General features: G+C 43.1%; 1 protein-coding gene, 1 long non-coding RNA gene and 2 other non-coding genes across 4 annotated transcripts in view; all 4 read right to left on the bottom strand.

The window, feature by feature from the left end:
• Positions 1–8,528, bottom strand: part of LOC145512202 (uncharacterized) — an 11,748-nt gene extending 3,220 nt beyond the window's left edge. The window contains exons 1-2 of the long non-coding RNA XR_014058388.1: positions 8,351–8,528; positions 7,243–7,359 (exon numbers count right to left, since the gene is read on the bottom strand). This is a non-coding gene — a long non-coding RNA (uncharacterized LOC145512202). The remainder of the gene's footprint in view (positions 1–7,242; positions 7,360–8,350) is intronic.
• A 30,906-nt stretch (positions 8,529–39,434) lies between these two features.
• Positions 39,435–39,507, bottom strand: TRNAG-UCC (transfer RNA glycine (anticodon UCC)). The gene has a single exon. It is a non-coding gene; the product is annotated as a tRNA-Gly (tRNA).
• Positions 39,508–79,524: 40,017 nt separating this feature from the next.
• Positions 79,525–115,742, bottom strand: LOC145513802 (uncharacterized). The gene is made up of 7 exons (XM_081510758.1): positions 115,573–115,742; positions 111,722–112,049; positions 106,372–106,479; positions 87,586–87,760; positions 84,029–84,073; positions 81,629–81,949; positions 79,525–80,075 (listed from the first exon to the last, which is right to left on the bottom strand). Exons 1-7 carry the CDS (start codon positions 115,740–115,742, stop codon positions 80,002–80,004), a joined length of 1,221 nt encoding a protein of 406 aa, XP_081366884.1. The 3' UTR covers positions 79,525–80,001.
• Positions 115,743–128,849: 13,107 nt separating this feature from the next.
• Positions 128,850–128,952, bottom strand: LOC145515923 (U6 spliceosomal RNA). Its single transcript, XR_014061129.1, has one exon. It is a non-coding gene; the product is annotated as a U6 spliceosomal RNA (small nuclear RNA).
• Positions 128,953–144,179: the final 15,227 nt, after the last annotated feature.

Genomic DNA, 144,179 nt, shown 5'->3' with positions numbered 1-144,179 from the left:
AATGATATTTACTGTAAGTGTTCCTTACAACTTCTATCAGATTCATCACTTTCTTTAACTACAAGCCTGCTAATGACAGTCAGTCTTGTATTTTTCTAAGTAGCTATCACTTTGGCTTCTTCTTTTCTTTAAATTTATTTGACTGTGCTAGGTCTTAGTTGTGGCATCCCTAGCTCCCTGACCAGGGACGGAACCTGGGCCCCCTGCATTGAGTGGGCAGAGTCTTAACCACTGGACTACCAGGGAAGTACCCACTTTGGCTTCTTGAAAGAGAAGCAGAAAGCTTCCAGACTGGCGAGCTTGGAGGGGCATGGAAGCTCCATGCTCTTTTCCCATACTTTGTCCTGTACATCTCCTCCATCTGACCATTTCTGAGTTATATCCTTTTATTAAAAACCTGCAATCAAGTCTTTTACGACTGATTCATGTAGCTTAAAAAACACCACAAATATCGTCAGTACCTCTGGTTGCAGAAGAGCCAAAGGTGACTGACTGAAGGGTTTATGTCTCATTTCATTTGTCTGATTGGAAAACTATGCTGTAAGAACAAAGATCACCAGGACAAGGTAAATAGCTGGACAGCAGTTTCTTGATCCTGAACAGCTGCAGCGTCAATGACAGTCACTCTTTCTGACCCAATGGGTGGTACATGCCATCAGAAACCTTACAGGAGACAATAGCCAAAAGCAAGATTTGATTGTGAAGATGGAGAAACAGGGGCTGGCAAATGCATCCCTACTTTTAATAAAATAAGTTTTGAGGTTGAAGAAAAGGGCAAGAAGTGATTTCTGAAATTTCCTAGTGACATACCTTAGCTGTGAATGACCCTTCCATCCAAATATCTGCATTTTGGGAATCTGTTGCATGGAGTTTTTCCATCTGTAATATGTGAAATTACCCACTCCAGTATTCTGGCCTGGAGAATTCCATGGCAAAGAGTCAGACACGACTGAGCAACTTTCACTTTCACAAGGGTTTGAAGATTGATAAATACAGATGAAGAAATATATGGATATTTTATATAATAGAATTAGATGCTTATAGTCTAAAAAGTGAAAGCAGATGAGTATTTTGTTGTTTCTTTGCTTTAAAACTGTAACTGTCTGGTTTGCCTTCATCTCCATGGATACAAAGTATGTTTAAGTAATATATTGTACTCATTATGGCAGAAATAACAAAGTCTTCTCTTTGAGGGGAAAAAAGAGAGAGAAGCAGGAACTTAAAGACCTTAACCCTCTGAAGACTTGATCCTTTGTTGCTGTTGTTCAGTTGCTAAGTTGTGTCCAACTCTGTGACCCCATGAACTGCAACACGCCAGCCTTCCCTGTCCTTCACTGTCTCCTGGAGTTTGCTCAACTTCATGTCCCTTGAGTCGGTGATGCCTTCGAACCATCTCATCCTCTGTCGCCCTCTTCTTTTTTTGCTTTCAATCTTTCCCAGCATCAGGGTCTTTTCCAATGAGTCAGTTCTTCGCATCAGATGGCCAAAGTATTGGAGCTTCACTTTCAGCATTAGTCCTTCCAATGAATATTCAGGGTTGATTGCCTTTAGGATTGACAGGTTTGATCTCCTTGCAGTCCAAGGGACTCTCAAGGGTCTTCTCCAGCACCACAGTATGAAAGCATCAATTCTTTGGTGCTCAGCATTCTTTATGGTCCAACTCTCGCATCCATTCATGACTACTGGAAAAACCATAGCTTTGACCATATGGACCTTTGTTGGCAAAGTAATGTCTCTGCTTTTTAATACACTGTCTAGGTTTGTCATAGCTTTTCCTCCAAGGAGCAAGCATCTTTTAATTTTATAGCTGCAGTCACTGTCCACAGTGATTTTGGAGTCCAAAGAAATAAAGTCTGTCACCATTTCCATTTTTTTCTCCCTATTTGCCATGAGGTAATGGGATCAGATACCACGATCTTAATTTTTTGAATGTTGAATTTTAAGCCAGCTTTTTCACTCTCCTCTTTCACCTTCATCAAGAGGCTCTTTCATTCCTCTTTGCTTTCTGCCTCTAGGGTGGTGTCATCTGCATATGTGAAGTTATTGATATTTCCCCTGGCAATCTTGATTCCTATTTGTCATTCATCCACCCTGGCTTTTCGCATGATATATTCTGCATAGAAGTTAAATAAGTGGGGTGACAATATACAGCCTTGACATACTCCTTTCCGAATTTGAGCCAGTCCATTGTTCCATGTCTGGTATGGCTGAGTAATATATATATATACGTATACATATATATATATATATGTATACATATATATATATATATACACATACACATATATTCAGATATATGGATAAAAAAATGTGAGATATATATATATATGTAATCACATCTTCTTTATCCATTCATCTATTGACAGACACTTAGGTTGCTTCCATAACTTGCATCTTGTAAATAATGCTACTATGAACATTGGGGTACAGGTATCTTTTTGAATTAGTGGTGTTTTTTTCAGATATACCCAGGAGTAAATTGCTGTGTCATATGTTAGTCCTAGTTTTAGTTTTTTTGAGAAATCCTCATATTGTTTCCACAATGGTTATACCAATTTACATTCCTACCAACAATGTGTAAGGGTTCTCTTTTCTCCACATCTTCATCAACATTTGATATTTATGTGTGTGTTTGTTTGTTTGCTTTTTGTTTTTTGATGTTAACCATTCTGACAGGGAACAGTGACTTTTTTGAGGCAAACCTACTTAGAGGCAATACATGAAAGAAAAGTCAAACTTTAAGTATGATACCTCCATACAATGAAATACTAACACTAAAAAGGACTTAAGAGATCATTTCAATTATTAAAGTCAAGTGAGTATTAAGGGCATAACTCTCTCATTTATCCTCCTTTATGAATTTGAAATTTTCCATATAGAAAGTTTTTTTGAAAGAAGTTGTCTGTTACCTGTAGTTATGAACTCCTCTTGGGCCACTCACTCCTTTGAGAATTTAATGAAAGCTCGAGGCCTTCTCCATAGAAAATTTAGATAGCCCCATTCATGAAAATCTTGCCTATCATGTATCATAGATCCTGCAAGAATCCCTGGCTTCTAGTCCTTCCTCTTTAATTTACAAATGAGGCAACTAACTTCCAGGAGGTGAGAGGATTTGCCCAAGGTGGTGGAAGGAGTCTGTGATGACGAGCTGCTGTCTGTCTCTCTGGCAGCACAGTCACAGATCCTCTAAGCAGATGGGGGCACATCCCAGAACAGAACTCAGTGCATGGCCAGCATCCCCCAGAGGTGCTGTGGGGTGTTTTATCCATCTCTTCTTCCTGACTCCGTTATTTCTATAAAGGAAATTCCCATTGACCTAGGCACCCAGGTGTGAAATCCTGGGCCCTTTTCCCCTTCCTCTTCCTCACCCTCTGTGGCAGTCACCGAGTCCTCTGACTCCTGCTCTGCACCAGCCCTCCTCTCAGACCCCCTTTGCCTTTCCTCCCATCATCTCTCGTCACAGCTCTGCCTGCACTGTGGCAGCTATCTCTTAACTCGCATGTCTCAAGCCTCAACTCAACCAGTTTAACCTCCCCCAAGCCTACCTCACACCATGTTTCTGCCCTGCTCAGAAACTGCTTGTGATCCATTTCCCAGTGAGTCTCCTGAGGCCCAAAAGGTGACATGTCAAAACCGAGGCCACACGGCTGGTGGATGGAACTCTGGAACTCCAGAACCCAGGCCTGGTTGTTTCCAATGTGATGCCCTTTAAGGGTCAACCCTGGCTAAGTGGTATCAGGACCAACTGGGGAGTCTGATGAAAATGCAGATTTATGAGACCCTTCCCCAGATGACTCAGCCAGAATCTCCTGGGAATATGTGTTTTCAATAAGCTCTGAAGATATTTCCAAGAGTTAGTTGTATGTGGGAATTACTTCACTGTAGGAAAATATGTAGTATTAGATAACCAATACTACATCTAATACTAATAGATGTAGCATTATATAACCAATACATTGATTTAAAAACCTATTCATCAGTTCAATTCAGTCGCTCAGTCATGTCCGACTCTTTGTGACCCCATGGACTGTAGCACGCCAGGCCTCCCTGTCTATCACCAACTCCCGGAGTTTACTCAAACTCATGTTCATTGAGTCGGTGATGCCATTCAACCATCTCATCCTCTGTCATCCCCTTCTCCTCCTGCCTTCAATCTTTCCTAGCATCAGAGTCTTTTCAAATGAGTCAGCTCTTCGCATCAGGTGGCCAAAGTACTGGAGTTTCAGCTTCAACATCAGTCTTTCCAATGAATATTTAGGACTGATTTCCTTTAGGATGGACTGGTTGGATCTCCTTGCAGTCCAAGGGACTCTCAAGAGTCTTCTCCAACACCACAATTCAAATGCATCAATTCTTCAGTGCTCAGCTTTCTTTATAGTCCAACTGTCACATCCATACATGACTCCTGGAAAAAACATTGCCTTGATTAGATGGACCTTTGTTGGCAAAGTAATGTCTCTGCTTTTAAATATGTTGTCTAGGTTGGTCATAACTTTCCTTCTAAGGAGTAAGCGTCTTTTAATTTCATGGTTGCAATCACCATCAGCAGTGATTTTGGAGCCCCCCAAAATAAAACCTGACACTGTTGCCACTGTTTCCCCATCTATTTGCTATGAAGTGATGGGACCAGATGCCATGATCTTAGTTTTGTGAATGTTAAGCTTTAAGCCAACTTTTTCACTCTCCTCTTTCACTTTCATCAAGAGGCTCTTTAGTTCTTCTTCACTTTCTGCCATAAAGGTGGTGTCATCCGCATATCTGAGGTTATTGATATTTCTTCTGGCAATCTTGATTCCAGCTTGTGTTTCTTCCAGCCCAGCGTTTCTCATGATGTACTCTACATAGAAGTTATTAATTTATTGATTATCTAACACAGCACATATTAGTAATTGTTCAGACATCATTGCTACTTTCATTTATCATAAGCATTGTTGAAATAAATAGCCTGCTTGTGACTGCAAATCCGGAAGAATAGAAAAGGTCGCCACTGGCTGGTGTTCCTTCGTTTGAAAGGTTAGTGACATGGCTGCAACTGCTTGGAAATGTTTATTCTTCATCCAGTTATACTTAGCAAAGGCACAGAGCAGCAGCTGACGTTTCATTGCCATCTCTGCCAAACTGCTGAATCCACGTGTGGATCGTGAGCTTTGTCACTTAGTACAATTCCCTGTGAATCAGAGCCAGAGTCCCTGAACCTCTTTCCTCAGAGACTTTCATAGCCAGACTCATCTTTCCCTTTCTACAGCTTTCAGACCCTTCAAAGGAAGGACAAGCTATTTATCACAATACACAGATCCTACACAGACCATGGATTCCAAGCCTAAAATGTTCAAGACCTCAAAGGAACCTCACGGGTTCAGGAAGACTAAGATAAGCAATATGTGGGCAAACTGCAGAGACTGGGTGAGTTGAAAGGGAGACATACACCAGTGGGCTGAGCTCTTCGGCTGAGAGCAAATGTCTCCAGACATGTTTGGCGAGGCATGGGTTAAAGATGCAGGCTGGTGGAGCCCAGCCAGACTGAACACCCCTTTAGGTGCTTCATATAATCTAGGTCTCCTGGGCATGACCAAGGTCCCTGAAACTTCCTCTCTCAATGCCAGACCTCTCTCCTCACACCTAGAAGACTAGGCTGTCTGTGAAAGAAGAGTAGGTATCCAGAAGGGCCCAGTCTGCCAACAGAGAGTTAAGCTAATCAACTCAACCATAGACTACAAAGGGCATGAGGGAGCATTCTGAGGTGAGAGAAATGTTCTACACTTTGATCAAGGTGGTGGTTACACAGATATATCCATTAGTAAAAATTCATGGAATGATACACTCAAAAGGTGTAAATGTTATTGCCAATATAAATCGTACTTCAATAAAACTGACTTTAAAATCATACATTAACTAAGCACAATTTAATTGTTTAAGGTTAGAAAGTATAGAGAAAAGATATATAGAAGGTTAAGAGTGAAGCAAAGGGTTATAATAAAATAAAATAATGAAAAAGGGCTATACTTTCTTATAAACTACAGTTTATAGCAACTTCAACATATTTTGAATGTGTCAAATAACTATTAGAAAGACATACTAATCTAGAGATTTGTCATTATTTATACTTCTTTATTTTCTGACTTTCTTGTTTATAGTCTGTCTTGCTCACTAAATTTTCAGCTCCATTAGGACAGCGACCATAGTTGTTTTTTCCCCTGAAATATCATCTGTCACTTACTTTATTTATATAATACCTGAGGCACAATCAAAGTTCAATAAATATTGGGTGGTACCATATGAAACTGCAGCTTTCATAGATAAAAGAACAGTTCAATATTAGCAGTTTCATCTGGTTCAGTCTAATACTTGTTGAACAGATGAGATTTCTCCCATAAGCTATTGATTTCTAAAGAAGTCACAGAAACACACTCCCAGTATTGTAAAATTATTTCTACCAATGTTATAAAACTTGTTTTTTTTTTAACACTTCTGACTTGTTTCACCCAGAATTTTCATAGACTATAAGAGACCTCCAAGAATTCCTTCTTGTTTATCATTACACCAGTGTCTCATATTGCTGGAGTTTTAGAAGTTTATCTTAACACAAATTCCACTGTTTCTAATGGCAACATAAGTCTATTTTCTCTCATTTTATCATGCCTGAGATTGGAAAGCTGGTTGCCATTCTATAGTTGCTATTGAATTCATCAGGGAAGTATCTATTACAAGCCAAGACTGTGGTAGGAGCTATCAGGCATATAAAAATGAATAAGGCACAATGTTTACTATCAGGAACTCACAGTTAAATAGAAAGTTAATATTTGACACAAATTCATCTTTCTAGGAAGAAGGAGAAAGAAGGTGATAAGTTCCATGAATGAGGCATTAAGTGTTACAGGATATCCTTATGGAAGAACATAGGATGTAGGACCCTACATCACAGAAAATATGAAATCCATATATGATAAAAATAGGGGTGTGTTTAAATGTGTCCATGCACACCTTGAGAAAAAATAGAATGCTTTTATAATTTAGGATCAGAGTGGGTCTTCCCAAGGAAGGCAAAACAAAACCCAAAATTATTAAAGAGAAAAAAAATAGCATAAAAACTTAAAATTTCTTTACAATGAAAGACATCATAAAGTTCAGAGACAAGTGACAATTCTTTGACACAGCAGTTTCATTTCTAGGAATCTATAAATATACTTCACAGATATCTGGAAAACATTACTTGCTTAAATGTTGCTTATAATTATAAAATACCTGGAAACCACTCAAGTATTCAGCATAAACTGTGGAGCATCCACACAGTAGACTATTGGGCGATTGGCAGAATGAAGAAGACCCCTATGTATGGATATGGAGTGATCACCAGCAGAGCTACAGTGTAAATTAAGAGAAAGACTAAGGTCAGAACATTTTTTTTTAATAGTTTGCTATGTTTTATGTAAGAAAAGGAGTGAAAAGACTATAGAAACAATTTTGCTTATGTTTACAAAATGAAGACCAGGAAAGGAGTTTCCTACAGGGGTTGGGGAGGAACAAACTGGAGGATAGAGGTGGGGATGAGACTTTTCTCACCCTTTCTGAATAGTTTTTACCTTTCTGAATAGTTTTGACTTTTGAATCTTATAAAATATAGTATCTATTAAATCTTAAATTAGAAAGATAAATGACATTCTAGGGAAACTACATAAAGGATTAACAGTCATGGTATGGACTGACTGCTTGTATCATGGAATGTTGAGAATTGTATGTTTTTGTCCCCCATGATTCACAGGTTGAAATCTTAACCCTTAATGTGATAGGTATCAGGGAGGTAGGTCATGAAGTTGGAGTTATGGCACTGTTGTTGCTCAGTCACTAAGTCATGTTCTATCTCTCCGACCCCATGAACTGCATCACGCCAGGCTTCCCTGTCCTTCACTATCTCCCAGAGTTTGCTCAAACCCATGTCCATTGATTCGATGATGCCATCCAACCATCTCATCCTCTGTTGGCCCTTCTCTTCCTGCCCTCAATCTTTCCCAGCATCAGGATCTTCTCCAGTGAGTCGGCTCTTTGCATCAGGTGGCCAAAGTATTGGAGCTTCAGCTTCAGCATCAGACCTTCCAATGAATATTCAGGGTTGATTTCCTGTAAGATTGACTGGTTTGATCTCCTTGCTGTTCAAGGGTCTCTCAAGAGTATTCTCCAGTGCCACAGTTCAAGAGCATCAGTTCTTCAGTGGTCAGCCTACTTTATTGTCCAACTCTCACAACCGTACGTGACTTCCTTGTTGGCTGAGTGGTAAAGAATCTGCCTGCAATGCAGGAGACCAGGACTCAATCCTTGCTGTTGGGAAGATTCCCCTGGAGAAGGAAATTGCTACCTGCTCCAGTATTCTTGCCTGGAGAATTCCATGGATGGAGGAGCCTGGAGGGCTACAGACCATTGGGCCACAAAGTGTTGGATACGAGTGAGTGACTAACATGATGGCGTTAGTGCCCTTATAGGGAGAGACACTGGAGCTTGTGTGTGTGCTCCCCTCCCCCACACCCCTCTCTCTCTGTCATGTGAGGACACAATGAGAAGTCAGCCATTTGCAAACCAGGAAGCAGATCTCATCAGACACCAGACCGGCCAGTACCTTGATCCTGAACTTCCAAGACTGTAAGAACTAAATCTATTTCTCACTGCCACTGTATAGTCATAAAGGATTTGATTAAGGTCATACCTGAACGGTGTAGTGGTTTTCTCCACTTTCTTCAATTTCAGTCTGAATTTGGCAATAAGGAGTTCATGATCTAAGCCAAGTCAGCTCCTGGTCTTGTTTTTGCTGACTGTATAGAACTGCAAAGAATATAACCAATCTGATTTCGATGTTGGCCATCTGGTGATGTCCATGTGTAGAGTCTTCTTTTGTGTTGTTGGAAGAGGGTGTTTGCTATGACCAGTGCATTCTCTTGGCAGAACTCTATTAGCCTTTGCCCTGCTTCATTCTGTACTCCAAGGCCAAATTTGCCTGTTACTCCAGGTGTTTCTTGACTTCCTACTTTTGCATTCCAGTCCCCTATAATGAAAAGGACATGTTTGGGGGGGTGTTAGTTCTAGAAGGTCTTGTAGGTCTTCATAGAACCGTTCAACCTCAGCTTCTTCAGCGTTACTGGTCGAGGCATAGACTTGGATTACTGTGATATTGAATGCTTTGCCTTGGAAACGAACAGAGAGCATTCTGTGGTTTTTGAGGTTGCATCTAAGTACTGCATTTCAGACTCTTTTGTTGACCACGATATCTACTCCATTTCTTCTAAGGGATTCCTGCCCACAGTAGTAGATATAATGGTCATCTGAGTTAAATTCACCCATTCCAGTCCATTTTATTTTGCTGGTTCCTAGAATGTCAACATGCACTCTTGTCATCTCCTGTTTGACCTCTTCCAATTTGCCTTGATTCATGGACCTAACATTCCAGGTTCCTATGCAATATTGCTCTTTACAGCATTGAACCTTGCCTCTATCACCAGTCCCATCCACAACTGGGTGGTGTTTTTGTTTTGGCTCCATCCCTTCCTTCTTTCTGGATTTATTTCTCCACTGATCTCCAGTAGCATATTGAGCACCTACTGACCTGAGGAGTTCATCTTTCAGTGTCCTGTCTTTTTGCCTTTTCATACTGTTCATGGGGTTTTCAAGGCAAGAATACTGAGGTGGTTTGCCATTCCCCTCTCCAGTGAGAAATAGATTTAAGGGCCTAGATCTGGCAGACAGAGTGCCTGATGAACTATGAATGGAGGTTCGTGACATTGTACAGGAGACAGGAATCAAGACCATCCCCAAGAAAAAGAAATGCAAAACAGTAAAATGGCTGTCTGAGGAGGGCTTACAAATAGCTGTGAAAAGAAGGGAAGCAAAAAGCAAAGGAGAAAAGGAAAGATATACACATTTGAATGCAGAGTTCCAAAGAATAGCAAGGGGAGATAAGAAAGCCTTCCTCAGCAATCAATGCAAAGAAATAGAGGAAAACAATAGAATGGGAAAGACTAGAGATCTCTTCAAGAAAATTAGAGATACCAAGGGAATATTTCATGCAAAGATGGGCTCAATAGAGGACAGAAATGGTATGGACCTAACAGAAGCAGAAGATATTAAGAAGAGGTGGCAAGAATACACAGAAGAACCATACAAAAAAGATCTTCATGACCCAGATAATCATGATGGTGTGATCACTCACCTAGAGCCAGACACCCTGGAATGTGAAGTCAAGTGGGCCTTAGAAAGCATCACTGTGAACAAAGCTAGTGGAGATGATGGAATTCCAGTTGAGCTATTTCAAATCCTGAAAGATGATGCTGTGAAAGTGCTGCACTCAATATGCCAGCAAATATGGAAAAGTCAGCAGTGGCCACAGGACTGGAAAAGGTCAGTTTTCATTCCAATCCCAAAGAAAGACAATGCCAAAGAATGCTCAAACTACCGCACAAGTGGACTCATCTCACATGCTAGTAAAGTAATGCTTAAAATTCTCCAAGCCAGGCTTCAGCAATACGTGAGCCGTGAACTTCCAGATGTTCAAGCTGGTTTTAGACAAGGCAGAGGAACCAGAGATCCAATTGCCAACATCCACTGGATCATCGAAAAAGCACTCTTGCTTTATTGACTATGCCAAAGCCTTTGACTGTGTGGATCACAATAAACTGTGGAAAATTCTTCAAGAAATGGGAATACTAGCCCACCTGACCTGCCTCTGGAGAAACCTGTATGCAGGTCAGGAAGCAACAGTTAGAACTGGACATGGAACCACACACTGGTTCCAAATAGGAAAAGGAGTACATTAAGGCTGTATATTGTCACCCTGCTTATTTAACTTATATGCAGAGTACATCATGAGAAACAGTGGGCTGGAAGAAACACAAGCTGGAATCAAGACTGCTGGGAGAAATATCAATAACCTCAGATATGCAGATGACACCACCCTTATGGCAGAAAGTGAAGAACTAAAGAGCCTCTTGATGAAAGTGAAAGAGGGGAGTGAAAAAGTTGGCTTAAAGCTCAACATTCAGAAAACTAAGATCATGGCATCCAGTCCCATCCCTTCATGACAAATAGATGGGGAAACAATGAAAACAGTGAGAGACTATTTTGGGGGGCTCCAAAATCACTGCAGATGGGGACTGCAGCCATGAAATTAAAAGATGCTTGCTCCTTGGAAGAAAAGTTATGACCAACCTAGATAGCATATTAAAAAGCAGAGACATTACTTTGCCAACAAAGGTCCGTCTAGTCAAGGCTATGGTTTTTCCAGTGGTCATGTATGGATGTGAGAGTTGGACTATAAAGAAAGCTGAGTGCTGAAGAATTGATGCTTTTGAACTGTGGTGTTGGAGAAGACTCTTGAGAGTCCCTTGGACTGCAAGAAGATCCAACCAGTCCATCCTAAAGGAAATCTGTCCTGAATATTCATTGGAAGGACTGATGTTCAAGCTGAAACTCCAATACTTTGACCACCTGATGCAAAGAGCTGACTCACTGGAAGAGACTCTGATGCTGGGAAGGATTCGGGGCAGGAGGAGAAGGGGTCGACAGAGGATGAGATGGCTGGATGGCATCACCAACTCAATGGACATGGGTTTGGGTGTACTCCGGGAGTTGGTGATGGACAAGGAGGCCTGGCGTACTGCGGTTCATGGGGTCGCAAAGAGTTGGACACGACTGAGCAACTGAACTGAACTGAACTGAAGAACTAAATACCTGTTGTTTAAGCCACTTCATCTTACAGCAGCTTGAACTGACTAAGAGAAGCCATGACAAATAGTATGAAGTATTAGTCGCTCTTTGCGACTCCATGGACTGTAGTCCTCAAGGCTCCTTTGTTCATGGGATTCTCCAGTCAAGAATACTGGAGTGGGTTCCCATTCCCTTCTCCAAAATAGTATAAAAAGTTCACACAAATCAATAAATTTCAATCTGGTAGTAAAACTAGCAAAGAGCACTCAGAGAAAAATACTGTCCTCTACTGTTTATCTCCTCTACTCTCGGCATGCTACACCTCATATTTCTGATCACCAATGTGTAGTAATTTTTTTCTACACCAAGCAATCCTACAACACCAGCTGATTGTCATACAGTATAACTCAATCCTGACACTGTCTACCTAAAGGTAGCATCAGATCCCAAAGGGTAAGTGTTCACTTCCACAATACTGCCCCCTGCCACATTCACACACACTTCAGATGCCATTCACAAGTCCAAGTTGGTGATTATATCAATCTCCAGTCCTCGAATCATAAGATTGGTTCCCCTGGCAACCAGCCCCCATCCTTAAAGGCTTTCCAAATTCACTTCATTAACATAAACTCAGGGGTGGCTGAAAGGTACTTGTTATGAAAGTCCAAAGATTTTAGGAGTTCTGTGCCAGAAATGGACAAACACCACATTTCTTATTGTAAGTCACAATATCAGAGGCAAGAACAGGTAATTTATAGAAGAAAAATAACAACAAACATAAATATGTAATGATACCTTTCTCAGCAGGTACAAGATAAGTTCAAATTGAAACAATAAGGTATTTTTCATGAACCTGATTACCTTAAATTTAAAAGATTGATGATACCAGTGAAGAATGAGAGGATTGGGAAGCAGGAACTTTTTAAAAAACTGTCAGTATGAGTATAAATTGGTAGAGCCTTATAGGAATATCTTCAAAATTCCAAATCTAGGAATTTATGCCAAATATACTTATAAGGAAAACCAAGAAATATACTGCAATGTTGTTTATTGCAGCAATGTTTGTAACAGTAAAAATTGAAAACCAATGTCCAGTATATTACAACACAGCTATACAATGGAAAGACCTTGAAGATATATCAAGTAGATAAAGCAAATTGCAGTAATTATGGCCAATTTTTATGAACCAAAAGGTTAATGATTTTATCATATGTGTGTGTATGTGCATCTAGGTATGTGTATACACACATATATGTGGAAAAATCTAGTATAATATACACTAAATATTAATATGATTATTTTTGAGAGTGTATAGCCTGTAATTCTATATCATTCAAATTTTTTATAACAAACCTGTATTCCTTTAGAACCATAAGAAGATGTTTAAAACTCCAGTTGAAAGTTTAGAGTTGACCTCGTGGAAGAGCTGACATTTCATACCATCAAAAGCTCTGGGCTGAAGAAAACCTTAAAAGTCATCTAATTTTGTGGCTTCCAAATGCTATCTGTATTCTAATTGCATCAGCAGTACCAGGGTAACTTTTTTGTGAGAAACATTTTTTTTTCTTAGTCATCGGATCATATCTATAGGTTGTGTAGGAAACTTTTAAAAAATTTATTTATTTATTTATTTTCGGCTCTGCTGGGTCTTCATTGCTGCTCAGGCTTCTCTCTGTTTACGGCAAACAGGGGCTCCTCTCTAGTTGCAGTGCAAGGGGCTTCTCATTGTGGGGGCTTCCCTTGTTGCGGAGCACGGGCTCTAGGGTGTGGGGGCTCCCATAGACGCAGCATGTGGGCTCAGCAGTTGTGGCTCCCGGGCTCTAGAGCGCAGGCTCAGCAGTCGTGGTTCCCGGGCTCTAGAGCGCAGGCTCAGCAGTCGTGGCTCCCGGGCTCTAGAGCGCAGGCTCAGCAGTCGTGGCTCCCGGGCTCTAGAGCGCAGGCTCAGCAGTCGTGGCTCCCGGGCTCTAGAGCGCAGGCTCAGCAGTTGTGGCTCCCGGGCTTAGTTGCTCTGTAGCATGTGGGATCCTCCTGGATCAGGGATCAAACCCATGTCTCTTGCACTGGCAGGTATAGTCTTTACCACTGAGCTACCAGGGAAACCCAGAAACTTTTTTTTTGGAATGGGGATGGATTCCTGGTCTCCATTTTCCAGATTGTGATTCAGAATTTTGGAGGTGAGGCTGAGAAACCTATTTTAAAAACAATCTCCAGGTGACTCTGGTACTATGCCAGACTTAAAAACTATTTATTTCAATCTCCTATGCAGTACAGTAGCACTCCTCTGGAAGCCTTGATGTAGATTATTTCAGAGATGAACGTTTAATACACCTGTGAGAACCTTGTAGAGAGATTTCATGATCAAGTGTATGTAGGACTTCCTCGCTTCTGCGAAATCTGGATAAAATTGGTTTCAACCCTAACAATTTCATAGCATGTTCAAGTTTAAAGTCTTCCCCAAGATATTTGCAAGCTTCAAAGAGGGAGAACGTGCTTTATGTTGTGAGGGGTTTTGGCCTCTATCTCAGGCTCTAGGCTCCTGTGAGTTCTCATACTGCCTCAGACCTGTACAACCTTGCCTTATCACTCTCTTCACCCAACTGCTTTCCTTGGCTTTGCTTTTCCTCATGGCACCTCCCAGGGGCTGATGTACTGTATGTTTGTGTGTTGGTCTATTGGCATCTCCCCACTAGAATGTGAGCCTGCATGGGAGTAGGCACTCTGTCTGCTGTATTAACCCCTCTGTCCTCAGTGGCTCTGATAGCACCTAGCACAGAGGTTTGAGCACTCAAAATATCTACTAATACTTGTCTTTCTCTCTCTGGCTTACTTGACTTAGTATGGTCATCTCTAAGTCCATCCTTGTTGCTGTAAATGGCATTATTTAATTCTTTTCTGTGGCTGACTAATATTCCATTATATATATGTATCATATCTTCTTTATCTATTCATCTGTTGATGGGCATTTAGGTTGCTTCCATGTCTTGGTTATTTTAAATAGCACTGCTGTGAACATTGGGATGCATGTATCTTTTCAGATTAGAGTTTTCTCTGGATTGCTTTGCTGTACACCTGAAACTTACATGTTATTGTAAATCAAAGGAGGAAAGAAAGAAAGAAAGAAAGTAAAGTCACTCAGTCATGTCTGACTCTTTGCGACTCCACAGACTGTAGCCTGCCAGGCTCCTCCATCCATGGGAGTTTCCAGGCAAGAGTACTGGAGTGGGTTGCCATTTCCTTCTCCAAGGGATCTTCCTGACCCAGGGATAGAACCTGGGTCTCCTGCATTGCAGGCAGGAGCCATCTGAGCCACAAAGGAAGCCACAGTAAATCAACTATACTTTGATTAAGCATTTAAAATATTTATAGATATAGATATAGATGGATGATAGAAGGAAGGAGCAAAGAGATGTTCTGACTCTCAAATCCATTCTATCCTCCCCAGGTCTGCCTCTGTGCCATTCTCCTACCTTCTCATTTCTTGCTGGCTTTACTCTCTCCCCATCTCCCTTTTCTACTTACTCCTCTCTCTCAGGAACAAACAGATTCTTCTTGCTTCTCTCTGTTTTTTAAAGTAGACTTCATTCCTTACAGCAGTTTTAGCCTCACAGCAAAATTGAGCAAAAGTTTCAGAGATTCCCCCTCCATCCCCTCCCCCTACATGTGTTATCAGCAACCCCACTCCTTGACTTTTTTTTTTTAATGTATTTTTAAATTTTTTTTAATTGAGGGATAATTACTTTATAATATTGTCTTGGTTTCTGCCACACATCAACATTAATCTCCTTGCCTTTTGATAGGAGTTTCCCTCACCTCCTCAAATGCTTTAACATCTGACATTTCTGCTTCAGAAATCTCTCCAACACAAATTAGATGCATCACAGCATCTCCTCCAATCACAGACAGTCTTCTCCATGATAGAGATTCTGTGTCAGAAATAAATATATTTATATTCATTGAAAATCCCTTTCTCCATCATCACCACCACTTGAGGATCTCAGTTTGTCCCTCAGGAGCAAGAGAAAACACGTCTGTAGTCTGCCTTGTCCACTTGGCCACCCTGGCTGAAGAGGCAGCTTCTGCCTAAATTCCATGGTTCCCAATTCCTGGTTCTACATCATATGGTTCCTTGTGTAATCTGACATACAGAACTTCTCTTCATTTTTCTGATGCTCTTTACCTGGAATCCTTTGACTTCCAACGCCCTTCTCAGAAGGTAGCCCACATACCTGAACACGCCCCAGGTGTAGCTCAAGCTAATTCAAACAACAGTGGGGTCATTCCTTTTGAAGATGTGGCCACGATACTTCTTTAATGCATAAACTGGCTGGGAGCCAAGAATGTGCTTGTCCTTTTCCTGACCTGAGTTCCAGATCGTTGGGGTTTTATCAATGTGCATATTTTTGTCAGGGATAAAACAGCAGTTCAGATAAAGGTGTGGAAATTATTCTTATTTTCTCCCTCAGATTACCATAGCCCTGTTCTAGTGTCCAGATATGGCTCTCTGGGAAATCGAGGCTCTATTTTTTCAGATTCAGCAGCCATTGATGGTGACAATGGTGCTTTCAGAGGAAGCTACAATCCCCAAAGAACGCTTTGTCTGATTAAACTCCCCCCAGAAAATCTCTACGAAGAACATACACCAATGTGCTAACAGTTTTCAATGATTTGATCAGGGAAATACACTACTATTCTCCAAAAATAATTTTTTCTGAGTCAGGCTCCCCTCATGATGTTTTCCTTGAGGCAAGTTTGAGAGGCCTCACATTACATTAACTTTGTCTAGAATTGTCAATGCATGTAGCTCATTTAAATGGGCATCTGTGAAGGCTGCTTGGAGCAAAAACCTGGACTCATCTATCTTCCTAGAAGATGGTCTTTGTGGTGGAGACGCACTGGGGTAGCTCCTGGCTCAGCACCTTCCCAGCTGCCCCCTCAACCTGGGCAGGGCCAACTGATCCAAGAGAAGAAGACACTGACACAGGCTCTGCCAGTCAGAGAGAGTTTGCCGTGAGCAGAGACGAGTGGTGTTGAGGCATCTAATGCCAGTGCCATGGAAGAATCCAGGAGCTCCTACTACTGGCCCTGCCTCCCCCTAGCTCTGCTCTTTCTATTATGCAGAATCCCTCCTATAAATCTGACTTTTATTATGTTGACAAAAGCTGAACATTAAGCAGGATTAAATTGCAAAGGGGCCTCTAGGGTCCTATTGTAGAATTCTAGCACTAGCCCTGTACACTTCATCATCTTGGTCAGAGCCCTCAGCCAAAACTTAAGGTGTGTGCGCTTTGCCCGGAGCCTGAACTCTGCATTTCGAACCAGTTCAAGTGATTATCCTCACAATCCATGTGTGTTATTATTATCCCTATTTTAGAAATGAGTCAAGTAAGGCCTTGTGGGTGCCCAGGGTCAAACAGCTACTAAGAGGTGGAGGCCAGGAAGAACCCAAGGCATCAGATTTCAGAGCTTTGCCCTTAACCAGCACGCAGCAATGTCTCTATGAGGGTGTTCAGGCCTAAACTAGAGGACTGCATGCTTGAGCATGCCCAGCACCTTGTGGAGAGCCCTTCTGCCTTGAGCAGGAGGTAGGATTAGAAGACCTCCAGTCTTCCACCTCCCTCCCACCAACCAAGAGCCTGAACTTTCTAAGCCAAAACCTCTGTTTCTCTTTGTCTCCTGCCCCATCCTTTGATACTGAGATATAGAAAATGATGAACCCTCAGGGAGAAAGAGAGATAATAAATAAATAACACTCCCTACACCAAAGAAGGGCTTCCCTGGTAGCTCAGCTGGTAAAGAATCTGCCTGAAATGCAGGAGACCCCAGTTTGATTCCTGGGTCGGGAAGATCCGCTAGAGAAGGCATAGGCTACCCACTCCAGTATTCTTGGGCTTCCCTGGTGGCTCAGATGGTAAAGACTCTGCCTGCAATGTGGGAGACCTGGGTTTGATCCCTGGGTTAAGAAGATTCCCCTGGAGGAGGGCATAGCAACCCACTGCAGTATTCTTACCTGGAGGATCCCCACGGACCGACGAGCCTGGTGGGCTATGGTCCACGGGGACACAAAGAGTCGGACACGACTGAGTGACTAAGCACAGCACAGCAACCCTGAAGAAACCTTTCAAAAAAGTGAGTTTTCTTAGATGGCATTGGAAACGGCATCTGAATGCAAAGGGAAAATTGTATCTGGTGAGGCAGAGAAGTCATTTTATAGTAGCTCTTTATTGTTTACAAAGTTTAGTGAATAATGTTTAAGTAACAGGAGAAGTAAGCTTCCCAGGGGGCACTAGTGGTAAAGAACCCACCTGCCCATGCAGGAGACACAGGAGATGCGAGTTTGATCCCTGGGCCAAGAAGATCACCTGGAGGAAGGCATGGCCACCCAGTCTAGTACTATTGCCTGGAGAATTCCATGGACAGAGGAATCTGGCGTGTTACAGTCCATGGGGCTGGAAAGAGTCGGACACGACTGAAGTGACTTAGCACAAGCACAGCACAACAAGTGTAATAAATGAGTCACCATAATCATTACTCTTTACACCATAATCATGCTCATGGAATGCCAGCAGGGAGCTTTGTGTCAGAAAACTACATATAATCACATTTCTCAAGGAAAGAATTTTTAGCATTGTTTGGCAGAAAAGGCAGAGATAGAGAATATAATCTGTGAAATCTTGTTCACAGTGCACTAAAATTACTCCTTACTGTGGGCCAATTTGCTTGCAAAGAAGTATGGGTAATCTTTGTCCTGGGCAAATTCCATAGTTACTATCTATCTTGTGACCCTTCATTTTCCTGGAATCATCATTCCCTACCAGGCCAAAGGATGTGTGTTTACAGGCAGAGCAGGAAGCTGCCAGGGCCCAGTTCTCCCTGTTCCCAAGCTGGCCATCACCATGGCTTAAGTTGAATTCTAGGGATGCTGGTGCTGCAAAGACTGTCTCCTTGATGCTCCAGACATCAGGTATCGGGCAGACATGGGCTGACTCTAGAGGCACTGCTGGCTCTGACCGGCTTTTTAAGAATGGAGTCAAAATTGGGATTCAGAAGCCTCTCACTGCCCTTGTGATCAAGACCAAGTCCTTAGCATAGCAGGGCATCCTCCAGCCACTGGTCGGTTTTCAGTCCCAGGAGTGCAACACCCCCTTCATGTTGCAGGGCCTCCTCCCGTGCTGTGCTTCCCACTGGGGACTTTCCCCTCTCCTCTTTCTTTAGCTATCACTTCTTTTGTCACTGAGTCAGGGAAGGCTTCCCTGACCCTCCAAACTAGTGCACTTTACCCAGTTTCACCGCATCTTACTCCTGTGCCTTGTAGCTCTTATCCCAACTGCAATTTCACATGTGTGTTTAATTACTTCACGTGTGTCGACATCTGATGTAAACTGTAGTCTCCATAAGAGCAGGGCTGCATTAATTATTGAGCACTTCTGTATCCCCAGGGCTTGTTCTCGGTGTGACACGTTGTCAATGCCCAGCTTCAAATATTCATCGAATGATACTTAAAGGATGAATGTTAAGTGGGGAGAAGGTTGTGACCTCAGGGAACTAGGGTATGATCACCATGAGCTTCCAACCCTGGGATATTGCCCTGTGCATATAGACTGTCTTGGTCTGTTCAGGCTGCTATAACAAAATACCGTCAACTGGGTGGTTTACAAACAGCAGAAACATATTGCTCACATTTCTGGAGGCTGGAGGTCTGAGGTCAGGGTTACAGCACGGTCAGGCTCCAGTGAGGGCCTCTTCTTGGCTCAGACTGCCGACTTCTCACTGTGCCCTCACATGGTAGAAGGAACTAGGGGGTGTCTTTTGGGGGTTCTCTTTTATAAAGCTACAATTCCAGTCATGAGGGCCCCACCTTCATGATCTAATCACTTCTCAAATGCCCAACCTTCTAATTCTATCACCTTGGGAGTTAGAATTTCAGCATATGAATTTAGGGGGATGCAAACATTCAGACCATAGCATATATAGACAGTCTCCAAATTATGATGGTTTGACTTAGGATTGTTCACCTTTTTGATCATGTAAAGGTGAAATGTTTTCAGTAGGAACTGTACTTTGAATTTTGATCTTTTCTTGGGCTAGTGATATGTGTTATGATACTGTCTCATGACTAGTAAGCAATTGATAAACTTAAAACCATTCTGTATACATACAACCATTCTGTTTTTCCCTTTAGTATGATATTCAATACATTTTATGGGTTATTCAGTACTTTATTATAAAACAGAATTTATGATAGATGATTTTGCCCAACTGTAGGCTAATGTTAAGTGTTCTGAGGATGCTATGATGTTCAATAGGTTAGGGGAATTAAAAGCATTTTTGACTTGTAATATTTTCAACTTATGGTAAATTCATCTGGATATAATCACACCTTAAGTCAAAGATCTGTAGTTATATGGAAGCGGTGGGAAAAGAGGAGAGGTATAGGGATTTCTCTGGAGCTCAGCAGTGAAAAATCTACCTGCAATGCATGAGATGTGAGTAGATCCCTGGGTTAGGAAGATCCCCTGTAGGAGGAAATGGCACCCTACTCCATTATTATTGCCTGGAAAATCCCATGGACAGAGGAACCTGGCGAGTTATAGTCCATAGGGTCACCAAGGGTTGGACACCACTGAAGCTACTGAACATGACAACCATACATACACTGTACTTAGAAGTTCAGCTCCCAGGTCAGACATTCCTGCTCTGAAATATAGTTTGGTCACTTGCTAGCTGTACAACCCTGGGAAAGTTACTTCAATTCTGCTTCTTTGGTTTTCTGATATGTGAAATGGGGTGGATATTGGTACGTAATCCTGTCATCTATGAGGCTGCATGAGATAATGAAGGAACATTTTTGGCACATAGAAAGTGCTCAATAAATGTTATCTGCTGTTATTATTATAGGAAAGACCCCAGATTCTCAAAATCATCTTCCTCCTTGATCACTACAAATTATATAGATACATAGAACTTCATTTGGCAGCCTGAAGATATTTGGGAATGGTCTGATAGCGTATCATAAGAATTTTTGGGGATCCGTAATCTATGGGAGTTAGTGAGGAGTGAGATTTAAGAAAGAAGGCTATTTTTCTCTGTAGTGGCCCATATGGGAAAAGAATCTTTTAAAAAGAATTAATATATGCATATGTATAGCCAAGTCACTTTGCTGTACACCTTAAACGAACCAACGTTGTAAATCAACTATACTCCAGTCAAAATTGGGCTTCCCATGTAGCGCAGTGGTAAAGAATCTCCCTGCCAATGCAAGAGATGCAAGAGACGCGGGTTTGATCCCTGAGTCAAGAAGATCTCCTGGGGTAGGAAATTGCAACCTACTCCAGTATTCTTACCTGGAAATTTCCATGGACAGAGAAGCCTGGTGGACTTCAGTCCATGGACTCACAAAGAGTCAAACACAATTCAGCAACTGAGCATGCATGTCCAATAAAATTTTTTTCAAACAATAAAGAAAGATATTTTTAACCCGTAGTCACAAGATAAGGACATTTGAATTCGGGTTATAAAGCAAAGAAGGTATGTTCACAACATCCCCAGATAAACTTTCAGGAGAAAAATATGGCATATGTAGGATACAAAAGTCATTGTGAGGTGACCTCTGGTCAGTTTCTTCTGGTGTCCATTTCCCTGTGCTCTTAGCCTGTGAGGATGCTGGGATCTGAGCCACTGTCCACCATCTTGCTCGCTAACGGGGTCTTGTTCTTCATTAAGGAGCACTCCCAGAGGGATGATCAGTTCAGCTCAAACCTAGTGCTGAATTGGAGCCATGCCTGGATTCCGATTTAATCTCCACTGGGGCCTGTTTTTAGCTCAAGATGCCCTAGCCATTAAGTCATAGAGCTTTGGGAATTCTCACCCACTCCTGACTGATAGGTAGACTGCTAAAGAACCACATTTGTCCAGAGTTCCCTGGATTGGTTCCATCTTTAGACCTGAATGGTCTGGTTGCTCTTTTTTATTTTTAACTTTGAGTTAGTGGGAGGGGCTGCACTGAACACAGCTAATGACAGACATACAAGTCATTCATTCTGGTGAACAGACAGGATTCCAGCTACCTTATTTATGCAAGTATAAGCAGAATCGGCACAATATTCAAAGACTTTGGAATGAAAACAATAACCAAAGAGGATGGATTATTGGGATAGGTCCAAATACTAATTTGCCCCGGCATAGGTTCCCTATTTAGTTCATGCAAAAATGCAAATATACTCAAGAAGGAAAATAAATAATAATATGAACTTACGTCTATTGAGCAGTTCCCATGTGCAGGCACTGTGCTAGGAGCTTTACACAAATGATCTCTGATCTCACACAACCATCACAACAGACCCACAACTATTACCATTGTACAGACAAGGAGAACAGAGGCACAAAGGGCTTAAGTCTGTATGCTGAAGGCCATATAGTGGTCAGTGGAGGAGCTGGGATGAAAACCCAGGAAGCCTAGCCTCAAAGTCCATCCTCTTTACGACCACCCTGAACAATCTCCCTGGTTGTTTTCATTCATCCTGCAGCAGTTTATGCCACATACTATGGAGTAAACACAACTCAATCAGATATAAATTATGCATTTGAAGAACCAACCCTCAAGCAGAGATGTTAAGACCTAAGCAGAAATGTTAATAACGAGCGTTTAAATAGAACTTCCTATTACTATGTTGCCGGCACCACTCTAAGCACATTATGTATATTAACTGACTCCTCCAAACAAGCTTTATCTTGGATTCTATCATCACCTCCAGTTTATAAATGATGAAACTGGTAAGGGGGACTTCCCTGGTGGTACAGTTGTTAAGAATCCACTTTCCAATGCAGGGGATGTGGGTTTGGTCCCTGGTCAGGGAACTAAGATCCCACATGTGTGTGGGGCGGTGAGTGGGCAGGCAGCTGAGCTCGTGTGTCACAACTAGAGAAAGCCTGAGAGCTGCAATGATTGCCAGCATCGCCTTTAAAAACAAGAAAGGAAATGGATAAGTGCGTAAGACCACATAGCTATAAAGAGATGTCACTAGTATTTGAAGCCAAGTTCTTAAAGGGATAAGACCGTTGAGCAGACAGAAATAAGGACAAAGCCAGGGGTGTTCCAGTGCAGACATGGTCAGTTAGCACTTAGCTCATCTTCCGAGTGTGCCTATTCAGCCAATGGCAGATTCACCCAGCGCTCTCTTCATTCTTCCTCCTGGGCTTCATTTTAAATTAATTCATTCAATCAATGTTTCCTGAGTGCCTGCAACATACCAGGCCCAGGAAGGTCTGCTAGGACAGAGTGATGATATGACTGGTGAGGAAACAGAGACACAGGAGAGGTGCTTTCAAGTCAGACTGGGGAGATAAAGGTGGCTTGGCACCTGGAGTCTCAGGGATGGCTGGGAAACTGCCAGGCTGACAAAGGAAAGGCATTCTACGCAGGGGGATAATTGCTGAAGGAGCATAGCATCCAGAGAGCAACGTGGAGTTGGATGCGGTTAGAGTATTGGGTGAAGGCATGGCCTACAGAAGACAGAAGAAAAGGAAGGTGGGGAACATCCTTGAGTGACAAAGAGTTATAAGTTTTTCCAGCAGACCATAGAAAGCCACTGGCACAGTCTGACCAGCACAGATAGGGAGATGGTTTGATTTGTACTTGAGAATCTGGCAGGTGGGGTGTGAAGGATGACTTGGAGATGGGATTCTGGGTAGGGAGGCCATTATGACTATTGTAGTGAGCAAGGAGCCCTTGATATGCTGAAGGAGTATAGGGACTTTGACTCATGTTTGGCTGAAATTGGTTTACTCTGTGTCTGGCATTTCTGTAGTGGGCTCAAACCAGAAAATGTATTAGGGTTTTGTGAAGAATTAACTGAACCAATATTAAAATTGTCATATCCTCCCCAATTTTCTGAGAATGGGATCATCAAAAGGAGTCACAAAACTCATTCATATGGGTTGTAGTATCACAAAAGTGTAAAAGGCTGAGAAGGCCTGGGTCGAGTCCTTCTGCCTGCAAATCTTGACACACAAGTACACCTTCTCTTGACTGATCCAGACCCTGTACTTACTTATCATCTGCCTAAGTGAATTCTTCCAATTGTTTTCTCCTATTTAATTTTGTTTTTAAATGTGTTACCTTTCTAAGTCCGTGACTCAATCATAGCATCACTAAAAGTTGCAGAAGCAAACATTATGTGATGTAGTAGGAAGTCCATGACATCACCCAGGAAGGTTCTTATATGACTCCCTCTCTAGATATAACTACCAGGTTATGGAAAATATGGAATCAGAGGTACAAGTAACCATAAGAAAATATTTGGCCAAATCTACAATGTAAGACATTCTATAGGACAAATGATCAGCTTTTCCACTAAATTGCTGGCATAAGAGATAAAAAGAAAAGATAATTACTGTGGAATTAAAGAGACTTAGAAGAATAACAACCCAATGCCATGTTTGAACCATGATTCAAAGAAACAAACTATAAAAGACATCTTTCCCAACTGGGAAAGATTTTGAGGAATTATTACTTTGGTTGGATATGATTAGTGTTATTTTTTTTTTTTAATGTCCTACGTAATACTTTGGAGTGTTTCAAGTAAAATAACATGATCTTCTGAGATAAATGAAATGCAAGAAATTTCATTTGATTACAGTGAAAGAAGATTGGCAAAATGTTGACAGAGTTGTGTCAAGAGAACGCACTGGTCATAGCAAACACCCTCTTCCAACAACACAAGAGAAGACTCTACACATGGACATCACCAGATGGCCAACATCGAAATCAGATTGATTATATTCTTTGCAGCCAAAGATGGAGAAGCTCTATACAGGCAGCAAAAACAAGACCAGGAGCTGACTGTGGCTCAGATCATTAACTCCTTGTTGCCAAATTCAGACTGAAATTGAAGAAAGTGGAGAAAACCACTAAACCATTTAGGTATGACCTAAATCAAATCCCTTATGATTATACAGTAGAAGTGAGAAATAGGTTTAAAGGACTAGATCTGATAGACAGAATATCTGATGAACTATGGACGGAGGTTCGTGACATTGCACAGGAGACAGGAATCAAGACCATCCCCAAGAAAAAGAAATGCAAAAAAGCGAAATGGCTGTCTGAGGAGGCCTTACAAATAGCTGTGAAAAGACGGGAAGCGAAAAGCAAAGGAGAAAAGGAAAGATATACCCATTTGAGTGCAGAGTTCCAAAGAATAACAAGGAGAGATAAGAAAGCCTTCTTCAGCGATCAGTGCAAAGAGATAGAGGAAAACAATAGAATGGGAAAGACTAGAGATCTCTTCAAGAAACTTAGAGATACCAAGGGAACATTTCATGCAATGATGGGCACAATAAAGGACAGAAATGGTATGGACCTAACAGAAACAGAAGATATTAAGAAGAGGTGGCAAGAATACACAGAAGAACTGTACAATAAAGATCTTCATGACCCAGATAATCACGATGGTGTGATCACTCACACTCACCTAGAGCCAGACATTCTGGAATGTGAAGTCAAGTGGGCCTTAGGAAGCATCACTATGAACAAAGCTAGTGGAGGTGATGGAATTCCAGTTGAGCTATTTCAAATCCTCAAAGATGATGCTGTGAAAGTGCTGCACTCAATATGTCAGCAAAATCGGAAAACTCAGCAGTGGCCATAGGACTGGAAAAGGTCAGTTTTCATTCCAATCCCAAAGAAAGGCAATGCCAAAGAATGCTCAAACTTCCACACAATTGCACTCATCTCACAAGCTAGTAAAGTAATGCTCAAAGTTCTCCAAGCCAGGCTTTAGCAATACGTGAACCGTGAACTTCCAGATGTTCAAGCTGGTTTTAGACAAGGCAGAGGAACCAGAGATCAAATTGCCAACATCTGCTGGATCATTGAAAAAGCAAGAGAGTTCCAGAAAAACATCTATTTCTGCTTTATTGACTATGCCAAAGCTTTTGACTGTGTGAATCACAATAAACTGTGGAAAATTCTTCAAGAGATGGGAATACCAGACCACCTGACCTGCCTCTTGAGAAACCTGTATGCAGGTCAGGAAGCAACAGTTAGAACTGGACATGGAACAACAGACTGGTTCCAAATAGGAAAACGAGTACATCAAGGCTGTATATTGTCACCCTGCTTATTTAACTTATACACAGAGTACATCATGAGAAGCGCTGAGCTAGAAGAAGCAAAAGCTGGAATCAAGATTGCTGGGAGAAATGTCAATAACCTCAGATATGCGGATGACACCACCCTTATGGCAGAAAGTGAAGAAGAACTAAAGAGCCTCTTGATGAAAGTGAGAGAGGAGAGTGAAAAAGCTGGCTTAAAGCTTAACATTCAGAAAACTAAGATCACGGAATCCGGTCCCATCACTTCATGGCAGATAGATGTGGAAACAGTGGCTCACTTTATTTTTCTGGGCTCCAAAATCACTGCAGATGGTGATTGCAGCCATGAAATTAAAAGATGCTTACTCCTCGGAAGGAAAGTTATGACTAACCTAGACAGCATATTAAAAAGCAGAGACATTATTTTGCCAACAAAGGTCCGTCTCATCAAGGCTATGGTTTTTCCAGTGGTCATGTATGGATGTGAGAGTTAGACTATAAAGAAAGCTGAGCGCCAAAGAATTGATGCTTTTGAACTGTGGTGTTGGAGAAGACTCTTGGGAGTCCCTTGGCCTGCGAGGAGATCCAACCAGTCCATCCTAAAGGAGATCAGTCCTGGGTGTTCATTGGAAGGACTGATGTTGAAACTGTAACTCCAATACTTTGGCTACCTGATGCGAAGAGTTGACTCATTGGAAAAGACCCTGATGCTGGGAAAGATTGAGGGCAGGAGGAGAAGGGGACGACAGAGGATGAGATGGCTGGATGGCATCACTGACTCAATGGACATGGGTTTGGGTGGACTTAGGGAGTTAATGATGGACAGGGAGGCCTGGCGTGCTGCGGTTCATGAGGTCGCAAAGAGTCGGACACGACTGAGTGACTGAACTGAACTGAGCTGATACCTCTTAGTCCCCTACCCCATCTTGCCCCTTTGGCCATCCCTCTCCCCATTGTAAACACTAATTTGTTCTCTATATCTATGAGTCTGTTTATTTGCATTGTATTGACTAGTTTATTTTTTAGATTCCACTTACAAGTGATAGGATACAATGTTTATCTTTCTCTGACATATTGTATTAAATATTATATCCTCCAGGTCCCTCCATGTTGGGACAAATGGCAAATTTTCATTCATTTTTATGACTGAGTAGTATTCCATTGTGTCTATGTATATCACAACTTTTTTATGTGTTCATCTGCTGATGGACACTTAGGTTGCTTACACATCTTGGCACTTATAAATAATGCTACTATGAAATTGGGGTTCGTGCATCTTTTTGAACTAGTATTGTTGTTTTCTTTGAATATATACCCAGTTACAGAATTGCTCATAGATCATATGGTAGTTCTATTTTTACTATCTTGAGGACCTTCCATATTGTTCTCCAAAGTGGCTGTACCAATTTAGATTTCCCCAACAGTGTACAAGTATTCCCATTTTTCCATATCCTCACCAATATTTGTTATTTGTGTTTTTTGTTGTTGATAGGCATTCTGACAGGTATGAGGTGATATCTCATTGCGGTTGAGATTTGTATTTCTCTGACAGTTAACAATGTTGAACATCTTTTCATATGCCTGTTGACCATCTGTATGTCTTCACTGAAAAATTATCCTTTTGCATCTTCTGCCCACTTTTCAGTTGGGTTGTTTGTGTTTTTTGATATTGAGTTGTATGAGCTGTTTACATAGTTTGGATATTAGCCATTTATCAGTTATATTTTTGCAAATGGTTTCCTTTGCTGTGAAAAACCTTTTTAGTTTAATTAGGTCCCATTTATTTATTTTTGCTTTTGTTTCCTTTGCCTTAGGAAACAGAGCCAAAAAAGTATTGCTATGATTTGTGTCAAAGAATGTTCTGCCTGTGTTTTCCTCTATGAGTTTTATGCTTTCTGGTCTCAAATTTAGGTTTTTAAATCTATTTCAAGTTGGTTTTTGATACAGTGTAAGAAATGTTCTAATTCATTTTTTTACATATAGCTGTCCAGTTTTTCCAGCACCATTTATTAAAGAGACTATATTTTCTGCACTGTGTATTCTTGCTTCCTTGGTCATATATTGACCATAGTGCATATGCTCATTCCTGAGTTCTCTCTTCTGTTCCATTTATGTGTATGTCTGTTTTTGTGCCAACACCACTACAATTTGATAATTGTAGCTTTGTGGAGAGCCTGGGGCTACTGGCTTACTGGCCAATAAAGCCAGGTCCTGGGGCTCTTGCCAGCCCACTGGCAGGCAGAGGCAGGTCCTAGGGTGTCGCTGCAGGGCCCAGAGCTGGTGTTGGGCCTCTGGTGAATATGGCTGCTTCCTGACACAGCTGGCTATGGGGTCTGGGGTGTCCTAAATTTTGTGTTGGCCTGCTAGGGCCCAGCTGGTGGGTGGACTGGGTCCATAGGCTGCGGGGCTGAGGTTCTCCTGGAGCAGTGTCCTCCCACTGGTGGGTAAGACCAGTCTTGAGGATGGAGCAGGCTCCCTGGTGACTGGAGCCAGGGCCCAGCAGCTCACAGGCTGGGACTGACCTGCTGATACAGAGACTGTGTCTGCAGGCTGTGAGGTGGAGGTTTTCCTGAGTCTAGTGTCTACCCACTGGTGGCAAGGCTGGTCCCCAGGCTAGACCAGGCTTGCTGGTGGGTGCAACTGGGGATTCCTGGGCTGGTGCCCTCCCACTGTTGAGTGGAGCTAGGTCCTGGGGACTCTGGCTGCATCCCAGAATTGGGGCCGGCAGACTGGTAGGTGGAGCTGGGTCCTGAGGCTGATAAGGTAGATGGAGGATTCCAAAATGGCACTTACCACTCCTGGTGTAAGTGTGGTAGAAGTTCAGTTCAGTCGCTCAGTCGTGTCCGAATCTTTGTGACTCCATGAAGTGCAGCACGCCAGGCTTCCCTGTCCATCACCAACTCCTGGAGCCTATTCAAACCCATGTCCATTGAGTTGGTGGTTCCATTCAACCATCTTATCCTTTGTTGTCCCCTTTTCCTTCCACCTTCAATCTTTCCCAGCATCAAGGTCTTTTCAGATGAGTCAGTTCTTTGCATCAGTGGCCAAAGTATTGGAGCTTCAGCTTCAATATCAGTCCTTCCAATGAATATTCAGGACAGATTTCCTTTAGGATGGACTGGTTGGATCTCCTTGCAGTCCAAGGGACTCTCAAGAGTCTTCTCCAACACCACAGTTCAAAAGCATCAATTCTTTGGTGCTCAGCTTTCTTTATAGTCCAACTCTCACATCCATACATGACTACTGGAAAAACCATAGCTTTGACTAGACAGACCTTTGTTGGCAAAATAATGTCTCTGCTTTTTAATATGCTGTCTAGGTTAGTCATAACTTTTCTTCCAAGGAGCAAGCGTCTTTTAATTTCATGGCTGCAGTCACCATCTGCAGTGATTTTGGAGCCCCCCAAAATAGGCTCTCACTGTTTTCATTGTTTCTCCATCTGTTTGCCATGAAGTGATGGGACTGGATGCCATGATCTTAGTTTTCTGAATGTTGAGTTTTAAGTCAACATTTTCACTCTCCTCTTTCACTTTCATCAAGAGAATCTTTAGTTTCTCTTCACTTTCTGCCATAAGGGCGGTGTCATCTGCATATCTGATCTTATTGATATTTCTCCCAGCAATCTTGATATCAGCTTGTGCTTCATCCAGCCTGGCATTTTGCATGATGTACTCTGCATATAAGTTAAATAAGCAGGGGTGACAATATACAGCCTTGACTTACTCCTTTTCCTATTTGGAACCAGTCTGTTGTTCCATGTCTGATTCTAACTGTTGCTTCTTGACCTGCATACAGATTTCTCAGGAGGCAAGTCAGGTGGTCTGGTATTCCCAACTCTTGAAGAATTTCCCACAGTTTGTTGTGATCCACATAGTCAAAGGCTTTGGCATAGTCAATAAAGCAGAAGTAGATGTTTTTTCTGGAACTCTCTTGCTTTTTTGATGATCCAACTGATGTTGGCAATTTGATCTCTGGTTTCTCTGCCTTTTTCTAAATCCAGCTTGAACATCTGGAAGTTCACGGTTCATGTACTCTTGAAGCCTGGCTTGGAGAATTTTGAGCATTACTTTGCTAGGGTGTTAGATGAGTGCAGTTGTGCGGTAGTTTGAACATCCTTTGGCATTGAATGTTGCCGTGTGGTGGAAAGAGCTCCCAAAATGGCTGCCGCCCGTGTAACTGTGTCCCCAGGGTAAACGCCAGTTGCCTTCCACTTCTCCAGGAGGCTTTCTAGGACCAAAGGCTGGGTCAGACCCAGGGTCCTTTCAAGTTACTGCTTGTGTACAGGGTCCCAAAGCGTGTGAGATTTTGTGTGTGCTGTTTCAAATGGAATCTCTGTTTTCCACAGCTCTCTGGCTCTCTGCAAAGTAAGCCCCTCTGGCCCTCTGGGAGCTCATCTCCCTGTCACAGGACTCCCAGGCTGGGAGTGATGTGGGACTCAGACCCCCTTGTTCTTTGGGGAGAGCCTCTGCAATTGTAATTATTCTTTTGTTTGTGGGTGGCCCACCATGGGTCTTGATTCTACTGCGACTCCAGCCCTCCTACTGGTCTCATTGTGGTTTCTTCCTTATATCTTTAGTTGTAGAAAATCTTTTCTGGTAGGTTCTGGTCTTTTTCATTGGTAGGTATTCAGTAAATCATTGTAATTTAGGTGTACCCATGAGAGGAGGTGAGCTCAGGGTCTTTCTACTATCTTAGCTGATCTCCCTAGAACTCTGCTTGCTTTTCCACTCTAAAATTCACATAGGCACTCTAAGGAAAACAAAAATAGATACACAGAAGAGTTAACTACATGCCCACCACTCTTGTTCTTGGTCAGTATTCTGTATATTTCTTTGCATTTTTTTTTTTCTTTAAACACATTTGATTTTCACATAGTTGATAATGATTTTGTGTTTCATATTTTTTCTTATTTTTCCACATAATATATCATAGCATCTTTCATTTTATTACTTGGACTTTCTAACCAGTGGCATACCAGCTCTTGAAAGCTAACCAAGAGTACTTCTTCCAAATTCTGTGCTCTTGAAATCATTCATGATGGAAATATCCAAACCGTGGAAATCAGCACACATTACAAATCAGAGCTTTCCCTCAGAGAACAGGTAGTTAAAGGTTTACCAGCACATCACAGTTTAAAACCATCACTTCTGTGTGTGTGTGTGTGTGCTCAGTCGTATCTGACTCTTTGCGACCCCAGGGACTGTAGCCCACCAGGCCCCTCTGTCCATGGAATTTTCCAGGCAAGAATACTGGAGTGGTTAGCCATTTCCTCCTCCAGGAGATCACTCCTGACCCAGAGATGGAACTCCCATTTCTTTCATCTCCTGCATTGGCAGATGGATTCTTCACCACTGGCGCCACCTGGGAGTCCCAACTATCATTTTTAATGGCCACCAAGTAGCCCTTTGAGTAAATACATGATAGTGAATAGTTATACTTATTACATACCAGGTACTCAGTACCTTACTCATTTAGCCATTTAATTCTAGCATCGAAACCTATCAGGTAGGTGCAATTATCGTCCACATTTTGCAGATGAAGAAACTCAGGCAGACAGTAATAGTAAATTGCCTGCTGTCCCACTGGTAGAAAGCAGGAACAAGCCTGAGACCTGGGATTTGAATGCAGGAGTCTTACTGCAGCATCTTAGCCTTTACCATACCTGCTGCTTGGTACCTCTGCTCCAGCCAACAACTGGGCAGCCACCCTCTGAGGCCAGTGCCTCTGCTCCATGAATCATTCAGCAAGTGGGCAGAACAGTGGGGCAGCCTCCTTCATCTTCCTGCAGCCTGAGTGCATGTGGGGAGTCCTGCCCCCACCAGGAGTTTCCATTACCTCTCGAACACGGCTCTGCACTCCAACAGAACAGATACACCAGCCTGCACTGCCAGCTACTCAGAAGGCACTGACTTTCTCAGGTTGCTCTCAGAACTGAGCTGGGTTTTGCAGGGATGCTGGCACACCCTAAGTTGCAACAACCATTGCAACCTCAGACCAGGTGAGCTTATGTATTTTTTCAGAGTGAGGACTGCATGGGTGACTTCTTTCTCCTGCCCTAAGGGTTGGAAGTGTTTTAAGCACCCACCAGGCAGTCAGGAGCACTGGGCAGGATTCTATTTCTGGTGTAGCTGCTGAGTTGCCCGAGTAATAACCAGAGAAGTCATTTGACCTCAGCAATGATCCTTTTACAATGTAGAGGCTCATAAGACCCAAGCGTTTTCAGAGCACTCAAGCTTTTGCAGACAAGACGCTGTGTGTGCAATTCAGCTGCCTGCAGGCTCTCTTAGGGCCCAGCATTCACCTGCATGGGGAATGGGAGCCCTGGGGCTCCCATTCTGTGCTCTCATGTTAGTGATTATGTGAGAAGTGTGGCAGTGGTGGTCTCTGAAGCTTGCCAACCCTGCTTTGGAGAAAAGGCTCATATGAACCTGAGAACAGACCATTTCATCAAGGTGGGAGAGAAGAAATATTGTCTCAGAAGTTATGAGGGTTTGATTGTCACTTGACTAACAGCGTCACTGAAATAGAAAAATTGTATGTCCCCTACATGCAAAGCCTTGCAGTACCATAGGAATTCAATCAGTATTTATTGGCAAATGCTCTTGTCACCTTAAGAACAAAGTACTTAAGCATCCAGTTTCAGTTCAGTTTAGGATTTTCCCTGATCTTTCAAATTCTCTAAACCATAAAGTACCAGATAGAGATCCAGCCAGAATTAGAACATAGTCAGTGGCAAATCTCTGGCTTTTTTCTTACAGTGCTTCCAAGAAAGGAGTTCAGTATGTGTAAAGAGATGCGAGACAGGAGGAGAGAGGAAAACAATAGAATGGGAAAGACTAGAGATCTCTTTAAGAACATTAGAGATCCCAAGGGAGCATTTCATGCAAAGATGGGCACAATAAAGGACAGAAATGGTAGGGACCTAACAGAAGCAGAAGATATTAAGAAGAGGTGGCAAGAATACACAGAAGAACTGTACAAAAAAGATCTTCATGGCCCAGATAACCACAATGGTGTGATCACTCACACTCACCTAGAGCCAGACATTCTGGAATGTGAAGTCAAGTGGGCCTTAGGAAGCATCACTATGAACAAAGCTAGTGGAGGTGATGGAATTCCAGTTGAGCTATTTCAAATCCTGCAAGATGATGCTGTGAAAGTGCTGCACTCAATATGCCAGAAAATTTGGAAAACTCAGCAGTGGCCACACGACTAGAAAAGGTCAGTTTTCATTCCAATCCCAAAGAAAGGCAATGCCAAAGAATGCTCAAACTACTGCACAATTGCTCTCATCTCACATGGAGAAGGCAATGGCACCCCACTCCAGTACTCTTGCCTGGAAAATCCCATGGACGGAGGAGCCTGGTGGGCTGCAGTCCATGGGGTCGCAAAGAGTCGGACACGACTGAGTGACTTCACTTTCACTTTTCACTTTCATGCATTGGAGAAGGAAATGGCAACCCACTCCAGTGTTCTTGCCTGGAGAATCCCAGGGACGGGGGAACCTGGTGGGCTGCCGTCTCTGGGGTCGCACAGAGTCGGACACGACTGAAGTGACTTAGCAGCACATGCTAACAAAGTAAAGCTCAAAATTCTCCAAGCCAGGCTTCAACAGTATGTGAACCATGAACTTCCAGATGTTCAAGATGGATTTAGAAAAGGCAGAGGAACCAGAGACCAAATTGCCAATATCAGTTGGATCATCAAAAAAGCAAGAAAGTTCCAGGAAAACATCTCTTTCTGCTTTATTGACTATGCCAAAGCCTTTGACTATGTGGATCATAACAAACTGGAAAATTCTTCAAGAGATGGGAATACCAGACCACCTGACTTGCCTCCTGAGAAATCTGTATGCAGGTCAAGAAGCAACAGTTAGAACTGGACATGGAACAACAGACTGGTTCCAAATAGGAAAAGGAGTACCTCAAGGCTGTATATTGTCATCCCGCTTATTTAAATTATATGCAGAGTACATCATGCGAAATGCCGGGCTGGATAAAGCACAAGCTGGAATCAAGATTGCCAGGAGAAATATTAATAAGTTCAAATACGCAGATGACACCACCCTCATGGCAGAAAGTGAAGAAGAACTAAAGAGCCTCTTGATGAAAGTGAAAGAGGAGAGTAAAAAGCTAGCTTAAAACTCAACATTCAAAAAGCTAAGATCATGGGAACCTGTCCCATCACTTCATGGCAAATAGATGGGGAAACAATGGAAACAGTGAGAGACTTTATTTTGGGGGCTCCAAAATTACTGCAGATGGTGACTGTAGCCAGGCAATTAAAAGACGCTTGCTCCTTGGAAGAAAAGTTATGACCAACCTAGACAGCATATTAAAAAGCAGAGACATTACTTTGCTGACAAAGGTATGTCTAGTCAAAGCTATCTGTGGTTTTTCCAGTAGTCATGTATGGATGTGAGAGTTGGACTATAAAGAAAGCTGAGTGCTGAAGAATTGATGCTTTTGAACTGTGGTGTTGGAGAAGACTCTTGAGAGTCCCTTGGACTGCAAGGAGATCCAACGAGTCCATCCTAAAGTAGATCAGTCCTGAGTATTCATTGGAAGGACTGATGCTGAAGCTGAAGCTCCAATAGTTTGGCCACCTGATGCAAAGAAGCAACTCATTGGAAAAGACCCTGATGCTGGGAAAGATTGAAGGCAGGAGGAGAAGGGGATGACAGAGGATGAGATGGTTGGCTGGCATCACTTACACAATGGACATAAGTCTGGGTGGACTCCAGGAGTTGGTGATGGACAGGGAGGCCTGGCGTGCTGCAGTCCATGGGTCGCAAAGAGTCGGACATGACTGAGTGACTGAACTGAACTGAAGGAAAGACAATGTGTAGCAGTGTTGTTGGAAATATTTTTGTTTAAAATTTGTTTGCCTCTCTACATTCAAATTTTCTTGAATGCCTTTGATTAAAAAAAAAAAAAGAACCCGATGCCTCTATGACTCCAGATTACTCCTCAGAATTGGAGGGGCCGTGGAGGACTGAGACACAGACAGGAGTCGAGGAGAAACAGAGCATTTGGTGAATGAGAGGCAGCCGCCCTAGCCTCCCTTGTGGCAGCTATCAACCGATAGGAAGAAGATGTGGGTGGAAAATCACCATGCAAATCAGTCCATGTTGCCTGATTTGTTCTGCAGATACATGGAATCATGTTTGATGTCCCCAGCTGGATGCATTCTCTGTTCTTTTGTATCCCCTGAAGCCTAATAACAAGCATGGGCTCTTGCTGAGGCTTGTTTTCCCCCTCTGTGATCTCATGGAAAGAGGAAAATTTACAATGACAGTGATTCTGCATTTGCCATTTGTTTTTCAAAAATGACTTAAACCACAGACCAATCTTGAGCTCCCCTACAGTGCAGTGATGAATTGCACAGTTGTGTGTGTGAGCTCTGCCATCTTCTCACATCTCACATGAGCCCTGACACCCGGTCCTCTCAATGTGGTCACCGCACGCTGCTGTCAGACAGGACGACAGCTGCCACATGGCTAGCTTTCCCTAGAGGACCCCAGGCAGTGGCCTGGGTCATCAGTTAGGAGTAACTGGCAGGGCTGACATTTGACTGGAGCTAATGGCCTGAGGTCTCCAGGCGTCACCCTGACCTCTGCCCTTAGCAAGCCTATTTTGGTCTGCGATGGCAGTATTTCTGCAATTCATCAACACAGCACATCAGACTGTTCCCCTGGCATTTTAATAGCACAGTGGGTTATATTCCAAACCGCTGACAGCGTTGCGGTTCTTGTTGGGTTTAATTTAATTGAGAACCACTGGCTCCAGGTTTGGCCCGGGGGTGGGTGGTGGTGGCCTATCCAATCCCCTAAGGCTAAGGGGATTTTTAGTCAGGGCTGCCAGGCATAGGCAAACCAGGCAGAAGAAACATAATATTTCAACTGCTTCTGAAGAAGGCAGTGAAGAGTCAGAAGCGTTCTGAAGGAGGCAGTTCTTTTATGAGGGGGACAGTGATGAACCTCTAAGATATTGATGGTGTATCCAGCAGGCTAATCTGTCTCCATTAGCCAGGCAGGATAAACGTGGCATCAGAGCGTAAGGTTCTCACTGGGTGCAATGACTTTCTCCTTTCTTATTCCCCTTTGGACTGGACCATATTATCACCTGGAAGGGGAATCCTTTCTCCACGCGTACTTTGCTCTACTCTCTGAGGACATAGTCTATCAGATTTCAGTCTACTGCTGTGGCATTCATACATTTTTTTTTAACCTCACCTCAGCCTTTCACTAAGCACATGTACATACACATATCTACTCAGACACACTTGAAACAAAAGCTTCAGAATTACTTTTTTACAGATTACAGATTACTGCAATTACAGGTACTTCCAATTTTATTCTATTTCTCTCCCTCCACTTCCTTTTTCATTTTAATACTGGCTAAGGTTACTATATTAATTTTGTTACTTACAAACTGATTACCACTCATGTCTTGAAAAGCACTAATCACATGCACACCTTGGACTATCTAATTTTAGTCATTCTCTGGGATGTTTTCATTGTCTTCTAGTTTTTACTATTTATTGTGCAAATGTTCACATGTGTCAATTATTTGAAAATAATCGTCCATGTTTATACATACCTTAAAAAATTCCTCAACAGATCCTCAAAACATATTAATATTTGGTTTCTTCTCTGCCTCTTGATTTCTTTTCTCTGCCCCAAACCATTACTATATAGGAAACAGTCTGAAAACACACACACCAAAAAGTTAACAGATTCTTTCTGGATCGTGAGATTATACATTATTTTTAATATTTCTAATACCTATATATTGTTTGTATGAAAATAGTGCAAGTTTTTGCAGTGATCATTGCTATATTTAATTAAAAGTTTAGTTATTAGAGCTTTTGAAAATAATGGTAAATTCTTCTCATGGTCTTATTAATTTTTTACTTTCTTAAGTCATTTGAAAAGAAAATTGCACATAAGAATCTAATCAACAGCCTTTGAAAGGTATCAGTGTTTCATAGTGTTTGTTTCTTTTGCCAACATTTTCTTCGATTTTCATATCTTTCAGTTCTCTTAAAATATTTATATATATATGGATTTTTTTTAATCAGTTTTCTGGTGTCAGTCCTCAAGAATCAGTTTTTCAGCTGGCTGACAAAATGTAGGAAGCTATTGCTTCTGTCTTATGTTAAGTAACATATCATTCTGTCTTCTCTGATGATTCATAATTCAGCAGAGTTGTCAAACCTCAAAAGTAATAAATTGTGTCTAATCTTTGTGAAATCCTGACTAATTTGCTGATAATTAGTGGGACATTAGCCATAATAGTTTTTAATTGGGTACAATCTGTGAACTTTATATCCCACTTAACTATAACTGTTTTCAATTGATAGATAACTATTGGCCGTTGTATGTGTATTTCTTTATGGTTTGAGGAAGTTGCACTCACTCCAGGCCTCTGTTAAAATGAACTACAACCTCTGGAGTGTTATTGCATCAAGTTAAATTGCCAACCTGCAAATATAGCCACTTGATGTCACCTCCGACCCAGCCTTCAAGACCTCCTAGGGGAGCAAGGAAAGAAGGACTAGGTAGTATAGGGTGGTCACCTTTCAGAGCTGGTGCTTCACATCTTCATTCACTCCCTTTTCCTGTTGAGTACATGCTTGCTACTTTTCAATACTTTGAAGCTCTCTGTATCCAAGTCCTGTTTGCAAAAGCAGTTCATTAAACCTGCAGAGAGCCAGCCAATCCAAATCATCTTATGCTCCATCTTTGCCAATCTCAGAATTTACCGATTGAAATATTAAACTAAATAATAAACCACATTTATTAATGTAGTTACACTTAGTGATGAAAGCGTGTAAATGAAGGTCTTCCCAAGTAGAGTTTTTTTGTAGTGATGATATATTTTTTTCAATTTTATTGATTTTTGGCTATGCTGGGTCTCTGTTGCTGTGTGCAGGCTTTCTCTGGTTGCAGAGAGTGGGGACTCCCCTCTGGTTGTGGTGCGCAGGCTTCTCATTGTAGGGACTTCTCTTGTTGCAGAGCACGAGCTCTAGTGCCCTTTAGCACTGTTGCTTTCTGTGGCCTAGCACTCAACATCATCATGCTGTTAACTAGGCCTCTTCTTCATGTATTTTTCTCTCCTCTAGTTCTCAAGGTTTCAGAGCTACTTCCTTCTTTCACGTATGTTTATCTGTCCCATTTCTATTCTCTCGGTATTCAGCTTATCTGAAGAAGATCTTGGGATCTGAGTTGACCACACTCATGAGCTGTTAGTGTGATATGGCAGGGATAAAATTCCATGGGAGTATACATGCCTGGTCTTATATGGCTATCTTCCCATGTACAAATTATTAATGCTATATGGTCTTCCTTACAATGCAGGGTTGCAGAAACAGCCATTAAGGAAAAATGTAGACTTTAATCAATGAATAGGAGCCTCCCGCTTGTATGAATGGAGGAGACTGCCCAGAGCACAGAGGGTACAAGATTCCAAAAGTGACCTGACACCTGGCGCCGTAAACACACAAGATTTATTTGGACCAAGCGCCTTCTGGACCCCAGAAATGCTAGTCAGTGAAGCCTTCCTGGAGGGATCTTTGGTTTAACCAGCTAGAAGTGGTTTACTCTTTCAGCTCTCCACAGAGAATGGGAAAAGAAGGCAGAAATCAATTGAATTTGTTTTGTGGTGAAGGTTTCCAATGATGAATGACTGCTTAGGGTTCCCACTGGCTTCAACAGGAGGATTAATTAAATCATTATCCTGCTGGCTGGCATTGAAACAGTGGAAGCCTTGAATCAGCAAGGCAGTTTCAAAAGTGTTCAGCTGAAAACAGAGTTAAGACCCTCCTTGCCCTGCTCTCTAATGGGGACCCAGCCCTGGGCCATTAACCTTCCACATTGACAGACTGGATCAGCTTCCGTGGATCTTGCATTAGCTGCACAACTTCCTTCCTAGTCTGATGAGGAGTCATTGGCCTTTTCACGCCAGTCCCCATAGCACTGAAAGAGCTCTATTTTAATACCTGAATCAGGAAGTTCAGGGACTTTCACAGTAGTTTTCCAGGAGCACAGGCAACAGCTGGACATGTGACAACTGTTAGTTACATAGTTGCTGATTTGGAGCCTCTGGTGGTGGTCTCTGCCAATACGGTCTTGATCTATAAAGATTTCTTATTTTATTACCATGAAAAAGGATTGTATAAACCTGTTTTTCCAAAAGGCTGTTATGAAAAAAGGCAATAATGAAAACATACACCAGACGCATTTTGGCGTGGTGTCTCCTATGTTGTGAGAAGAGTTCAAATGGCAGGGTCACTAGCTGACTTGGAGTTTCTGACCTGGATATTTAGTGGCCAGTGGTATAAATGATTCAGCAGAGAAAGGTGGAGAGTATTCTATTGTCTTAGTTTCCTGTTGCTCTTGCAACAAATTACCACAAACAATGCAACACATATATGATTGGAACTGAGTCCCCTTGACTGAGTTTACGATTAATTTCTCTATCCAAAACTTTATTTACTCTTTCTCCACCTGCCCCCTTCAGGATTGAGGAGTATCAAAGAAAAGAGAGAACTGAAACCAAGCAGGACTGTTTGGGGCCTTCCCAGGTACAAAAGCCCCTCTGTGCCCCACTTCCGTTTTTTTTTCTTTTGACCGTATTCCAACACGTGTGGGATTTTAGTTCCCTGACCAGGGATCAAACCTGGACCCTCTGCATTGGAAGTGCAGAGTCTTAACCACTGGACCACCAGGGAAGTTCCCCATATTTCTTGTTTGTAGGAAAAAAAGACTTTACTCTCCTAGGTCTTTCCTGAGTTCCAAAGAACAGACTCAAGCAGTTAATAATTAGGAAAGTGAGGGGATGCAGAAACAAAGGAAAAGCTGTCAAGAAACAATAGTTCAGCAGTAAACAGGAGTTCTAGTTCCTCCCCAAGGGATATATATAACAACCTGAGGCATATCTTTGAGTTGTTCTGCAGACACTAAGATTCCTACACAGATGGAGTATAGTGACTGTATGCTGACCACCAGCATTAGACCCCAGACTGGTTGGAACCAGGGGGTTGAGGATTCAGTTCAGTTCAGTTGCTCAGTCATGTCCAACTCTTTGCGACCCCACGGACTGCAGCATGCCAGGCTTCCTTGTCCATCACCAACTCTGGGAGCTTACTCAAACTCATGTCCATCGAGTCGGTGATGCCATCCAACCATCTCATCCTCTGTCATCCCCTTCTCCTCCCGGGTTGAGAATTAAGATTCCCAAAACTTTACCCTCTGACCACACCACCAGCCCATCAGAAGAAAGTCCACAAGCTGCAACCTTCATTCCAGATGTTGCCTTTAAAAACCCTTCCCCAAAAGGTATTAAGAAGTTTTGAGTCTTGAGCACGAGCTCTTTGTTCTTGCTTGACACTTGCAGAAACCACTGTACTTCCATTCTCCATGAGCTGGTGTCCATGTGGCGGGTGAGCAGACCCAAGTTCAGTTTGGTAACATTATCTCACAGTTCTGGGGGGTCAGAAGTCTGAAACGGGTCTTCCAGGGCTAAACTCAAGGTATTGGCAGGGTTTTGTTGCTTCTCAGGGCTCTAGAAAATTGCCTATCTCCTTGCTTTTTCTAGGTTCTAGAGGCTTCCTGCATTCCTTGGCTCATTGCCCCCAGTTATGAATCCCATCAGTCCAGCTGCTCATGTTGTGTGTCTCCTTCTCTGACTCTTCTGCCTTCTTTTCCTTAAAAGGACCCTTGTGGTTACATTAGACCCACCAGATAAGACACGGGAATCTCCCACATTACATGGTCCTTAGATACATCTGCAAGTTCTCTTTTCTATGTAAAGTAACATATTTGCAGGTTCCAGGGAAAAGGATGTGGACATCTTCTGGGGGACGTGCACATCTTCTGGGAAGCATTATTCTGCCTACCACACCTATTAAGGGAATTGTTGCTTTTCTATCTCAATATTAGAATTGTTTCAAATTCCTTTTGCCATGGGAGGACAAAATAGCAATGTAGATATGGTCCCTCGGAGACACTGAAACCCAGTTTCCATTATCAAGTGCAATTTCAGGAAATGGCCGTTTTAAAGGACCGTAAAGATTATGGCACCGCTGGTTGAACAGATGGCCTCTCAGCACAGCTCTGAGCTAGGTACAAGAACAGTTTCATGGTTGGGGAGGTGGGGGAGGGCATTTTGGGAGTGCAGTGTAGGATGGGGGTGTTAGAAAGGTAAAAGAGCCTCTGAGCTGAATGCTCAGTCTTCATGTCTCCTGAGTTTCTAGATTATTTGGGAAAAACCACACTATAGAGAAGTTAGCCAGCCTTGAAAAACAAGAACGTCCTCTTTCTTAACTGTTCTCCCTTCCCTGAAAAGCTGAGATGGAGCAGGGGCTCAGAGAAATGTGCAAAAGTGAAAAGAGCCTGGGCTTGGGAGTTGCCAGAATGGGGCTCTAGTCTCTGCTCTGTGAAACTTGGACCATATTGCATAATCTTTGTGTCAAATGAAAATGTCTGCCTCTTAGGGTTGATGTACTGATTAGACACAGTATATGTAATGGTTACAGTATACTTGTTGGCTCATGGCAGGTGTTCCAAATAATCAGTGCCATCATGGCTATTATTATTATTATCATCATCATAATTAGAACAGGAAATGGAAATTGGAGTCAAGTCTTCCAGGAAAATTTCTCACACTGTTACAGCCATTAGACATTTGACTGAACCAGGGGAGAGAATTTGTGGGCAAGAATGATAAAGAAAAATGACTCTCTCTTTCCCACTCCCTGTGCCCTCCCTACCCAGACACCCTTCTAGAAGAAGTCTTGGGAGTACCTTCTTAGGCTCTAAAGAAAAAAAACAAAACAAACAAAAAACTTGAACACAGTAACACCCTCAGTCTTGAAGATGCCAAAATTAAGCCAGCAGGAAGCAATTTAGTTCTTCAGATTACAGGCAGAATTACTCTAATTGTATTCTCTCCCCACAAATTTTGAGATTTGAAGAGGCTCCATCTTTCCCTCCAGTGTTCAGAATTAGCTAAGATTAAGAATCATACACGGAGAAGGCAATGGCACCCCACTCCAGTACTCTTGCCTGGAAAATCCCATGGACGGAGGAGCCTGGTAGGCTACAGTCCATGGGGTCGCTAAGAGTCGGACACGACTGAGCAACTTCACTTTTACTTTTCCCTTTCATGCACTGGAGAAGGAAATGGCAGCCCACTCCAGTATTCTTGCCTGGAGAATCCCAGGGACAGTGGAGCCTGGTGGGCTGCCGTCTATGGGGTCGCACAGAGTCGGACACGACTGAAGCGGCTTAGCAGCAGCAGCAGCAAGAATCATACAAAGAGAGCTCAAATTATCACTGGCAATGCTGATGGGGAATCATGACTTTAGATCTACAGACATGTGGGTTTGCCATCAACTTACCCCAGTGAGATGAACTTACCTACCCAGGTCCCAGCTTAGCAGGACAGGTCAGGGACTCCCCAGAGTGCTGGCCCTTGACTCTGATCTGACTAAAACCAGATTAGAATGCCTACGTCCTGGAGGCATGCTTGCTCCAAAGTAAAACCACTGTTGAGGCAGTCCCAGCGTGGGTTGGAAAGAATTTCCAGACACAGAGGGAGTGGAGGGGAGTGAGTTTATTAAGAACAAAGGTCAAAGAAAAAGGGGGCCCTGTGACACAGTTGGCCAACCTCCTGACAGACTGGGGGAAATTGACAGTTTTCGTGCGTTAATAGCCAAGTTTTATAGCTTCAAGACAAAGAAAATTCCTGCTGGAAGGTTGGTGTTAGGTGATCGATGGTGCTATAGGGTGTTTACTGGAATGGGCATCTTTGCCTAACTGGGAGTCAGCCAGGCTTATGTGTCAGCTAGTTAGTGACAATCAGGGGGCTTTGAGCAAGGATACAAAGGGGCTCAGTCACCTTCAGAGGTAACCTTGGTTCTGGACTCCGCTTCTGCGCGCTTGGGGCAGGACTTAACAATAACCCCAAGGAAGGCGATGGGCCGTGCTTAGTTCCTTACACCAAATTCACCAGTCAGAAATCCCGCCTCCTCCCATGGGCAAGAAAGGGTGAGAGGTAATGAAATAGGTCAGGAGAATTACTCTAGCAGGAATTCCTTTGTCTGCATCAGAACCTGAGGCGCTGGCACTTCCCTCGTGGTCCAATGGCTAAGACTCAGTGTTCCCAATGCAGGCAGCCCTGGTCTGATCCCTTTCAGGGAACTAGATCCCACATGCCCCAACAACGATCGAAGATCCCACATGCTGCAACTAAGACCTGGAACAGCCAAATTAAAACAAACAAATAAATCTGAAGGCTGAATCACTGGCTCTGGGGGAAGCCAGCTGCCGATCATAGAACTCTCAAGCAGTCCCGTGGGTGAGGACCTGAGACCTCCCGCCAACCACCCGCACTGACTTGCCAGGCTTATGTGTGAGCCACTTTGGAAGCAGACCCTAGGCCTAGTCAAGCCTTCAAATGCTGGTACCTGTTGCGGATGATAGCTTTTGTCAGTTAAGCATCAGATCTCCATCTGATGAGCAGCCAATCAATGAAACAGATAACCTGAACAGCTGAGAGTGGACAAAGAAGACACAGTTGACGAGTTGGGCAGTAAAAGCAAGGTGTCTACTAAAAGGAATACCTGCTACTTGATCCTAGAACTCGGTTCTACAGGCAAGGATACATTCTCAGTTAGAAAGCTCTAATTTAGTCCCATCACTTCCTAACAGCTAGTGTCATTTTGTCTAATCTTTCATTTTCTGTTTTCCCATTCCTCTATGTATCTGTGTACAAGCATATTGCATTTGTTTGGGGATTTTTAATTTTTTTAAATGGCCAGCAATGTGTTTTGACCAGCATCAAATGGACATGAGGTGAGGGAAAGCTGTTTTTGTTAAAACTTTTTTCCATAATGGCATGCTAGTTCAACCTTTATCTTTAAATTCTTCATATTTTTAATAAAGAAAGTGAGGGATTTAAGATAAGCTCTGACTCCTGTAGGACCACACTGCCTTAAATCCCAAAGATGAAAACTCAAAGAGTAGAAATAATAATAAATCATACTGGCTTCTTGTGATTTAAGTTTATGTGTGTCAGTTTCTTGGGCAATGAACTCATTATCCTCAACCAAAACAGACAGAAGGGTCACATGACATTGAATGTGATCTCAGAGAGACAGCAGTGAGCGGTTCTGAAGAGAGAACTTAAATCTCTGCCCAGGAATTGAACCTAAGTAGCCTGGATGAAAATCAGGAATCCTGGCTGTTAGTCCACCACAGGCTAGAGGCTAGCAGCAAAGTGGCCTTGGCTCTGCCCCTCGTTAGAAAGCAAGAATGTTTCAAGGAGATAAAAACTGTAAAAACAGGTACAAAGTATTATTATTAGAGACACAGCACAATGTATAGGAAGCAGTTTATTTAAGTCAGAAGCAAAGCAGAAATATAGATCTGGAGCGAAAGGGTATGGGTGTCCTCTCTAATGAGGAGGAGTGTAATAAAGAGGTGATTTAAATCACTTAAATAGGACAGTCCTTCTGGGTCTTTGCCGTTAAACAATTGTTTCTTTTTTCACACCTGACTAGCCCTAGGACACTCCCCCAGTATATGTGCGCACCTTTTTGCTAAGATGGATCCCACCTCAGGGGCCTGTGGGTGCATGTCCACACTTATTATGGGGAAGGAGTAGTGACCCCTCCCTTTTTGACCCCCAAGGAGCCTTCCTCCGCATGTGCAAACAAGGAAGTTTTCCTTGATCTCAGGAGTGGTCATTTTTCTCTCTTTACTTTAGCAGAGTCCAGCTTCTGCCGCTAGCTTTATCCTTGGAATATCTGGGTGAGAAGAAAGCTTCAGTTTTGTTCCACTTGACAAACACCAGCTGTCCAGCCCAGGGGCCTGTCTGTCTCCTTCCTCATCTAGACCTGAAAACAAATAAAAAGCAAGCAAACAACAGCAAACTCAACATCGGGTAGACCTTACAACTCTAGAGGCCTCCTAACAGCATAACTGAAGAGATACTGTGATGCTTTGTAAAACAGAGAAATGGTCAAAGGGAAAAAGGATGTACAGAAAAGAAAGACAACTAACAACAATAGAAAATGGTGAGGAAATATTTCCTGCTTGACTCTATGCCACATGCCAGACAAATGTTCCTGGCATCACTTTTGGAAAACCACCCGATCCTGAGAACCAGCTATCATTGTTGTTCCATAGGAAAGTGATCCATGAGCTTGGGTGGGAGGCTGTTGTTGTTGTTCAGTAACCGAGTCGTGTCCGACTCTTTACGACCCCATGGACTGCAACACGCCAGGCCTCCCTGTCCCTCACCATCTCCTGGAGTTTGCTCAAGTTCATGTTCATTGTGTCGGTGAGGCCATCCAGCCATCTCATCCTCTGATGCCCACTTCTCCTTCTGTCCTCAATTTTTCCAAGCATCAGGGACTTTTCCAATGAGTCATCTGTTGGCATCAGATGACCAAAACACTGGAGCTTCAGCTTTAGCATCAGTCCTTCCAGTGAATATTCAGGGTTGATCTCCCTTAAGATGGGAGGGAGGAGGGTGTCCTAAATCTTTGATAACTACAGATGAAGTTCATACATCATCAACAATGCTATCAAATCACAAAAGGAAAAAAGTTATTTGACTAGAAAACATCCACCATTTAAGCTATTGGCTCGAAAGGTGCCTTCTCATCTTCCACACTTCCATTTCAAGAAAAAAAGACAATTGCTATAGAACCAATAATAACAATCAACCTTGGATGTTGTTAGTCTACTTAGTTGAAACCCAGAAAAGTTTTTTTTTCTCCTTAAATAGAAGCATGCTCTAGCAGCACTTATATGCTGTTTCATCTAATTCCTCATGAATCTGTACACAAAGTAATGCAGTTATTATGGTCCAGAAAGATGCTGTCACATTCTGACTCTGAAGACTTCAAGCCTCACAGTCAGGCAGAACAGGCAGGATGCTCATTTCCAAGGGTTAAGCGTTTCCCACGTGTAAGTGTGTGTCAGTGAGTGGGAATGCAGTGACTGCCATCGGCATAAAGCTTGTATTAATGTACACTGGGGGATTTCCTTGGTCTCCTCTGCGTCAGATTGGAACTGGTGCCCATATTAATAAATGACTTGATGGCTTCCTCCCTTCGAAAAAGAGAAAGACAGAACCCCTGCTGCTTTTCCCAGTTTGAGGCTGTCCAGGGCAGCTCTGTTCCCAGGTGAGGCTTCATGAAAACAAGAAGCACCCACTTACAGCTCTCTTTGAGCCCCGCAGGCTTCCAGAACCCCTCTGTTAATTGTGAGCACTGCACGGGGTTGGTTCTTTGTTACCAGAGGAAGGAAGGATGTTGGAGGGCGAGGGCTGCCTTCGAGGACATGAATCTTCTTCCCCCTAGCCCCACCTGGGTGGTGTTCATGCACCCCCTCCAGGACAGCTGACTCTTAGGCCCCCCTTGACCCCCTAGGCCAGAGCCCTCAGGTAGTGCATGAGTCTGGTCAGCGGGAGACCCTGCCTTTCCCTTGGGCCCCTTGCCCACTTGGAGGGCAGAGAAAGGGAGCAGTTTCCTCCCTCTTCCTTCTTTTTCTCTTGCTGCTTCTTTCTTTTTTCTCCTCCTTATGTCCTCCTCTCCACATATGCACACACACACACACACACACACACACACACACACACACACAGAGTATGTGTGTACACACTCTGCGATGTTGTGATATCATAAGAAATATGTGTTTAGTGTTCATACCAGTTCCTCACACAAAGCTTCTAAAACCCTTCTAAATTCCTGAGCACAGGTCGGAGAGGCACATCTTTCTTTATTCGTGATAAGCCCCCCTGAGTTTATGCCAGTGAGGTGACTCTCGGAGAATGAGGGCTGGTTGCCAGAGGAAGCAACCAGAGAGTAAAGGGTTGGAATTTCAGCCCTACTCCCCAACCAGAGACGGGAGAGAGGCTGAGGATCCAGTTAATCACCCATGACTGATGATTTAACCAATTAATTCCATATGTCTGCTTGGTGGAACCTTCATAAAAACCCTGAATGACTGGATTCAGAGAGCATCTGGTGGATGGTAACTAGACCTGTGGAGTTTGTTTTGAAATTTGTAGAAGTATTTGTTGATTGGAAAAAAAAATTCACAATGTAAGGGCTTTGAGTTCAGTTATATTCACTGAAGATATTCACTGAAGACTAGGAGACAGCCTCTCAGATATCTCCGAAGAACTGCTCCAAAGTGATAGGGGAGAAGCCAGTGTACAGATGAATTTTTTTGGTTCAGAAACACATGTAATCAAGCACACATCTTGCTAAAAGATAACAGCTAGTGGGAATTCTCTGGTGGCCCAGTGGTTAAACTCTGAGCTCTCACTGCAGGGGAAGCAGGTTTTTGATCCCTGGTCGGGAGCTAAGATCCTGCAAACCTCAGGGGAAAAAAAAATTACAGCTAATCACAAAAAACAGATAACACAAGTTAATTATTTTAGTGCTTATCTCTGGATGGAAAATGCAACAATCTGGAATCATTGAAATTCTTCCTTAGCTATGCATCTTAACTGTCTAGGGGACCATATAGCCACAGCGCTGAATTCCATTCAGGATGTACTACAGTTCTGGGATGGCAACAGTTAATGACTTGATCCTTGTAGAACTGGAATGGAAGGCAACATTCTTTGTTTGTGTACTGAATCACTATGTTGTGTAAAAGAGCTAACATAGTGTCAAATTACACTTCAAACACAAACAAACAAACTGTGGTTACCAAAGGTAGGGGTGGGGTGAGGTACGATTTAATGAAAACAGTAAAAAGGTACAAACTTTCAGTTATAAGTAATAGGGATATAAGGTACAACATAAAAGGACAATTAACACTGTTGTATGTTACATATAAAAGCTGTTAAGAGTAAATCCTGAGTTCTCATCACAAGGAAAAAAATTTTTTTCCATTTCTCTAATTTTGTTTCTAGATTAGATGATCAATGTTCACTAAACTTGTGGTAATCATTTCATGACATATGTAGGTCCAATCATGATATCATATTCCTTAAACTTATACAATGATGTGTATCTATTATATATCAATAAAATTAAAGGGAGAAAGAGAAACAGTGGATCTGGTGGCTAGGAAGGAATATTCTCCAAGCTTTCAGATATCCTGCATTTCATAGAGTAATAACATTTACATATTCATATAGTTGGATTCTTGAGCATTTTCCTTTCCCTGAATTACTTAGTGTTCCTTTTTTGATTATGTATTTCTTCACTTGAAACTCAAGTTCATATATTAAATACCAACTTAAGACTCTGTGTCTCAGGTTACAACAGTCAAAAGCAAAACAACTTTTCTTTACTTCTCTTCCTCGAACCATACATTACATCGATAAGTAGAAAATTCTCAATTCTGGAAGGGCAGGAATCTTTGACTATGCTGTGGAGCAACTAAGCCCATGAGTCACAGCTATTGAGCCTGTGCCGAACAGCCCAGCAGCTACAACTACTGGGCCCATGTGTCACAACTACTGAAGCCTGTGCTCCCTAGAGCCCATGCTCTGCAACAAGAGAAGTCACCACAAAGAGAAGCCCAGGCACCATAATGAGAGAGTAGCCTCCACTTGCCTCGACAAGAGAAAAGCCCACATAGCAACAAAGATACAGTACGGCCAAAAGTAAAATATACACCTACATAAATAAAAAAGAGTACATTGTCAAGGACGTCCCGGATCCAGTGGTTAAGACTCCATGCTTCCACTGCAGGGGGCAAGGGTTTGATCCCTGCAGAGAAGTTCCACATGCTGTGCAGTGCGGACAAAGGAAAAAAAAAAAATACATTGTCAAATGGGTTACCTCTGTGGGAATATGGGGCTCAGTCCCACTGGGACTGAGGAGCTGTAAAGCCTGCTTCAGAACTGTCTCACTAAGAGGTGAGGCGCTGGATTTGGACCCTCAAGACCAACTGTCATTTCTCTAAGGATGCTCTGTGGACATTCACTCTCTGCACCAATGGTCTGCTGCACTTGCAGGGTGAACATGCACCTGAACCAGAGAGATGGGAGGAACTGTAGGTGAGTTCAGCAACCATCGCCCAGTGAGTCTCCAGGGCAGGCTTGAAGAGAGATGTGCGCTGACAGCATCTGCTGCAAACCGCCAATCACGACCATGGCACCCTGCCTTGTGCCGCTGGATAATTGGTCCAGGCTAGCATAAAGATCCGGAGAAGGCAATGGCAGCCCACTCCAGTACTCTCGCCTGGAAAATCCCATGGGCGGAGGAGCCTTGTGGGCTGCCGTCTATGGGGTCGCACAGAGTCAGACACGACTGACGCGACTTAGCAGCAGCAGCAGGAGCAGCAGCAGCAGCAGCAGCATAAAGATCTGGGTCAAGGTTAGTCATTCCTTTAGATCTTAGGGGAACTTTCACCGAGAGAAGTAAGGCATACACTCTCTAGGGTCAGAGATGAGAGTCTGGGAGCTGCAGGCAGCTAGGTTTCAGTCATATGGAAGAAGCTGACGTGACAGAATGAGGTTGATCAGCGGTGGAGGCAGGGATGAGATATTAGAGGGAGTTCCAGCTGCATTCCAGGCTCTGGTCCTTGAAGCTCATTTTCCCCAGGCCTCCAGTTTACATCTACAAGCCAAAATATTTCTTCCTGTACCATGCATGTTCAAACTGGGCTTTCATAACTTGCAACCAGAAAAGTCTTGTCTGCTTTTGAACGACCCCCTTTCCAAAATTATCTATTCCTCCAATCTGCCGCGTTTCCTACAAATCATTCAAAAGTGAGCCACTCTCTTGGATTAAAACATTGCCCCTCCAGGGATCCCCAGCAATGTGCAAATACCCCCAATCCATTTAACATCAAAAACCCAGAGGCAAAACCATGTTAGGCAACCTAACAACTTTAGAACAGGAAAGCAAATTTCAGCTGTTGTTGTTCAGTCCCTCAGGTGTGTCCGACTCTTTGTGACCCCATGGACTATAACACGCCAGGCTTCCCTGTCCTTCAGCATCTCCCAGAGCTTGCTCAAATTCATGTCCATTGAGTCAGTGATGCCATCCAACCATCTCATTCTCTGCCACCCCAAGTTTAGTTGGATCATGTCTAAACTGACAGATGGTTCTAAGGGCATCAGTTAAATATATGACTCAAGGCATTTTATCATTTCCTTCTGTGTAAAACTTTCAGACTTCTAAAGAAATGGGCATGTTAATTTGAAAGACAGGCACTGAAGGCATTTCCTGGCTTCCAATGGTTAGAACCCCTTTCACTGCTGAGGCCTAGGACTGATTCCTGGAGCAGGAGCTAGGATCCCACAAGCCATGCAGCACGACCAAATACATAATAAAAATAAAGTAAAAAGTAAAAAACCAGCATTGAGAATGGAAAATAAAAGTTGGACAGTGTAAAATCTCTGTAAAATAGAAACAGCTCTGTGATAAGATAGGTAAGATCTCTAGGATATACTGTGTTTTTATTAAAGAAAGGAATAATAATAATATGTATGTATTTACATAAATAAATATTGAAAGGTCATCCAAGATACAAAAGTGACTAATAAAAGTGGTTACCTAGGGGGAAATGTGTGGATAGGACAGGTGAGGAGCAAGGCTCCTCAAGGTATACACACCCTTATATATGCTTTGATTTTGTGTGCTTGTCTTACCTACTCAAACTGAGATTTAAAATATAATAAAGTTGACCCATTTTTCCCAAGAGCAGAAGTGAACAGCACAGAACTCCAGAGATGAACCGTTGACAAGCTAAATGACATTGACCCAGACAAGACAGCTGCATTTAACAAAGACTCAGGAATAATCCACCTACCTCAAAACCAAAGGGCTTTAAAAAATCAAAGGATTTTTTTAAACTGCATGCATCTCATTTTGAAAGGAGAAGAACTAATGATGTCAACCACATAGGAACCTTAAACCTAAACATAAACTTAGGATAATGCTATGAAGAAAGGAAAAGATTTGCATTTTCTCCTCAATGTTAAAAGAGGGGAAAAATAGGGAAAGAGGAAACTACAGGAGTAAATAAGGTAAAAATGTGATACATCCACACAGTGCATGTCTTTTGCATGAGGGCATTCATCTGGAAATCATTTCTCGCATTGATTCAGACATGTCTTGATTCAGTTCAGTTCAGTTCAGTTCAGTCACGTCCGACTCTTTTCAACCCCATGGACTGCAGCACGCCAGGCCTCCCTGTCCATCACCAACTCCCAGAGTGTATCCAAATTCATGTCCATTGAGTTGGTGATGCCATCCAGCCATCTCATCCTCTGTCATCCCCTTCTCCTCCTGCCCTCAATCTTTCCCAGCATCAGGGTCTTTTCCAATGAGTCAACTCTTTGCATGAGGTGGCCAAAGTGTTGGAGTTTCAGCTTCATCATCAGTCCTTCCAATGAACACCCAGGACTAATTTCCTTTAGGGATGGACTGGTTGGATCTCCTTGCAGTCCAGGGGACTCTCAAGAGTCTTCTCCAACACCACAGTTCAAAAGCATCAATTCTTTGGCGCTCAGCTTTCTTTATAGTCCAACTCTCACATCCATACATGACCACTGGAAAAACCATAGCCTTGACTAGATGGACCTTTGTTGGCAAAGTAATGTCTCTGCTTTTTAATATGCTGTATAGGTTGGTCATAACTTTCCTTACAAGGAGTAAGCGTCTTTTAATTTCATGGTTGCAATCACCATCTGCAGTGATTCTGGAGCCCGAAAAAATAAAGTCTGACACTGTTTCCATTGTTTTCCCATCCATTTCCCATGAAATGATGGGACCAGATGCCATGATCTTAGTTTACTGAATGTTGAGCTTTAAGCCAACTTTTTCACTCTCCTCTCTCATTTTCATCAAGAGCCTTTTTAGTTCCTCTTCACTTTCTGCCATAAGGGTGGTGTCATCTGCGTATCTGAGCTTATTGATATTTCTCCCGGCAATCTTGATTCTAGCTTGTGCTTCTTCTGGCTCAGCGTTTCTCATGATGTACTCTGCATATAAGTTAAATGAGCAGGGTGACAATATACAGCCTTGACGTACTCCTTTTCCTATTTGGAACCAGTCTGTTGTTCCATGTCCAGTTCTAACTGTTGCTTCCTGACCTGCATACAGGTTTCTCAAGAGGCAGGTCAGGTGGTCTGGTATTCCCATCTCTTGAAGAATTTTCCACAGTTTATTGTGATCCACACAATCAAAGGCTATGGCATAGTCAATAAAGCAGAAAAAGATGTTTTTCTGATACTCTCTTGCTTTTTCGATGATCCAGCAGATGTTGGCAATTTGATCTCTGGTTCCCCTGCCTTTTCTAAAACCAGCTTGAACATCTGCCAGTTCACGGTTCATGTATTGCTGAAGCTTGGCTTGGAGAATTTTAAGCATTACTTTAATAGTGTATGAGATGAGTGCAATTGTGTGGTAGTTTGAGCATTCTTTGGCATTGCTTTTCTTTGGGATTGGGATGAAAACTGATCTTTTCCAGTCCTGTGGCCACTGCTGAGTTTTCCAAATTTGCTGGCGTATTGAGTGCAGCACTTTCACAGCATCATCTTTCAGGATTTGAAATAGCTCAACCAGAATTCCATCACCTCCACTGGCTTTGTTCATAGTGATGCTTTCTAAGGCCCACTTGACTTCACATTCCAAGATGTCTGGCTCTAGGTGAGTGATCACACCATCGTGATTATCTGGGTCATGAAGATCTTTTTTGTACGGTTCTTCTGTGTATTCTTGCCACCTCTTCTTAATATCTTCTGCTTCTGTTAGGTCCATACCATTTCTGTCCTTTATTGAGCACATCTTTGCATGAAATATTCCCTTGGTATCTCTAATTTTCTTGAAGAGATCTCTAGTCTTTCCCATTCTATTGTTTTCCTCTATTTCTTTGCATTGATCGCTGAGGAAGGCTTTCTTATCTCTCTTTGCTATTCTTTAGAACTCTGCATTCAAATGGGAATATCTTTCCTTTTCTCCTTTGCTTTTCGCTTCTCTCCTTTTCACAGCTATTTGTAAGGCCTCCTCAGACAGCCATTTTGCTTTTCTGCATTTCTTTTCCATGGAGATGGTCTTGATCCCTGTCTCCTGTACAATGTCACGAACCTCCATCCATAGTTCATCAGGCACTCTGTCTATCAGATCTAGTCCCTTAAATCTATTTCTCACTTCCACTGTATACTCATAAGGGATTTGATTTAGGTCATACCTGAGTGGTCTAGTGGTTTTCCCTACTTTCTTCAATTTCAGTCTGAATTTGGCAACAAGGAGTTCATGATCTGAGCCACAGTCAGCTCCCAGTCTTGTTTTTGCTGCCTGTATAGAGCTTCTCCATCTTTGGCTACAAAGAATATAATCAATCTGATTTCTATGTTGACCGTCTGGTGATGTCCATGTGTAGAGTCTTCTCTTGTGTTGTTGGAAGAGGGTGTTTGCTATGACCAGTGCATTCTCTTGGCATTCTATTAGCCTTTGCCCTGCTTCGTTCTGTACTCCAAGGCCAAATTTGCCTGTTATTCCAGGTGTTTCTTAACTTCCTACTTTTGCATTCCAGTCCCCTATAATGAAAAAGACATCTTTTTTGGGTGTTAGTTCTAGAAGGTCTTATAGGTCTTCATAGAACTATTCAACCTCAGCTTCTTCAGCGTTCCTGGTCGGGGCATAGACTTGGATTACCGTGATATTGAATGGTTTGCCTTGAAAATGAACAGAGATCATTCTGTCGTTTTTGAGGTTGCATCCAAGTACTGCATTTCGGACTCTTTTGTTGACCATGATGGCTACTCCATTTCTTCTAAGGGATTCCTGACCACAGTAGTGGATATAATGGTCATCTGAATTAAATTCACCCATTCCAGTCCATTTTAGTTCGCTGATTCCTAGAATGTCGACATTCACTCTTGCCATCTCCTGTTTGACCGCTTCCAATTTGCCTTGATTCATGGATCTAACATTCCAGGTTCCTATGCAATAGTGCTCTTTACAGCCCTGGACCTTGCTTCTATCACCAGTCACATCTACAGCTGGGTATTGTTTTTGCTTTGGCTCCATCCCTTCATTCTTTCTGGAGTTATTTCTCCACTGATCTCCAGTAGCATATTGGGCACCTACCGACCTGGGGAGTTCCTGTTTCAGTATCCTATCATTTTGCCTTTTCATACTGTTCATGGGGTTCTCAAGGCAAGAATTCTGAAGTGGTTTGCCATTCCCTTCTCCAGTGGACCACATTCTGTCAGACCTCTCCACCATGACCCAAACATCTTGGGTGGCCCCACACGGCGTGGCTTAGTTTCACTGAGTTAGACAAGGCTGTGGTCCATATGATCAGATTGGCTAGTTTTCTGTGATTATGGTTTCAGTGTGTCTGCCCTCTGATGACCTCTTGCAACACCTACCATCTTGGGTTTCCAAAGCAAAATCTATGAATGGGATAATGACACAATCTGAATAATCCAATAAATTATTCAGACTTATTATTTAATTCCAATTCCAGAAATCCATGGATATGAAAGTTAATTAATGTATATAAAAGCTTTTTGGGAAAAAATGGAGAATACTATAAAAAGATTATTTTAAGTTAAAAAGTGATCATTTTTAAATAAAGATTTTTAAAAATTGGAATGTTTCCTGATTTGTATCTGAGACAGTAATATTATTTCATTCTTATGATGTATATGAAGAGAGTTAATCAAAATGAAGATTTCTTAACTACTAAGAACTCTTGTTTTCATATTTTCAGCAAAAGTGTGTCATAAATAATTGCTCATTGCTATCATGTTATTAGGATTAGGTGTTTAAATGAAAACAAAGAGAGTTGAAATATAGAAAAATGTAGACCAGAATAGGAGATACATGGGTAGTCAGCAGACGGACATTAGGAAGAGCATTAGAGGACAGAACTGATGGAGACTGTCCAGTTCTAAGAGGTCTCGGTCCCCATGCCCAGAGTCATGGAAAGTGAGTGAACGAGCTAGCCTGTGGGGCCACGCAGCAGCTGGAGAGCACCTGGTCCTTCCCTGAGGGGACAGAGTGTTCAACCCCAGCTCATTACCTGGGCTCGGGGCTTCTAGGTCCTCACTTTTCTTTCCAAGAGGAGATGGAAATCTGGATTTTTATGTGAACTCAACTGTTTGTCATATCATGGCCAAAGATAAAGAAGGCTGTAACCTGTAACAGACTCAGACATCCAGTTTTGTGGGGAGTCTTAAAATGATAGTGACTTATATGAAATCAGCTTTTACCCTAAATAATAGGAATTAGCAAATTACAGCCTGGAGGAATCCAGCCTGTCTCCTTTCTGTAAATAAGGCTTTACAGGAACACAGCTGCACACACTTGTTTGTATCTTGTCAGTGCTGCTTTTGTGCTGCAAATGGACTCTCAAATATTTACTCTTTGGCACTTTACAGAAGAAGTTTGCCAACAGTTACCATATTTTGATCATTAGCAGGTCTGAATCTGTTATGTTGGATTATGGTTTAAGAGGACCCTACTAAATTTTAATGTCAAATTAAGTAAGAAAAATTTCTTTCCTGGAATATAGGTTAGACCATGTAATGTAACTGTTTTTCTTTAAAAATTTAACTCAGTTGGATCTGACAGGAAATGGTTGTTAGGAACATTTAGTAAAAATAATTTTCCATATTTACTGACCTCTGTAGATCATAGGTAAGTGTGTTAAGAAAGACTAAGCAGACAAACAGCAAGGTCTTATTGTATAGCACAGGGAACTCTATTCAATATCCTGTAATAAACCATAATGAAAATAATATGAAAAAAGAATGTATATATATGAAATAGACTAGTTCAGTTCAGTTCAGTCGCTCAGTCCTGTCCGACTCTTTGCGACCCCATAAATTGCAGCACGCCAGGCCTTTCTGTCCATCACCAACTCCCGGGGTCTACCCAAACCCATGAAATAGACTAAGCAAACTGTAAAAAATGAGGTCAGAAATGCCTTTTCTATGCTGCTGCTGCATTATGCAGCAAAAGTAAACCTAAACCTTGAAAAAGAGAAATTACTTTTCACTTGCACCATCTAGAGGTGGAAAATAAAATTGCATGCTATATCTTAGACCATGCCTGCGTGCCTACTGGAGAAGGCAATGGCACCCCACTCCAGTACTTTTGCCTGGAGAATCCCATGGACGGAGGAGCCTGGTGGGCTGCAGTCCATGGGGTCGCTAGGAGTCAGACACGACTGAGCGACTTCACTTTCACTTTTTCCTTTCATGCACTGGAGAAGGAAATAGCAGCCCACTCCAGTATTCTTGCCTGGAGAATCCCAGGGACGGTGAAGCCTGGTGGGCTGCCGTCTATGGGGTCGCACAGAGTCGGACACGACTGAAGCGACTTAGCAGTAGCAGCAGCAGCGTGCCTACTAAGTCGCTTAGCAGTCGTGTCCCACTCTTTGCAACCCTGTGGACTGTAGCCCACCAGGCTCCTCTGTCCATGGAATTCTCCAGGCAAAAATACTGGAGTAGGTAGCCACTCCCCTCATCTCTTACATCTCTTACGTTGGTAAGCAAGTTCTTTACCGCTAGCGCCACCTGGGAAGCCCCATACTTGATAAGAATAAGGATTTCCCAGGCGGCGCTAGTGGTAAGGAAGCCGCCTGCTAATGCAGGAGACTTGGGTTCCATCCCTGGGTTGGGAAGACCCCTCAGAGCAAGAAATGGCAACTAGCTCCAGTATTCTTGGCTGGAGAAATCCATGGACAGAGGAGCCTGGGGGGCTACAGTCCATGGGGCCACAAAGAGTCGGAGATGGCTAAACGACTGAAAACACACATACCTTACCAGAATAGGAAGGAAGTGGTACCCTGTGTTGGTCATTTGCGGTCTGTTTTACGTCTGTTAGGAAGGGGTGGGGAGAGATTGGTGCTCATTGACAACAATGGCTAGTGCATCATCAAAATGAACTTCCGAATGGAAGGATTTTTCCAACAATGGTTTTCATGGTACTTACATTGTTTCTTTATGGCTAGACCCATATTTATTTCTGGCCCACATGTTGTCTGTTTTAATTTATTTATTTTTAATTGGAGGATAGCTGTTTTGCAACGTTGTGTTGGTTTCTCCATACATCGACGTGCAGCAGCCACAGGTATACCCCTGTCCCCTCCCTCTGGAACTTTCCTCCCACCCCCCACCCCATCCTACCCCTCCAGGCTGCCACAGTCATGGTGCTGACATTTTAAACCTTCTCTTATTATTAGTCACTTTCTTATGTGACATTCAGTCAAAATAAACTTTTTTTTTTTTTTTTTTTTGCCTGAATGCCTCCTTTTGGGTCATCCTGAAAACTGAAGGGTGTAAGTTTTGGACATTCTTGTGTATGTGTGTTTGAACATCTTTGTCTTTCCTTAAAAGCACCTTCATTGTATCAATAGGTAAAGACTTCTCTGTAGGATTTTTATAATAACATATATGTGCATTCCCCAAGTTATTTTGTACTTGGATCCTACTGTTATTAATCCTACTAGTATGTTTCTGCCCAAACAAGGTGATCACTTGTATAATGAAAATAGATCACCCATTTGTCTAGACTAGCTACAACCCCTTTGTGAGTTTTTTTGGCGACCAAAAGAGAATTTTGAAAATGTCTAGCGTAATTTTATTGTTTTATGTTGATTTCCTTATGTTGTACAACTGAAAAGCAAAGGTTTTTTTTTTTTTAATATTGTTGATCCCAAAACAGATGTCATAATAGTTGTCTTATTCTACTTTGACCTCCCATGTTACTTATGACTCAATTCTAGCTAACACTTAACACTTTAGGTACCCCCCCCCCTCCCCCTCTTTAACTATAACCATTCTACCCCTCTTCTCCAGGGGCTGTATTTACCCTTTTGAAAACAAAACTCAGCTCTGGTAACAGCCCTGGGTAAGTCTAGAAAAATATTTGCTGTGGGTTTGTCATATATAGCTTTTATTATGTTGAGGTATGGGAGAGGGCGAGGGCAGGATGATACGGGAGAACGGCATTGAAGCATGTAAATTATCATATGTGAAACGAATCGCCAGTTCAGGTTCAACGCATGATACCAGGTGCTCGGGGCTGGTGCACTGGGATGACCCAGAGGGGTGGGATGGGGAGGGAGGTGGGAGGGGGGTTCTGGAAGGGGAAAACATGTACACCCATGGTGGATTTATGTCAATGTATGGCAAAACAAAAACAATATTGTAAAGTTAAAAAATAGAAAATAAACTAATTAAAAAAATATGAAAAAAGAAAAATATTTGAACTCTTGAAAATGCTTACAATTCATTGAACTATCTGAGTTTCAAAGAGGTTTCATTAAAGCCCACTATTGTTTTTACCTGTTTCTATTAAGATATAGTGAATAATTACTTTTTTAAGAAAAGGTTGCTTTTGACAACATGAAGCACCACGTAAACCTCTCAAAGTCACAAATATGTTTGACTTCTGAGAATAACTTGAAGACTAGGGCTGCTGTCTATGGGGTCGCACAGAGTCGGACACGACTGAAGCGACTTAGCAGCAGCAGCAGCAGCAGGCACAGTGAAATTGCAGGTTGGTACAACTGATTTGAGTATTCTTATTAAGAGAGGGAAGAGAAACTTCCCTTTAAGGTAAGATTGACCTCCAAACAGTCAAACTTCTTTTCTTTTTTTTCAAACAGTCAAATTTTTTAAAAGCACTAGGATAACAGAAACTTTTACTATATAAGTACTTTTATTTTATATCAGGAAAAAAACAGAAAGTACTTTTGTTTTTCCCCAGGCTCATTGAGAAATAATTGACATACATCACTGTATAACGTTGAAGACAAACAGCATAATGGTTTGATTTATATATACTGTGAAATGACTACCACCCTGCATTTACTTAACATCATCTCATATAGATATAATGAAAAGAAAAAAGCAATTTTTAAATTTATAAATGTTTCAAGAAATGAAGATTTAATACTTGTACCTCTCCTTCCCTATTCTTTCCCCAAATTTTATCATACTTACAGTTATGTCAATATGTGTTTGCATCATTATAACAATGTAAATATTCACTGCAGAGCCTATTAGAATATACTGTGACTGCATGTGTTTTCTTTTCTCTATTTTTAAAATTGAAGTATAATTGACCTGCAACACTATGTTAGTTCCAGGTGCACGGCACAGTGACTCCATATATCTATATATTACACAGTGATCACCACAGTAAGTCTAGTTACCATCTGTCGCTCTGCAGAGTTATTATAATATTGTTGACTATGTTCCCTGTGCTATGCATTTCATCCTGGTGACTCATTTACTTTAAAACTAGAAGTTTGTTCCTCTTCCTCTCCCTCACCTACTTCACTCAACCCCTCCCAGCCCATAAGGACTTTTCATATCAAGAATAAATATCGAGAATAGGTAGCACAGCACTTCCCTGGTGGCTTAGTGGTAAAGAATTGCCTGCCAATGCAGGAGACGTGGGTTTGATCCCGGATCCGGAAGACGCCACATGCTGTGGAGCAACTGAGCCTGTGCTCTAAAGCCCGTGAGCTGCATCTACTGAAGGCTGCGCGCCCGAGAGCCCGTGCTGCGCAACACAGCATCCCCCACTCACCACGACTAGAGAAAAGCCCTCGCAGCAACGAAGACCCAGCACAGCCAAAACTAAATAAACAAAATTAAAAAAAAAGAATTTGTAACACAGCATGCATCAGCGTGAACCACAGCAAAACCTAACACGTGAGATTAACACTGATTACGAAATACAAAGTGTTTAGATCTTTAGTGAATAGAATGGTGACTTCATTCAGCTTATTTATGCACAGAGTTTTCATAGCTAAACATGACAAGGGACTTCACGGGTGATCCAGTAATTAGGATTCTGAGTTTCCACTGCTGCGGGGGTGGGGGTGGTTGGTCTCTGCTCAGGAAACTTCAGAACTCACTCATCTATCTGGATCCTACGCTTGTTTCATTTCTCTCACTTTTTACCTGCTAAGCCAATGCATTTAAAAAATATATATATATATTCCATTTTATTTAGCATTCATAGATATTCTATAGCAGAAGTGTTTTTCAGGATATATATTATATTGCCAGAAATGTAAAATTTCCCTTAACTTGGGAAATTAACTTTTAAAATTCTACTGAAGTTCCTTCCCTGGTGGTCCAGTGGTTAAGAATTCTACTGCCAATGCAGAGGGGACATGGGTTCAGTCCCTGGGAAGATAATACATGCTGCTCTAGAGCCTGCAAACCACAACTGCTGAAGTCCACGTGCTCTGGAGCCCGTGCTCCACAGCAAGAGACATCATGGCACTGACAAGCCTGCACACCAGGACTAGAGAAAGCCCACGTGTAGCCACGAAGACCCAGCACAGCCAAAAATAAGTAAATTTTTAAAATTAAAAAAGATAAATAAAATCATATTGAAGTCGCGGTATGCCTTTAAACATACACACGTATAAAACATTTACCAGATAAACTGTTAGTTTTTTTTTTTTAATCACGTAATGCCAAAGAGTATGTAGATAAATAGTACCCTTCCACTTGTGTTTTAGTTAAGGGGGAAAGGTACATGTCTTGTATACTTTATTTGTATCAAAGTATTCAATACATCAATAATAATTGATTAATAATAATCCATCAAAAATAGTACATCAATAACTGCCAACAGTTCCTTCCTGAGACAGAGAACAGGGGGCTGGGGATCTGAAGGAGGAGCACATTTTTATATTGCTTGAATATTTGACTCTGTGGGTATGTTTAATTTTTACAATGTACCTAAATTTTCTGAGAGGAGTTCTTACCTCTAGTTTCCACTGAAAATGCATTAAGTGATAGAACTTTTGTTGCAAGTTGCAACCAAACTGCTTTAGATTCTCAAGAACTTCTGCTTTAAAGAACTCATGTATTAAATAACTTCCTACTCTAACCTTCCAGCTTCACTGAGGAGCCTGAAAATGTGCTGAGGGTGGCTCCAAGTCACAGCAGAGAGGTGCAAAAGCAGCATGCTTTTAAGTTTTTTATCTGCTTATTATGCGGTGCGGCTCTAAGATATAATCTTAGATTCTCATTAAAGAGGAAATGGGTGACTTCATCAAACCTCTCACATCCTCTTTGGTGGAACTAGATATTTCCCCCCAAAAGGGTATATCTAAAACTGAACTAATAGCAGTGAATATAATACATTTGCAGTTTTAAATGGTATCTTTTTTTGTAAATAAACATTTATATTCACTGAAGTGAGTCTGAACTGTTAATACTATAGAAATAGCTCCAAAATTAAAGCCCAAACTTAAGGTTTTGTAATAAGAATATGTCTGTATGACTGTCTATTCCTCTGTCTCTGTCTGTCTTCTGTCTACACCGTGTTGATCTTTTTATATCTCTCCCTCATTGTCTCTCATCTGTCTGTGTCATATGTGTGTATGGATATAGATACATAGGTACAGAGATATTACAGTTGTAATTCTGCTTTACTCTCTTAGCACTGAACTTTTTATTGAAGTAAAGAAATGGATAATATGTTAGTTTCTGACATACAGCAAAGTGATTCAGTTACATATATGGGTATATATATTCTTCTTAATATTCTCTTCCATTATAATTTACTGTAAGATATTTAATATAGTTCCCTGTGCTGTAAAGCAGGACCTTGCTGTTTATCTATTTTATATACAATAGTTTGTAGCTGCTAATCCCAAACTCCTAATTTATCCCTCCCCCTCCTCCTTTCTCCTTTGGTAAGTAACCATAAACTTGTTTTCTATGTCTGTGAGTCTATTTCTGTTTTGTAAATAACTTCATTTGTATCATTTTGGGGGGCTTCCTAGGTGGCTCAGTGGTAAAGAAACTGCCTGCCAATGCAGGAGACACTGGTTCGGTCCCTGGGGCAGGCAGATCCCCTGGAGGAGGAAATGGTAACCCACTCTGGTATTCTTGCCTGAAAAATCCCATGGACCGAGGAGCCTTGGTGGGCTACCGTCCATGGGGTTGGAAAGAGTCGGACATGACTAAGCACAGCACACATAATTTTTTAGATTTCACATGTAAGTGATATCACATGATATTTGTCTTTCTCTGACTTGCTTCACTTAGTATGGTAATCTCGAGGTCCATTTATGTTGCAGCAAACGGCATTGTTTCATTCTTTTTTATGAATGAGTAATATTCCATTGTACGTATGTATCACATCTTCTTTATTCATTCATCTGTCAGTGAACATTTAGATTGCTTCCATGTCTTGGCTATTGTAAACAGTGCTGTTGTGAACTTTGGGGTCCATGTATCCTTTCCAATTGGAGTTTCCTCTTAGTGTTATAAGCATGCTTCCATGTCAATAAATATTACTTGGAAACATAATTTTAAATATTAAGTAATATTCCTTCGTGTGGAAATATCTATTTAGCCATATTCCTATTTTTACGTATTTCCTTTTTTCTATATATCTGAATGGAAATCCTGATATGAAAAACTTATCTGTATCTTCAGTAATTTCAACTGGAAATTTTCTAGAAGTAAAACTATGTGGGTCAGGAAATGTAAACATTTTAAAGCAATTTTAACACCTAATTTGCTAACTGGTGTCAATGTACACTCCCACCAAGTCTATAGGAATGACTAATGCTTATTTCCTCATCGTAATTCTGGGTATAACTCTCTTCAAAATTTGGTACTAAATACACATACACACATGCACACACACTTTACATTTCTTTAATTATTAGAGCTATTGAAAAAAAATTAGATGTCTACTGACCACCTGTATTTCTACATTTTTAACACTTAGCATTTGTGCTTATTCCCCAAATAACCATAATGACTTCACTTCCTAGTGTGCGTGCTAAGTCACTCAGTTGTGTCCAACTCCTTGCAACACTATGGACCGCAGCCCTCCAGGCTCCTCTGTCCATGGGATTCTCCAGGCAAAAATACTGGAGTGGGTTGCCATGCTCTCCTCCCGGGGATCTTCCAGACCCAGGGTTCCAACCCAAGTCTCTTATGTCTCTTGCATTGGCTGATGGGTTCTTTACCACTAGTGCTACCTGGGAAGCCATGTGTGTGTTTTCTAGGTACTGAGAGATGCAGTACATAGAGTTACCACAAGAGGTCCCTAGCATACAAATTATATCAACATTTGAAGTCTATTGGGCTCAATTTCCAGCAAGTCAGCATCTTCAGGAGTGGACAGGTTCATTAATTCCAGTCTTAGAACCTCCAAACAATCGTCCTGGCCTCATAAGAACAGCCCTCCTAACGGTGACAAATATTACTGAAGAAAACAAGCAACAGTAGCTCCCATCATTTAGAAAGCTGCACTGAACTCTACAACTCCACCTCCCACCCTCCTTCATTTATCAAGATCTCTTATAACTTGACTCTTCTTGTTAGATATAGTCACTCTCAAATTTCAAAAGAAATATAATCATTTTAAGCCTGAGATGCCTTTGCATCATTCATTTGATTGTCCTGTAAATATTTATTCCTCTTTTCATATTTAACCAAAAGAATGATGGGCCTTTTTTAAAACTCAGCAAATAAAGATTCGCTACAATGTGCCACTACCCTATGTGCTGGGACTATAATGATGAGCAGAGCCAGACACTGACCCCGCTCTTGCAGAGCTCACACCTGTGCCATCCAGCTAGCACCTCTGAGCAGACTCTTAGGAAATTCATCCCCACAGGTGCCTTTGTCCTGATAGGAGATGTTGTGTGCAGGCGACACAGGAAGTATCTGCTGCTCCAAGGCCCAGAGCATTGTCTCCAGGACCCATGATTATATCCTGGTCTGTTCTGCATTTCAAACCATCTAGCTCTGACATTTGGATTGCTTTTTAAAAACTTTACAGTGTAATATACCTACCCTGAAAAGAATTCAAATTATATGCATGTAAGTAACAAAGATAAAAATCAATCATAGTCACAGTCTTCACAGACAGCTATTTGTAAACTCCTTTATAGACATATTATTACATATGTGCACATTGGACAAATACTTACTGACTACTCACTATGGAGAAAGCATATTCCAAGGGCTGTGTCTTAGTCTGCTTGGGCGGCCATAACAAAGCATCATAGACTGGGTGGTTTAAACAACAGGAATTTATTTCCTTTCTGTTCTAGAGGTGGCAAGTCTAGTCAGTCTGGTATCTGGAAGAATCCTCTTCTTGGCTTGCAAATATCTACCCTGCTGCTCTGTCCTCACATGGCCTTTCCTCTGTACAAGTCGGGGGTGAGGAGGGAGCTCTCTGGTGTCCCTTCTTGTGAAGAAACTAATTCTATTTGATCAGGGCCAACACTTATGACTTCATTTAACCTGAATTACTTCCTTACTCCATCCAAATACAGTCATGCTGGGGGTGAGGGTTTCAACTAAACTGGGGAGAGGAAAGCCAAACACGCAGCCTGTAACAGGCTGTGAAGTCTCTACAAATGCATGAGGCACAATGTTTGCCCACTTGTCACTAATGTACGAATTCATGGTGCAAACTCTTTCTGTCTCTTTGTGCTTTATTTACATTATTATCTTTTGGAATTCCCACCAAGGCTGGATAAATGAGGTAAGGAAAGGAAGAGAGATTTGAGAAAGTTTTATATCCCTCTTGAGTTGGAAAACACTCTCTGGAAAAGGAAGTTTGAAGCCCTTAACTGCTCCAGAGATCCCCGCTGAAGCATCATGTCTCATTTTCTGGCCTCTCCTCTAGGAAAGGAGGTTGTTAAATATGTAAGACATGGACGGCTCTCTACATTCATCTACTCTGCAGAGGAGCAACGATTGCAAATGGGGCTGGATTCACTCCTTCAGAACATGCTGACTGAAGGCGCAATGAACTGGGAACAGAGAAATGAGCGAAACACAGTCTCTCTACCCTTGAGGCACTCACGACCCAGTAAGCCAGCGACTGGAAGAAAGGGTGAGAAGTGCCATCTAAGAAAGAGGTGGTAAACTCGAGGAGCTCTAGGAGAGAAAAAGGGACCCAGACAGACTCCTGGAAAGAAATTACACAGCCCGCTGGAGTCTGAATAAAATCAAGAGTGCGTTCAAAGGAAAGGGAAAAGCAATCCAGGCCAGGCTATTAAAACATGGAGCCCACCTGGACAGATCTCTGAAAGGGCAGGTTGAATGTGTTCAGCTGGGGGACCTATCTAGACTGTCTTTGGGTAGGATGATCCCTCAACAGATTATCTTGAGATTTTATCAAGATGGCAAAAAACCCTTATTGTTAATTAAAAAACATGCTATGGTAAGACGGCAAATCTCATCCCTGAGAAGCCTGTGGGAATCCTCAGAGAGGCAGAGGAGAACGTACCTCTTCCAGATCTCTTTGTCACATATGCACATACATATCTTTGTGCTTTACTTTGTAAAATAATTAAATGGAATTGAGCTGAAATGAATTTCACGATCCACCTAGTAGCTTTTGCCAGAAGCCTAATATTCAGTCTAGACTCCTTTTTTCTTCTTTCAGTTCTTCTATTATTTCTTCTTTTCTTTCTTGTTTCTTCTCTTATCTCTCCTTTTCTTCTTTTTATTTTTTGTATTCAACAAATAGCAATCAAACATCTACTCTGGGCAGGCACAATACCAGACCCTGGAGAGACAGTGATGAGTAGGGTCACTTCTCCATGGAACTTTTGACACATAGATAATCACACAAGGATATATATAAAATGTGCTATGGAAGAAATCATGCCTTAAAATCAGGGCTCCTGATTTAGCTGCATAGTGTGGTGGGATCAGGTAAGGCTTCTCTGAAGAAATAACAGTTGGGCTAAAATCTGAAGCTGAAAATAAGTTAGCTAGGATGTGTGTATGTGTGTGTTTGCAGGTGGGTTTGGCAGTTAAGCATACCTGACTGGGGAGATAAAAAGGCTAGGATAATGTCTTTGGAGGAAGAAAGAACTTTCTAGTTGCTGCAAGGTCACCATGGCAGGAGTGTGGGCAGTGAGCAAAGAGTGGAGAGGTGAGGCTGGTGATCTAGACAGAGGCCAGTCTTTGGAGGACATATTCTTTCATTTTAAGGGCAAAGGGAAGCCATTGCAATATCTATATCCTTCCTAAAATATTCCAAATTTAAAAAGACCATTTTATGAAGTATGTTCAGATAACACATCGGATTTTGCAGCAGTCAGGGTTGAAATAATGTTGTAGGATTCTGACAATGATGTTGGAAAGAAACGAAGAGATGCAGGAGATAATTTGGTCAAATAGAAAGGTCTAGGTGATGGGCTAAATACGAGAGGCAATACAGGAGAGGTTCTAATGGAGAGTGAGTCCTAGGCTGGTGGCTTGCACTGCTAAATGAGACCTTTCCCTGAGGCAGGGAACATCGGAGGAGACCACAGCCCTACATGCCCTGTTTTAGTCTCAGAAAATCTCTCCAGCTACTCTCACTGGGTTTGGTTCCTTGCATGGAAGGCCATGAGTGGTCAGTCTCCTTCCCCTAGAAAGTGACCAGTGTAACCCCAAATGAAACTAGATTTTTCAAAACAAAAGCCAGGAGAGGGGACTGTCTTATGCAACATCTCTTTTTGGTCTACTACACAAATGCCTCTGAACAAAGACACAGAAAACTTCTCTAAATTGGGAAAGAGAAATTACTGGAAGAAAAAAAGATACCAGGTAGGGAAAAAAAAATCAGTAGGAGGACTGTGGGATACATAGTCCTGGAACTCAGTAGAATAGTCACCTCTCTGATGATAATTCCCAATAGGTCACATCCAATTAATCACAAATCCTATTGATCCTGCTTCCTTAATAGCTTCTAAGTTAATCCTGTCACCTCTAGTTTCATTTCACTGCCTTAGTTCAGAGTGGTGATCAGGCTCTCCTTACATCATTACCTGAATTGCTGTAGTAACAATCATATCAGGATTGTGTTTGGCTTCATGTAAAAGAAACCTAATATAGAGTCTTAACCAAACCGAAATGAACAGTGTGGAGCTGGTGCAACAGCCCAAGGAAGTTACCAAGGACTGACTAAGAGCCTCCTGACTGCACTGCAGGTAGGAGGAGTGGTGAGAAGGGAAGGCAGCTTCTTATCAGGAAAGGAAAACAGCTCTAGGAATTCCCAGCACAATTCTACTTTTGCCAGAACTGTTGTCACAACAGTTTCAAGGGAAGATAAAAATCACAGCTACTTAGAACTATTCTTTTTCTTTTTAAAGAATAAGGACAGGGGACTCCCCTGGTGGTACAATGGATAAGAATCCGCCTGACAATGTAGGACACATGGGTTTGATCCCTTGTCTGGGAAGATTCCACATGTTGGAGAGCAACTGAGCCCATGCACTGAGCCCGTGAGCCTAGAGCCCATGCTCTGCACAGTAGAAGCCGCCACAATGAGAAACCCACATACTGCAACTAGAAAGTAGCCCCTGTTCACCGCGACTAGAGAAAGCCCATGTACAGCAACGAAGACCCAGTGCAACCAAAAAAAAAGTAAATTGTAAAAGTCAGGAATGGATAAAGATGGACAAAGAAAATGTCACTGATAGCATTTGCCACAGATGGCTAGTTGGTTTCACTGTTGCTAATCCGGTGCCTTTGGCCAAAGCCTTCTCCCAGTGACAGAGGTATCATTTTCAAATCAGATTACATTACTCTCTTGCTTAAAATACTTCAGTGGTAATCCATGGCTTTCAGGATAAAATTCTACCTCGTGGCTTAGCACACAAGGCCCTCAAGATCTAGTCCCCACCTCTCTCTCACAGCGTCTTCCCTCTCTCTCCTGCAGACCCCACTGTTTCACCCACTCCCACACACCCAGGCATTTATGATGCTGTTACAAATCCACACATTCGTGTGCTCATCACTGTCTCTCCAGGGTCTAGTAGTGTGTCTGCCCAAAGTGGGCATTTGACAGCAATTTGTTGAATACTAAAAAATAATAACAAAAAGAAGGCAAGAGGTAGTTTTAGAATAAATAACAGGCTTCTGGCACAAGCAACTAGGTGAATTACAAAATTCAATTCAGCTTAATTCAGTTTAATTCTTTTATGAAATAAAGCACGGGGATATGTGCATGCATGCTAAAGGGATCTGGAAGAGGTACATTCTCCCCTGGTTTTATAAAAATATTTCCTGTCATATTGTAACCAGAAAGGGTTAATTTTGACTCCATGCTGAATTTGTTCCTCTCACTTTAACCCTTGTTTTGCCATTTTTCTTATTATAAGCATATACAATGGCCTGACTCTTGATGAGGGTGAAAGAGAAGAGTGAAAAAAATGGCTTAAAACTCAGCATTCAAGAAACTAAGATCAGCCATTAAAAAAAATACATTTGAACCGGTTCTACTGAGATGGATGAAACTGGAGCCCATTATACAGAGTGAAGTAAGCCAGAAAGAAAAACAACAATACAGTATACTAATGCATATATATGGAATCTGAAAGATGGTAACGATAACCCTATATGCGGGACAGAATGAGAGACACAGATGCATGGAACAATTTTATGGACTCTGAGGGAGAAGGTGAGGGTGGGACGTTCTGGGAGAATGGCATTGAGACATGTGTATTGTCATATGTGAAACAGAGCACCATTCCATGTTCGATGCATGTGACAAGGGCTCGGGGCCGGGGCAGTGGGATGATCCAGAGGGATGGGAGGGGGAGGGAGGTGGGTGGGGGGTTCGGGAAGGGGAACACATGTAAACCCATGGCTGATTCTTGTCAATGTATGGCAAAAACTATTACAATATTGTAAAGTAATTAGCCCCCAAGTAAAATAAATAAATTTATAAAAAAAAAAAAAAAAAAGAAACTAAGATCATGGCATCCAGTCCCATCACTTCATGGCAAATAGAAGGGGAAAAAGTGGAAGCAGTGACAGATTTTATTTTCTTGGGCTCCAACGTCACTGCAGACAGTGACTATAGTCATGAAATTAAAAGATGTTTGCTCCATGAAAGGAAAGGTATTATAAACATAGACAGCCTATGAAAAAGCCGACATCACTTTGGGTTTTTCCAGTAGTCAATGTATGGATGTGAGAGCTGGACCATAAAGACTGCTGAGTGCTGAAAAATTGATGTTTTTGAACTGTGGTGCCAGAAAAGACTCTTGAGAGTCCCTTGGACTTCAAGGATATCAAACCAGTCAATCCTAAAGGAAAGCAACCTGAATATTCATTGGAAGGACTGATGCTGAAGGTGAAACTCCAACAGTTTGGCCACCTGATGTGAAGAACCAATTCACTGGAAAAGATCCTGATGCTGGGAAAGATTGAAGGCAAAAGGAGAAGAGGGCGGCAGAGGATGAGATGGTTTGATGGCATCACCGACTCAATGGACATGAATTTGAGCAAACTCTAGGAGATAGTGAAGGAAAGGGAAGCCTGGAGTGTTGCAGTCCATGGGGTCACAAAGAGTTGAACAAGACTTCCTGATTGAATAATAACAACGGCCTGCTTCAAGGAACCCTGCTCCCCACTGCCTGACTGTTAAAGTACCTTTGTTCATAACCCTGTCCACCTATAGGGTGCAGGAAGAAATTAACATATCCCCCTGCCTGAGGTTTGCCATCTAGAAGATATTTGCAAGAATTAAATGATCTTTTTACTTTGTTTCCTCACCTCCCTCCATCTCTGATCCATAAAATAACCTGGCATCCAATCCCTGACAAAATAGTTGTTTTGAGACATTAGTCAGCCATCTTCTACGTCAGCTGACTTCTCGAATAAAGTCGTACTCCTTGCCTCAACAACTCATCTCCTGGATTTATTGGCCTATTGTGCAGTGAACAGAATGAGTTTAACAACATTAGTAAACAAATGATGTTGCAGCCATTCAGCCATCACTTTACAGCTGCAACAGTGAGCCCTGAGGGAACTCAGGATGGAGGCAGGATGCCTGCCATCAAATCATCAGACACTGCAGCCACCCCGACGGTGCACCCTAAGAAGACTCAAGATGAGAAAACACAGAATACTTGCCCCAGATAGCTGAGCAGCCAGACTCTTACATCTTCCAATATGCAGAAAAGTGCTAAATTCCTTAACTTGGGATATCTGGTTTTCTTTAATTATCAATAATTTTCTGATGTTCCAACTACCTGCTCTTTGTTGCAAAAACTCCTATATATTTCCTGGCTCCCCATTTGCCTCTTTGGAGCAGTTTCTCAGAGTTGCTTGAGATTGCTGTGTCCTGGGCTGAAATCCTCAGTTTTTCCACTGAATAAAACATAACTCTCAACTTAAAATTTTTTTTTTTATTTTTGGCCATGCTTGGTCTTCATTGCTTCATGGGCTTTTCTTTAGTTGCGGCAAGCGGGGACTACTCTTTAGTTGCAGTGTATGGGCTTCTCTCTGCAGTGGCTTCTCTCATTGTGGAGCATGGGTTCTGAAGTGCAAAGTCATCAGCAGTTGCAGCACATGGACTCAGTAGTTGCAGTCCCAGGCTCTAGAGCATAGGTGCAGTAGTTGTGAAGCATGGGCTTAGTTGCTCCGTGGCATGTGGGATCTTCCTGGATCAGGGATCAAGCCTGTGTCTCCTGTAGAGACAGGCAGATCCTTTCCATTGAGTCACCAGGGATGTCCAACTCCCAATTGTGCTTTTTTTTTTTAGCCAGCACTCTCCTATTATAAGGCTTCCCTCATGGCTCCACGGTAGAGAATTCGCCTGTAGTGCAGGAGACTAAAGAGATGAGGGTTCCATCTCTGGGTCAGGAAGATCCCCTGAAGAAGGAAATGGCAACCCTTTCAAGTATTCTTGATCAGGAAAATCCCATGGACAGAGGAACCTGGCAGGCTACAGTCCAGGGGGTTGCAGAGTCGGACATGACTGAGCAACTGAGCTCGTGCACGCGCGCACACACACACACACACACACACACACACACACAGAGCATGCTGAAGCAGAAATAAATTGTGTTAAGGCAAAATTATGAAATGACAGGTTGACTCTGCTCCTTCAAGGGGATCTATCCAGGTAGGATGGTTATCTTTAGGTTATCTTTAGACTTCTTGAAGGTGACCAAAAACTTACTGATAGTTACGGAACATGTGTTATATAGACTTTGGAAGATAATGGTATGTCAGTGTGGGTTCATTGATTGTAACAAAGGTATCACTCTGAGGCTTGATAGTGGAGGAGGCTGCAGGTGTGGGGAGACCCCAGCTGAGTGTATGAGAACTTTCTGTACCTTCTGCTCAGTTTTACTGTGAACCTAAAACTCCTCTCAAAAATAAAATCTGTTAAAAACAATATGTTAAAGATAACTTACCCAAAAAGGTAAAATCGTGATTCTCATTCAGAAATAAACTGAGCATGTTGAAGATTGCATTTTACTCAGAATTAAGGGGATCAGTTAAAACTGGTTCAAAGGAAATGTCAAAGAACAGACACATTTACATAACTGGAATATGGGGATGAATGTGCACTGGAGGCGGATGGACTTCTTTCTCGGCGGGGAGGGAAGCAATCGAACGTCTGCTGGACAGGATAGTATTTGCCTGCCTGTAGATACTTGCATGCCTACAACAGCAATCTGCATTTCTGTTCCCTAGGAGGAACACAGCACTGTAAAATAGTTTCCATAGAATTAGCCTCTGGACCATGGAAGGAGGTGCTATTGTTTGCCTTTGAAGCACACATTTTCCCTACATGCATACAATAAACCATCAAGGTAGTAGGTTTGAAGGTTCCACTTCATAATTTCACCAACACTAGGGATGACTGTCTTATTTTTATTATAACCACTTTACGTTTTAACACTTTAACATTTTACATGTTATCCCATTGCAGTTTTAATTTGCTAATAACTGATGATGTTGAGCCTATCTTCACGAGCTTATTGGCTTTTTCTTGATCTTCTTTGGTGACATATCTGTTCAAAGGTTTGCTCATTTTATTTACTCATTTATTTTAAAAGTTTACCCATTTTAAAATTGCATTGTCTTCTTATTAATGAGTTTTAAGAGTTCTTTACATATTCTGCAATCAGATATGTTATTTGCTTTCTCACAGTATGTCAGCCAGGTTCTAAGAAAGAGCCTTGAATGACCAAGAAATTAGAAGCCGCCGGTTCTTGTACAGCTCGGGCTTAAGTCCCAGAATGTCACTTCTGCCACATTCTCTTGATCAAAGTTAGGTATATGACCAGCCCAGATGGAAGTGGAGGATAAATGAGCTCCTCTTCTTGTTACGAAGAGCAAAGCTACACATGTAGAAGGGCATGGATTGGATTTGGCTATCTTTGGAGTTGGGCTGTCACCCTTTCAGGTACTTTAATAATTCTAATATTTGTAATAAATTACATGAGTATGGTGGATGTTTAGATATTTTAAATGATTCAAAATAATTTTTGAATTTATAAAAAAACATTCTCTTATACCTCGTAAGTCAAATTCCAAATCTAAATCAGTTACTTGTTCTTTTTTGGTCTCGGGCATGCGGGATCTCAGATCCCTGACCAGGCATCGAAACTTTTGCCCCTTGCAGTGGAAGGTGGAGTCTTGATGGGCTATGGGGGATGCCAGGGGCACTTCCTGGGTGGCATTTCAGAAGGTGTTTCAAACTTTTTATGTATCTTTAGATGGTACTCATTATCAGAGCATGGGCTTCGTAAAATGTGACTTTCCCATGGCTTTCTTGTCCTTATTTATCTTTTTAGCTTTGGAAAAAAACAGCTCAGTTACTCTGTGGCATGTAGAATCTTCCCGGATAAGGGATGGAACTCGAGTCTCTTTCATGGTCAGGTACATTCTTTACCACTGAGCCGTCAGGGAAGTCCCGGTTTTTGTTTGTTTTTTTTTAAGTTTACTGGTTCTAATAGGTGTGCAGTGCTACTTTACTGTAGTTTTAATTTCTAATTTCCTAATATATATGATTTTTGAGTATTTTTGATATGTTTATTTACTATCTATATGCTTTCTTTGGCTAAGTGTTCAGATTTATCCATCTTTAATGAGGTTGTTTGTGCCAGATTTTTTGGTATTATTTGAGCACAACCCTTTATCAGATATGTATTCTGTAAATGTATTTCTCTGTTTGAGGCTTGTGTTTAGGTTTTCTGAATAAGATCTTTTACAGAGTTTAAATTTTCAATTTTTTAAAGGTCATGTTATAAATTTTATATCCTTTTTTGGGTAGACTTTAGTTTTCTTTTGTTAAAATTCATAAGCAAAACTGAGGTACTATAGATACAGCTTTGCATTTTATCTGTTGAGAAATTTGAGTGAATTTGGTGTAAGTTGTAAAGTTTCTTTCTACTTTCATTTGATTGCATATGGTTTCCAATTATTCATATAACAATTTTTGGAGATGTCATAGGAAGTCGGTTTCCCCAAGTGAAACTGCATCCATGAAACATCAACTCTTTTCAGCCACTGGCAATCACTTTCTGCTTTTTCTATCTTTGAATTTGGCTTGCTTTGAGATGATCCCACTATCTCATGCTAGTGGAATCACAGAATGTTTGTCCTTTTTTGGTCTGGTTTGTTTCACTTAACATAATGACTATAAGGTTCATCCACATTGTAACATTGTCAGAATTACCTACTTTTAAGGGCTGAATCATATTCCATTGTGTGTATACCACAGTTTGTTGATGGAGTTGTCTGTCCACGGACACTTGGATTCCTTCCATTTGTTGGCCAGTGTGAATAATGCTGTTGTGAATGTGAGTGTAGAAATATGAGTGTATTTTTTTCAGCCCATTTTTTCAAACCCTTTAGGTACATAACCTGAATTGAAATTGACATATTGTATGTTAATTCCATTTGCTAGTTTTTGATGAATTTCTGTCATGTCTCGCAGAGTGGCTACACCATTTCACTGTATTTCTTGTATAGTAGAATATTGTTGAAGTTTTTGCATGTACCCTATCTTGCATATTCATTCACCCACTGATGGACAGTTGAATGGGTTCTACCTTGGGCTATTGTGAATAATGTTGCTATGAATATTTGTGTACCATTTGTTGTTTGAACAGCTGCTTTCAGTTCATTGACATGTATATCCAAGAGTGGACTTGGTGAAGTAAACAGTAAGTATATTTTTATCTTTCTGAGGAAATGCCAAACTATTACACATATAATCTGTGCTATTTTCCATATCCACAAGCAAAGTGTAATGTTTCTGATTTTCTACATTGCTGTTAATATTTTGATCTTGATTATAATCATTTAGTGAATGTGAACAAATATAGCATTGTGGTTTTAATCTGTATTTCCATCATTATAGAAAGGAAATATATGTCCGTTTCCACTGAACATGTAGTGGGATTACCTGGCCTGCCGGTTCTCTCCTGCATTTATTGTTTGTAAACTTGTGAGGATGGCCAGTCTGACAGGTGGGATTTGATTTCCCTATTTCAGCTGGGGAACATGGGGTTCAGAGTTGCCAGCCTGAAAGAGGAATCTTTCCTATTTCAGCCCAGGAACCTGGGGTACCATGTTCCCTACCTGGAATAGGAACTTGTCCCCCTATTTCAGCCTGGGAACCAGAGGTGGAGAGTTCCCTGTCTGTATTAGGAACTTTTCCCTATTTCTGCCTGGAACTTTGGGGCCCAGCGTTTCCATAGTTCAGCCCAGAACCTTGGTGCACAGATAAATATAAGGGAAATACATCTTCAGAGTTAACACCATTTGAATTGTTTTTGAAAATATCATAAAAATTTTTATGTATCTTATGATGGTATGCATTATCTGAGCATGGGCTTGGTAAAATGTGACTTTCCCATTAAATAAGGCTTTATTGTCATTATTTATCTTGCTGGTAGATTCATTGGTCTCTTTTGACTAATTAATTCTTTTTGAAGCAAAGATTGAAATGGCCCATCTAGTTTGTATGATTTCTAATAATCTCATCCAAAGTAATTTCTCAATTGTTTCTTCTATTGTATAACATTTCCCATTTTCACTTTGTTCCTTTTTTCTTCTACTTTTCTTTTGTGTTTGTAGCTATACATCCCATATTTTTTTGTAGTTGAAGTACAGTTGATTAATACAACTATGTGTGTGTTCTGATACAGCATAGGGATGCAATATTTTTACAGAATACACTTTATTGAAATATTACTGAATTGTGAACTTTTGTTCGTTTTAGAGATGAATTGCTTGTGTGTATCTTGGTTTGCAAATACTTCTTTGCCTTCTGGGTTGCCTTCTTCACTCCTGAAGGTTTACTTTTTTGGACACCTGCTTTGAAATTGAAGTAGGTCATGTTTTCCTGGTTTGGGTTTATTTCTCATTGCGCTAGGAGATGGATTCCAAAGGCCTCGCAATGAAGTCATCCAAACCCAAAAAGACCTTGTAGTTTATATCCTCACATTTCCTGCCTATGTTTTCCTTAAGACTTTCATAGAATCCCTCCTGACCTTTAGATATTTATGATTTGGAGTTCATTTCGTGTATGGTGTTAGAGAGTGGTCTAACCTCATTCCCGTTTTAATAAGCCTCTCATGATCCTTCACAGTGTCTCTTATCAATGTCTATTGCCAGCATCAGGGGAGGAATATTCCCTCTTCTCCACGCCCTCTCTATCAGTTAGTGTTTGTCAAGTTTCTGACAATGGCCATTCTGAGTGCTGTGAGGTGATTCCTTCCTGTGGTTTCGATTTGCATTTCTCATATTTAGAGGAACTGACCTCTTTTCATGTGATTTCTTTTCAAGGGTGAGTTCATGTTACCTCTCGATGCAGCTTCCTGTAACTCGACCCTGTTTTAAATTCTTTTCTGATGACCACCCCTTGGACCTTTGTTGAGATCAGCTGTTTTTGACTTTCAGACCCTTTGGCCTTGAGAATATTCAATGCCCATCAGCACAGCTTTTCAATTGTTGTTACAGAAAATGGCCACAAGGCAGAATTACTCATCCCATAAAATTTCCCCCACCCCCTGCCATTTCTGTGTGATTATTTATTGGAATAGAAGTGATTTCTGATTTAATATGTGTTTCAAATGTATAGGAGCTTGATATGTTCATGGAAGAACATTTATCTATTCTCTTTCAAGTTCCTGTTCCCATCTAGGTGATTACAGGGTGTTCAGTAAACTTCCACCTGCTATTCAGTAGGTCGTTTGGGGTCATCTATTGGATACATATATGTGTGTCTACATTAATTCAAATCTCTTAATTTACATCACTGGTACCTAGAGATTGAGGGTTCCTGCAGAGGGCAAGAGGCACTCCACAAACATTGTGGGGTCACACTGCCTACCATATCCTCCCAGGACCCTGAGTCCCAAAACAATCCAGCCTTGGGACCCAAGCCTGCCCAGTCTCCAGAGATTACAAAGATAATCCAGAATTACCAAGAGATTAGTTAAGGTAACCATGGGATGAGGGGAATAGAATCAGCATATGTTTCTATATTTATTGTGTTTATCCAGTTATTTGAACTTGAGTATATAGGTGAATTACAAGGCAGTGGGTTTTTTAAATTTTTTTAATTCATAGTCACTTGATTCACTCACACATTGATGTGCATATGCTGTATTTCAGGGACTGTTCCTGTATAGATAATGACAAAAATTGGAGTATCATTCCTAGTGTTATCCAGTAGGTCCTTGTGGTTTATTTTCTAAATAGGAATGCACACATGTTAGAGAATTAGCTTATTTCTATGTGCTCAACACCTTTCTTCTCTGCTAACAGTAAGTGAGACGAGCTTTTTCTAAGTCTGTGAACTGTTTATCTTAGCTCAAAGAGCTCCTAGGTATCCATTTTTAGATTCCACCTACAAGTGACATCATATTCTATTTTTCACTCCATGTGTCTCTTACTGCACTTGCTATGATCATCTCTACCTTCTTGCCTGTGCCTGAACATGTTTCATTCTTCCTTGTAGCTGATTCATATACCATTGTCTATATAGAACCCATTTTCTTTATTCGTTTCCTTGTCCTTGTACCCTTAGTTTTGCAGCAGTGTACTTTCTTTGGAAACCAGTCCAGCAGGGATGGCATGGGTACCCTTGTCTTTGAAAATGTTTCTTTCCCTGACCGTATGCCCAGGCACATGATTGCTGTTTCCTCATGCACTGCTATGTTTTGTTTTCTAAAGATCCTCCATACTGTCCTTTCTAGTGGATGAACCAATGGAGATTTTTAGTACTCCCATCCAAAATAATTTCTTGACGGGAGTTTCTATTCCTAAACTTCCCATTTTTATTTTGTGAACCTTCATTCTTGATTATTTTTGGTGTTTGTAGCCATCCATCCACTCTTTCTTTTTCAATTGAGGTACAGTTGATTCACATTACTCTATTTGCTTTGGGATACAAGAGAGTGATTCAATATTTTCATGGAATATATACTATTTAAACATATTGCAAAAATCTTGGCTATAGTTATCTCTGCTGCATACGATATCCTATTATTTTTCTTACGTTGTACATAGTGAATTTTATTTCTTAATTTCTACTTCAATCTGGCAACACTCACAACCAAATCCCCACAGGCATCCTTAGTTTCTGGATTTGTGAGTCTCTTTCTGTTTAATAGATAACTCCATTTGTCTTATTTTAGATGGAAATTGAATGTGATTTCCTATGGCAGTTTTCTTTGTGTTTCCGACAACCTGGCCTTAGATGAGAATACGTAAATAAATTCTCCTGAAAGAATTCTCAGGAATAGTATAATGTGAAAGGGACTTTTGTTCACCTTTCTGCCCGCAGAGTTGCCAACCTGACATACTAACTTTTCCCTATTTCAGCCCGGGAACCTGTGGTGCAGAGTTTCTGGCCTGAAATAGGAATTTTTCCCTGTTGCAGCCCGGGAATTTGAAGCACAGAGTTGCCACTCTGACATAATAGGAACTTTTCCCTATTTCATCCCAGGAACTTGGGGTGCACAGTTGCCAGCCTGAAATGATAGGAATTTTTCCTCATTTCAGCCCAGGAACTTGGGGTATGGTGTTGCTGGACTGAAATAAGAATTTTTCCCTATTTCAGAACAGAAACTTTGGGTTCAGAGTTGCCAGTCTTAAATAGGAACTTTTTCCTATGTCAACCCGGGAACTTGGGGCACAGAGTTGCCGGCCTGAAATAGGAATTTCTCCCTATTTCAGCATGGACATTTGAGGCCAAGATTTTCTATATTGCAGCCCAGAAGCTTGGGGCACAGATAAAAATATGGGAAATACATCTTCAGAGTTAACACCTTTTGAATTGTTTTTGAAAATATCATCAAAATTTTTATGTATCTTATGATGGTATTCATTATCTGAGCATGGGCTTGGTAAAATGTGACTTTCCCATTAAATAAAGCTTTCTTGTCCTTATTTATCTTTCTGGTAGATTCATTGTCTTCTTTTGACTAGTTAGTTGTTTCTGAAGCAAAGATTCAAACAGTCCATCTAGTTTGTGTGATTTTTAATAATCTCATCCAAAGTAATTTCTCAATTGCTTTTTGTATTGTATAACATTTCCCATTTTCATTTTGTTCCTTTTTCCTTCTAGTTTTGTGTTTGTAGTTATACATCCCATATATATATATATATATATATATATATATATTTGTAATCGAAGTACAGTTGATTAACACAACTATGTGTGTGTTGTGATACAGCATAGGGATGCAATATTTTTACGGAATCCACTTTATTGAAATATTACTGAATTGTGAACTTTCTGTTGGTTTTGCAGATGATCTGCTTGTGTGTATCTTGGTTTTTCAAATATTTCTTTGCCTTCTGGGTTGCCTTCTTCATTCCTGAAGGTTTACTTTTTTGGACACCTGCTTTGAAATTGAAGTAGGTCATGTTTTCCTGGTTTGAGTTTATTTCTCACTGCGCTAGGAGATGGATTCCAAAAGACCTCGCAATGAAGTCATCCAAACCCAAAAAGACCTTGTAGTTTATATCCTCACATTTCCTGCCTAATGTTTTCCTTAAGACTCTCATAGAATCCCTCCTGACCTTTAGATATTTATGATTTGGGGTTCATTTCGTGTATGGTGTTAGAGAGTGTTCTAACCTCATTCCCGTTTTAATAAGCCTCTCATGATCCTTCACAGTGTCTCTTATCAATGTCTATTGCCAGCGTCGAGGGAGGAATATTCCCTCTTCTCCACGCCCTCTCTATCAGTTAGTGTTTGTCAAGTTTCTGACAACAGCCATTCTGAGTGCTGTGAGGTGATTCCTTCCTGTGGTTTGGATTTGCATTTCTCATATTTAGAGGAACTGACCTCTTTTCATGTGATTTCTTTTCAAGGGTCAGTTATGTTAGACTCTGCATGACTTTGCAACAAGAGTCATGTTACCTCTCGATGCATCTTCCTGTAACTCGACCCTGTTTTAAATTCTTTTCTGATGACCACCCCTTGGACCTTCGTTGAGATCAGTTGTTTTTGAATTCCAGACCCTTTGGTCTTGAGAATACTCAATGCCCATCAGCACTGCACCCAGAGTAGGAACCAAATAAATAAGTAAAGAAACAAAGAAGAGAGCAGATATTAAATAATAACAATAATGAACCCAAACATCTTCTGTGCAGAGACAGGCTCAAGGGAAAGTCACACTGTTCATTTCAGAGACTCCAGCAGTTAATTCCCACTTCCTCCCGTCAGAGAAGCAAACCTCTAACATTGCAGGAAGAGTGTCCACTGGCCAATTGCACAGGATGGAAGGGAACGCACAGACTTATAGGACCTGGGGATGGTGAGGAACCATGGATGGTAAGGACTGAAAGATGGGAAGAACCTGAAGACGAGAAGGACCCACAGACAAGGAGGACCACCTGACGAGTTGACTGGGCTGCTGTACATCTCCACCATCAGCAGCTCTGTGTTCCTAGCATCCAGTTTAACCTATAAAACTCTGAACCCCACTTGTACAAACTCTCAGTAGAGATAAGATACATGTATTCAGGAGATTTTTATGATAATTAAATTACAGCACCCCACAGGACACCAGGTCTTGTCTGGTCCTCTGGGAGCAGGACTTCCCCTTCCTCCTCTACACTCCTTCCCAATTAGACTGTACATGGAAGGGGGACTTCTGTCCACTGGGACTGAATCTGAACAACCCTTGATCCAACTTCTTCCCCAAATCCAAACATAATTGCATCAAAGTCACACTGGAGAGCATTCCCTTTGGGAAAAAAAAATCTAATCTCCATGAAAAGAAATATTATCCAAAGGACTTGGGTGAACCTAAGAAATTTGAATATTTTACAAAGTCAGCCAGCACCTGGCCCGGTATTGGTGCCCCCTTGGCCAGAAGACTGAGGGAAGGAGGGTCTGGTGAGGGAGACCCCTGGGCGCCTGTCAACTTCAGCTCCCCCGGGAGGCTTCAATGAAGGTCTTGTTCACTTTGCTGCTTGTTGAGTTGAACCAGTCAAGAGTTAGGGTCACAGGCTGTTTTTCCTTAAATATTTGTGACATCTTTTCCACAGTGAATGAATGAAAAACGCATCTGAAGGATCTGTGGGGGAAAAGCAGACAAATGTTAGCACACACAGAACAATTACATTTAGATATTTTAATTTACAGAAGGTTTGGTATTGCTCAGTAAGACATCACGACAGTGACAGTGATGACAAAGATGACTTGTCTCTGTGTCCCCTCAAAGCAGGTTTATAAAAGTCAGATAAGCTAGGCCAGGAGCAGGCAGCTTACTGTGAGATGCAGGCACACATCTGTCACTGGGGTGGATCCCAGTGCACCTGTGTTACCAGATCCACCAGGGCCAGTGTGCATGGTGAACTGGGACTGAGGACACTAGGTAAGATCATCAGTCGGGCTGACCTGGAAAATCACTACAGCTACTTCACCCAATATCCAAGTCCACTTACTGTGGGAAGGCTTAGGAGGCTCAAAGGACCTGACATCTGCCAGGGCTCTTCTGCCCTCAGAAAGCCTGCGTTTCATAGCACCACTCTGTCTGCACAGACCCAGCTTATAGAAACAAAGATGCTTTATTTCCCAAGGTCTTTATTTTGTAAGTAAAGCCAATCTTTCTTCTAGCTCTTCTGCTCTACTCTAATCCCCCTTATAAGAAACAGTCCAGAACTGGTAAGAAAGCTAGACTGAATAATCTCAAAAACAAAAGGCAAAAAAGTCTTCTTGAAACATTACAATTCATCTGGGACAGGATTTCTTACAAAGATTATTGAGCTATTCTCTCTTTTCACTGGTCACAAAAAAATTAAACCTTTTCACATTTCTGCTAACAAATAGATATAAAACCTTGCTATTTTTACAATATTGCTATAACATTTTACAGGGAAATTGATGTAAATCTACATCAGTGAATGCACTCAATTTCTCTCCGTTTTAAATCGTCTCATGATATGTGTAAATTGTTTAACTGGACCAGATCCACTGTGAGTGGAACTGGTCAGAATGTATTTTTGGACTTCCTAGGAAGAAAGAAAGTTGCTTGTCTCCTTAAGTGTGTTTTTTAGCAAATGCACTTATGGCCACAACATAAAGAGGACAAAGCACGGTGTCCCTGGTTGTGCTTTTCTTTCCAGTCCTGGGGGACGTTTGCCTGTTGAGGTCCTTTCACTGGCGGGTCAGATGGGCCACCCCTGTCTGCGGGGTGGCTTAGCTGTGCTCAGCTGTGACCACTGGGGACATGGATGATCTTTTTGGGTCCCCGTCCTCTGACCTGTTGCTGGTGGTTTGCAGCATAAGGTAACCACCACAGCGGAGGTGTGAGACTGTGCCCCTAAACACAGAAGCCCATTTCATCAGTGCTTCCCTTCAGAGAGGATGGGCACACTGAGGTAGAGTCTGCAGGTCTGTGGCTGATTCATATTGATATTTGGTAGAAACCAATGCATTATTTCATTGAGTTGGACAAGGCTGTGGTCCGTGCGATCAGATTGGCTAGTTTTCTATGATTATGGTTTCAGTGTGTCTGCCCTCTGATGCCCTCTCGCAACACCTACCATCTTACTTGGGTTTCTCTTACCTTGGACGTGGGGTATCTCTTCACAGCTGCTCCAGCAAAGCGCAGCTGCTGCTGCTTACCTTGGATGAGTGGTATCTCCTCACGGTCGCCCCTCCTGACCTTGAACGTGGAGTAGCCCCTCTCGGCCCTCCTGCGCCTGTGCAGCCACTGCTCCTTGGACGTGGGGTAGCTCGTCTTGGCTGCCGCCCCTGACCTCGGATGTGGGATAGCTCCTCTCGGCTGCTCCTGCGCAGTCGCAGCCTGGCGCTCTCGGCCGCCGCCCCTGACCTTGGGCGTGGGGTAGCTCCTCTCCTCTGCGCTTCTGCGCCGTCTATCACAGCTGCTGCGCTTCTGCATGGTCCATCGTATGCAGGTCAGGAAGCAGCAGTTAGAACAACAGACTGGTCCCAAATAGGAAAAGGAGTACGTCAAGGCTGTTTATTGTCACCCTGCTTATTTCACTTATATGCAGAGTACATCATGAGAAACGCTGGGCTGGAAGAAGCACAAGCTGGAATCAAGATTGCCGGGAGTAATATCAATAACCTCAGATATGCAGATGACACCACCCTTATGGCAGAAAGTGAAGAACTAGAGAGCTTCTTGATGAAAGTGAAAGAGGAGAGTGAAAAAGTTGGCTTAAAGCTCAACGTTCAGAAAACTAAGATCATGGCATCCAGTCCCATCACTTCATGGGAAATAGATGGGGAAACAGTGGAAACAGTGTCAGACTTTATTTTTTTGGGCTCCAAAATCACTGCAGATGGTGATTGCAGCCATGAAATTAAGACGCTTACTCCTTGGAAGGAAAGTTATGACCAACCTAGATAGCATATTTAAAAGCAGAGACATTATTTTGCCAACAAAGGTCCGTCTAGTCAAGGCTATTGTTTTTCCAGTAGTCATGTATGAATGTGAGAGTTGGACTGTAAAGAAAGCTGAGCGCGGAAGAACTGATGCTTTTGAACTGTGGTGTTGGAGAAAACTGAGAGTCCCTTGGACTGCAAGGAGATCCAACCAGTCCATCCTAAAGGAGATCAGTCCTGGGTGTTTATTGGAAGGACTGATGTTGAAGCTGAAACTCCAATACTTTGGCCACCTCATGCAAAGAGTTGACTCATTGGAAAAGACCCTGATGCTGGGAAGGATTGGGGGGAGGAGGAGAAGGGGACGACAGAGGATGAGATGGCTGGATGGCATCACTGACTCGATGGACATGAGTTTGGGTAAACTCCAGGAGTTGGTGCTGGACAGGGAGGCCTGGTGTGCTGTGATTCATGGGGTCACAAGGAGTCAGACAGGACTGAGCGACTGAACTGAGTGACTGAATGCATTATTGTAAAGCAATTATCCTTCAGTTAAAAATAAATGAAAAAAAAGAGTCTGCATACTTTTCACTGCCCATGACAAAATGAGCAAACAAAATAAAACAAACACACCACCACCACCACCCACTGTATTTCCTTCCATCGAAGAAAATGTTGCCTGGATAGAGCATTGATTTCTGTGTTTGATTTTTAAATAACGTTTACACAGAAGAGTCCAGAAAAAAGTTTACGGTAGGTCTTAATTTTAAAGTTTTAAAGTAGGTACTGCATGGTGTACAATTCATGAATTCTTTTAACTATGTTGGAATTTTTTGTCTCATCTAAGAATTAAATGCAAAACCCAGCAACTGTGACTGAGCTATAGCATTTTATATACTCTCTCTGCATTTGATCCTGGAACAGAGTTTATGTCTAAGAAACCAGTGTGAACACCTGAATAAAGAAAACACCAGAAAACGCAACTTATATAAGTGTTTTCTGTTCTATTTTTTTAAAGTTTGGCTTACATTATAATTTGGGGACACACTGTCTTGTTTAAATATTGTGTAAATTTATAACAGATACAACAGGCCAGGTGATTGGGAGCAATGAAAGTCTTCATTAGGAAATAAACCTGCGCATTTCCCGTTTGCTACAGTGTGCATTAAGCAAGGTATCACACAGGACAGAAAATGAGAATTAATGTATTGGAGGCAGAGGATGTCTGATGCTGGAGATACTTGGAGAAGGATATAGCCCCACATTTGAACTGCTGGAATGCACAGCTGATGCTGTCATGGTATGTCGTTTACTGTAGCTTCCTCATGTGGAGGAAAGACATACAACCCTGTTTATAGGCTCTCCGGTATATCACATTCTGGGTCAACATCTGATGTCCACTTCTGCCTGCAAAATGCCCAAGGCACCTTTTAATAAAACAGCGTGGGACAACAACAGAGGTTTTCCTTTTAAGTAAAGCACTCTTATTCCATTACTAAAACACAGTTATAAGAGAAACAGGAACATGTGTGGGCTTGGTGTTTTAAATAACTGAAACATTAACTTTTTCATGAAGTAAATGTATCAGAAATGTGTTTAGTTGGTTGTACAGAGCATAGTAGAGAACAGATCACCTTATTTGATTTAAATCTGTAACTGTTCTGGTATACAAACCTGGAGTTTTAGTAACTGTTTCATAAACTTCTCTCACTCCTTTACCTACAAGTAAAAACACACAAATTATCACTTTCAAAAAACATTTTTAATAAGTTTGAAAAAGTGTCAAACTGAAGCAATGTTTATTTTTCCAGATTTCTTGAATGCAAAAAATAGGAATATCTTATACATCCCTGCTTTAAACCCATATATTCACAGCAGAATATCCTTTGTTTGTGAGGGAAATCTGAGTTTCTTAGTGGAAATCAATTTGCATTTAACTTGTGAATTCAGTGTGTTACAACAGAGGGCCTTCTAAAGGAGGGTGTATATATCCTTTTTCACTCCTTTGTGGGATCTCCTGCCCACAAGGGAAAGGTAATTTACAAAATTACTATAAAAGAATGATAATCCCTCTCAGTTTTCCAAGTCCCCACCCTGATCAATGAACTCATGAGGTAGTAGTGAACAACGTCAAAATACTTCCCCTGCAAAACGTTTAAATCAACTTAGATTAAACTCATAATCTCTTTGCTCTCATAGTTTTGTATCAAACTACAAATTATCGCCTTTTAAAAGTATATGTTCAACTATTTCTGTGAGAAAGGGCCAAGAGAAACTTAAGTATCTTAATTCCTAATGAGAATTCGACAGAGAGATTTCTGTGGGGATTCAGACACAGAGAGGGTGGTTTCTGGGGAATTATAACTGAGTCGGAGGATTCCAAGGAAATCCTGACAGAGAGAATGGGGTTTACAAGGACTCCTGAGGGGCAGAAGACGGTAACCTAGGGATTCCCCACAGATATAAGATGTTTGCCGAGGGATTCCATGCTGACAGAAGGGGTTTCCAGGGAATTCTGAGTGGAAGAAGGGGGTTTCCAGGAGCATTCCTGAGGGACAGAATGAGGATTCCCAGGGATTCCTGAGAAGTGCAAGGGGGTTTTAGGGATATTCCCCATGAAAGAAGGTTTCCAAGGATTCTTACGGACAAGGGGGTTTCCGATGGACTCCCGACCAGCAGATGGTGGTGTCCAGGGGATTCCCAACTGACAGAAGGGGATTTCCTGGGATATTCTGAGGACACAAGGTGGTATCCAGGGGATTCCCCACGGACAAAAGGGCGTTTCCCGGGATATACTGAGGGCAGAAAGTGGTGTCCAGGGGATTACCCACTGACAGAACCTTTCCTGGGATATTCTAAGGACAGAAGGTGGTGTCCAAGGGATTCCCCACTGACAAAAGGGGGTTTCATGGGATATAATGAGAGAAGAAGGTGACGTCCAGGGGTTTCCCCACTGACAGAAAGGGATTTCCCGGGATTTTCTGAGGTCAGAAGCCTGTGTGTGGGGGATTCCCCACTGACAGAAGGGGATTTCCTGAAATATCCTGCAGTCAGAAGCCGGTGTCCAGGGGATTCCCTACTGACAGAACCTTTCCCGGGATATTCATAGGACAGAAGGTGGTGTCCAGGGGATTCCCCACTGACAGAAGGGGGTTTCTGGGGATATTCTGAGCAGAGAAGATAGTGTCCAGGAGATTCCTCAATGACAGAGGGGATTTCTCGGATATTGTGAGGACAGAAGGTGGTATCTGGGGGATTCCCCACTGCCAGAAGGAGATTTCCTGGGATATTAGGCAGTCAGAAGCCAGTGTCCAGGGGATTCCCCACTGACAGAACCTTTCTCGGGATATTCTGAGGACAGAAAGTAGGGTCCAGGGGATTCCCCACTGACAGAAGGGGTTTTCCTGGGATATTCTGAGGGCAGAAGGTGGTGTCCGGGGATTCCCCACTGACATAAAGGGATTTCCTGGGATATTCTGAGGTCAGAAGGTGGTGTCCGGGGGATTACCCACAGACAAAAGGGGAGTGCCCGGGATATTCTGAGGGTGGAAGGTGGTGTCCGGGGGATTCCCCACTGACAAGGGGATTTCCCCAGATATTCTGAAGACAGAAGCTTTCCAGGGGGTACCCCACTGACTGCAGGGGACTTCCTGGGATATTCTGAGGTCAAATGTGGCGTCTAGGGGATTCCTCACTGAAAGAAGGGAACTTCCGGGGATAATCTGAGGACAGAGGTGGTGTCCACGGTGTTCCCCACTGACAGAAGGGGACTTCCCAGGATATTCTGAGGACAGAAAGTGGCGTCTGAGGGTTACTCACTGAAAGAAGGGAATTTCCAGGGATAATCTGAGGACAGATCGTGGTATCCAGGGGGTTCCCCACGGACAGAACCTTTCCTGGGATATTCTGAGTACAAAAGGTGGTGTCCAGGGGATTCCCCACTAAAAAAAGTGGGTCTCATGGGATATAATGAGGACAGAAGGTGGCATCTGGGGGATTCCCCACGGACAGAAGGGGATTTCCTGGGATATTCTGCAGTCAGAAGCCATTGTCCAGGGCATTCCCTACTGACAGAAACTTTCCCGGGATATTCACAGGACAGAAGGTGGTGTTCAGGGTAGCCCCACTGATAGAAGGGGGTTTCCGGGGATTCCTGAGCAGAGAAGGTAGTGTCCGGGTGATTCCCCATCAACAGAAGGGGGTTTCCTAGGATATTCTGAGGACAGAAGGTGGTGTCCAGGGTATGCTCCACTGAGAGAATCGGGTTTCCCGGGATATTCTGCTGTCAGAAGGTGGTATCCCGGGGATTCCCCAGTGACAGAAGTGGGTTTCCTGGGATATTATGAGGACACAAGGTGGTGTTGTGGGGATTCCCCACTGACAGAAGGGGATTTCCCGGGATATTTTGCTGTCAGAAGCCAGTGTCTAGGGGATTCCCCACTGACAGAAGGGGATTTCCCGGGATATTCTGAGGGTAGAAGGGGGCGTCTGGGGGATTCCACACTGACAGAAGGGGTTTTCCTGGGATATTCTGAGGGCAGAAGGTGGTGTCTGGGGGATTCCCCACTGACAGAAGGGGATTTCCCAGGATATTCTGAGGGCAGAAGTTGGTGTCCAGGGGGATTTCCCACTGACATAAGCGGTTCTCCCAGGATATTCAGAGGGCAGAAGTTGATGTCTGGGGTATTCTCCACTGACAGAAGGGGATTTCCCGGGATATTCTGAGGGCAGTCGGTGGTGTCTGTTGGATTCCCCACCGACAGAAGGGGATGTCCTGGGGAATTCTGAGGGGCAGGAGGTGTTTTACAGGGCTATATCATATGTTATATATTGAATATTTATGTTGGTGAATATGTTATATATGTTATATATTCACCAACACTGGTGATATTTGCCCATTTTCATTAAAAAACACATTTTCCAAAAACATACTGTATTTTATTTTCCTTTTAACTGATAGTGGGCTTCTCTTTGACTTAAAAGTGTGATTTGCAAATAATGAGATCTGTACCTCTCTTTAGCTTGTGACACCTCTGCATCCAACAGACTGCATGCATATTCACACACACAGCTCACACACAGCAAGCACGGATTTGAGCTGGGGTGGGGTTACGGACAGCGCCTCTAAAAGGTTACTACTTGAGGGTCTTCCACATGTACATGAGCCTGGTGGGCAACTGACACTCACCTGCTCTGCAGGGACCCACTCTCACTTCTCACCAGGGACTTACTTTTATAGACAGGGGACTTCCCTGTCCATTTCATATCTGCTTTACATGTTCTGTGCTCAGGTCCACCTGAGAGGAAGAACCCCAGATGGCAGGTGTACTCCAAGTCAAAGGAGGGGAGGTCGACAGCTCTCAATGTGTGCATGGGCTGGTGTTTCAGACTGGCGGCAGGTATGAGCTGAAATGGGATTTAGTCCATTAGTAAGTCCATTGTAGCCTAAAAATGTGTGTCTAAGGAAACACAGCAAAAGAGTTGGAAACAGCTATAAAGTTAGTTTACTACTTAAAATTGAGAATACAGGAGCTTTACAGATCACTGACATACTGCTCTCTGCAGCTTACAGCACAGCGAAGCCTTGGGGTTGCCAGTTCTCTCTCTGTCCCCCCACCCCAGCCTCGCTCTCTCCTCCTCCTCTGTCTCTGCCTATCATCAATTTATCATCTGTCTATCTATCATCTATTTATTATCTATCTAATCTCCTTCTCTGCATACATGTGTGTATGTAATTATGTATAAAAATTTAGAAATCATAGCTTTAAAATAAACACATCTGACATACTATTAAGATACATAAAATGCTAAATTTCCTTAAAAGGGCAGTCCTTTAAACACAGGTTAATGTGTATCTTAAAATATGCTTTGATTTTTGTCCAATGGCAACTAGAAAATTTACTGCCCACTATATGAATACTTAATTGCAGTCAAAATCCACTGTGTGTTTAGAAAATTAACTGAAATATAGCTTCTTACTTCCTCAAAAAATATAATTTAGGAATAAATAAGGTTGTAACTGTTTTTCTTGTTTAGTTGCTAAATTGTGTCGACTCTTTGCAACCCCATGGACTGTAGCCCGCCAGGCTCCTCTGTCCATGGGATTTTCCAACAGATTTTGGAAACAAATTAGTGGTTCCCAAATGGGCAAGGCACGCAGGGGAGGGATAAATTAGGAGTTTGAGATTAACATACATATATACTACTATATATAAAATAGATAATCAACAAGGACCTACTGTATAGCACAGGGAACTCAACTCAATATTCTGTGATTATCTACATAAGGAACAAAATCTGAAAAAGATGGATATATGTAGATGTATACCTGAGCTGCTTTGCTGTATACCTGAACTAACATAACATTGATAATAAACTATATCTGAATATGAAAAATTAAATTAAAAAGAAAAACTGTGCCCAGACACCAGAATCATTATATGCTTTTAACTTTGATATTGTGTGTGAAGTTGCTTTAGTCATGTCCAACTCTTTGCAACCTTATGGACTGTAGCCCACCAGGCTCCACTGTCCATGGGATTCTCCAGCCAAGAATACTGGAGTGGGTTGCTATTCCCTTCTCCAGGGGATCTTCCTGACCCAGGGATCAGACCCACATCTCTTAGGTCTCCTGAATTGGCAGGTGGGTTCCTTACCGCTAGCACCACCTGGGAAGCCCAAACTTTGATATTGTTTTATATTGTTTGGGCTTCCATGGTGACTCAGATGGTAAAGAATCCACCTGCAATGCAGAAAGCCTGGGTTAATAATGTTCTTTTACCTTCAGTAGCAATATTTTATTTACAGTAAGCCAATCGTGTTTAAAATATGCATCAATGCATTCACAATTGGAATCAACATTATTCAACACATTCTGCTGTTACTTACAACTAGCAAGAGTTGTGGAATGTAGTCATTTTATGTACACTAAATTACTGTCAGTAAATAATCAACATACTCTTTAGTGGCTAAACATAGCTTTGGAAAGCAAAAAGACATAGGGTGTCTGAATTAAAAAAACAAGACCCTTCAATAGGCTGCCTATAAGAGACTCATTTCATGGTGAAAGATACACAGAGACAGAAACTGAGAGGATAGAAAAAGATTTCATGCAAGAAAGCAGGAGTAGAAATACTCCTGTCAGACAAAATAGACTTTAAATCAAAGGACAAAAAGGCAAAAAGAGCATTACATAATGGTTGAAGGATCAGTGCAAGAAGAGAGTGTTTGTTAACACAGACACATCTAATATAAGATCACCTAACATATAAAAAAGGGCTTCCCTAGTGGCTAGGTGGTAAAGAATCTGTCTGCCAATGTAGGAGATGTGGGTTCAATCCCTGGGTTGAGAAGATCCCCTGGAGAAGGAAATGGCAACCCATTCCAGTATTCTTGCCTGGGAAATCCCATGGACAGAGGAGCCTGGCAGGCTACAGTCCCTGGGGTGGCAAAGAGTCAGACACACTTAGAAACTAAACATCAACAACATATATAAAGCAAATATTAATAGACATGAAGACAGAGATTGATAACAGGAGGAGCCTAACAGCCCAGTGATGTTAAAAAAAACAGATAAGATAGTAAAAAAATAAGTCAATCATAGTCTTAAATGATACAATAGATCAGTCAGACTTTCTTGATATCCATAGGTCATACCAGCTAACAAAGCAGAATTTCAGTTTTTTTTGAAGTGCTGCTGCTGCTAAGTCGCTTCAGTCGTGTCTGAATCTGTGCGACCCCATAGACGGCAGCCCACCAGGCTCCCTCATCCCTGGGATTCTCCAGGCAAGAATACTGGAGTGGGGTGCCATTTCCTTCTCCAGTGCATGAAAGGGAAAAGTGAAAGTGAAGTCGCTCAGTCATTTCCAACTCTTAGCGACCCCATGGTCTGCAGCCTACCAGGCTCCTCCATCCATGGGATTTTCCAGGCAAGAGTACTGGAGTGGGGTGCCATTGCCTTCTCCCTTTTGAAGTGCACATGGAATATTTTCCAGGATAGATCATGTACTAGGTCAAGAAATAAGTCTCAACAAATATAAGGGGATAGAACTATATTAAGCATTTTTCTGACTGTTACATCAACTGAAGAAACAAACTGGAAAAGAACAAATGTGGAGACTAAACATGCTTCTGAAAAGAATCAATGTGTCAATAGTGAGATCAAAAAAGAACTGAAATACCTCAGACAAATGAAAATGAAAACACAACTCTATATAATTTACTAGACTCTGCCAAATTAGTTCTAAGAGGGAAGTTAATAGCAATACAGACCTTCAAGAAATTAAAAAAAAAAACTCAAACAACTTAACTTACCAAATAAAAGAATTAGCAAAAGAAAAAACACAGCACAATGTGAACAGAAGGAAATGAAGATCAGAGAGAAAATAAAAGCTCAAAGAAACCACGCACTATTTTAAAAGTTAAAATGATAAATTTTTAGCCAGATTCACAAAAAAGAGAAAGGACCCAAATAAAATGAGAAATGAAAGAATACATAACAGGTACCATGAAAATCCAAAAAAAAAAATCATGTTCTTTGAATAGGCCAACAAATTGGACAACTAAGAAAATGAAAAAATTTCTAGAAACCTACAGACTGAAAAGACTGAGTCAAGCAGAATTAGACAATTTGACTTGGTCACCAGAAGAATATCTCAATCTGTAATTAGAAAACAAAACAAAACAAAAAACTCTCAGCAAAGAAAAGTCTAACCCAGTCTAGTTCACAGGGGAATTCTACCTGGCACACAAAGGACTTCTATCTATCCTTCTGAAATTCTTCCAAGTAACTAAAGAGGGAATACTCCCAAATTCATTTCATGAAGCCACCATCATCTTGACACCAAAACCAGACAAATACACAACAAAATAAGAAAATTACAGGCCAACATCTTTGACAAACATACATGCAAAATCCTCAACAAAATATTAGCAAACCAAATCCAATAACACACAAAAAGTGTCATGGTCCAGGCGCGGGTTGGAAAAGGGTTTCCAGACATGAGAGAGAAGTAAGGTTTATTAGAATGGGAGATGCTGTTAGAATCTGGCGTGATGGGAGATGCCAGCTCAAGGGATAACTGATGTTCAACAGGGCTCCTTAGTACACTTTTATAGCCAGGATACAAGGAATGGGATAGGGGACTTGTGGTCATTTGCTGATTGGATAAGGCATGTATACTGGGCGGGGAAGACTAAGGCAAATACCTTCTCCCTGTGGGGTAGGAGGGGAGACAGGTTATATTGCTCAGGAGGACCTGAAATCCGTTAATAATTATAATATGGGGGAGGGAAGGACGATAAGAGTCTGTTTTTTCTGTTAGTGCATTCTAAGACCCTCCTTGGTTTTATTTGCTTGGTTTTTTGTCCTTGGGTCACCACAGTCCTCCCTTTTTATTTTTAGGGCCAATTCTTTGGCCCCTGTTGATACCCTGCTCATGTCTAACTATCTACCTATTTCCCTTCTCAGGCATTTGCGGACCCAGTCTCAAAGGAAAAGGGGCAATGACCGCTCTGACTTCAGGCTGTACAGGGGCGTTGTGGGGCTCTGGGTTCCCTTTGCCTGCTCTCTGTCAGGGTTCATTTACGGAGGGAGATGAGAGTCCATGGAATGATAAGGTGACTTGTTTCAGCATCGTCTGGGTGTTGGTCAGGGAATATTCTTGTTGTACTACCACTTGGAGATGTGTTGTATTCTAGAAGAAACAAACTTAACAAGAGAGTTAAAGATACATGGTCCAAAGATTAATAGAAGCAGAAAAGCTGCTCAAGGGCTAGCCAGGAGAACCAGGATTAGACACTGGTTCATGATGTTAGTGTTTCTCTAGGCACGAGAAGATGCAAGAATTTGGGCTCATAAAATCTTTACCCAAAAACATCTGACTATCTGAAGGCTGGTTCTTCTGGGTTTTTCCCAGAGCACAGAGTGCCTTATTTCTGATCTCCACCTTAAACTCCTTTCAAGGGTGTTGAAGGTCAGCAGCTTGTAGTGGGCATGATGTAATCTTTGCAGAGGTAGCTGGCAACTGCCAACTTCCAGTCAGCATGGTCCCTTCATAGCCACATAGTTGACCACGCTTTGGGGGCATTTCATGGCCACTGTGTCCTGTGGTGCTGGGAAGGCTCATTCCCAGGTCTAGGGAAGAGTTCACTGATAGGCCACTCCATGTGCTTTTATTGGACCTGGCCTTGCGAGTAGCAAAAGTCTCTGGACCATATTTGTCTTACTAGCCTCTTGGTCCAGGAAAATGTTCCCTCTTGTTGCTTCTTCCCATATCTAGAGTTACATTATTACAATCACTGACCTCATATAAAACCGCATATCAGCATTTTATCACAGGCTCAGTCACACATTTAGTTATGTAAGAAACAATCTTCTGAAACAAGCAACATAGAAAATAATATAACTAGAAGTTATTAGTAAGGTCACAAGCAAGAATTTAAGTCAAGAACTTTCATTAGGTATAGATCATCTGACTTAGTTAAATGATTATAGTCAGGTGTTAATCTACTGGTTGTACATCATGGAGCATCTGACCTTTATCCAAAGATTGGTTATTGAGATAAGCTTTAGAAACAAACTTATTGAGTGTCCTTTTTATTAACTTAATTAAACCTTTCAGCAATATAGCATAACGACAAGGAACTGCCTCAGAAGTGAGTCTTAGTAAACACAGACCTTAATTAACAAAATTAGAACTTAATATCAAGTGAAATATAATTTTTTATCATTGTGAGGGCATTAATCCTGTGTCCAGGGAAGGCTTTAACTCATCAAATAAAAATGAGGTTTGTCAGGGAGCCAGGAAAATCCAAACGGCCATCTTGGATTTCCCATAGCTCTGACTTTTTGATTTACAGCTACTGTTCACCCATTTTTAATTCCCCGATTTAGGAGTAGACTGTTGCATGTTTTAAGGACATCAGGATAGCAAAAGTCTAACTGTGAGGGCTTATTTTTTGTAGAAGCAGAATGAGCTTTGTCTACATGTACCATCATCTTAAATAATGTTTATTTACTTTACCAAAGTAACGAAAGATTTTAAAAACAAGTACAAATCACTTAAAGGCAAAGAAATTCATAATTTGTTATGGAAAGCTGCATTCTAAGAAAACTTTGTTCTCTTCACATAGAGAGTAGATTAAATCTCAGTCTGGTACCAGCTTACCAGATAACAAACAAAATTTGTTTATCGGTTAATCTAAAAAAAATCTTTTCCATAAAGTTTGAAGGAGCAGTATTCTTGAAAAGGCATCATAGTGAAACCATAGAAAGCATGTTTAAAATCTGATTAAATCGTAATTGACAAAGTAACCTGGTCATCGCTGTGGCTTATAACACTTTAACATGATAACTAGGGTTATAACTGACAACATTTTACCAGGACATATCAGATTTTCATGAATTTCACATAATTTCTAGGATTATCTATATTAGTAACATCAACCATACAATATAACCTGAGAAGATTCATCACTCCTCCAACAATACTGCCATGTAATCTAACGTGTCAAATGAACTCAGGTAGTTTAATCTCTCTCTTTGGGATGTTTCAGGGGCCCTCTGAAGCATCCCAAAGTTAGCTAGAAGTGAAATGATTTAGGAAGTAGTTTTAATAAATATCAAAAGGGTTTATAACAGTCAGATAGGATCATATATGTCACTGTGAAACAACAGTTACTCACTAAGCCAAAGTTAACAAAAGATTTCAAAGGTAAACATGGAACAGATCACCTTGGAGGTAAAGAAACTTAAAATCCATTATCAAAGGTAGTTCAACATCTCAATAAAACTTGTATTTATGCACAAAACTCTTCCCCTGGGGTCCACTTTCCATAAAACATTCGTGTCACTTTCTGTACCCATTCCTTTGTTCTCCCATGCTGAAACAGCCACCTGTAAGTCAGACTTACTTCCTTTTCCCTTCATAAAATGTAATTTCACTCCTTATACCTTCTTTACTGAAAACATACATCCTACTTTCCTTAAGCAACCAAGAACAGACCTTTATATTAGCATTCTATAGATTGGTGAACATAAATACCAGTGATAATTTCTAAAAAAAATTCTAGAGAGCATCTCAGGATGGCATCAAACATTATTCATTAATAGTCCAAAATCACTAGTTTCTCTGTAAGAGGAAGTTAGTGTTCAGTAATGAATGTTTCAGAATCTTATTTTATTTGGAAATGACCTAGCTATTCAATAAACTTCCATCACTTAGTTTAGCACAACCCTACAAATTCAGGTTACCAAAATCTAGAGAGACTATTTTAGACAGACATTTTTAAAGTTTGATTATTCTTAATGGGGTTTATCTAAAAGCTCATATCTCATTACCTTTTTTTTTTTTTTGAAGTTTCTTTACTCAAGTACTTTCCTTGCTGACAAACTTGTAACAGATATAACAATATAACAATATTTCAGTTCAATTCAGTTCAGTCGCTCAGTCAGGTCTGACTCTTTGTGACCCCATGAACTGCAGCATGCCAGGCTTCCCTGTCCAACACCACCTCCCAGAACTTGTTCAAACTCATGTCCATCAAGTCGGTGATGCCATCTAACCATCTCATCCTCTGTCATCCCCTTCTCCTCCTGCCTTCAATCTCTCCCAGCATCAGGGTCTTTTCCAATAAGTAAGTTCTTAGCATCAGGTGGCCAAAATATTGGAGTTTCAGCTTCAGCATCAGTCCTTCCAATGTATATACAGGATTGATCTCCTTTAGGATGGACTAGTTGGATCTCCTTGCAGTCCAAGGGACTCTGAAGGGTCTTCTCCAACACCACAGTTCAAAAGCATCAATTCTTTGGTGCTCAGCTTTCTTTGTGGTCCAACTCCCACATCCATACATGACTACTGGAAAAACCATAGCTTTGACTGGATGGACCTTTGTTGGAAAAGTAATGTCTCTGCTTTTTAATATGCTGGAGAAGGGAATGGCAAACCACTTCAGTATTCTTGCCTTGAGAACCCCATGAACAGTATAACAATATTTAACAAATTAATATTATTATAAATAATAATGTGGACTGAACGTAAGGAAATTCTGAGTCCTTTCCCTGCTTTTGGCAAAAGCTAGTGTGCCATTCAGAGGATTTTTTTTTTTTTTTGGTCCCCTAGTTTGTACTGGGGCCAGGCCTTTTGCAGGGTCAAATTTTCTAGTTCCTAAGAATGCAGCCACGGGGTGAGCCTGAGAGAGGCTCCCGAGACATACCAGAATCCATCCTCAGCCTATACGCCATAGAATAGGCGTCCCATTTGTCTCAGTCACGTCTCCCTGCGACTGAGGCACAAAATCTCTACCATCTCAACAGTAGACCCGACAGAGAGGTGACCCCTGAGAACTGTCCGGCTAAAGCACCATGTGACCTGGGCAGCGAAAGACAGATTCCTGGGAGCAACCGGGTGACTCATTGTTGGGCAATTCCCTGAAACAAGGAAGGCACTCTTGGGATGGCTCAGAGGCAACACCTAGGCTCCTGTAAATCAATCTGGACCAAAAGGGAAAGAAGTGAAAGTGACAGGGAAAAAGGCTGAGGAATCCGCCTTACAATCCTATCGGGGAGGCGGTGGCCAGGGGACAGTAGGCGGTGGCCAGGGGACAGTGGTCTCTGTTTTGCTTCAACCACTATGTGCCTGGGCTTCCCTGGTGGCTCAGATGGAAAAGCGTCTGCCTGCAATGCAGGAGACCCGGCTGGGTTCCATCCCTGGGTTGGGAAGATCCCCTGGAGAAGGAAATGGCAACCCACTCCAGTACTCTTGCCTGGAAAATTCCATGGACGGAGGAGCCTGGTATGCTACAGTCCATGGGGTCACAAAGAGTTGGACACGACTGAGCGACTTCACTTTCACTTTCTTTCATGTGTGCCTGACATGTGCACAGAAGTTGTCTTGCTGGGGGCAGATGCCCTTGCGGCCTGATCTGTTCTGTGTCCCCCTTATCCTCACAAGGGAGGCTTCATGTGGCAGGTGCCCTAATGGCTTTTAAGTGCCTGACCTGTGCCCACACAATATTGGTTGGCCTAGACCTCAGTTGGAGAGAAGAAAAAGGAGACACCCTCACCTGTTTGGGCAGCAGCTACTGGGGCGCAGTGAGCAGTGAGGCCTTTGAAACACACCAGAGGGTAACCCTGGCCAGAGTTCCTCAGTTGCTTCCACAGCACTTGCCTGTTTGCAGAAGGTCCCTTTGAGAAAGGAGAAGCGAGGAGGTGGGGAAGAGACCCCAAGTTCCCCGTATGGGCCACCAAAAATGTCATGATCTGGATGTGGGTTGGAAAAGAATTTCCAGACATGAGACAGAATGAGAGGGAAATAAAGTTTATTAGAATGGGAGTTGCTGTTAGAACAGTGGACCAGCTCAAGGGAGAACTGATGTTGAACAGGGCTCCTTAGTCCACTTTTATACCCAGGGTACAAGGAATGGAATAGGGAGTCTTGTGGGTCATTTGCTGATTGGATGAGGCATGTATACTGGGTGGGGAAGAGTAAGGCAAATACCTTCTCTCTATGGGGTAGGAGGGGAGACAGGTTATATTGCTCAGGAGGACCTGAATCCATTAATAGTTACCACATGGGGGAGGGAAGGACGATAAGGGTCTGTTTTTTCTGTTCCTGTATTCCAAGACCTTCCTTGGTTTTATCTGCTCTTTAGCCCTTGGGTCACCACAAAAAGGATCAAATACCACTCTCAAACTGGATTCATTCCAGGGTTTCAGGGATGGTTCAACATATGCAAAATGAAAACAAAATACAGTGTGGTAACTACACTAACAAAAAGAAAGACTGAAACCTAATCTTCATTTCAATAGATGCAGAATAGCTTTTCTAAAATTCACCATCCATCCAGGCTTAAACCTCTCAACAAAGTAGGTATAGAGGGAACATGTCTCAACATAAAAAAAGGTTACTAAAGCAAACCCACAGCCAACATAATACTCAATGGTGAAAAACTAAAAGCCTTTCTGCAAAATTCAGGAACAAGACAAGAATGCCTACTCTCATCAGCTCTATTCAACATGGCATTGGAAGCCCTAGTCAGAGCAAATCAGACACAGTCAGAAACAAATGGCATCCAGCTGGAAGCAAAGAGGTGCAAATGTCCAGATGACACTGTATCAAGAATCCTAAAGTCTCCACCTAAAAACTATGAGAACTAATGAATTCAGCAAGCTTGTTAATATACAGAAATAGGTTGCATTCCTATATACTAATAATGAAATATCAGAATGGGAAAGTTGAAAAGAAAACCACCACCACCAATCCTGTTTAAAGTCACATTAAGAAAAAAACACTATGAATAAACTTAACCAAGGCACTGAAAAGACTATATGCTAAAAATGATATAAAACATTGTTAAAAGATATAGAAGATGATTAAAAGAAATGGAAAGATACCCCACACTCTTGGATTGGACGAATATTAAAATGGCCATAATACCTAAATCAATCTATACATTGAAGTCAATCCCTATCAAACTGTGAGAATATTATCTACGGAACTAGAAATAATAAAACACTCCAATTCCCAAAGCAATCTTAAAAAAGAGAGCAAAGCTGGAAGTGTGATACTCCTAGACTTCTGTCTATACTATGAAGCTTGGTAATCAAACCAGTGTTGTACTGGTAGGAAAACAGACATATGGCAATGTCACAGAGTATAGAGTCCAGGAATAAACCGACATACCTACAGTCAACTAATATACAAAGGAAGCAAGACTATACAATGGAGAAAAGACCATCTCTTCAACAAGTGGTGCTGGGAAAGCTGGAAGGCCACATGTAAAAGAAACATTATTCTACTATGTGAGGTAATAGAACATTCTAAACTCAAATTATTAAAATTATTTTAAAATCTAAATGTAGGACATAAAAACATAGAACTCATATAAAGAACATAGGAACCTCTGACATAAATGGTGGCACTATTTCTTGATTCAGTCGCTTAATGCAAAAGAAATTAAAGTAAACAAAACAAACTGATAAAAAAATGAGACTAAATTACACATAAAAGCTTTTGCATAAAAGCCATCAACAACAACAAAAATTGCTGAATGGAAAGTACTATTTGCAAATGGCACGGTCACCAAGAGGTTAATATCTAAAATGTATCAATAGTTTTGGTACAACTGTGTACCAAAAAAAAAAAATCCAGTCAAAAAAATGAGCAGAAGACTCCAATAGACTTTTTTCCCAAAGAAGACACACAGATGGCCAAGAGGCACATGCAGAGAGGCTCAGCATTGGTAATTAACAAAGAAATGCAAATCAAAGCTACAATGAGGTATTATCCCAAATCAGTCAGAATGGCCACCATCAAAAAGCATACAAATAATAAATGTTAGGGAAGATGCAGAGAATAGGGAATTCTTGTACTCTTTTCATGAGAATGTGAAATGGTGTAGCCACTATGTAAACCAGCATGGAGGTTCCTTAAAAAGCCAGAAATGCAACTACCACATGATCCAGCATTTCTACTCCTGGGCTCATTTTGGAAAACACACACACACACACACACACACACACACACACTAATCTGAAAACATATGTGCACCACGATGTCTTGTCCATAGCTGTACCACTTACAATATAGCCAAGATATGGAAGGCACCTAAGTGTCCATTAACAGAAGAATGGGTAAAGAAGATGTGGTACATATACACAATGGAAAAAAGACTAACATAAAATGAAATAATGCCATCTGCAGCAACATGTATGGATCTAGAGAATATTATGCTTAGAGAAACAACTCAGAGAAAGACAAATGCTATATGGTATCGCTAACCCGAAGAACAGCAAGGAGGGAGAAGAAAGCCTTCCTAACTGATCAATGCAAAGAAACAGGAAAACAATAGAAGATCTCATCAAGAAAATTAGAGATACCAAGGAAACATTTCATGCAAAGATGGGCACGATAAAGGACAGAAATGGTATGGACCTAACAGAAGCAGAAGATATTAAGAGGAGGTGGCAAGAATACATAGAGGAACTATACAAAAAAAGATCTTCATGGCCCAGATAACCACGATGGTATGATCACTCACCTAGAGCCAGACATCCTGGAGTACAAAGTCAACTGGGCCTTAGAAAGCATCACTACGAACAAAGCTAGTGGAGGTGATGGAATTCCAGCTGAGCTATTTCAAATCCTATAGGATGATGCTGTGAAAGCGCTGACCCCAATATGCCAGCCAATTTGGAAACCTCAGCAATGGCCATAGGACTATAAAAGGTCAGTTTTCATTCCAATCCCAAACAAAGGCAATGTCAAAGAATGTTCAAACTACCACATAGCTGCACATGTCTCATATGCTAGCAAAGTAATGCTCAAAATTCTCCAAGCCAGGCTTCGACAGTACATAAACCGAGAACTTTCAGATGTTCAAGCTGGATTTAGAAAAGGAAGAGGAACCAGAGATCAAATTACCAACATATGCTGGATCATAGGAAAAGCATGAAAATTCCAGAAAAGCATCTGCTTCTGCTTCAGAGTACATCATGCAAAATGCCAGGCTGGATGAAGCACAAGCTAGAATCAAGATTGCCGGGAGAAGTATCAATAACCTCACATATGCAGATGACACCACCCTTATGGCAGAAAGAGAAGAACTAAAGAGCCTTTTGATGAAAGTGAAAGAGGAAAGCAGAAAAGCTGGCTTAAAATTCAACATTCAAAAAACATAGCTCATGGCTTCCAGTCCCATCACTTCATGGCAGATAGGGAAACAATGGAAACAGTGGCAGACTTTATTTTGGGGGGCTCTAAAATCACTGCAGATGGTGACTGCAGCCATGAAATTAAAATACACTTGCTCCTTGGAAGAAAAGCTATGACAAATCTACACAGCATATTAAAAAGCAGAGACATTACTTTGCTGACAAAAGTCCATCTACTCAAAGCTACAGTTTTTCCACTAGTCATGTATGGATGTGAAAGTTGGACTATAAAGAAAGCTGAGCACCGAAGAATTGATGCTTTTGAACTGTGGTGCTGGAGAAGACTCTTGAGCATCCTTTGGACTACAAGGAGATCCAACCAGTCCATCCTAAAGGAAATCAGTCCTGTATATTCATTGGAAGGACTGATGCTAAAGCTGAGGCTCCAATACTTTTGGCCACCTGATGAGAAGAACTGAGTCACTGGAAAAGACCCTGATGCGGGGAAAGATTGAACACAGTAGGAGAAGGGAACGACAGAGGATGAGATGGTTGGATGGCATCACTGACTCAATGGACATGAGGTTGAGCAAGTTCTGGGAGGTGGTATTAGACAGGGAAGCCTATGGCGTCGCAAAGAGTCAGACATGACTGAGAGACTGAACTGAACTGAACCCAGAGTGGGTAGCCCACATATGGGAGAATAGTTACAATTGCAGAGGTTCTCCCCAAGGAGCAAGAGGTCTGGGTCCCATATCAGGCTCCCGAGAATGGGAGTCTTATAACAGGAATAGAAGACCCTAGACAATTTGGTTTTGAAGTCCAGCAGGGTTACCTTCAGGAGACTGGTTGCCCTGGGCTTATAGCCACTGGCAGCAGCCATTTGGGATCTCACTGTACCACAAGGACACATGCCAGCCAGCACTACTGTGGGATCCTCCGTCTAGCTGGTCAGTCTCAGGACCCAGGCCTGCCCCTATCCAACAGCCTATGGGCACCAGGACTGGTATCCTCAGGCTCCACAACCAACTGGGCAGGGAAAAACCCACCAGACAGGCTGCTTTAAGCTCCCCCCTCCCAGGCCCTGGACATGGCCCTGGCCACCAGAGGCCCCAGGATCTGGCCCCATCCACATGCAGCACACAGTCCCTAGCCCACGGACACCCAGAGCCCTGCAGTCAGAGACCCCAGACCAAGCCTTGCTCACGAGCAAGGCTGCTCTAGCCTTGAAGCCATCCTCACCTAGCAGTCGGCAGACCCCAGCCCCAGGACAACTACAGCCGGCTGAGACAGGCAGGACCCAGCCTGTCAGGTTACATTTAACAGGAGACTTCCTGTGTGTTGTTTTCAGTCTTGCATGAATTTTATGTTCCTTAACAGCACCTGAATAGAGGTGCCAGAGAGCTGGCAAGCTGGCTTTCAGGGATAATAGAAATTCATGTATCTCATTCGTATGGAAATTCCATATGGTGAACAGCAGCCATTTACAAGTCTCCTCCTTTCTGATATGTAAAGTTACTTTTACAACCCCCTCTCTAGAGAATAATTCTAGCCTCTGGCTTTCTAGATGACTTGTTAGATCTTTGATCCCTATCTCTGCTAAAAAGGGCTATCTGGTAAGAGAGTATATATATGCCCACAATATGTTGAATAAATGCCTTTGTTCCACCAGAGCACCGGTCACCGTGTCTTTCCTCATTTTCTCTCGCTCTCTTGTTCTCTTGCTCTCTCCCTCTCTCCGTTTCATGCTGCTTCCGCGGAGCACAGGTGTCCACCGTGTTTACTTATTTGCCCAGGGTTTCAAGACCTCTCCGAGAGGGTGCCCTGAGCCTACGTAGACGGTGCTAGCTCTTTGTCCTAGAGTTATATTGGCATACTGTGTAAACCAAGGAATATCAGCCTCTTTTCTTCCCTCTTTTACTTTCTTTTTTTTTTTTTATAATCCTTTATTTCATAACAAAGGCAAAGATTAATTTGATCTTTCACAAACAGTAGATTCTTCTATAAAGAATACATGCTGTATGCTGCTAAGTCACTTCAGTCGTGTCCGACTCTGTGCGACCCCATAGACGGCAGCCCACCAGGCTCCGCCGCCCCTGCGATTCTCCAGGCAAGAATACTGGAGTGGGTTGCCATTTCCTTCTCCAGTGCATGAAAGGGTAAAGTGAAAGTGAAGTCGCTCAGTCGTGTCCGACTCTTAGCGACCCCATGGACTGTAGCCTACTAGGCTCCTCCGTCCATGGGATTTTCCAGGCAAGAGTACTGGAGTGGGGTGCCATTGCCTTCTCTGTCTCTTTTACTTTCTTATTGGTCGACTCTGTACTCCCAAGTTCCGGTCCATTAAAGGACCACAACACCAGCCCACTCACCTGCAGGCCAACAGAAGCTTCAGGATGCCTGTACTTCATCCATCAGCAGTCTGACACCAGCCACTGAACAGAGGCCCTCAGCCAGACCCCAGGACTGGCTCTTTCTGCCAGTGGGTCAGCACTAGCTCCAGGACCTGGTGTCACCACCTGGTGGGTGGGGAACAGCCCCGGGATTAACTGGACCCCCACTCGCCTCACCTGTGAGCCAGCATCAGCCCCCAGTCCTGGGGGCCCCCTGTGATTCTGCAGCCACCCTCTCAGGACCGCCCCCTCAGCCAGAATCTAGCAGCCTCTGTGCAAGGCAAGGCCTGGCAACCAAATGGGTAGGAGGGCCAGCCACGCCTCCCAGCCCACCCACAGCATTCATTCAGCCTGTGGACGCTGTGTGTGGGGGGGACATATGCAGCCCTCAGGGGCAACCCTATATCACACAGCTCTGGCCACAAGAGGGGAGTGTGCTTCTGGGACACATACGGTATCTCCTACAGGGGCCACTGGTCCAAGTTCAGGAAACTGAACCAAACATCACAGACACAAAGTGCAGCAATTTAGGCAACAGGAGGAGACAGAAGAACGTGTTCCAAATTAAGAAATCAGTTCTTCTTCTTAGAAGTGACCTGAAGACAGGGAATCTATCTGAGGATGATGATCATTCAGCTGACTGAAGAACTAAGGAGCAGAACAGATTAACTGAGTAAGAAGACAGAAGTTTTAAACAGTTAGAAAATATTAAAACCCCCCCAAAGGTGAAGTTAATATAACTGAAATCAATACAGTAGAAGACATCAACAGATTGAAGCAGAGAAATGGATCAATGAACAGTTGGTTTTGGGAAACAGTTGTCTTAAGACAGGAAATGAATGGTATGTCAAAATGTAATAGGTTTACTATATTTCAATGGTTATTACAAGTGAAAACTGAGACAAGCATGGACACAGCCCAGCAAATCTCAGCTCCACACTCTCCTCTGTGAAGTCAGGGGCGACGGGTCTGAAAGCAGACACATACGGACGCTGCCCAGCAGGACGCACGGCGGCCGCTCCTCCATCCTTGGGTCCCGTCGTCATCCACCCCGATGCTTGTCAGGACAGTACAAGACCCAGGCAAGAGGGATTCATTCCTGCCGCGGACTTTGACGTGGGGGCAAGGTCAGGCTCACCTCCCACTCTGGCGGTGACAGCCAGGAGCAGGGTGGAGTCACCAACAGAAAGTCGGTGAGAGGAAACAGCAGGGTTGGGGGTGTCTGTCGAGCTCCTGTAACAGCAGGACCACGAGCTGAGTCCTCGGTGTCTGGAGGACAGACGTTCAGGATCAATGCGCCGCAGACTCGATGACTGGTGAGGCCCCTTCCCAGTTCACACATGGTGCTATCTCCCGTGTCCGCAAGTGGCCAAAGGGCTGGGGGCACTCGGATGGCGTCCATGGGGGGCTCCACCCTTATGACCTCGTCACCCCGCAGTGGCCAACACCATCATCCTGGGCGTTTGGATTTGACTTAAGTTTTGGGGAGATACAAACTCAGACTGTAGCAGAAAGACCCCACTAAACCGACATATAGGATTCACGCTGAGGGCAGGCAGGGAGGGGATTAGACCTCATTATCGGGAGGAGGGGGACAAGCAGTCTGGTCAGATGTTGAGCCTGGGGAGTGCTGGCTAATCTGACTCAACAGGAATTTTGCTAAAATTGGACAATAAAGAGACAGACCCTGAAAACTGAGGAGTCAGGACCTTGCTGGGAGCCACTCGGAGGAGACCGACTGGAGTCTGGTCCGTGAGAGACTGTGACCCTCCTCTGCACCAGCCCACTTGTCACCGTCACACTGGCAAAGACTGTCCCTTCTCCACAGTGCAGGGGGCCCCACAGTATTCCTGGATTCCCCAGTCCTGCCTGCAGAACTCCACAGGCTCCCCCTGAGGCAAGTGACAGGCAGGCCTGGGAGAGAACTGGGGTTCACCGGGACTTGATCACACCATGTGAGTCAGGTGAACTGGCTGGTGTCCAGTGCATGTAGAACTCGCTGACATTACATTTCAGTCTGTTATGTGAACAGACTTACGTCTGAACAGTGCACACAGTGTAATACCTCACTGCTAAAAAAATGCTAACCAGCACCTGGGCTTTCCAAATCAGAACAGTAAGATCACTGATCACAAATCAAATAATGAAAGTCTGAGATACTCCAAGAGTAACTAAAATATGACAAAGTGAGCAAATGCTTTTGGAAAACTGGCACCGTATTTGCTCCATGCAGGCTTGCCACGAACCTTCAATCAGTAAGAAACACAGTATCTGCAGAGCACAGAGCAGAGGGCGCCTGTGTCCATGGGAAGCCCCCTGTGTGGGCAGCAGCTGCCCGGGAGAGACATCTGTTCACTGACCCAGGATCCCCTGAGGAGCATCCACCTTCAGGGCAGGACCACCCTTCATCCCCTGGTCCTTCAAATGATGGCATTTCCCACAGTGGCTGGGGGACTCGGTCCTTGTCCTTCAAGTTTAGATCCCACTGTCTCTGGACAGCCAGGTCTGGAAAAGCACTACTGATGCCTGTCCACACCCCCTGGATCCTGGTCACACAGAATTCCTGCTGCCCTGGGCCTCCCTGACCTTCCGCCCCCACTCAGGAAGTGCTCCAGCCAGGAGGGGAGACAGACCTGCCTCCAAGTTCTGAACAACTGGAAAATTGGCCACTTCTGATAACGAGTTACATGGTCTTCAGGACTGACAGGCAAGGCCAAGTCTCTGAGGATGCTGAGCCCAGCTGCACTGGGTTGCCCATCAGTGGCTTTCTGGGGGTGGAACATGCAGGCGCCCTCCTAGATAATATGTTACAAATAAAGTACTATCCCTGTTAGTGGACCAGGCTCATTCTGCCTGGTGCACAGCCAGCCAAGACACTGAGATGCCAAGGTGGCCAGCAAAGAGGGCTTACTGGTGAGGCAGCCAAGCAAGGAGACTGGAGAACACATCTCAGGTCTGCCTCCCAGGACGCACAGGGCTGAGGAACTGATGGGACGGTGACCAGGGCCGCGTGGGCACTGGGATTAAAAAGGCGCCTAACCATCCTCATGCACAGGCGTGACGGGGCTCCAGGCCTCTGCGTGTTCACAAGGTCACCAGCGCACATGCAGATGCAGGTGAGGGCTTGGTGGTCCTGTCCCATCTCAACCAGCTCAGCCCACACTCAAGAGCCACCTCCAAGTCCCTAGAGGACAACTCAGGTAAACAGCTTATTGATTAGGCTCTGAACTGCTTGGAGGACATGTAAGCCCTCACAGTCCTGATTCGGGACAGCAGGTAGAATGGGTATAGCCCACAGGCTCTGGGTTCAGTCTCCCCCCCACCATCTTGTGATCATGCTTTAGTCTGGGGGAGAGGGGTGAGGATAGCTGTGGCTACTTTCTGCTGTAAAGGGAGTAGACCCAACAAGGGCTTGAAGAGTCAAACGGCTCAGCACTCGTCTGAGTGTATTTTCATACTTCTGGTCTCACATTAATGCTGACCCCAAAAACAAACACTTCCTGTGCACTAGCTGTCAAGGCAGCCAGAGACCCAAGGCTGGGAACGGCAACTGCAAAGACGTACCCTCCAGGGGCACGCAGAATGCCAGCCATGGCTAACATTCAGGATGTTTAGGGGGTTTATCCAGGGAAAGGAAGGGACAGGTGATCAGACCAGTTGACAGGTTACATCTGAAGTCAGTGAAGTTAGCTGTGGTCAGAAAGTTGACCAGCACAGACAAGGGATCACCACGAACTGGTACAGAAACAGGTTTTGTAAGACAGAGCCACTGCCAGAGAGATTACCCTCTTTACCAAAGTAGCAGAAATCCTCATCATCCTCTGTTTCTACCAGAGCAGAAGTCCTTCCAAGCCTGGGAGGTTAGAAACAAAGGACTCTCAAAAGAACACATCCTCCTCATAACCTAGCAAGTCACTGCATTGCCTTCAAGGGTCTGACTTGAACAAAGCCACCACTGCAGCACACCCACTCACCTTGGTTCCTTTCTTGCAGCTTCTTCCCCACTCTGGGCAGCTCCTGAAAAGCAACCTGAGATCTGTCAGGGCTGCCCTGCCCTGGGAGCAGCCAGTGTCAGGGCGGGGCTGGAACCAGGGAGGTTTGGGCGACCTTGGTCAAGGTTCTTCTGCAACATGGTTTCCATTTCCCATTCCAGTTCTCCTGGGGGCCTGCCCAGTAGGGATGGAGCCAGTCTTCTAGATATTCATCTTCCGAGATTCCAGCCTAGAGGTCCCGTCTCCTTTAAAAGCGTCACTAGAAGGGTTTTCTGTGAGTCCAAAGTTCCAGATGTGGCAGAGTCTGGTCACTCCTAGGACCCCCCCGCCCCAGTCTCTTTTGGTGGCAACTGCAATCCTGGTAAGAGCTCCACCACCACACCCTGGCTCCGGTCAGTGGGCAGCTCTGTCCTTGAGTTCAAAACCCCAAATATTTAATAGAGGGCTGAGAGTCTGCCTTCTTCCTAGATACCTTACAGCCTTGTTCAGGCAAGAAGTCTGAAGTCAAACCTGTACCCTGGTCTCAGGTGTCCTCTGTCTCACTGGTGATCAGAGCATCATTTGCATCCTGAAGCAGGGCCTCCCTGTTTAGTTCAGGGTCCCCCAAATCTGGCCAGGACTTCTCCAAGTATCGTGAACGTGTAAGCCCCCGAGGTAGCACTGTTCAGCAGTACTGTAGTCTAACTCCTTTATCCCCATCTTCCCACTCAAAAGCAGACTTAGGATTCAAAACTCAAGGCTGTGCAGAAAAGGCCTCCTTCAAGTCCAAAACAGTCACCCAACAAGAGTCCCTAGACAAAGTCGTGAGCAGAGGACCGGTTAGGGGCAGCAATGCACTCCTACAACCTATTAAGTGCTCTTCAGTCAGGTGCAAACACTCAGCTGTTCACAGCCAATCACAAAGTGACCAGCAGGAGCCTACTGAGTCATACTGGAGGAAGGCTGTTAGGAGTCCACCCCCAGTCTTGCTTCCTCCTTTTCATGGATACTGCATAAAGTCTGGGTGCTTGCTCCCTGCAGTCTGACAGTACAGCTGTGGCTGTCTCCTCTCTTCCCAGCACCCCTATCCGCCCATCCCCCAGACTCGTCATCTGGGGTTTCTCTCCCAGAACTACTGCGCTAGAGCCTGCAACTCGCAGGATTACTCTGGTGGTGCTTTAAGGTCCACCCAGCGTCCAGGTGTGGAGGCTATCCTGGCATTTAGTTCAGTCAATCTCATCTCAGAGGGGAAGTGAGACCATCAGGCATAGACAGAAAGCCATCAAGGGGTCTTTCCCTACTGGAGAAAAGCTTTTCTCTAGGGTTCTCTGACACTTCTTGCTACTAACAGTCTCAAAAAAAAGTTTAGGAAGCCGGGTACTTAAAATCAAGTTCCCCGACTCCCAAGTAGTGATTTCCCTTTGCCAAGTCACCCAGGGCCCCATGTGGGAGGCACTGATGACTCAGCAGCATCACCCTTGGTCACTGTCATTGTCAGCTGCCTGATCATTGTCATTTACCGGATATCAGGTAACTGACACGTCATGTCAGGCACCAGACATTCTGCCTGCATACCCTCTTTAAGAGTCTCAGCATGGGACACTATTCCAGGGTCCCTCCTGCTTGCAGCACGCACATTAGTGTGGTCCCACTATCGGGTACCCTATTCGAGTGGTGGTTTGAGGCCTCCTACCTTTTGCCGAGTCCCTCGTGGGGGCCTCCATTTGATCCACTCTTCCCTGGGTTCAGGCAGCCGCCAGCCCAATAGCCTGTTTCATTCTCCATGGTTTCCTTTTCTTCTGAAACTGGTCCTTGCGATTACAAACTAAAGGCCATTCCAACAAGTTGAGACATCGGCATCCTTAAAGCCCCTCTCATCTTCCGCAGCTTGTTCAGTTTGTCAGAGTGGTTCTGACCAATGTGAATCATAGGGACCATTTAAAAATTCCCTGGGTTCTCATGGTCTGTGTCTGTACTGCCAGCAGGCTTTACAGACCCTGCCCAGAAATTCTGAAGGCTCCTCACTCGGTTTCTGTCTTACCTTCTGTACTTCATTAGGGCTTCTTTGTTTTGCCCCCCTCTTCACAGCCCTGCAGGAAGGCAATCTCAAGAATATTCATGTTTCAGGCTGTCCCCAACATTCGCATCCCACCACTGGCATCTGCTGTTCACACAGCTACGCTTGCTGTAGCCTGAGCTGGGTCCCCAGGGGTTTCTGTAAGAAACCCATCTGCCTCCTTCTGAGCTTTATCCTGCCCTATTCTATGTTCTTCTGAAGTAAGAAGGCTGTTTAATACACTTTGAACATCTGCCCGGGTCAGGTTGCAGGTTACAAGAGGAAAAAAAAAAGACTGAAAATATGTGTTCTATCCCCTTGGGGGTCATCTCTGTAAGTTGGTATACTGTTCTTCCAAGTAAATTCAAGGTTGCAGAAGGAGGAGACTCAGATCCACTCCCCCCAACCTCACATTCACACCCCCAAGAGGAACTTGCTTTAACAGATGTTGCTCCACCTGAGTGTGGGTAACTGTCTGGCCCAATCAGGTGCCCAGGTGGGTTTGACTGACAGCAAGTCGTTCTCTTTTTCATTAGGACCAAGAAAAACAGGTTTCTATCCTTCCCTGTGGGACTTCACATCTTCTTGGCAGGGGCTTATTTTGATATAACATAGGAGACTGTAAAAAAGCATTTCACCTTTCTGTTTACAACATAAATCTGGTTGAAAAGTTGTATTGTAACTTAAGAATTCACTTCCAGGTTGTTGGGAGTCTAAAGGATGGTGTGTGTTGCAGTCCGAAGGAGTGTGTGCATGTGTGTGTGTTGGAGTCTAAAGGAGTGTTTGTGTGTGTGTGTGTGTAAGGAAATCACAAGGGGGAACCTTGCAAAGGTTTACTTCCAGTGGTCACAGCAACAAAATGTAAGGGTCCTTGCTGTGGTCACCAAGAAGCTCAGATCCCAATACCAAATCTTTTTTTTCTTAAAGAAGCTTACTTATTATAACACAAAACAGGAAACAACACAGATGTCATTCATCAGGTAAATAAACCGTAATACATCCATACAATAATACAGTACTCGGCAATGGAAACAAAAAGACTACTGAAGCCCTCAATCTGTATGAATCTCCAAAGAATTATTCTGAGTGAAAAAAGCCAAAGGTTACATACCGTATGATTGCCTTTAAACAGCATCTGTGAAATGGGGAAATTACAGAAATGGAGATAAGGATGAATGAGGTAGCAGGAGGGACAGGAGGAAAGCAAGTGTACCTGTTAAAAGGCAGGCAAGGAACAAGGCTCTGTGGGCACTGAAATGTTCTGTATGTGACTGTATGGTAGCGCTAGTGGTAAAGAACCTGACTGCCAGTGCAGGAGACATAAGAGACACAGGTTTGATCCCTGTGTCAGGAAGATCTGCTGGAGAAGGGCATGGCAACCCACTCCACTATTCTTGCCTGGAATAATACCGGCAGGCTGCAGTCCATGGGGTCGCAAAGAATCGGACACGACTGAAGCGACAGTATGTGACTCTATCAGGGTCAACATGCTAGTTACTATGCTTAACTACAGTTTTTCATGAGTGTTATTATGAGGGAAATTGGGTAAAGGGCATATAGGATCTCTGTATTACTTCATCTGTTCAATTTCAACAGTTATCCACAGATAACAAAGATTAACAAAAGAAGTTCTCCACATCAGCCCTCTCATCCACACACTTCTGTACTCTAGACAACCTCACACAGATTAAAGTGTATTTTCTTAATCTGTATAATTTTCTTAGAGTTGATGGCTTAAGGCGTTTGGTGCCACTGGATTCGTGGTCTCCAAAGGAGATGATTTAACTCCAGGTCCAAAGTCTGATTTAACTCCGGGTCTCAGTCACTCAGAGCTTTGTGCAGATTTTTATTTAAAGTGAAAGCGACAGAAAAGGTTTCTGACAGAGACATCAGAAGAGGGTAGGAGAGTACCCACCCTCACTACTTAGGCGGGGCATTATATACTTCTCAACTGGTTGCTGAGAATAGATCAAAAGAATACCGCAAGGTTGTAAGAATTCCACCAGACCCTTTCCCAAGGCATACATCCTGAGATAACTTTGACACATTTTACCTTGCCCAGATATACTGTTGTGTAATCATGGGTATAAGTCTTGAGAAACAGGCTCCCAGGCAAGATTTGTTACAATTATAATTATTAATATAGAGCCTAAGAAAAGCATTTCCATGAATAAGACATTAGGCTGCGTGATCACCAGCTCCTAAGGAAAGGCTGGTTCTTGGACAGGATCCATTGTTGCACAGAGCTTAAGGAAAGCAGGAGCCGGAATGTTCGCCTCCTCCTTAAAGGGCCTTGGACTGTCTGCCTAAGCTTTAAGCCTTTCAGAGAGGAGTGGCATATTCAGTTTATTACCATTTTGGATAACTGTTTCTTGCACAGAACCAAAATCTGGGGCCATTCTTTTATCACTAATAACCCAGCAGCCAATTCTGAACAGTTAACATAGCCAGACATAGACATGAACACAGGAGACCGAACACCAGTGCCGGGGCCTCTCAATCGTGTCCAGCTCTTTGCGGTCCCAAGGACTGTAGCCCACCAGGCTCTTCTGTTCATGGGGATTCTCCAGGCAAGAATACTGGAGTGGGTTACCGTTTCCTTCTCCAGGGGATCTTCACGACCCAGGGATGGAACCTGTGTCTCTTGTCTCTCCTGCACTGGCAGACGGGTTTTTTTTTTTTTCTTCACCACTGAGCCCCCCGGGAAGCCCCTCAGCTGCCAGACTTTCCCTAGTTGTCTCCAAACCCCTCCAGCAGGCCTCCAGCCCCGCCCCGGTCAGGACCATCCAGCGACCTGGCACTGGAGCGTCTCTTTAGCGAGGCTACACAGCCAGAAGATGTCTTCCTACCTGAACCCCCAAACCGCTTTTCTGCCACAAAACGAAACCGAGCACAGGAGGTCAGGATACCTGGTGGGGACTTGAGGCGCGGCCCGAGCAGAGGGACCCGAGGCTCAGGCTAGGCCTCTCGGTCCAAGTCCCCTGTACCGCCTCCTTCCCAGCCTACTTCCAAATTCATCACCAAGTTAGTTTTGTTCAACGCAAAACAAACAGGCAAAGCACGGAAACGAGTTACTCACAGCTGAACGACAAGAGAGGACAACAAGCTTCCAAAACACCTCAGTCGCTCAGTCGTGTCCGACTCTTTGTGACCCCATGGACTGTAGCCCACCAGGCTCCTCAGTCCATGGGATTTTCCAGGCAAGAATACTGGAGTGGGGTGCCATTTCCTTCTTCGGGGCCAAAACACCTCAGCGAAGCCCAAAGACTGACTGGAAAGAGGAGGCAGACTGCTGACTTGCGCTGCATGGACGTGGAAATGTAGGGCACAGGGCGGGGGTGGATGTGAGAATGCAGGGCGAGGGGTTATGGACCAGAGAACCAAGGGTGTAGGGATGTGGCCGGGGGACGCAGGGCCCAGGGACGCAGGGCGTGGGGCGCATAGACGAAGGGACTCAGGGCATTGGGGCGTGGACGAGGGGACGTAGGGCATGGGGGGCGTGCAGGTAGGGACACCGGGTGTCGGGGACGTGTGGGGAATGTACATGGGAATGCTGGGTGTGGTGGCGGGGATGCGGGGCGTGGGGAACCTGGGGGGCGTGGGGAACCTCGGGGGTGTGGGGAACCTGGGGAGAGTAGGCAGCCGGAGGAGGGCTGGAATCCTGACTTGCAAAAGGTGCCTAGCAGTCCTTGCGCGCAGGCACAACTAGGCTCCACGCCTCCAGACATCACAAGGTCTCCAGGTCTGTGCAGACCCAGCTGAGGGATCAGTAGTCCTATCCAGGCTCAACCGACTCACCCCAAACTAGGCCGCTGAGCCCCCAAGGAGGTGTTAGATATGGCTTTGATCAAGGGACTAGAGCCACCAGGAGACGTTGCATTGTGAGGTTGAGACCTGGCCTCACTACTAACAGGCTCCGGGAGGGAACAGACTGTCTCCTGCGTTCTTCTCTGGCAACCTGGCGCAACACCTCCGAGGAGTACTGAATGACCTAAGATACCTGGATTTAATCTCTTATTTTAAAGTGACAGAATTTTCGAGGATCAGAATCTCAGGGACAAAAGTGGCCTTAAAACTCATACAAGCAAAGTTTAAAATGTCATTTAGAGTGTCACATAAGTAAGCAACCTGACTCATAGGAGTTCAGAGGAAGAAGAAACTGCCAGACTGAGGGGGCCACAAAGGAGATAAGACATAAGTCCCAAGTTAGATGGGAGTACAGAGGGCACAGGTCTGGCCTGTACGGATGTGCTGGCTGTTGACTACACAAGGGACTTGTGGAAGCTGAAATCCAAGAGCTCAACTCACAAGCCCTGTACTTCCACTTTGTGGACTGCAAGAAGGACAGGGATGAACCTTGTATAGGGAAGAGACTCCGTTAGTGTGGGTTTAGGGAGAAGGGCTGGACCATGTTCTAGAATCAGGCTTCATGGAGGAAGTGGGGAAGTGGACTGGAGGCCAGTTTCAGCAGAAGTGAAATAGGAATCCACTCCCCTGTGCTGCAGTGTCTGGCAAAACGGAATCCCTCAGCACCTCCTGGGTGCAAATCATAGTGCTACAAACAATAAATATGTGATACAAGTAATAAATAGTAGTACAAATAAAGGAAAGAAATGTTTCAGAGATTTTAGAAAGTGGTACCATACCCCCACCGCAAATTAGTGTGTTCGTTTTATTCATCTTCTTCTTCAACGCGGTGGTCTTGTTTAAGTTTCATTTGGAGAGGAAATAAAAAAACAACAATATAGTGAGCACACACCAAGTCAGCTTTTCCACAAATGCTTTCAAATCTTGGCTGGAGTTGACCATAAGGGGCCAGGAGCTAGAAAGGGCGGGGCTCTTTGTTTTTGAGAGTGGCATCTTTGTTGTCTGCTTCTTGAATAATTCAGTCAGATTAAATTTGGGGACAATGAAGTGAAATCAAAAAAGGTAAAAAGTGATAAAAGCTAATTAAAGGTCTGATTTTGGATGTAGGAGCAAAACTGAATTTATTCGTACTGAGGGCTTCCCAGTAAGACTGACGACTTATGGGGGAGAATCTGATGGACTGAGTGTCCCTAACCTGAGGGTGGCTCCCAACACAGAACTTCACATCCGGAGCCTTAGATGTCGTTGATATCTGTGACAGTATGGCTCTGATTGTTGCATTCTACCCAGGCAAGCTCACAAAACCCAACAAAGCTACAATACCATGCATTTGGAACTATAATACGAAACACACTGTTTCTATACGCACAAGTAAACCAAAGTGAAAATGATTAAAAATAGTATAACTAAACGTGAAATTATTTAAATTTTATATTAAGTGTTGCTGCCCCCCCACAAGTAAGTTTAATTAAAGAAGATAGAAGAAGAGCCTTGAGACTCTGAAAGAACCTGAAGGAATGATGGACTTGAACATTCACAGTGTTTCTTGATCACGTTAAAACCTACTTCAAATTCTGCCTGTCTTGTGGCTCAGACAGTAAAGCATCTGCCTACAATGCCGGAGACCCGGGTTCAATCCCTGGGTCGGGAAGATCTTCTGGAGAAGGAAATGGCAACCCACTCCAGTATTCTTGCCTGGAAAATCCCATGGAAGGAGGACGTGGTAGGCTACAGTCCATGGGGCTGCAAAGAGTTGGACACGACTGAGCGACTTCACTTCGCTTTACATTCACAGCCAACTCCCTTGAAAAAAAAAAGAACTCCCTCGAGGGACAATTTGCATACTATCAGTGAATGGGCCCATTTTAAATGCGCAGTGAGATGAGTTTAGAAAAACACAGACGCTCCAGTTACTGGCAGCCCAGCCAATATCTCCATCAGCCAAATGACCTCAGGGCTCCTCCCAGACGTCACTTCCCATCTTAGGCTTCACTGAAGATTATTTTTGCCTGTTCAAGAACTTCACATACATGGGAATAGAGAGACTAGGTGTCTTGTTTCTTTCAGATTTATCAACATTGTTCATTTTAAAATGCTGAGGAAATGCATGGCAACCCACTCCACTGTTCTTGCCTGGGAAATCCAATGGACAGAGGAGCCTGGTGGGCTACAGCCCATGGGGTCGCAAAGAGTCAGACACGACTGAATGACTAAACAGCAGCAACAGCATTCCACTGCGTGGGTGTAACAGGATTTGTTTCTCTAGTTACCTGCTGTTGGGGTATCTCTCCATAGGTGCTGTTTTGAACAAAGCTGCCAAGAACATCCCTTGTACACATCTTGTAGATGCAAGTTATTATGTAGTCAGGATAAATACCTAGTGGAATTGCTGAATCAGATGGTACTTACATGCTTAATTTATGAGACTGCAGATGGTGTTCCTGATGAAATGTTCTGTCTGCACTCCCAAAATCAACATGAAAATTCCAGTCACCACCCCTCCCACCCCTCTTCGGCCTCAGCCTTGCCAGCAGTTGGTGTTGTCAGAATTCTCCACCTTATCATTCTCATGAGCAAACATCTCCTTTTAAATAAAGACTAGGGTCATTTTTGGAGGATTACAATCAGGATGAAGAGAGGGACACTGCGGTTAAGGGCTGGGTCCCACAGATGCCCAGCTCCACACACCGACCCAGGCCTCTCCCACTTGTGACTAACCTGGGCTCCCTTCCCTGGGTTCAGCAATTTGCTCATGGTGAAGAGGAAAAGTTAAAATTTTACATAACCTCCTTCTCCTCCTGCCTCTGTAACTCAGCTTGCCCCTTGTAAAGTCTAGATCACGTAGGTCACGTAGTCTCAGAAAGTGGGGACTTGCAATACTAGGAACTGGAGTTTATCTCACTCACCCTTGTCCTGCTCTTTGCAATCACCTAGCCCCTGCAAGCCTGCTTAATCATGCCTGTCCAGGTCAGGCATCACCCTCCCCATCTTGACCACTGTTCCCATGCGTGCGAAACCCCTTAGTTTAAATCAGCCTATTAACAGCTAGTGTTGCCCACGACAGTCTGTCTATAAAAACTCTGTAACCCCTTTGTTTGGGGTTCAGAGCTTGGAGTGTTAACCCCCCTGGGCCCGCCGGCGTGATAAACCTGAGTTCTCCAACTCTCCGAGTGTGTGCTTGGTTTCTCAAGTACCGGTTTCTGTAACAGTGGAACTCAGGGAACTTATGTTTGCCGGTTTGTTATCTAGTACAGAGAAGGATGAGGTTAAGGGATACAGACCAGCCATCAGATGACGAGGCACAGAGCGCGAGGGCTGGGAGTGTCCCGGGTGACAGGAGCTTCTGCCCTGTGGAGCTGGGGCTGAGCCCACGCTCCTGGAAGCTCTCTGAACCCCGAAGTTTTGTGGGTTTCAATGGAGGCTTTATCACATAGCCACAGTCACGATCCATCATGAACTCAATCTTCAGCCTCTTTCCTCCCCCAGGGATGCAGGTGGGGCTGGAAGTTTCAAGCCTCTAATGCTGGCTCCGTAATTTTGGACCCCCACCCCCACCCCAGTCCTGAAGACTACCTCGTTAGAACAAACATGCTCCCAGCACCAATGAAACCCCATGAGATTGAGGGGGTCTGCGGCAGGCTCTGGGTCACAGCTGCGTGACCATGGCCAGGCGGGAGAGGGGCGGCGGGCAGGGGGCTGGGAAGTGGAAGCCCACATATCTCAGCTGGAGTTCTGCAGACACAGACAAGAATTGGTGCAGAATTCCCATGAAGGGTCTTAGGAGCTGAGGTGGGCCCACAAAGACTTTTCTGAGTTTATACATTAAACCAAAGCAAAAACACTATTTTTTTAAAAAATTAACGGTTGCATCTTAATTCCTAGTTTACTTATCTTGTATGACTCAGGTAACTATTAGTATCCTCAGCACCTTTAGTTAATATTTCCTTAGTGGCAATCTGTATGCCTTGTCTTTCCCACAATATAATTAAATAAGAGCTGTAATCACCTTATATAAAGCCTATTTAAATATACCAATTTTTATACTTTAAATTCCACCAGATTCTATACCTTTAATTTTTGTTTCATAAGGATCCAATTAATAAGCTTTGATCTTAGGAGAGAGTTTAGAAGGCTTTGTTGTTGTTGTTGTTGTTGTTCACTGTCTATTTTACCTCCTTTTATATAAAAGGATATCCTATCCCCAGAGTCAGGAAAAGCCCAGGAAGTCACGCCCTTTGGCCTAACTGTCCCAAAATAATTGGTCAGATATCTCAATGTAAAGTTTTCTAGACCCTTAAACAGATGAAACTGGGGTAAACAGAAGAGATTAATTTAGCTGTTAATGTTAGAGACCAGTAGGGGGTCCCTCATGGGTCGTTTACTTTGTTGTTACTGTGTAGTTCATCAGTCACAAATGACTCTTTGCAACCCCATGGACTGCAGCCTGCCAGACTTCCATGTGGTTCACTATCTCCCAGAGTTTGCTCAAACTCATATCTGTTGAATGGGTGACGCCATCCGATCATCTTATCCTCTGCTGCCCCCTTCTCCTCCTGCCTTCAATCTTCCCCAGCATCAGGATCTTTTCCAACAATTCAGCCCTTCAAATCAGGTGGCCACAGTATTGGAGCTTCAGCTTCAGCATCAGTCCTTCCAATGAATATTCAGAACTGATTTCCTTTAGGATGGACTGGTTGGATATCCTTGTAGTCCAAGGGACTCTCAAGAGTCTTCTCCAACACCACAGTTCAAAAGCATCAATTCTTCAGCACTCAGCTTTCTTATAGTCCAACTCTCACATCCATACATGACTATTGGAAGAACCATAGCTTTGACTAGATAGACTTTTGTTGGCAAAGAAATGTCTCTGCTTTTTAATATGCTGTCTGGGTTGGTCATAGATTTTCTTCCAAGGAACAAGTATCTTTTTAATATAGTGGCTACATTCACCTTCTGCAGTGATTTTGAAGCCCAAGAAAATAATGTCTGTCACTATTTCCATTGTTTCCCCATCTATTTTCCATGAAGTGATGGGACCAGATGGCATGATCTTTGTTTTTTTAATGTTGAGTTTTAAGCCAGCTTTTTCACTCTCCTCTTTCACTTTCATCAAGAGGCTGTTTAGTTCCTCTTTGTTTTCTGCCATAAGGGTGGTGACATCAGTATATCTTAGGTTATTGATATTTCTCCCAGCTCTCTTAATTCCAGCTTGTGCTTCCTTTGGGATTTCACATGATATACTCTGCTCTAAGTTAAATAAGCAGGGTGACAATATACAGCCTTGATGTACTCCTTTCCAATTTTGAACCAGTCCATTGTTCCATGTCTGGTTCTGACTGTTGCTTCTTGACGTGCAAACAGGTTTCTCAGAAGGCAGGTAAGGTGATCTGGTATTCCCATCTCTTTAAAAATTGTCCACAGTTTGTTGTGATCCTCACAGCCATAGGACTGGAAAACGTCAATTTTCACTCCAATCCCAAAGAAAGGCAATGCCAAAGAATGTTCATATTATGGCACAGTTGCATTCATTTCACATGTTGACAATGTAATGCTCAAAATTCTCCAAGCTAAGCCTCAACAGTACTCAAACCAAGAACTTCCAGAAGTTCAAAGTGGATTTAGAAAAGGCAGAGGAACCAGAAATCAAATTGCCAACATTGTCTGGATCATAGAAAAAAACAAGATATTTCCATTCTACTTCTGCTTCATTGACTACACTACAGCCTTTGACTGTGTGGATCACAACAAACTGTGGAAAATACTTAAGTGAAAGTGGAAGTCACGCAGTCGTGTCCAACTCTTTGCGACCCCATGGACTAAAGAGTCCATGGAATTTTCCAGGCCATAATACTGGAATGGGGAGCCTTTCCCTTCTCAGGGGATCTTTCTAATCCAGGGATCAAATCCAGGTCTCTCACATTGCAGGCAGATTCTTTACCAGCTGAGTCACCAGGGAAACCCACATTCTTTAAGGAAAATTCTTAAAGAGATGGGAATACCCGACCACCTCACCTGCCTCCTGAGAAACCTGTTTGCGGGTCAAGAAACAACAGGTAGAACCAGACATGGAAAACATACTGATGCAAAATTGGGAAAGGAGTACATCAAGGCTGTATATCGTCACCCTACTTATTTAACTTATATGCACAGTACATCATGTGAAGTACCAATCTGGATGAAGCACAAGCTGGAATCAAGATTGCTGGGAGAAATATCAATAACCTCAGATATGCAGATGACACCATCCTTATGGCAGAAAGCAAAGAGTTACTAAAGAGCCTCTTGATGAAAGTGAAAGAGGAGAGTGAAAAAGCTGGCTTAAAACTCAACATTCAGGGACTTCCTGAGTAGCCTAGTGGTTAAGAATCTTGCTTGTAATGCAGGGGACACAGGTTTGATCCCTGGTCAGGGAAGTAAGATCCCACATATCAGGGAGCAACTGAGCCTGTGTGTAACAAGTAGAAAGTCCGTGTACCCCAACAAAAGATTCCACATGACATAATGAAAATCTCATAAGCTGCAACAAAGACTGGATACAAATAATAATAAATACTTTAAAAAAAAAAGACTGGAACACCCACGAATGTTAACATATATAACAATTTTAGTTAAAAGTAACTTAGAAAAAAAACTCAACGTGAAAAAAACCCTGCCGTATGACCCAGCAATCGCACTGCTGGGCATACACACTGAGGAAACCAGACTTGAAAGAGACACGTGTATCCCAATGTTCATCACAGCACTGTTTATAGTAGCCAGGACATGGAAGCAGCCTAGCCTAGATGCCCATCAGCAGATTAATGGATAAGGAAGCTGTGGCACATATACACAATGGAATATTACTCAGCCATTAAAAAGAATACATTTTGAATCAGTTCTAATGAGGTGGATGAAACTGGAGCCTATTATACAGAGTGAAGTAAGCCAGAAAGAAAAACACCAACACGGTATACTAACACATATATATGGTATTTAGTCAATCGGTAAAGATAACCCTGTATGTGAGGCATCAAAAGGACACAGATAAATAGAACAGTATTATGGACTCTGTGGCAGAGGGCGAGGGTGGGGTGATATGGGAGAATGGCATGGAAGCATGTAAATTATCATATGTGAAATGAATCGCCAGTCCAGGTTCAATGCATGATACAGGGTGCTCGGGGCTGGTGCACCGGCATAACCCAGAGGGATGGGATGGGGAAGGAGGTGGGAGGGGGGTTCTGGAAGGGGAAAACATGTACACCCATGGTGGATTCATGTCAATGTATGGCAAAACAAATACAATATTGTAAAGTTAAAAAATAGAAAATAAACTAATTAAAAAAAAGAAAAAAACCAAGATCATCCAGTCCCATCACTTCATGTAAAATAGATTGGGAAGCAATGGAAACAGTGACAGACTTTATTTCCTTGGGCTCCAAAATCACTGCAGATGGTGACTGCAGCCAAGAAATTAAAAAACACTTCCTCCTTGGAAGAAAAGCTATGACCAACCTAGACAGCATATTAAAAAGCAGAGACATACTTTGCTGACAAAGGTCTGTATAGTCAAAGCTATGATTTTTCCCATAGTCATGTATGAATGTGAGAGTTGGACCATAAAGAAAGCTGAACACTGAAAAGTTAATGCTTTTGAATTGCGGTGTTGAAGAAGACTCTTGAGAGTCCCTTGGACTGCAAGGAGATCCAACCAGTCAATTCTAAAGGAAATCAGTCCTGAATATTCATTGGAAGGACTGATGCTGAAGCTGAAGCTCCAATACTTTGGCCACCTGATGTGAGGACCTGACTCATTAGAGAAGACCCTGATGCTGTGAAAATTGAAGGCAGGAGTGTTGTGGTCCTTTAATGGACCGGAACTTGGGGGTACAGAGTCGACCGATAAGAAAAGAAGGAAGAAAAGAGGCTGATATTCCCTGGTTTACACAGTATGCCAATATAACTCTAGGACAAAGAGCTAGCACTGTCTACGTAGGCTCAGGGTGCCCTCTCGAAGAGGTCTTGAAAGCCTGGGCAAATAAGTAGACACGATGGACACCTGTGCTCCGTGGAAACAGCCTGAAACGGAGAGAGCGAGCGAGCGAGAGAGAGAGAGAGTGAGAGAGTGAGAACGAGAGAATGAGGAAGACACGGGGACCAGTGCTCGGTGGAACAAAGGCATTTATTCAACATATTGTGGGCATATATATATACTCTTACCAGATAGCCCTTTTTAGCAGAGATAGGGATCAAAAGTCTAACAAGTCATCTAGAAAGCCGGAGGCTAGAATTATTCTCTACAGAAGGGGTTGTAAAAGTTACTTTACATATCAGAATGGAGGGGACTTGTAAATGGCTGCTGTTCACCATATGGAATTTCCATATGAATGAGATACATGAATTTCTATTATCCCCGAAAGCCGGCTTGCCAGCTCTCTGGCACCCATATTCAGGTGCTGTTAAGGAACATAGAATTCATGCAAGACTGAAAACAGCACACAGGAAGCCTCCTGTTAAATGTGTCCTGACACAGGAGGAAAAGGGGATGACAGAGAATGAGATGGTTGGATGGCATCACTGACTCGATGGACATGAGTTTGAGCAAGACCTGGGAGTTGATCAGAGAAAGCAATGGCACCCCACTCCAGTACTCTTGCCTGGAAAATCCCATGGACGGAGGAGCCTGGTAGGCTGCGGTCCATGGGGTCTCGAAGAGTCGGACACGACTGAGCGACTTCACTTTTACTTTTCACTTTCATGCACTGGAGAAGGAAATGGCAACCCACTCCAGTGTTCTTGCCTGGAGAATCCCAGGGACGGCAGAGCCTGGTGGGCTTCCGTCTATGGGGTCGCACAGAGTTGGACACGACTGAAGCGACGCAGCAGCAGCACCAGCTGGGAGTTGGTGATGGAAAGGGAAGCCCGATCTGCTGCTGTACATGGGGTCGCAAAAAGTCGGACAGGCGTGTGTAACTGAACCGAACTGACTGATAAGCCAAAAGTCTAATTAACCTGAGTCGAGAAACTGGTTTAGGAAGTGTCACTGTGCTGTTCCCCTCAATGTCTCTTACATATGGTAATAAGGACAATTAAGAATATCAACAGGAAGAATATGGAAGGAAAATCTAGCTATTATTGAAAGGAGGTAAAGTTAAAAAAAAAAAGATTCTCGACAAATTAAGAAAAACCTTTGTATGTTTATTTGGTATGGGATAAATAGAACAGACATTTACATGATTTAAACAAGATTTGACATTACCTCACTACCTAAAGTTAGTGAGCCAAGAGAGGCTCCTTACTGGTCCCCAACAGTAAAAGCCAAACAAGTGTGCTGTTTCCCTAGCTTTAAGTTTCATATTTAAGGGGCTAGAAAAATTTACACAGAAATATCTGTTCAGCGATAATAAAAATAGGAATTTTTCTTTGGTTCAATTTATAAACTCAAAAAGGTCTGTGCTGAATACTTTACACAAACTTTGAAGGAATAATAGCACTGAAGTTAAAGAACATAGAACTTCCTAAAGTAAATTTCCATTTGATTAAAAATCTTGTCCCTCATTTTAATAACTTTAGGCAACAGAACTGTTCTTTGAACAAGTAAACAGTGTCTTTGTCTTGCAAATGTCTAAACCGGAATACATACAGGCCTCAAGGACCTGCAACAGAGGAAAAAAGTGACACTTGTAATGTAAACGACTAAAATGTTCCTCAGCCAAACTTACAGATAGCTGGCCTAGGTCACTGGAACGTGCAACTTTAATATATATCAGCTCCTTATAAACTAGTAAGTTTATATAGTAATTCCTAATTCATAACTAAACTTTTAAACGAAGCTGTGAGATCTCTCGAAGGAGGCTGCTGCTGCTGCTGCTGCTGTTGTTGCTAAGTTGCATCAGTCGTGTCCGACTCTGTGCAACCCCATAGACGGCAGCCCACCAGGCTCCCCCGTCCCTGGGATTCTCCAGGCAAGGTGAAATACCAGACCACCTTACTTGCCTCCTGGGAAACCTTTATGCAGATCAAGAAGCAACAGTTAGAATCAAACTTGGGACATCGGACTGGTTCAAAATTGGGAAAGGAGTACATCAGGGTGTTGCAGGGAGGAAGCCAATTCTAACTCCTTGTTGGAAACTGTTTCTTTGATTTGTTTTTATTATTATAATCATAATCAATGGCTTGTCTGGAGGATCCTGCCCCTTTGCTTGACTGTAAACTAAAGTGCCTCTGTTCAGCTCTTGGAGAGATAGTTTGTCCGTGCCCACCTGTGAATAGAAGAGAGTAACACACTCCTTCTGAAGGCTGGACATTCCCTTGGAGATGTTTTACTGGACTGAAGCCCCTTTTATGTTACTTCCCCACTGCATCTCCCTCTCTATTCTGCCTTTTGACTTTAGCTCCTCATTGCTTCTTTCTCTCTGAACTGTAAAAGAACCTGGCATCCAGGCCCCAATAAGATGGTTATTTTGAGAAGCTAGGCTGCCATCTTCTCGGTCTGCCAGCTCCCCAATTAAAGTCTGTTCCTGGTCTCAATATTTCGTGTCTCGGATTCACTGGCCTATCGCGCAGCAAGCTGAGCGAGCTTGGAGTCGGTAGCAAAGACTGTATATTGTCACCTTACTTATTTAACTTATACTCAGAGTAACCCAGGTCTCCCATATTGCAGGTGGATTCTTTACCGCTAAACCACAAGGGAAGCCCAAGAATATTGGAGTGGGTAGCCTATCCTTTTTCCAGGGGATCTTCCTGACCCAGGAATTGAACCAGGATCTCCTGCATTGCAGGCAGACTCTTTACCAACTGAGCTATCACGGAAGCCCTTATATGCAGAGTACATCATGTGAAATGCAGGGCTGGATGAAGCACAAGCTGGAATCAAGTTTGCTGGGAGAGATATCAGTAAACTTAGATATGCAGATGACAACACCCCTTATGGCAGAAGGCAAAGATTAAAGGGCCTTTTGATGAAAGTGGAAGAGGAGAGTGAAAAAGCTGCCTTAAAACTCAACGTTCAAGAAACGAAGATTATGGCATCTGTTCCTATCACTTCATGGCCTATAGATAGGGAAACAATGAAAACAGTGACAGACTTTATTTTCTTAGGCTCCAAAATCACTGTAGTTGGTGACCGCAGCCATGAAATTAAAAGACACTTGCTCCTTGGGAGAAAAATCTATGACCAACGTAGACAGCATATTAAAAAGCAGAGACTACTTTGCTGACAAAGGTCTGTCTAGTCAATGCTATGGTTTTTCGTAGTCATGTATGGATATGAGAGTTGGACTATAAAGAAGGTGAAGAATGTTGAAGAATTGATGCTTTGGAACTGTGGTGTTGGAGAAGACTCTTGAGAGACCCTTGGACTGCAAGGAGATCTAACTAGTCCATTCTAAAGGAAATCAGTTCTGAATATTCATTGGAAGGATTGATGCTGAAGCTGAAACTCTAATAATTTGGCCACCTGATGTGAAGAATTGATCATTGGAAAAGACCCTGATGCTGGGAAATATTGAAGGCAGGAGGTGAAGGGGACAATAGAGGATGAGATGGTTGGATGACATCACCAACCTAATGGACACGAGCTTGAGCAAGCTCCAGGAGATGGTGAAGGACAGGGAAGGCTGGCGTGCTGCAGTTCATGGGGTCACAAAGAGCCGGACATGACTGAGCAACTGAACAACAACAATGAGAACTCTAGTCTGCCTCTTTATGTCTATGTACATATTATATATGAAGTATCTGTACTTCTAAAAGGTAATATCAATATTAAGAACACTGAAAGAGAAAAGACAGTGTGGCCACAATATTCTTTAGACTCTGGAGAAAATTGGTTAAGACAAAATTTCTTTTGAAATTACAAAATCGCTTATTTTTGCGTATGCAAGTAAGACCAGGTAGCTTGTTAAAAACTTGCCTTAAACACACACACACACACACAAAAAAAAACCTTGAAGTTAACTCTTATCATGTCCTTGAAATACACAGCCCTTCTTGCCTCGGATTTAAAGCCAAAAAATAAAAAAACAAAACATGGGGGAAGGGAGGGACAGGAGATGTAAGTCTGGCTTACAGGTGAGTGTTTCGGAGTGGGAAAAGATTCAGAAAGTAAAAAGAAGTTTTGTGGAAAGTGGGATCTGAGAAAAGAATTTCGTCCATGGTACAAGTTTTATTAAGATGTACTGCCTGTGAAATCTTCCATGGTTTTGTTGCAGGAAGGTGAACCGACCCTTTCCAGGGCCCAAATGAGGCTCTTGTCTAACATTCGGAAGTGGATTGTCTCAGGAGACACACTTGCTGACAAAGCAAGAGACGCTATTGGCAAGGGGCACCTGGGTGGAGAGCAGCAGGGTAAGGGAACCCAGGAGGACTGCTCTGCCAGGTGGCTCACAGTCTCGGGTTTTATGGTGATAGGATTCGTTTCCACACTGTCTTTGGCCAGACATTCTGACTCAGAGTCCTTCTTGGCTGTGCAGTCATTGCTCAGCCAAGACAGACGTCAGCGAGGAGGATTCTGGGAGGTGGTTGGACACGTGGTGTCATTGACCATTCCTGAGCTCTTCCGGTTGGGGGTGGCTTATTAGTTCTGTGTTCATTACCAGGACCTCGTGTCGTAAAACAGTTCATGCAGATGGTTATACGGTTAGATGGTGCCTGGTGGTTTCCACCGTTGTGGGCGGTTTCCATCATTGTGGGCAGTTTCATTGTGCTTCCCCCAACAGTTATTTTGGCTAAGTGAATAACTATTGTTGAAATCAAACAGTCAGGGACACTTGGCTTTTCCTAGCCCCCTGACGAACCTCATTTTTATTCTATGGAAGAAAGCCTTCTCAGGCTGCGAGATTAATGCCCCCACAATGAAAAAAATTTTTTTCTGTTTCACTAAATACTAATTTCCAGTTTTGTTAATTAAGTTTTGTGTTTCCCAAAGCTCACTTCCCAGTTAGTACTTTCCTCTTGTGTTATATTGCTAAAAAATTTACTTGAGCTATCAAGGGACACTCTAAGTTTGCTCCTAAAACTTATCTCACTAATCTATCATTGGATAAAGATCAGATGCCTCCTGATCTGCAACCAGAGAAATATACATTGTGAAAAAGACATAATTCAAAGGACTATCACTAACCTGGATAGGGTGTAATGCAGAAAGGTTAACTTTAAATTTACACTGAACTTGCTTCTGAGACTTTAACTCTTTTTTGTTATTATCAGTTCAGTTGCTCAGTCATGTCCCACTCTCTGCGACCCCATCGACTACAGCACGCCAGGCCTCCCTGTCCATCACCAGCTCCTGGAGTCTACTCAAACTCATGTCCATCAAGTTGGTGATGCCCTCCAACCATCTCATCCTCTGTCGTCCCCTTCTCCTCCTGCCCTCAATCTTTCCCAGCACTCAGGGTCTTTTCCAATGAGTTGGTTCTTCGCATCAGGTGGCCAAAGTATTGGGTTTCAGCTTCAGCATCAGTCCTTCCAATGAACATTCAGGACTGATTTCCTTTAGGATGGACTGGTTGGATCTCCTTGCAGTCCAAGGGACTCTCAAGAGTCTTCTCCAACACCACAGTTCCAAAGCATCAATTCTTCGGCACTCAGCTTTCTTTATAGTCCAACTCTCACATCCATACATGACTACTGGAAAATCCATAGCTTTGACTAGACGGATCTTTGTTGGCAAAGTAATGTCTCTGCTTTTAAATATACTATCTAGGTTGGTCATAACCTTCCTTCCAAGGAGTAAGTGTCTTTTAATTTCATGGCTGCAATCACCATCAGCAGTGATTTTGGAGCTCAAAAAAATAAAGTCTGACACTGTTTCCACTGTTTCCCCATCTATTTGCCACAGAGTGATGGGACTGGATGCCATGATCTTAGTTTTCTGAATGTTGAGCTTTAAGCCAGCTTTTTCATTTTCCTCTTTCACTTTCAAGAGGCTCTTTAGTTCTTCACTTTCTGCCATAAGGGTAGTGACATCTGCATATCTGAGGTTTATATTTGATTATTGATATTTCTCCCAGCAATCTCGATTCCAGCTTGTGCTTCATACAGCCCAGCATTTCTCATGATGTACTCTGCATATAAATTAAATAAGCAGGGTGACAATATACAGCCTTGAAGTACTCCTTTCCCAATTTGGAACCAGTCTGTTGTTCCATGTCCAGTTCTAACTGTTGCTTCCTGACCTGCATACAGATTTCTCAAGAGACAGGTCAGGTGGTCCGGTATTCCCATCTCTTTCAAAACTTTGGCATAGTCAATAAAGCAGAAATAGATGTCATAGTCATCTGCAATTGCAGCCCTCCAATGTGAGCCGATGAGCCCTCAGGGACTCAGGAAGGAGAAGAATATCTGCTCTCCAGCAGCCATCAGACTGCATACACTCCCTAAGGTGAGCCCTGAGGAAAGGAAGCTCAGGATGTGAAAACAGGATGCTGGCCCATACAGAGGAGGTGCATATGAAAGGAATGATTTCAGTGAGCCAGGACTCGGGCATCTTCCCATACACAGAAAAGCACTAAATTCCTTGACTCAGGATATCTGGTTTTCTTTAACAATAATCTTTTGATATTCAGACTACCTGCCCCATGTTACAAAGTTCTATGTAAGCTGGCTCCTCCCCTCCCCTCCCAGGAGCCCTTCTCTCAGGGTTACTTGAGATGGTTTCTCATGGGCTTAAAGTCCTAAAGATTCCCACCAAATAAAACATAACTCTCAACTTTTAGGTTGCGAATATTTTTTAAGTCGACAGGGCTATTGTAATTTTGTTCCCATTTTCATTGTTTAAGGAACCTCCACGCTGTCTCCATGGGCTTCCCAGGTGGCGCTAGTGGTAAAGAACCCGCCTGCCAGTGCAGGAAACAAGAGACGCGGGTTCGATCCCTGGGTGAGGAAGATCCCCTGGAGAAGGGCGTGGCAACCCACTCCAGTATTCTTGTCTGGAGAATCCCATGGACAGAGGAGCCTGGCGGGCTACAGTCCACAGGGTGGAAAAGAGTCGGATACGACTGAAGTGACTTGGCACGCACACACACTGTCTCCACAGTAGCTGTTCTGGATTGTCATTCCAGCATTGATGGAAAGGGTTCTCATTTCTCCACATCCTCTCCAGCCTTGGTTCTTTGTAGAGAGTTTGACAATGGCCATTCTGACCAGTGTGAGGTGATACCTCATTGTAGTTTTGATTTGGATTTCTCTAATATTTAGCAAGGCTGACAGCATTTCCTGTGTTTTTTTTTAAGGGTATGAGTGAAACATCTCGCAATTGACTTTTGAAGGTCCGCCCTGTGTTTTGATGAGCATTCCTACAACAGTCCTTGAAGGCAGGTGTTGTTTAACTCACAACCCCACGGGCCTTCTGAGTATCAAGTGCCCGTCAGCCCAGCTTTCCACTTTGTTGTTATGGAAAGTGGCCACAAGGTGGCAGCATTTCTTCATGCACCTTTCTTTTTTCTTTTCCTTTCTGTGCAATTTGATTTTGATCTTATACTGGAATACAGTTGATTTCCAAGGTTGTGTTTGTATAAGGTGCACAGGAACTTAATTCAGTCTGCATACCTATTCTTTTTCAGGTTCTTTTCCCCACATACAGAAGATCCTAAAAAGTATTGAGAAGCAAGAGTCAGAGAAGAGAATAAAAATGCAAGAGGTGGTGGAGGTGTTGGAAACCAATGCAAAATCCAAGAAATGTAATCCTGTAGAAGCAGGGCTCTACAAATCTAAAGCACAGAAACTGGATTCCGAAGTTCTTTACAGTGGGCGCATTTTCCCTAAGAAACTAGCCAGAGAAGCCACCTACCATGCCTTTGATTTTGAATGGAGAAAAGAATCAAGCAGCGAAAAGCAAAGAGGGTATTGGAGGATAAACACTTTAAATTTATATGAAGTCTTGCCCTTATCTATCTTGTTGGTTGTTGCGGGTGTTCCCAGTAAGAAAGAAATTCCAGTCACTGTCCCCAGGTCACCTGCCTTTGTTCCGAAGAGAAACGCAAACCCATCCAAGAAGATGAGGATGAGGAGCAGCCAGTAGTGATAAGAGCTCAACAATTGCCCCATGACAGGGTACCTGTTAAGCCCAAAATCCCGGTGAGGAGAACTGTGGAAACACGTCCTTTCTCTTTTGATTCAAAAAAGTCACTTACAAAAAGAGAAGAAAATAAAACAGCTGTAGAAAGGGGAGGTGCCCAAGTTCTAGGCGCTTCCTGTGCCTCATTTTACCACCATTAACCTGCAGGAGAAGATGGAGAACACAACTCAGGTTGAGCCTTGTGCTTGGAGCCTGGCAGAAGAGGTGCCTGAAGGCACAGACCTGGGTTCTGTGCATGCCCCGGTGACAAAGAAGGCTCCTCCTGATGTGATGGAAAGAGCAGCTCTGGTTCCCAGATGGTGTCTGCAGCCAAGTTTAGGGTGGAATTTACTGGAGAACTTGAGTGGTACCCACATAGCCAAGGGCTGTTCACTTAACAGTAATTTGTGTTGCTTCCATTCTCCTCCTCTTTTTTATATATAAGTCAGAATACGTAGTTGATTTATTTTGTAATTTATTCACTTAAAGTGTCATTTTTACTGCTTTTATCCTTCACTTTTTTAAAAAAACATGGAACGCTTCACAAATTTGCGTGTCACCCTTGCTCAGGGCCACGCTAATCTCTGTATCATTCCAATTTTAGTATATGTGCTGCTGAAGAGAGCACCATCTTTCACTTTATGTATTTAAATTTAAAAATAAAGATACTTGATTTATTTTATAGTTTATGTCTGATTCTTTCCTCTTCTTTGTGCAAAATGAATTTGGAGTTAAGGAGCCCTTTGCTCTGAGGGGGGAGCCTCCTTAACTGCCTGACGAGGCAGAGACGTGACTGACGTGTCCCTCAGCGAGGCTGTCTGCCGGCCTCAGGCGGAGCTGCTGTTCAGGCACGTTCTTCCCTTGCTGGTGCTGATGAGGAGGGAGCGCTAAGCAGAACTTGCTTTAAGTCCTGTGACCTGGGCTGGAATCAAGGCTCATCTTACTAAAAATTACAAAAGGCAGTTCCATCCTCCTCTCAACAGTGATTCTTAGTATTTACATCTCATCAGCACTGTAAGTGCTCACAAGGAGACAGGATTTCTTCATGCCCTACTCCTGTTACTAGAATAACCAGAGCCTTAGGGTTACTCCGAGTACGTGGTTTCTTCTGGCACACGCCAGAAACCTGTGTCTCATTAATCCTTGTTTGTTTTTTTTTTAAACTGAATGTTTACTTCTTTTGGAGGATAACTGACTTACAATGTTGTGTTTGTAGGTGTGAAGATTCTTCATCAGTTATCCCCATACACATACTGATTCATCTTTGTTTTTTTCACATACACATTATTATAGAGTGTGTAGTACACCACCCTTTCTAAAGTGGGTCCGTTTGATTCTATATTCTACACGCATTTGTGAGTATAAGTTAATCCCAACCTCCTAATTTATCCCTCCCACCAACTCCCCTTCTGTAACCATGTTTGTTTCCTAAGACTGTGTGTGTATCTCACTTTTATAAAATAGCTCATTGATAACAGTTTCTCCTTCTGAAATAGTTCACTCACTATGATTGTTCTAGATTAATCTTTGATTGTTCTAGATTATCCTTGTAAATGGCATTATTATTTTTTCATGGCTGAATCATATTCCATTCTATGCATATATGACTCCTTTATTCACTCATCTGTCCATGTACATTTTGGTTACTTCCATGTCTCAGCTGTTGTAAATGCTGCTGCAGTGCATGCTTGTGTGCATTCTTGTTGTTCAGTCACTACTTCTATCTTGCAAAACCGAGACAGTCCCCAGGAGACACTCAGTCCCTGTTCCCTCCCTCAGCCTCTGGCACCTACAATCCTGCTTTCTGTGTCTATGGAGCCGACTGCTCTGGGACCTTGTATGAGTGGACTCATATTCCGTGTCTGGCTTATTTCACTGACCATAATGCCTTCAGGCTTCATCCACACTGTAGGCTGTGTCAGAACTGCCTTCCTTTCAGGCTGGACAACATTCATTGTGTGGATGGACCGTGGTCTGCTTGTCTGTTGTTCTGTCAAGGGACACATGGAATATCTACGTTCATCTCTCATGTCTTGTAGTATTTGTGGAATAGCTTCAGAAAGTCTCATGATCCAAAAGTCATTCACCATTACCTTCTTTATAAACTTTTTTATTTTGAAATCCATCAAAGCTCAGAAGAAGGGAAGAATGTATGTGAGCTTCACCTGCATTTAGGGACAAATGCTTTAGGATATTCATTTTATTGCCCGTGTGTGTGCTATGTATGTGTGTGATTGTTTGCTGACATGTGCTGTTCGGGTGCATGGTGTGTTGTAGGTGTGCAGCGCACTTGTGTGCGGGGGTTGGAGGGGCTGGTAGTGGGTCGTGGGCTGAGGGCTTGGGGCCCGAGGTGGGCAGGCGGGTGCAGGTGGGAGTTTTCCGTGGGTCTCTGCTCCGATGGCGTCTATGTCCCACCTCTTCCCGCACTCCTGCTCGGATGCAGCGTGGTGCCTGCGGGCGGGCGTCAGCCCAGGCACGAAGTCATCTGAGCGGGAGCCTAGGCGGTGTCAGCCCCCTCCCCACCACCCTGCGGAGAAACAGCACCTGAGCTTGCTCCACCCCTAATTGATCCTCAGGATGGACGGACCCGCTGTCTCCGCTGGACCTTGTAGGACTGTCCTTCCCAGGCATCTGGGGCGGCGCCTCCTGCTGGAAGCCTGGGACGCTGCAGCCGCACCACTTCCGGTCTGTCCCTGCAGGACCCTGGGCTGCGCTCGAGGTTCTTGGCTCTCCCCGGGCCCTGATCGCCACGTGGCCGCAGAACCTGCTCACAGCTTTGCCCTTCAAGATGTTTAGTGACAAAGTTTTTGTTCCGTTTCCTGACGTGGGTGAAGAGTGGAGCCCAGTGATGATCTCTTCTTTGAGAAAGGTACATCCTAGTTCCCACATGCGGGTGAGCCCCTGTCCAGCGATGACAGACCCCGGGGGTGTGACCTGTGCCTCCTGGGAGCACATCCCTAAGCTACTTTGAATCTGACCAAGTCCTGTCTACACTGATTATGTTTAGATGAGACCGTGTGCTTCTACAATGCGAATATTTACACCTGCCGGGTTCTCTGTGCAGTAGGACATGGAGACCTGGGTAAAGACCCGGCCTGGCCTCTGTTCTGGGAAACTCCTTGTCTGCATCTGAATGCCAGTGCTCAGCTGTCTGGGGTCTGGAGCTGAGGTGGGCTTCTCTAACCATGCTCTTCTCTGAGTGGGCTTCCACGGCCCTCCAGGGGTCAGTGCTGAGGTAGGGCTCTTCCTCTTTCCCTCTGACAAGTTCACCTCCCCTGGGGCTCATCGAGACACCTCAGCTTGGCTACCTGGTTGGTGTTGTTCAGTCGCTCAGTGGTGTCCAACTCTTTGTGACCGCATGAACTGCAGCACGCCAGGCTTCCCTGTCCCCCACTATCTCCTGGTGTTTGCTCAAACTCATGTCTATCGAGTCGGTGATGCCATCCAACCATCTCATCCTCTGTCGTCCCCTTCTGCTGCCTTCAATCTTTCCTAGCCTCAGGGTCTTTTCCAATGAGTCCGCTCTTCCCATCAGGTGGCCAGTACTTTACTGGAACTTCAGCTTCAGCATCAGTCCTTCCAATGAACATTCACAGTGGATTTCCTTTAGGATTGACTGGTTTGATCTCCTTGCTGTCCAAGGTCTCTCAAGAGTCTTCTCCAGCACCACAGTTTGAAAGCATCAGTTCTTCGGTGCTCAATATGGTCCAACTCTCACCTCCATACATGACTACTGGACAAACCATAGATTTGACTAGATGGACCTGGCTTATTTAAATATTGGGGGCCCGATGACCAGAACCATGGTGTTCTGAGCAAGGGGACGTGTGCCCCAGGTTTGGGGTCTGGGGGCTGTGTGAGCCTCACCCTGTCTGCATGGGTCAGAATCATGTGCAGAGGGAGACCATATACACAAAATTAAGAAAAAGGGAAGAATACATGTGAGCTTCACTTGTGTTTAAGAATTAATGCTTTACAGTATCATTTTATTGGAGAAGGCAATGGCAACCCACTCCAGTACCCTTGCCTGGAAAATCCCATGGACGGAGGAGCCTGGTGGGCTGCAGTCCATGGGGTTGCTAAGAGTCGGACAGGACTAAAGCGACTTAGCAGCAGCAGCAGCAGCAGTATCATCATTTTATACAGGCCTGTGCCTATTCCCTCTTTACCACTGCGTGGGGCTCCTGGAGACTCCTCAGGTGAGCTACCTGGTAATTATTCCAATTCATCAGCACGAGCATGGCAAGAAGGGAGCAGGTTTATCTGGGCAATTGATTGCAGGGCCCATGGATCAGGCAAAAAGTCAATGGGCAGCAGGTGAGGTAGCTGCTGTGCTCTCCTTCCAGCAGAGCGCCCATGCTCAGCAGAGACCAGACCTGCCCCTCGTCCTCCAGCCCAGCGTCTGGTGTGTGTGTCCTAGCACCTCATCGGGACAACAAAGACCGAGACCTCAGCACCAAGGTAGTGTGTTCAGCATTATCATGACAGCTGTAAGAACAGTTCATATCACAGAGAACCGAAGGGAAAGAGGAGGACTTCTCTGGGACAAGTGTGGGGGAAGGGGCACCTATCTACCAAGCCAGGAGGTTACAGGAACTCACTCCTTTCGACCGTAAGGGCCCAACCAGCAGAGACCTGGGGTCCTAACCAACGGTCTTACCACCAGAGGTGCAGGATCTGGGAGGGGGTCACCCTGGAGACTGTGGACATGTGACACCAGGTGCAGGGTCTTGGGGGGGTCACCCTGGAGACTGTGGACATGTGTCCTCAGGTGCAGGGTCTTGGAGGGGTCATCCTGGAGACTGTGGCCATTTGTCCCCAGGTGCAGGGTCTTGGGGGGTCACTCTGGATACTGTGGATGTGTGACCCCAGGTGCAGGGTCTAGGGCGGGGGGTAACCCTAGAGACTGTGGCCATTTGTCCCCAGGTGCAGGGTCTTGGGGGGGTCACCCTGGATACTGTGGATGTGTGACCCCAGGTGCAGGGTCTAGGGCGGGGGGTAACCCTAGAGACTGTGGACATGTGTCCCCAGGTGCAGGGTCTGGGAGAGGTCACCCTGGAGACTGTGGCCTTGTGTCCCCAGGTGTACGGTCTTGGGGGGGTCACCCTGGATAATGTGGATGTGTGACCGCCGGTGCAGGGTCTTGGGGGGGTCACCCTGGATACTGTGGATGTGTGACCCCAGGTCCAGGGTTTGGGAAGGGGTCACCATGGAGACTTTGGCCTTGTGTCCCCAGGTGCAGGGTCTTGGCGGGGAGTCACCCTGGACACTGTGGGTATGTGACCGCAGGTGCAGGGTCTGGGGGCTGTGCGGGTCTCACCCCATCCACATGGGTCTGATGATCCTGAGCCCTCAGACCCCACATGTGCTCTTTACCTCAGTGCCTCTTGTCCGCTCTGAGATTTCCAACATCTGAATTGAGGGCATTGCCCTGACTCACCTGTGGTCCTTTTTCTTCTCTTCATATTGTCGCACTTACATGAGGTCAGGCACCTTTGAGTGAGTTGCTGCTCTGTGATCCAGTGAGTGAAGGAGAACCTTTGGTGGTGTCATATTAATACCATAGCATATCATATATCTAATTCATAAGGTCACCAGTGTCTGGTTTTCCCTAGACCGAGTTCACGTAATTTAATTTGTAATTTGTTGTTATTTTATATTGGGGTAGAGTTGATTTCCAATGTTTTGTTTGTTTTAGGTGTACATGAACTTGATTCAGTAACACATAGATGTATATCTATTCTTTTTCTGTTTTTTCCTTCACATAGGTTAGTACAGTTTGTTCAGTAGAGTCCCAGTTCTATTCATTAGGTCCTTTTTTTTTCAACTTGATATATATTAGTGTGTATATTTTCTTCCCAAACTCTTAATTTATCTTTCCCTTTCCTTTGATAATCACAATTGATTTTCTCAGTCTGTGAGTCTGTTTCTGTTTTGTAAGTTAGTTCCTTGGTCTGAACTTATAGATTCCATCTGTACATGATATCTTCGGATATTTGTCCTTTTCTCTCTGAAAAGTATGTATAGTATGATAATTTCTTGGTATATCCAAGCTGCTGCCAATATAATTATTTCGTTCTGTTTTATGGCTGAGTAGCATTCCAGTGTATAGATATACCACATAGTCTTCATTCTTCTGTCAGTGGACATTTCGGTGGATTCTGTGTCTTGGCTATTGTAAATAGCGCTGCCCCGAAAATCAAGGTGCTCGTGTCATTTTGAGTGGTGATTTTCTCTGGACCTAAGCGAGGAATGGGACTGCAGGATCATATGATACCTCTATGTTTAGTGTTTCTAGGAACCTGCATGCTGTTTTCCATCGTGACTTCACCATTTACTTTCCCACCAAGACTGTGGGAGGATTTTATTTGCTGTACATTTTCTGCAGTAATTATTCTTTGTAGATCTTTTTGATGATGGCCATTGTGGCCAGTGTGAGGTGATACCTCGCAGTTTTGTTTGGCACTGATTTAATAATTACAGATGTGGACTATCTTTCCATGTGCTTTTATTATTATTTTACTTCTTGTGAGAACAATTTGCCTCTTCAATCTGGCTTCTTGAAAGTTGGCCCTGTTTGGAATTTTTTTCCAGTGATTTACCCCAGGACATTTCTTGAGGACAGGTGTCATTTACAGCCCTCTCGGGCTTGTGGCTATTATGAGCCCTTTAGCATCTGTTTTAAGGTGTATATATTGATCTGAACCAAGTAATTATTCCCTGTCACCCTGCCTTTCTTTTTTGGTAACCATGAGTTTCTTTTCTAAGTCTATGAGGCTGTTTCTCTTTTGCAAAGTTTATTTGTATCCATGTTTAGATTCCATAGGAAGTAATATCCTATACTTGTCACTCTTTATCTCACTTACTTCTCTTGGTATGATTATCTCCAGTTTCTCCCCGATAACTGGAAACGGCATTATTTCATCCTTCTTTGAGTCTGAGTAATATTGCCTTGTGTACACGCACCCCATTTTCCGTCTTCACCCATCTGTCCTGTACACTTAAGTTGCTTCCGTATCTTGGTTATTGTACCTAGTGCTGCCCTGACTGCTGGGTGCAGGCGTCTTTTTAAATTCTGGTTTCCTCTGGGTCTCCATCTAGGTATGGGATTGCTGGGTCACTGGGTACTTCTATGTTGTTTTTTAAGAACCTCCATAATGTTCTCCCTAGTGGGTGTACTGACTGACATTCCCCCCTACATTCCCCCCCTTTTCTCCACACCCTCTGCAGACTTTATTGTTGTAGGGTTTTCAATGTGGCCATTCTGATCAATGTGAGGTGATACCTCATTGTACACTTGATTTGCCTTTCTCTAAGAACTAGTGATGCTGAGCATTGTTTCATGTGCTTTATGGCCATCTCTATAACTTCTTTGGAGAAATGTCCACTTATTCTTTGGCTGATTTTTTTATCGGGTTGTTTGTTTTTTTGATATTGAGCTGTACTAATGGTTTGTATGTGTTGAAGAGAAATTCCTATAGGTATCTTTGTTTGCAAGAACTTTTTTTCCATTCTGAGGATTGTCTTTTTCTTTCACTGATGGTTTCGTTTGCTGTGCAGATGCTTTTAATGTTTATTAGGTCCCATTTGTTTATTTTTGTTTTAGTTTCATGATTCTACGAGGAGGATCAAAAAAGAACTTGCTGCATTTGATGTCAAGAGTTTTTCCTCAAGAGTTTCATAGTATCTTTCCTTTTATTTAGCTCTTTAATCTACTTGGAGTTTATTTTGTGTATGGTGTTAGGGAGCATCCTAATTTCATTTTCATGCTAAGGAACCTGCCTGGTGTCCTCCACAGTGGCTGCTCCCAATTTCCATTCCCAGCATCAGTGTAGGAGGGTTCCCTTTGCTCTACACCCTCTCCAGCATTTATTGTTCATAGAGTTTCCATCTGTGGCCATTCTGACTGTTGTGAGATGATACCTCCTTGGAATTTTGATTTGCATTTCTCTCATATTGAGCGATGTTGACATCTTTACATGTGATTTTTTTTAAACAATGTGACTTAAACTTGGCTGATTCATGTCAATGTATGGCAAAAACTATTACAATATTGTAAAGTAATTAGCCCCCAACTAAAATAAATAAATTTATTAAAAAAAATAAAATAAAATAAACAATGTGACTTAAACTTACTTATTCAAATTGGCTTCTTGAAGTCCTGCTCTGTTTTTAATGTTTTTCTGTTGACCTCTGCTAGGACATTTCTTGAGGGCAGGTGTGTTTCCTTACAGCCCGCAGGCCTAGTGAATATTATTAAGTGCCAGTGAGCAAAGGTTTCAAAGTTGCTATTATGGGAAATGGCCACAAGGTGGCAGCGTGTCTTTATGCACCTCCCCTGGTCACTGGGGGAACCAGAGCCTTAGGGAAATCCTGTTCCTGATTGTCAGTTCGAGTGGAATGAGCCAGAAGAAACACCCAAGGCTTGCGTCCCATTCCTTCTTCCTTCCTTACCCCTGTCCCCTGGACACATCCCAGTTCCTGCAGCAGCACTCTGGGGAGGGTGCTTTCACCATAGCTGGGGTGACCCTAAGGAAGGAAGCTGGAGGTGGGAACCCCATCGCCTGGAGACATGGAGCCCAGGGGCCCTTTCAGAGCTCTTGCAGCCCAGAGGCTCCACATCCTTTGGGTGCAGTAGGCGTGGTTTCAGTACAGGAGGACCCGCCAGGATCTGGAGGTCGTGGGCCGGTGCAGAGGGGAACAGGCCCGCCAGGTCCATGGGGCAGGGCTCATTGGCTGGCACATCCTCCCCACCTCCCTCAGCGCTAAGACAGTCAGTCCATCCAAGGGACCCAAGCCTGCCCAGGCTTCAGGGATGTGGCAGCAGCCCAGGTCACTAAGGCCTGAAGGGAATAGGGTCAGCATTCTCTTTTCGTAATTTGTATTTTGCATTGGTGTAGAGGTGACTTACAATGTTGTAGGGTGTGTTTGTTTGTTTGTTTCAGGTGAACAGAAGCATCATTCAATTATGCAGAGTTGTGTACATGCCCTTTTTTGGGTTCTCTTCCCATATAGTTTATTATGCAGTGTTGGTTTGGGGTCCCTGTCCTATAGTGGGTTCTTTTTGATTATTTTACAAAGAGTCTTGTGTGTATGTTCATCTCCACCTTCTCATTTCCTTTGCCCACCACCTTTCACTTTTGGTAACCAGAATGTGCTTTGCTATGTTGTTAGACCATTTCTGTTTGGTCAAGAAGTTCATTTGTATCCATTTTTAGCATCCACCTCCAAGAGATACCATGATACTTGTCTTCCTTTGTCTTACTTCGTGTGATCATCTCTACTTCCTTCCTTGTTGCTGGACATGGAGTGATGCCACCCTTTTTCTGGCTGAGCGCTATTGCTCTGTGTGTCTGTACCCCATCTCTCTACCATTCATCTGTCCTTACCCACTCAGGCTTCATCCATGTCTTGGCTATTGTACATAGTGCTTCCATGAACACTGGGGTGCACCTGTCTTTTAAACTTATGGTTTTCTCTGGATCTGTGCCCAGGAATGGGGTTGCTGGGTCCTACGGTACTTCTCTGCTTAGTTTTTCATGACCCTTTGTCCTGTTATCCTTTGTGGATTTCCTGACTTTCATTCCCACCAACAGCTAGGAGGTTTCTTTTCCTCCATTCCCTCTCCAGCATTTATTGTTGTAGATTTTCTACGCTGACCTTTCTGACATGTGTGAGGTGATGCCACGTTATAATTCTGATTCACAGTTGTCTAATATGTATAGATTCACAATTCTCTAATACATATAGTTCTGTAATACTTATATAATACTTTGTTATATGAACAAAGCTACTGGAGGTGATAAAATTCCAGTTGAGCTGTTTCAAATCCTAAAAGATGATGCTGTGAAAGTGCTGCACTCAATATGCCAGCAAATTTGGAAAACTCAGCAGTGGCCACAGGACGGAAAAGATCAGTTTTCATTCCAATCCCAAAGAAAGGCAATGCCAAAGAATGTTCAAACTACCACACAATTGCACTCATTTCACATACTAGCAAAGTAATGCTCAAAATTCTCCAAGCCAGGCTTCAACAGTACATGAACTGTTAACTTCCAGATGTTCAAGATGGATTTAGAAAAGGCAGAGGAACCAGAGATCAAATTGCCAACATCCACTGGATCATCGAAAAAGCAAGAGAGTTCCAGGAAAACACCTACTTTTGCTTTATTGACTACACCAAAGCTTTTAACTGTGTGGATCACAACAAACTGTGGAAAATTCTGAAAGAGATGGGAATATCAGACCACCTGACCTGCCTCCTGAGAAATCTGCATGCAGGTCAAGAATCAACAGTTAGAACTGGACATGGAACAACAGACTGGTTCCAAATAAGAAAAGGAGTACATCAAGGCTGTATATTGTCACCCTGCTTATTTAACTTATATGCAGAGTGCATCATGTGAAATGCCAGGCTGGATGAAACACAAGCTGGAACCAAGATTGCTGGGAGAAATATCAATAACCTCAGATATGCAGATGACACCACTCTTATGGCAGAAAGCAAAGAAGAACTAAAGAGCCTCTTGATGAAGGTAAAAAAGTTGGCTTAAAACTCAGCATTCAGAAAGCTAAGATCATGGCATCTTGTCCCATCACTTCATGGCAAATAGATGGGGAAACAATGGAAACAGTGAGAGATTATTTTTTGTGGCTCCAAAATCACTGCAGATGGTGACTGCAGCCATGAAATTAAAAGACTCTTGCTGCTTGGAAGAAAAGCTATGACCAACTTAGACAGCATATTAAAAAGTAGAGACATTACTTTGCCAACAAAGGTCCGTCTAGTCAAGGCTATGGTTTTTCCAGTAGTCGTGTAAGAAAACTGAGTGCTGAAGAATTGATGCTTTTGAACTGTGGTGCTGGAGAAGACTCTTGAGAGTCCCTTGGACTGCAAGGAGATCCAACCAGTCCATCCTAAAGGAAATCAGTCCTGGGTGTTCATTGGAAGGACTGATGCAGAAGCTGAAGCTCCAATACTTTGGCCACCTGATGCAAAGAACTGACTCATTGGAAAAGACCCTGATGCTGAGAAAGATTGAAGGCAGGAGGAGAAGGGGATGACAGAGGACAAGGTGGTTGGATGGCAACACTGACTCAATGGATATGAGATGGTGTAGGACAGGGAAACCTGGCATGCTGCAGTCCGTGGGGTTGCAAAGAGTCAGACAGACTGAATGACTGAATAACAGCAACAACTCCTATATTAGGTTGTTCAGATTGTTCCAGGTTTGGTCATTCTGAGCTCTTTCAATTGTCTCCTCTGTCCCTTCAACAATCCTACTGTTAAGTTATGGATTATTTTTTTAGGATTCATCTTGATTGCAGCATGCAAACTCTTCAGTTGCGGCATGTGGGATATAGTTCCCTGACCAGGGATCAAACCCACACCCCCTGCATTGGGAGCATGGAGTCTTAGCCACTGGACCACCAGGGAAGTCCCTGGACTCAGTATTTTTGATTCATCTAATTGCCAATGGCACCCCACTCCAGTACTCTTGCCTGGAAAATCCCATGGACGGAGGAGCCTGGTAGGCTACAGTCCATGGGGTCGCTAAGAGCTGGACACGACTGAGCGACTTCACTTTCACTTTTCCATTTCATGCACTGGAGAAGGAAATGGCAACCTACTCCAGTGTTCTTGCCTGGAGAATCCCAGGGACGGCGGAGCCTGGTGAGCTGCCGTCTATGGGGTCACACAGAGTCGGACACGACTGAAGCGACTTAGCAATTGTCACTGTCCTTCCTTTTGTGATACATTTTGTCTTGTGCTTGAGCATTTACTATTTGAAATAAATTCACTATGGTTCTGCTTTTTATATACTTTTCTCTACTGCAACATGGTATCTTAGATTCCATCTGCTTTAGGTTATGGAGATGAGAGTGAGTGATGAAGTGTGTGTGGACGTAATAATACCATCAGTCCCGGTTTTCCCAAACATGAATTTAGAAATACTCTTCACTCCTTCGTCTCTGAGTCACTCTGTTCTGTGGGACACACCTGGCACAGCTGATCAAACAGAGCTTTACTGTTTTCCTTCGATCTATCATTGTTTATAGGCTTCCCTGGTGGCTCAGATGGTAAAGAATCTGCCTGCAATGAGGGAAACCTGAGTTCGATACCTAGGTTGGGAAGATCCCCTGGAGGAGGGCATGGTAACCCACTCCAGTATACTTGCCTGGAGAATCCACGTGGACAGAGGAGCCTGGTGGACGCATGGGGTCGCAAAGAGTCAGACACGGCTGAGCAACTAATCACAACACATAACATCATTGTTTATATGCCAATTACAGGCCTCCCCCGGTGGCTCAGTGGTAAAAACACACGCCTGCAGTGCAGGAGTCACAGGGAACGCAGGTTTGATCCTTATGTCAGGAAGATCCCCTGGAGGAGGAAATGGCTACCCATTTCAGAAATCTCGCCTGGAGAATCCCATGGACAGAGGAGTCTGGTGAGCTACTGTCCTTGGGATCCCAAAGTGGAGGACACAACTAAAGCACACACCCACGCGTATGACAATTACACTTCAGTACTTCAGTGAAACAGTTTAGGAAACAGTAACTACCAGTAATCTAGATGTTTCCATTGTACTTCTATAAAAGTAACAGGAAATACTCTTAAAAAATTGGGTCTTATATTCACTTTGCTGTTGTTCAGTTGCTAAGTTGTGTCCGACTCTGCGATCACATGGACTGCTGCCCTTTCATACTGTTCATGGGGTTTTCCAGGCGAGAACACTGGAGTGGGTTGCCCTTTTCTCCTCCAGTGGACCACATTTTGTCAGAACTCTTCATTATGACCTGTCTTGGGTGGCCCTGCACGGCATGGCTCATCGCTTCACTGAGTTATGTGAGCCCCTTCGCCAGGACAATGCTGTGATGTGTAAGATAGACAACTAGTGAGAGCCTATTCTGTAGCACAGGAAATTCTACTCAGTGCTGTGGTGACTTAAATGGGAAGGAAATCCAAACAAGAGGGGATACGTGTATACATGTGGCTGATTCACTTTGCGGTACAGCAGAAATTAATGCAACAGTGTAAAGTAACTAAGTATACTCCGATTAAACAAATGTAAAGAAAAATAATGAGACTGTTACAATTCTGCTTAAAGGCATTAGAATGAGCACAGCTCAGCTAGAGATACATGAATCTTCAAAAGCCTTATCAAGTACTCAAAGCATAATTCATGAGATAAGAAAATGATGAACATGGTGAGACAAGGGCTCAGGGCCAGGGCAATGGGATGACCCAGAGGGATGGGATGGGGAGGGAGGTGGGTGGGGGGTCCAGGAAGGGGAACTCATGTAAACCCATGGCTGATTCATGTCAACGTATGGCAAAAACTATTACAATATTGTAAAGTAATTAGCCCCCAACTAAAATAAATAAATTTATAAAAAAAAAAAAAAGAAAATGATGAATGAGAAGATGGGTGTTAGCTGAGCCTACCGTGGTAATCATTTCACAATATATATCAATCAAAACTGTCATGCTGAATGCCTTTAACTTATACAGTGATGTATGTCAATTATTTCCTAATAAAGCTGGAAAAGTAATAAAATAAATTTTAAAATTAAAAAACAAAAACATAGGTCTTATTGGGGTCATTTAGATCAGTCCCATGAGAAGCCTTCTATCTTCAGGGGATCTTCCCTCAAACACCAACCTCCCCTTCCAAAGTTTCAGTGTTTCCTCAGGTCCTATGTGCAAAATCAAAGCCTCTGAAATGGTACGCAGAAGTGCTCCTAATCTGAACCTTGTAAATCGCCCTCACCTTCTCTTATACCCAAACACCTCTTCGTCTTAGGTATGCAGAGTCATTTGTGATTATTTCTGGTCATCACCTCTGCACACGTTTTCTTTCCTGACTGCCTGGAAAACTCCCAGTATCCTCTGAGAGGTAACCTGAGTGCTAACTTCTCTAAACTGAATCCTATTCAGAGAGTGCAGCTGAGCACCTCCCCTGAAAGGCTTTCTTCTGGACCCTGGACCTGCTTTCCCTGTCCTGGAGCCTGGCCCAGTCTGGCGACCCACTACGCTGAAGCACCACAGTGAGCTGTATGTGCCGTGATTAATTTGTGTCATAACGTCGGACACCACTGAGCCACTGAACAAGGACTCAAAAGCAGAACTTTTACGGTTGCTATTGCAGGGAATGGCCACAAGGCGGCAGGCTTTTCTCAAGCACAGTTGTGATTACCTGGGAATGAAAATTTTTGAGAGTTTTAATTCAGGGCTGTAATTTAATGTGGAATGCACCTGAACGAACACCAAAAAGCTTTTGTGTTTTTCCTATTGTTTTTTAAATTAAACTTTATTCCATATTATAGTAACATTGATACACAACATGTTGGAGGTGGCAGGTGAATTGAATATATTTTCTATTTTGCTGTTATTTTGGCTTTCTCACCATTGTACCCTGATTAAATTTTAGAGACATAACTTCTGTTTCTTTTTAATTTATCGTCTGAGTCACTGGGGAAGCCCCTCATCTGCGTTAGCGAAACAAAAATAATACCACCAAAGTTAGACATCTGATTATGAAATAACACCTTCCAAATTATTTGGAAGTAGTTAGGAAAGGAATGATTTTGGAAAAGGAATGGTTTTGAAATAACTCAAACTTTGGTGATCTTTCATTTCTATGTTGAAATAGCAGAGGTATTTGAAACATTCTTTCCTGTGTTAAAATGAGCTCAGTTTAGTCGCTCAATCCTGTCCAACTCTTTGCGACCCCATGGACTGCAGCATGCCAGGCCTCCCTGTCCATCACCAACTCCCCGAGTTTACTCAAACTCATGTCCATTGAGTTGATGATGCCATCCAACCATCTTATCCTCTGTCGTCCCCTTCTCCTCCTGCCTTCAATCTTTTCCAGCATAAGGGTCTTTTCAAATGAGTCAGTACTTCGCATCAGGTGGCCAAAGTATTGGAGTTTCAGCTTCAGCATCAGTCCTTCCAATGAATATTCAGGACTGATTTCCTTTAGAACTGACTAGTTGGATCTCCTTGCAGTCCAAGGGACTCTGAAGAGTCTTCTCCTATACCGCAGTTCAAAAGCATCAATTCTTCGGTGCTCAGTTTTCTTTATAGTCCAACTCTCATATCCATACATGACTACTGGAAAAACCATAGTGTGTGTTAAAATAGCGGAAGTATTTGAAACATTCTTTCCATTTATTTTGAATTCTTCTTTGAGAAACTAAACTACACAGTGCTTTTGCCCATTAGGCTCAGGCAGTTTGATAAAAGAGAATGAAAAAATATGAGATACCTCAGTTGTCCTAAGACAGTCTGGTAAGTGATTTGTCTCACAAGAAACTGCGAGGCTTGAGTTCACTGCTCCTGAGGCATAATATACCTCATAAGCATGGAAGGGTCACTGATGTACATATATGTCATTGAGCATAATCTTCTATCAACCAGAGACCAAGGGTTTCAGAAGCTGTGACAGGAAGCTCTTGCCTCCCATTGACTCTGAATCTCTGTGACTTCCTGAGGTCCTTGAAATTGAAAGTCACTCAGTCATGTCCGACTCTTTGCAACCTCATGGACTGTACAGTCCATGGAATTCTCCAGGCCAGAATACTGGGGTGGGTAGCCTTTCCCTTCTCCGGGGGATCTTCCCAACCCAGGGATCAAACCCGGGTCTCCCACATTGCAGGAGGATTCTTTACCAGCTGAATGACCAGGGAAGCCCAAGAACACTGGGGTAGGTAGCTGTTCCCTTCTCCAGGGGATCTTCCTGACCCAGAATAGAACTGGGGTCCCCTGCATTGTAGGCAAATTCTGAGCTCCATACTTTAATGAATTCTGTCACCTTGCCCTTCCTCCCTGTTGACTGATGGTGATAA

Source organism: Giraffa tippelskirchi, chromosome 7, assembly GCF_054371585.1.
Source record: "Giraffa tippelskirchi isolate mGirTip1 chromosome 7, T2T-mGirTip1v1.2.pri, whole genome shotgun sequence".
Classification (NCBI taxonomy): domain Eukaryota; kingdom Metazoa; phylum Chordata; class Mammalia; order Artiodactyla; family Giraffidae; genus Giraffa; species Giraffa tippelskirchi.
The sequence above is the reverse complement of the archived record's forward strand: the minus strand, read 5'-3'. Positions and strand labels throughout refer to the sequence as shown.

What these genes read in the sequence shown, in the direction of transcription:
- LOC145513802 (XM_081510758.1), bottom strand. Translation starts at nt 115,742, where the DNA reads ATGGATCGTGACTGTGGCTATGTGATAAAGCCTCCATTGAAACCCACA. An exon ending in TCCACGTCCATGCAGCGCAA is followed by an intron (nt 106,480 to 111,721) that starts GTCAGCAGTCTG and finishes CCCTGGTTCCAG; the next exon opens with CCCCGCCCTGACACTGGCTG. An exon ending in AACAGTTACTAAAACTCCAG is followed by an intron (nt 81,950 to 84,028) that starts GTTTGTATACCA and finishes ATTTGGGACCAG; the next exon opens with TCTGTTGTTCTAACTGCTGC.